The sequence below is a fragment of the Bos javanicus genome, chromosome 16 (genome assembly GCF_032452875.1).
Source record: "Bos javanicus breed banteng chromosome 16, ARS-OSU_banteng_1.0, whole genome shotgun sequence".
Classification (NCBI taxonomy): Eukaryota; Metazoa; Chordata; class Mammalia; order Artiodactyla; family Bovidae; genus Bos; species Bos javanicus.
The window spans coordinates 70365673-70509851 of NC_083883.1; the positions used below are offsets into that span (position 1 = coordinate 70365673).

The window sequence follows — 144179 nt, forward strand, 5'->3', positions numbered from 1 at the left end:
TTTCTTTTGTGTACCCTTTCAATTTAGGGAAGCGGGTGGTGGGGTTCTTTTCTGAGTCTTCAGTACAGAGCATGTGAATGCTCGAGGTTTGAATTTATGATGGCCTTCCTTTCTGAACCCCCCTTTTAAGGCTCTCTATTTAACGTTATTTAACATATCCTTTCTTTTCCAAAGTGGCGGCTTCATGTCCTATGAATATCTTGCCTTTTCTCTTGATTACCCCTTTAAGGTGGAAACAGAGCTGTTGTCCATTTGCCAAGTTGTGTCCGACTCTTTGTGACCCCATGAATTGCAGCACACCCAACTCCCCTGTCCTTCACTATCTCCTGGAGTTTGCTCAAACTCAAGTCCATTGAGTCAGTGATGTTATCTAACCATCTCATCTTCTGGAGCCTCCTTCTTCTCTTGCCCTCAATCTTTCCCAGCATCAGGGTCTTTTCCAGTGAGTCAGCTCTTCGCATCAGGTGGCCAAAGTATTGGAGCTTCTGCATTAGTCCTTCCAATGAATATTCAAGATTGATTTCCTTTAGGATTGACTGATTTGATCTCCTTGCAGTCCAAGGGACCCTCAAGAGTCTTCTCCAGAACCACAGTCTTCAGCACTCAAAAAATTCTTTTCTGCTTAGCAGCTCTGGCAGGTGGTCCCAGTAATACCTTTCTTATCTAGGAAGTGGTTCAATTATTTTCATCTCTAACAAAATGATGAACTTCAGAGTATTCGCCCAAGGATAGAGGGTGCAAAGAATGGAATTGCTAGCCTCACCACCCCCATGTGGAGTAAGATACCTGAAAACAGCCTCACTCTCAAGCATAAATTCCCCTCTTTGTCCAAAGAGTAGCAGTGGCCGAGGCGTTGGCATGCAGATACTTGCAAAGTGAAAATGGATACACTTCCACACTCCTCATTCCTGGCCTGGAGGACAGCCTGCCAACCGTGCATGCATGTTGGTTTGGCACCGAGACAAATGTTCCCTGGAGCATAGACTGAAACCACCAAACTGATATCACGTGGGACACCAGCCAAATCCTGACCTTGCTCTCTGTAGGTGAGTGGCTGTGGAATTAACCCGCTATGGTTTCCTGCTCCAGCTTGGTTGGGGGTCTGGATTTTTTTTTTAAATGCCGTATTTGAATACTGTCGCTCTCCTCACTTCACTGGTATCTACCAGCCAGAGAATCAATCTCCTGGTCTTCCCTTGTGAGCAGTGGGCAGCTATTTAGCTCTAAGAAATAGACAAACCACACGATTTCTTCTTACCCCTTGAGAGGGAAGGGCCACTAAGGAAGTAGTTCCAAAACTGTGCCTGGGGTGGCAGGCACTGTGGCCAGCATTGTGGGCATCTGTGATCACTATCTGTTCCTTTTGCATCCTTCTATTCTACATTTTTCTCCCACTGCTCCAACTCCTCCCCTCCTCCCTCCTTTTCTTTTTCTTTTTTTGTTTCCAACCCTTATTTATTCAGAGCTTCCAATATTCTAAGTTTTTCATGAATTCAGGGCTTTAATTTAGCATGTGGGGTGCTGGCGCTTCCAGCAAGCTGCTTTGGTCATTATTTCCAACTTGAGGGAATAAAGAGACAGCAGGGTGCAGGGGAGAGCGAGGGGGCTGGAAGCCAGAGGCGGCATCCTAGAACTGGGTCTGCCTCTCACTGGCTGTGGGACCCTGTCTGGACACGCCCTGGTTGCTGGCCTCAGTTTTCTCCCGCAACAGGCTGGGGAGTCAGGATAAGATGATTTCTAAGGCTTGTCTCACGCTCTCACTCTATGGGGCTCACCGGCCACGTGAAATCCATACTTGGTTCAGCCAGTCTCCCATTCCTTTTTGTTTTGAAAAACTTTCTTGTTCAATGGATGAATGAGGAGATGTGAGCAGAGTCCCTAAACTAGATTTCTCCAATGCAAAATATGGAAGGGAAAGCTTTTCTTTAAATCAGTTTTCAGGGGCTAGAGACAAGGAAGAAAAAAAAAATTGCACTTCCTGTCTTGAAACGAGAACCAATGTTTTCCACCAGGATCAGAAAGTGATTCAAGTGGTATTTGCTGTTTTTTAAAGATCCGATTTCTGTACTGTAACAGAAGCATGTATACTTGTGAGAGGAAAATTGTACTTTTGGAAGGAAAAGGTTAAAGTTGGCTACTGATATTCATCAGGAGATGGATATTTAATCTTTAATCTCTTGTCCTAGGCCTCTACTTTGGATCAACTCATTATCCCGAATAAACGATGTGTCATTCCCATTATTTATGTTTCACTGCAGCCAAAGTATCTGGACCTCGTTTTAGTAAGCGCCATTCATTTCGACCCATTCAGTATTAATCTCCCTGCTAACATCTTTCCTGTTCTATGTGCTGTCCCCTATTTGCTTTTATGTTTTCTGCAGAGTGTTTATAAAAGGATAATCTTTTACAAAGCAGACAGAATTTTTGTGTATAAACTGCTCTGTTTGAATGCCTCATTGATATACCATCTAAAAACTGAAGTGTTCAGCAAGATTAGCAAAGCCCTGAGCTATGGAGCTGGGGGAAAACATGAGAACCAGCCCCTTCTCTACAGGAGGCAAAGGTGACGAAAGATGCCTGTCTTTCTCAGTGGGAGTGAGGCAGAGCTGTTCCCCACGCAGGCCCCCATAGGCCTGGCTGCCTCCAAACTAAAGGGGCAGAAAGCAAGCAGCCCAGAAGTCACTGGAAAAAGTGTGGTGGTCCAGTGACTTTCTTTTCTTGGAGATTTCTGGGAAAATGCCATGGCTGTGCAGATGCTGAATTTACATGTGGTCCTCCCTTTGGCTAAAGCCTTTTCAACTTTCCTGAATTACCTGCATGCTATGGCTTAGCTATTCTGTGAGCTTCAGACACTTGTGTTACTCTGGTCCACCCTGTGGAAAGGCAGTAGCAGAAACAAGACTCCAAGACGGACGACGGTCTCCTCTGCCTCGTCCATCTTCTTTCTCCAGGCATTGGGATCTCATCCAAGCAGCCCTCTTTCACAGAGAGGAGGGAGGGAATCACTTCATTTCACAATGGACAAAGAAGGTTCCTTTGTGGAATTTTGCATGGCATGGGGTCTCAAATACGCCACTGATGAAAAGACTTAACAGATGGACTCTGAGAATAGGAATACGTTCAAGAAAAAAAAAAACATTTAAAAAAATCAGTGGAAGGGGGTTGAGTCTGGCCACTGTAGATGCTGAGTGCAGGAAGCGCACTGAGCAAATGCTTTGGACCTTAGACAGGGTGAGTTCAGCTGGTAGAGACGAATGGAAGCATCTGAACACAGACTGTGCTTGGGTTTTTAGTTGGCAATGTTGTGGGGAAAAAAAAAAGTCCCAAGATGCACGGTGCCAAAAATTATATGTGCCTTCAAAGAGTATTTTTTTCCAACAAATTGATCACTTTGATTACTCAATCACAAGGCTTGTTATTTTCTCAGAAGTGCCCTTTGCATACATGGGCATTTTGGCCTACATTTCCTCATTTGTTAGGGAAAAGTTCAAAGCAGACGTGGTTGTGCTACTCTCATGGCATAAACCCTTAAACACGAAGGGCCTGCCAAATCTTTTCTGAAGATCTAAGCTATAAAAACACTCAGAATGTATCCATCAAGACTGTCGACAGTCAGCACTGCGTAGGGTTTTGTTTTCTCTCAAAGCTACCATTGCTGGCCGTTTGTCACGAGCATGGGGGCCCTTGTCCTAATCTGCAATCCACATCAAGTGAAGGCTCACAGACATTTGAGAAGAACCTTGAACCTAGCTCTTTGGGGGGCAGTCTCTGTGGCCTTTAGGGAAAATAACAACAAGATGACAGCTCTTCCTCACCACTTTGCAAGAAAGCTCTGTACGTGGGGGCCACCGGAGGGTCTGGGAGGGACTGGGGAGTTCTTATACGGAGCCTGTGTGAACTAAAAGAATATAGTGATGAGGTCTTCATGACAGGGAGTCAACCTCTTGACCACAGGGAAATTATGGTGTTGGCTCCTGGGACTTTGAGGAGCCATGTTAAGAATATACAAAAGGGACTTCACTGGTGGTACAGTGGCTCGGATGCTGTGCTCCCAATGCAGGGGGTCTGAGTTCGATCCCTGGTCAGGGAACTTGATCTCATGTGCTGCAACTGAAGATCCCATGTGTGGCAACTAAGACACTGCGAAGCCAAAAAAAAAAAAAAAAAGAATATACGAAATAAACTCCTTCAGTTATTTCAGAGATACTGATCTCAGTGGTGCCTCCTTTTGGACTTTATTTCTTCTATTTTCCATTCCTTTTTCATCTACACTTCTGTTTCCTTCTCTTCTTTTCTCTTTAATTTTCTTTATGTCCCCCTCCCTCTTTCTTTCCCCCCTCTATCATTTTCTGTCTTCCTCTTGGAGCTCTCCAAGACTATAATGTAGTAAACACGATCTTTGCTTCAAAAGGTTACAATATCATTAGGTAAATATGGCCAACACAAAAGTGTCTAACGTAAGGGTTTTCCATTTCAGCACCTATCACTTATTAGCAACTGCCTGGAGACCTGTGTTGAGAGGACTCTGAGTTTAGAACTGGGCTCAGAGGGAATGAATGCCCTGATCAACTCGATGTGACAGCAAAGGACAGAGGGGAAGTGGGGAGGAGGAGCCCTCATGGCAGAAACTTGCCATCCTGGGTCTCAATCAGGATTTATCAGCTGTGGCACCGTTGACATTTGGGCTGGATGATTCTTTGTTGTGGGGGCTCTCCTGTGTGCTATGGGATGTTTAGCAGCATCGCTGGCTCTACCCACTACATGCCAGTGGCACCCCCACAGTTGTGACAACTCAAACTGTCTTTAGTCATTGCCAAACGTTCCCTGGGGGGTAAAATTGCCCCTGCTTTAAAAAATACTTGTCTAAATAACTGCCACAAGACTAAACACAGGGAAGTAAATGAAAAAATGAAAGAGGCTGGAAGGATGCAGAGCTGTGGAGAGGAGGCGAGGCTGTGCAAGAAGTGGCAGGATTTGTGATGGCAGAGAAGTACCCGGGCACTGCCATTACCTTGTGCTATGTCTCACTGGCTCAGATGGTAAAGAATCTGCCCACACGGCCGGAGACCCAAGTTCCATCCCTGGGTCGGGAAGATCCTCCGGAGAAGGGAATGGCAACCCACTCCAGTATTCTTGCCTGGAGGATTCCATGGACCAAGGAGCCTGGTGGGCTACAGTCCACGGAGTTGCAAAGAGCCAGACATGACTGAGTGACTGAGCACCTGGATCCATATATGTACAATGTCTGTGTGCTAGAATTGGCTCACAAGGCCCCAGATCTGCATTTGGCAGGCTGGAGACTCAGGAAGAACTAATCTTTTAGTTCAAGTCCAAAAGCAGGGAAAATCTAATGTCCCAGCTCTGAGTTAGTCAAGAAGGAGTTCCCTGTTACTCAAGAGAGGGCCAGCCTTTTTGTTCTCTTCAGGTCTTCAACTGATTGGATGAGGCCCACCCTCATTAGGAAGGGCAATCTGCTTTAGTCAGCTTACCTACTTAATCGCATCAAAAACACCCTCGCAGAAGCACCTAGAATAATGTTTGGCCAAATATCTGGGTGCCTTGTGGCCCAGTGAGATTAACACATAAAATTAACCATCACAGGTTTCAATCTCCCCATTTGTACAACAAAGGTAATTACAGTACTTTTATGGTAACTGAGATGAATCCTCTCTGATTTGGTGAGTGGATGAAAAGTTCAGGAAAATAGAGTGCCCTCATTTGTATCTCCAAAAACTGCTATCGTTGTTGATGTTTTTATTGAAAACACTTACAGACAGAGACTAAGTTCCAGTCAGAGGGAGATGAGGGTGCTGGGGAGGGCAGAGAGAGGGACAGCTGGCTTCATGGGGTGTGTGACCTGCATAGTCACACTGGACCCCACACTTAGAAAGGCCCCAAGCTTGTTTAATGCATCCTTGTTGCTTTGTCAGAATGCTTAATAACTGTAGGACAAGGGCCCTGAATTTTCATTTTGCATTGGACCCCACAAATGATGTAGCTGATCATGGAGTGGGAAATAGAGCATTTTAAAACATGCCCAGAGAGGTGTTGGCATGGTCTCTGGGCTCTGCCATATCCCAGGTTCCCCTCCCTCTGCTGCAGAATTCTGCAGGCATGAAAACTGCCACAAGACATTCATTTTTAATGACTTGTTATGGGCTTCTTAGCAATATATCTTTGGGTATTAAGGTGTGGAGTCAGAGATTTAAAATGATTGATGTCTTTGCTCTACACGCGGGGTCTCCCACACTTACCGAGTGCCAGATATCCACTTGGGAAATTTATGAGAGCTCTCAGCAGCCTAAGCGGCCATCAAATATTAATCAAAGATATGTAATAACTAATATATACTTAAAGAATTGAGGAAAATTAATATTCAAGGGAAGCATTCAGGGACCCATAAAAATAACAAATGCTTTAGAGACTCAGTCAAGGTTGGCAGGTTCAGAACTAGGTCTGCTCTTACTCTTGCTTGGAGACTCTAGCTTTGCTGTCTGGTCCTCAGATGCTTAGATGGCAAGAAGGGGAGGGGGGCATTAGTGTTTATCCCAATGGATCTGGACTCCTGCTAAATGAAAGGAGTACACTCCTACTTCAGGACATTGCATTTCTACCCTACTTCCCGCCCCCTTTCCTCTGTACCTCTTTCTCATAGCATCCAGCACACCCAACCTGCAGCTAATTCTCTATGAGGTTGTCTTTTGGCAGCCCCTTGAGGACATATTGTGTCTTATCTCTCTTTATATTTTCAACACCTAGGACAGTAGCTTGCTAAAAATATTAGGTTGAACATCACTATATTTCTAGTCTTGTAGGTCAAAAATGGGCAAATAGCAACTTTACATGGCTCAACTTAAAAGAAAAAGTTAAAACTAATAAACAACAAGGTCTTACTGTATAGCACAGGAAACTATATTCAATATTGTGTGATATACCATATGGAAAAGAATAAGAAAAAGAATATGCATATATATATATACATATATACATATAAACTGAATCACTTTGCTGTATAGCAGAAATTAACACAACATTGTAAACTGATTATTCTTAATGAAAAATTTTTAAATGGTACTATTGGACCTAGCCTTTTTAGTAAAACGTTAACATTGGAACTGAATTGCCTCTGCAGAGCAGGCCAGAAAAATTCTGATAATTCTTGCTCTCAATCACTGAAACTTCTGATGATCCCATAGGCAGCAGACAGGTGTCTGGTCATTTACTGAGGCAGTCTCATTTTGCAATTCATTAGCCAAAACAGAGGGGTATAGACCTGTCCGGTAACGTCAGCTCAGTTGTCTCCAGTTACTGCTTTTGGCTGAGAACTTCTAGATTCTTTCCTTCCCCGTCTTGTTTTTGGCCTTCAGTTCAGTCTCACCACCACCCTATGCCAGTTCTGCTTCCTTTGGCAGCACTGGATATGCAAAGGAGTTACATGATTAACTTTTATTCACAAAATAAAAGTAAGCAGCAGAACTCAGATGAGCAGGGCTGCTGTGAGTGTCTCTCCCAGTATTACCCCTGGAAGGATGGGGATGCTCAGCTTCGCAAGAGACCAGGGATGCTCTTTAGTCCCCAGAGAGGGGGCGGACATCAGCAGAAAGAGTCTACTTGGAAGAGAATAGTTTGTTCGCATGTTGGACCACCGCGGCAGTTGCTGGTCTCTTCTGTTATTGTGGAAAATCAGGAGCGGGGCCTGTCACTTGTCATCTGTTCTTTGAGTGCAACCAACTTTTCTTCCATGGGCCATTTGGTGTGACTATGAATGATGGCTCTGGCTAAATGACACCATCCTGATGGTGGAGTAAACAGAAGTGATGCTGGAACAGGCGCCTTGGATCCAGCCTGTGTTTTCAGAGCTGCAGGAAGGGCCCGGGATGGAGTGGAATGCACATAGACTGGGGCTGAGGTCTCGCCTGGGCCTCTGTCAATCTCCCTGAGCTACTGGGGCACCGGCCAGCCTGTTGGCTGGAGGGCAATCTTATACACACTCACTCGCACTAGATTCCATATAGGGGTTTAGAGCATGTGTGAAATTTCAGTATCTTTTAGTTAAGTGCCCTCATTTTCTAACCAGAGGCTCAGAGAGACCAAGTGGCTTGTCCCGGGTCAGAGGGCTGGCACTGGCAGAGCTGAAATGAGAACCAGGTTTCCTGCCCTGCAGTTATGAGTCCCTTCTCCTCTGTGGTGTGTCTATCCCCATCCTATTTCCTCTATTCTTAGGTAGCATTGTTTGAATAACAACTGTGTTTTCTGAGGATTTAAAAAGCCCTCTGCTACCATACTGGGGCTTTCCAGGTGGCTCAGTGATAAGAATTCACCTGCCAATGCGGGAGATGCAGGAGATGTGGGTTTGATCTCTGGGTCAGGAAGATCCTCTGGAAGAGGAAATGACAATTCTGGCCTGGGGAATTCCATGGACAGAGGAGCCTGGCAGACAACAGTCGATAGGGTGGCAAAGAGTCAGACACCACTGAGTGACTGAGCATGCAGTGCTACTATGTTAAATGTTCAAATCCGTTGTAAAACTTAATTTAAAAATGTTAAAATGAGAAAAAAATGCATCGAGAGGCAGTGTGGAGTAGTGGATAGAAAAGCAAGTTCTTGGTTGCTGAAAGACTGGGCTCCAGTTCTGGTCTACCACTTTCCCTTATCTTGGGCAAGTTACTCCCCATCGCTCTGTTCCATTATCTTGGGGCTAAAAATAGTACCTACTCCAAGGGCTGATGTAATGAGTAATTGAGATCATATATGTAAAATCCTTGGCACATAGTCGGTGCACAATAATCTGGACTATTATTATTTGTGTATGGTTTGTGTATATACACTGTACCTGGGTATGAGGGAGGCAGAGAGGAGTAATTCACAGGAGGTGGCAATGCAACGCTGGGGGATGGATATCTCGTTCATCATTTCAATTTTTTTTCTTTTTATTTTAATTGGAGGTTGATTACTTTACAGTATTGCAGTGGTTTTTGCCGTACATTAACATGAATCAGCCATGGGTGTACATGTGTTTCCCATCCTGAACCCCCCTCCCACATCCCTCCCCATCCCACCTCCCTCATCATTTCAGTTTGCCTGTGAAAATATTGTCTGAGGCATGGCACACTGCCTCAGCCCTTGGTTTCCAGGAGCATTTATTGATGAGGCCCTGGGTTAATATTGGGGCTTCCCTGGTAGCTGAGATGCTAAAGTGTCTGCCTTCAATACAGGAGACCTGGGTTCAATCCCTGGGTCAGAAAGATCCCTTGGAGGAGGGCATGGCATCCCACTCCAGTATTCTTGCCTGGAGAATTCCATGGAGAAAGGAGCCTGGCAGGCTACCATCCATGGGGTCACAAAGAGTCAGACACAACTGAGTGACCAACACTTAGGTAATGTTGAAATCCGTTTAAAAGATATGCCGTCTTTCATATTTTTGTGCCCTCTTTAGCACCCTTCCCCGGGGTTTAATACGAGTTATAGGAGACAATTCATGCGAAGTGCAGTTTGCATGTATCCAGCGCACAGCAACTGTTCAGTAAACATCAGTGGCTGTCAATACGATACAGAACCTATTGCAGAGTTGTATGACAGAGAAAAGAGTAAAATATTATTAATTTCAAAACCAACTTGGGCTTCTTCTATCTGGATAGCGTAGTCATCTCCCAATTAATTTTCTTCACAACCCAGTTGGGAGGAGTAGGATGTACCCTTTCCTTTTTTTTTTTTTTTTTGGTACAGGTGGGGTGACCGAGACTCTGAAGGTGACGCCACCAACAGGCAGTGACCTAAGAGGTCAGGGCCAGAACCAGGTCTGGAATACAGACTTCCTGGCTCCTGACCCAGGTTCCCTTCTGCCCTGCAGCCTTCCCCAGCAGGCTGGAGGGCCCTGGGAGGTATCTGATTCAGGACTCTCTCAGTTGCCCTTGAAAGTTTATCATCTATCGACTGAGTGTTGACCCAAAACATACGAATTCCTGAGGCGCCCTTACAGGATGTCCTGTTGAGACTTTTCCTCCTTTTTTTTGTCAGTGCTTTGCTGGCAGATTAAAATTCAGTGGACCCCATTTGTAGGAAGTCTGATAAAATATTCTCTTCTCAATCACAAACAATTTCTCCATCTGCCACTTGGCTGAGAGAATCAAACTCAAACACTCTCGTGAGAGGGGAGCGTGATACCAAGCAGAGGAAGGTACAGGAAACAGCAAGGGTTTGTGCCTGGACGCAGTCTTTACCTGTCTGATGGAGCTGAGTAGTCAGCTCTGTTAGGCTGCTGGTTTTTCTTCACCAAATGGATAGAATCCACCTGAAATTACTTTTGGCAATTATTTGGTATCTAGCAGGTACAGCTGTATATATGCAGTGCATAGATCTTTAGAGAAACAACAAATCTGGGCTTTGGTATAGATAAGCTAGGGAGGGAATAGATTGGTGGCTATATGAAGAAAGACCAGAAAAGCTAATTTGGGAAAAGTGGTGCAGTTAGCCAAAGACATTGAAGGAAATCAATGTAACCCACTTAAGGAGGCGTTTATAATACCTATATTTGCAAAGAAATATTTTGGGGTGGATAGAAAATAAAAAAGACATGATCCTACATTTGAATTGGTGAGGAAAACATTCTTTGATTCAATGATCCTCAGTAAGTGTCTATTATGTGCCAGACATGGAGATATACTAACGAACAAAAGGGAATCTACTCTCTGGAAACTTATATCTCGTGGGGGAAAGCAAGAAGGAAAATGTGACCACAGTTTGGGATAAATCCTAAAAAGGAGATAAAGAGCATATTGTGATAGAGAGTATCGAGTGGGTGGACTGGTGCTATTTCAGATCAAGGAAGCCCTAGAGAAGAGCACTGTAGGCAAAGGGAACTTCAAATGCAAAAGTCTGAGAAGAAAACTCTTGGTATATTCTAGAAGCTACCTGAAAGCCCACATAGTTGGAGTATAGTGGGAAGAAAGATGATAAAGCCAGAACAGAAATCTAGATGAGAAATGACACAACGGGGCAGTAGGAGGGAAACAAATGGATAAATCCAAGATTTGGGGGAGTGAGAGTGTTAAGATCAATGACCCCAGCTGAGGGATTGGATATGGGAATCAAAACACAGATAGATTTCTGCACTAAGAAGTTGGTATATGGTGCTGGCACTTACCATAACAGGAAGCCTAAAGAAGGACTGTCTTTGCAAGGGGTGTAATAAAGGATTCCATTTGGAGGCTGCAGAGATTGAGGGGAATGTCCAAGTAGACATTTGTGGTGGTTTAGCCACTAAGTCGTGTCTGATTTTTGCCACCCCTTGGACTGTAGCCCACCAGGCTCCTCCATCCGTGAGATTTTCCAGGCAAGATTATTAGAGAGGGTTGCCATTTCTTTCTCTAGGGGATCTTCCCGACCCAGGGATTGAACCCTAGTCTCCTGCATTTCAGGCAGATTCTTTGCCAACTGAGCTCCAGGAAGGTCCTATGTATGGTTAAATATAGTGGTTTGGATTGAAGATATATAAAATATTAATTTAGAAAGAAATGAAGAAATAAGTAAAGTGCTATGTGTGTTTAGAGAATGAAGTAATTAATTCAGACTAGGGATACATAGATAACTACATAGGGACATGCTAAGTTCAACAAAGACCATCAACAAAGGAACAGAGAGTAGATAGGAAGAGAATTAGAGAAATGTCTTTCTTAGTATGATGAAAGAAAAGGTTAATGATTAGTGATATTAAAAAGATTGTATTTTCTACATTTCTCCCCAGAGAACTCAGCTAGTAAAGGGACCAGGTGAGGTATGATCCATCACTAAGAAAATGAATGTTCAAGGCACAGACTGAGGAAAAAATGTAATATATAGATATATAAAAATCTCATATTCATAATATGTAAAGAATTTCTACAAATCAACAATAAGTCAAATCAAAAAACGGGCAAAAATCTTGAACAGACACTTCACAGAAGATCTTGTACAAATAGCAAGAAATAAATGAAAAAATCATTGCATGTGTGTTAGCTGCTCAGTTATGTCCTATTCTTTGTGACCCCATGGACTGTAGCCTGCCAGCTCTTCAGTACATGGAATTTTCTAGGCAAAAATACTCGAGTGGGTTACAATTTCCTTCTTCAGGGGATCTTCCTAACCCAGGGATTGAACCCAGGTCTTCTGCATTGCAGGCAGCTTCTTTACCATCTGAGCCACCAAGGAAGCCAGTAGTCATTAAGAACATGGGAATTAAACCACACTGAGCTACTATTTTACCAACATGAAAATGGCTAAAACCCCAAAAGATGGTCAATACCAAGTATGAGCATATGGCACAACCAGAACTTTGATATGTCTGTTGGCAGTAGTGTAAAAAAGACCCACCACTTTGGAGAACTACTTAAGAGTTTCTTAGAAAGTTGATCATATATCTACTCTATATCCCAGAAATACTAAATTCGAAGTTCTTACTAAAAAAAAAAAAAAAAAGAAATGAAAATATATGTGTACAAAATGGCTTTTACAAAAACGAGGATAGCAATTTTAGTCATAATCATCGAAGACTGGAAACAACCCAAATTTCCACTGACAAGAGAATGGATAAACAGTAGTTTATCTACATAGTGGGGTATAATTCAGCAGTACAAAAGGATAAACTACTAATAAATGCAACAACATCTCAAAAACATGATTTAAGTGAAGCTGGACATGAGAGTATATATGCTCCATGATTCCATGTACCTGAAATTATAGAATAAAATTAATCTATAGTCATAGAAATCAGAAAGAGATTGCCTAGTAAGGGGCTTAAGGAAACTCTCTGGGATAATGGAAATGGTCTGTCATTTAAGTGGTGGTTACCTAGGTGTATACAACTGGTAAAACTCATCAAACCAAATGCTCAATATTTTAAGATCTTGCATTTTATTATATGTAATTTATATAATATTAATTCTTTAAACTATTTGCATAGCCTAGTTTTAGAGCCTACATTCTTAAAATACTTGCCAGTTTTAGGGAGGAAAAAACAGGAAATGACTGCATGGGAAAATTTATTAAAATAAAATGGATGCATTTAAATTAGCAGTCTAACCCTTTTGCTTTCTGAGAAACCCACAGCTTCTGCATGCATGTGCCCTAGATCACTGTCGGTTACAACTCTTTGCGACCTCATGGACTATAGCCCAGCAGGCTCCTCTGTCCATGGGATTTTCCAGGCAAGGATACTGGAGTGGGTTGCCATTTCCTACTGCAGGCACAGCTCCTGAGGTTGGTCTATATTTGTGTGGACATGTGGTTGAATTAGAGGCTTAAATGGTTTTTGTGGTTACAGTTCATTATGGCCTGCATCTATGTAGCACCTACTATATACTAGGTCCTTGACATGCTGTGTTTCCTAAAGTGGCCTGTTGGCTCCCCAAGGGACAGGGATTTTAGCTCCTCTTTCCTCTGCCTTCCTTTGCTGCTGCTGCTGCTAAGTTGCTTCAGTCGTGTCTGACTCTGTGGGACCCCATAGACGGCAGCCCACCAGGCTCGCCCGTCCGTGGGATTCTCCAGGCAAGAACACTGGAGTGGGTTGCCATTGCCTTCTCCCCTGCCTTCCTCTGCAATATGGCTTATTTTTCCCGTGACTGCTCACATGATGATGTCTGTACAGAGTGGGTGCTGAGTAAATATTTGGTGAATGAATGGATGAAGAAATGAGTTCTTGAATATCAGGTGTGTGAAAATCTAAATGAATATAAGAACTCAGTGTCTCATTTCTGTTTAAAAAATAAATTTTATCATATACCTGACCTTTAAAAACAAAACTAAAAAAACTGTAACTTCACTCTCTATGAATTGAAGAGAACAAGAGAAGAAGATATAGGAAAAAATGGTCTCATTTTCTGTCCCTTTTACTTCTGATATCAAAAGCCAAACTGATGACAACTGGTCTAGTGGTTGGACTTTGGATTATTAAAAAATATTTTGCAAGAAATAAGCTTGGCTTATAGAACCAACAATGAGATAACCAACTTCAGTAAGAATGACAGCAACAGTTGATATTTCTGGGAGAAAACACTAACCAAAACAAGAACCCAAAAAGTCCCTTCCAATCTCAAGAGGCAATGGGATATAAAAGAGATTAAGTTTAGCTGTAGATGCCAACAGAGAGAGTCTTTGGAAAATGTGTTTAGTGAGAATCTTTTGTCAAAATTTACTAACAGCCAATATTTTTTCTATGGCATATAAAATGGCAACATAAAATATTTAATGATTTTAATCTAGGATATACTGGTAGAAATAAAACAGAATTAACCTTGGTCAAATGCATCATCCTTTGAATACTTCTCTTAATACTGTGAATTAGCCAAGTGATAAAATAAGTTTAAATAAGTCACTGTGTTGAAAAATAGAATATAATTGACAATTTATGAGTCAGCAACCAAATATTATAAAAAGAAATCCTATTTTGATTGTATAAATTTGATGAACAATATAAAAACTCATTAAATTCTTGGAAAGTCACATGAAAATAAATTTTTTGTTCTGACCCTAAAATTTAAAAGGCTAGATAATTTATATCCATTGGCTATTTTAATAAAATTTTAAAATTAATTTATTGCAAATTAATGAAGAATATTAAGGATACATTTTATTTGTTTCTGTCATTCCATGGAATTTATGGTTTCCTCCAAGAATACCTAGTCCATTGTAAAACAGAAAACAAACAGTGTTGTCTTTAGACTATAAACAGGACACGGGGAAGGGGGTGGTAAAAGGGAGAGTTTCCAGAGAGGGAGAAGTTGCAGATACCCAGGCTTCTGCCTCCTCCATTGTTCAACTGGCACTGAACCACAGATTTGGTTTTGAGCTACCTGATGACCAAATCAAAAAGAGAAAACAATTTATTGACATGATTTAAGCAAAATTTACATTAACTATAGTGACCTTAAAGAAAAGAGTATCCTAACTAGGAAAAACAAAAACACAACTCTTAGAGCTAAAAGAAGTGTTTGTGTGTGTGTGTGTGTTGATTTCAGAAGACTGAGAAACAAAATGGACAATGTTTTCAACAACTCCCTTTAGTTAATAAAATAGAGAATTTTGTTCTGGAATTTCTTCTTAACATCAAGCTGGAGGAGACAATGCTGTTTATGAAGAGGCCAAGACAAAGAAGGATGGATTGGGTTGTAAATGACCTGCCCAGTCCTCCAGAGCATGCCTCTCATGTAAATTGAGTTGTAAGGAATTTGGGGTTATCGTCTCTGACATAGGTCTTCTGCGAGGGTATTGGGTGGTGATGGCATAGCTCTAAGTAGAAGAAGAGTGTTGGCACTTGGATGAAAATTGAGATGCCAAACCAGGCAAGGGTGTGGCACATGGGGAAGGGTCGGAAATGGCCAATGGCTGCATGAGTATGACGTCCTCCCGTGGTCAAGAGTCAGTAGATGTGGATAACAGGGCACCCTTGGACATGGCAGTCCAAAGATTGACATCACCTTTTAATTGGGTGTCATAAGCAAGATCTCCTAAGTTCTCTCTGGGTCTGTTCCCTCACCCTGAAATGGTGCTGGGGGCGGGGGGTAGCTTGTTCCCCACTCTTGGCATGTTTTTCCAAGTAGGAGGTGTGGCATTCAGGACCTTCTCCATCTCCTTACTCGCTTGCTCTAGGGAAGTGATTTTTTTCTTAACATTTTCAGTTATTTATCTGGGGCTTCCCTGGTAGCTGAGACAGTAAAGAATCCACATGCAATGCAGAAGACCTGAGTTCGATCCCTGGGTTGGGAAGATCCCCTGGAGAAGGGATTGACAACCCACTCCAATATTCTTGCCTGGAGAATCCTGTGGAGAGAGGAGCCAGGCAGGCTACAGTCCTTGGTCACAAAGGGTCAGACACAACTTAGCACATTTTTTGTTTATCTTCTTTTATAAAATTTATTTATTTTTAGTTAGAGGATAATTGCTTTACAATATTGTGTTGGTTTCTGCCATACACCAACATGAATCAGCCATAAGTATACACATGTCCCCTCCCTCTTGAACCTCTCTCCCACCTCTCACCCCAACATATACACTACCATATGTAAAGTAGATATTGTTGGTATTCAGTTGCTAAGTCATGTCTGACTCTTTGCGACCCTATGAACTGCAGCACGCCAGGATTCCCAGGCCTTCACTATCTCCCAGAGTTTGCTCAAACTCATGTCCATTGAGTCAGTGCTGCCATCCAACCACCTCATCCTCTGTTTCCCCCTTCTCTTTCTGCCCTCAGTTTTTCCCAGCATCAGAGTACTTTCTAATGAGGAGGGTCTTTGCATCAGGTGGCCAAAGTATTGGAGCTTTGGTTTCAGCATCAGTCCTTCTAATGAATATTCAGGGCTGATTTCCTTTAGGATTGACTGGTTTGATCTCCTTGCAGTCCAAGGAACTCTCAAGAATCTTCTCCAACAACACAGTTCAAAAGCATCATTTTGCTGTATGATGCAGGGAGCTCAAACTGGTGCTCTGTGACAGGGGAGTGATTTATCATATTGATATATTTTGGAAAAACAAACTAGAAATGTGTGTGACCCACCTCTCCCCTTTTTCTTCTGCAGAGCCATCTTCCTGCCTGCAGAAAGCAGTTCTCTCCCCCTTCTACAATGAATGGGCCATCTTCCCGGGTCCAGCATACTTGTACCGGGGAGAGCAATTCTGCCTAATTCTGGGGCCCTCATGTTTAGCAGTGTCCTGCCAGTTGGCCTTTATTGGTGATAAAGGTTTTATTTCAGCTCCCTTCTGCCAATCCTTTGTCTCAGGTGAAGCAGGATGCTATCTATTGACCCCTTTGGGTAGGCTCTGGGAGTTGGTGGTGGACAGGGAGGCCTGGCATGCTGCAGTTCATGGGGTCACAAAGAGTCGGACACGACTGAGCGACTGAACTGAACTAAACTGAAGAGACCCCAACAGGACTGCCTGTGTTTAAATCATAGCCATCTGGCCCTGGGTGTGAGGTCTAACTAAGATGATGAACTAGCACAGCAATGCCATGGGGGCAGTGGCTGGTTTGGGGAGTTATACTCTTGGTTATTTTCCCCAGATCCTTTTAGTCCGGGGGTATCATTGAGTAATACCGATCACAACATCCATAATAAGACAATGATCTTTGACACTGAAAGTGAAACGGTGGAGTCTTAGGCATTTTCCCACCAAATCTTCTCTCCTGGCTTAAGGGGTCTGCAGACACCTGATGAGAACAGCTGTCTTCCTGGGGCTACCTCTAGTGTTCTGCTCTGCAGTACGACTGCATTTACCTTGGCTGTTAGATGTGTCTCTTTATCTCAAGATTCTTTCCAACAGCACTATCCGGCCAAAGCCTGGTGAAAAATATAGGGTCTCTAGAAGCAGGTGCCAAATTAATAAGCATTACGAATAGCCAAGTGTGAAAGGTCCGCTTGGACCCGTGCGCAGGGTACAGAGGATGGTGGGGTAGGCTCCCCCAGGTGGCTGCTTCTGCCGAAGAACAGGGCTGACACAAATGCCGCGTCTGGAAACGTGGTTTCCCAGCACGGCTTCGTCTGCCTTCCCCATCTGCTCCAGAAGCATTATTCTGGGCACCTTGACAGGAGGACTCCAAATGAAAAGAAAAAAAAACAAACCAGTGTGCGTGTTTTTTTATCATCTCCAAATACCTTCGGCTCAAAGATACGAATGAGAAACCCTTATCTTGTGACCTTTCAGGCTTACTCCAGGAGGAGGACAGAAGGAAAAAAAAATTATGAAAACAAGCACAAAAGGTACCATCTTGTTTCTTTTCTGTCCTTGTTTGCTCTTTATTTAAAAAGAGAAGCAAAAGAGGATTCTGGTCTTTAAGCCAACCTGTTGGCAGACAGTTTGCTTTGATTTGATGTGTACTTCATTTGCATGAATAAAAAGTAGCAGGAGAGTGTTGTGACTTAACAGTAATATAAAAGCTATTAGAGGGGCCTTGATCATTAGCTTCTTTGTCACAGGGCAATTGTATCTTGCTTTCAATCACCAAATGCCATTTAAAACATCCTCCAAAGCTGTGGAGATTGACAGACTACACAGATTCCTTCACTTCGGGGCAGGCTGAGTCAACTGCAGACGGTAACATTTACCAGATCCCAAAATGAAAAGAAAAGTGACTTCTAGATAAATTAGAGTGTCTACTCAGCCAAGGACAAGCGGGGAAGGGCAATGTCATCCTCTAGAGCCAGGGAGCTGAGAAAGCCAGGAGGAAGAGCGTGACTTTCCTTCTCCGTTTCCCAGGGATAGGACAGGAACTTAGTGCAGCTTACCTGACCGGCCGTGCGGGTGGTTCCGCCCCAGAGGGTACGGACTCTACCAGGGAGGCCCCACTCTCCTCGGCATGATCAGTGCTGCTGAGGCCAGTTTCGGTTGTTGGGAAGGGTATTAAGACTTAGGAGGTATTCTTCAAGAGTGGGGTCACGGTGGCAGTGTTTGGTTTGGCTCTATCCTCACACCAATCTTAGGCAAATCTGTGAGGTTTATGGGTTTTCAGTGGTGCCACATTTTTATTTTAAAGCCTTTTTCCCCTCCTTAGCAGAACATTCTCAGTTCTGCCTTTCACAGGTACAAAAACTGATTAATAGTATAGTCTGTTATTCCTCCTCGGGGTTATAATTTACCAGAGATGGAAGCCTTGGCTTTTTCAGAGAGAGAGCCTTCAGGAATCTTTGGGACAGTGGGTGGAGTAGGGTTTGAGGTAGGGGAGATAGATCTATGTAGAAACTGCTGGAGTCCCACCACATAGAGAGAATATTCTAGCTTTCCAGGGGCCAGGAATGTATGTTGATGGTGAGAAAAGTAGCTGGATTTCAAGTTTGATTAGTAATATTTGCTAGCATATGAGGTCAGCTGCTTGTAATAGAAACTCAAAATAAGAGTGGCTTTGTTGTTCAGTCACTCAGTTGTGTCCGACTCTGCAATCCCATGGACTGCAGCACAGCAGGCTTCCGCGTCCTTTACCATCTCCTAAAGTTTGCTCCACTGAGTCAGTGATGCCATCCAACCTCATCCTCTGTCGCCCCCTCCTCCTTTTGTCCTCAATCTTTCTCAGCATCAAAGTCTTTTCCAGTGAGGCAACTCTTCGCATCAGAAGACCAAAGTATTGGAGCTTCAGCATCAGTCCTTCCAATGACTATTCAAGGTTGATTTCCTTTAGGATTGACTGGTTTGATTACCCTGTTGTCCAAAGGACTCTCAAGAGTAGCTTATACAAAATGCAAATGTCTTTCCCATGGAACAGTCTGGAAGAAGGTGCTTCAGTGCTTGTATGGGGGCTTTGCTCTTTGGGATCGTCTAGGGACCCAGGCTCATGCTGACATTTTGCTCTGCCTTTGCAGAGTATGGCCTACACCAGCTTGATCCAAGGTGCCTCTTCCCCACATTCACACTGAAAACAGCAGAAGGGAGGAAGGGGGACACATGCCTCCTTTTAAGGATGTGACTTGAAGTTACACACATGGCTTCTGCTCATGTTGCTTTGGTTGGGTCTTTCCATATCAGCTGGAGGGGAGGTTGGAAAGTGTCATCTTTATTTGTGTGACCACGTGCCCTGTGAAAGAGAAGAGGAGATGGTCATGGAAGACTCACTAACAGGCCTGATGAGCAGGTTTGAGGAGAAAATGTTGGAAGGCTGCAGTCACTTGCGTGGGTATGCAGAGAGGGGTGTTTGTGTGGGGCTGGGGGTTGACCAGGCAATAAGAAGTCTGGATGCTTCTTCTCCTGTGATTTCACTTCTAGCAGTTTGGTATTATGCATTTTATGTCTGCTTCCCATCTAATGTCTTTAGTTCCAGGCTCCCTTGTACTTCTTAGATTTCTTTTCAACTTGGGGTTGAGAGGATACATTCATGGTCTTTAGTCAAGTGATTCCAATTAATAACCATAGAGTGAGCAAATATTACAGACTACATGACACGTTAGATGTGGGAATATGATGCTGAATAAGTGTCTGCCCTCAGGAGTTTTATGGTCCGCATCACAGTTTCTCAACCACGAAACTTCTGATATTTGGGCCTGGGTAATTTTTTGTTGGGGTAGGGAGTGGGCTCTACCTACTAGATGTCAGTAGCCACTCCCCTCCTAGTTGTGACAACCAGAAACATCTCAAAATATTGCCAAATGTACCCAGGGGTGGAAGTATGAGATGGGGTATAGCAGCCCCTACATGAGAACCATTGGTTTAAAATTGTAAGTTAGGTCCCTGGATCTTAGGGTGTGGTTCCTAGGCTAATAGCCTCAGCAAAATGTTATCAGAATCACCTGAAACTTACTAGAAAAGCAAATCATCAGACCTTACACCAGAACGACTGAGAAACTCTAGGAATGGGGCTTAGGAGTCTGTGCTTTAACAAGCTCTCCAGGTGATTCTGAGATTTCTAACGCTTGAGAACTGCTAAGCCAGATCCTCCGTTAAATGCTTTCAATTCAGTGTATTAAGTAGTGAAGGAAGGCATACCCTGAACGCCATGAGAACCCCGAGAAAGGCAGCTAATCCGACCTGTAGAAGTCACAGGCAGCTTATCAAGTAGGCAGAAGTGATACCTGCCTCTGGAAGTTTATGTGGACAACAAGCAGATGTACAAGCAGAGAAGGAATGAAAAAATCTACCCAGAGGACTGAAGGAGCGCAGTGCATTTAGTGTCACTGGATGGTCAAGTCCGAAGTCCGGTGGCCCTAGCCTTTGGGATGGAGGTGCAGGCAGGACCGCGGTCGCGGGTGCGCCTGGCATGGTGTGCTGGACAGTTGTTTTTAAGCTGCTCAGCCTCGGAACCCTTTTTCAATGTGTGGACACTACACTTACGCGTGATTCTTGGTGGGAGGCTGGGTTATTTCCACAGTGGGGAAATTGGATTTTCAGAGGCTAGATCTCCCCTGCCCGATGGCAGCTAGGGCAAAGGCATGTACCTGGGGCCTGCCAGCTGGATGCCCACTTCAGGCCTTGATTCCGGAGTTAACAGGAAGAGAGAGCAGGGTAGTCCAGCCAGTGGCCATGGCAGGGCTGACAGCAGCATCCTCTGTCACGTGTGGCCATGGAGTTCCATCCAGCACAAGCCCTGACATCCTCTCCAGGTGGCTCTTCAGGCCTGAGTTTGACCACCCTGGTCTTGTTTGTCTAGGCTCCCTTGGTTCTTGCCCACTTTCTTCCTGACTCTTCAGCCTTTGTAGTGATTCTGTGAATTCAGTTCAGTTCAGTTGCTCAGTTGTGTCCGACTCTTTGCGACTGCATGGACTGCAGCACACCAGGCTGCCCTGTCCATCCCAACTCCTGGAGTTTACTCAAACTCATGTCCATTGAGTCTGGTGATGCCATCCAACTATCTCATCCTCTGTCATCCCCTTCTCCTCCCGCCTTCAATCTTTCCCAGCATCAGGGTCTTTTCCAACGAATCGGTTCCTCATATTGAGTGGTCAAAGTATTAGAGTTTCAGTTTCGGCATCAGTCCTTCCAATGAATATTCATAACTGATTTCCTTTAGGATGGACTGGTCAGATCTCCTTGCAGTCCAAGGGACTCTCAAGAGTCTTCTTCAACACCACAGTTCAAAAGCATCAATTCTTAGGCACTCGACTTTCTTTGAATTACCTTTCAATAAATTCTTCCTCCGTTTAATTATACGTAGATTGTCATCAGCCACAGGTGGTTTCTGTGGCTCACAACTAGGCTTCCTGGGTGTTATATATGGGAAATGAAGAGCCTCTGCAGAAGGGACGGCTACCACTTACCATCTATACCAAGGGAAATGAGAGAATGCCGCCTGTCCCTTATGGAGCACATGCTGCATCAGGCGCTTTATCTAAACCATCTCCTGATCCTTAGAACAACCCTTTAGTAGATATCCTTATTATAATCCTCATTTTATACATGGAAAGCTGAGTTTTGAACCTGGCATTCTGTCCAGAGCCTGTTTCCCTGACAACCAGGACCAAACCCTATCCAAATCCCCAATTTTTTTCAAGGTCTCTATCACCTGTCAACCCCCACCGCAAAATGACATCCCCTCTAAGTTTGCCTGTGTATGCGACGATCTTTCCCTCATGTTTCATTTCACCCACATACTGTGTCAGCTCTGGGGCTCACAGGATCAGGTACTTGTTTAAATATCACCCTAGAATAATTTCATGTCTCTCTGATATCTTCGTCTTCCAAACTTTATCATAAGCAACTTGTGGGTTCTAATCCTGACTGTGTCACCTGCTAGGAGGTGATCACAGACCAGAATGATTGAAAATGTAAATATGACTTGGCAGCATTGGTATGGGGCAGTTTTCAAAATGTTGTATTTAACAACTGATTCACAAGACCACTGGCCAGGCGGGGTCTGGTCTTTTTCTCTAAATTGTGTCCGACTCTTTGTGACCCCAGAAACTGCAGCCCACTGGGCTCCTCTATCCATGGAATTTTCCAGGCAAGAATACTGGAGTGGGTTACCATTTCCTTCTCCAGGGGATCTTCCCGACCGAGGAATCAAACCTGCTTCTCCTGCATCATCAGGCGAACTCTTTACCACTGAGCCACCAGGGAAGCCTGGCCAGGCAGGGTAGTCAATGGCTGTAAATATCTGTAATGCCTGGACTATGCAAATGACTGAATATTAGCTCTAGCTCTAGTTGTAAAAAGAAAAGTAATGAATAGAGCTCTTTGTAAGCTGCACAGCTTGACAAACTCTGCATTATCAGTTTGCCTTCCATATCTCTTTTAGCTGCCACAAAGCCTAGCATATTCTTATATATATATATATATATATATATACTTGGTACTTGATAAATCTCTGAATTAATGGATGAGTGAGTGAATAATCAACGTGATGCATGCCTTCAACCTGCTGTTAAAATCAGTAATTCCCTGTTTTAGTTGCATGAAATACCCTGGGCCATCTCCTTGATTATTTGGTGGTGAGGGGGTCATGAATCTCTCAAACAGGTCTCCCACCACACTGAGCTTTGAGTCACAGATTTGAACACCAAGTGATATGAGTCATATTGCACCTTCAAAGAGATAGAGACAGGGACCTTGAACTCAAACTAAGGAAGCTGGCTTGGCAAGTCCAGTCTCCACTCCCCTGGGTCCCTGGTTCAGGTGAGGGGATTGGTGTCCTGCAAAGTCCAGCCTGGGAAGCCAAGGGCTCCATGTGGCCATTCTCCAAGGCAAGCAGCAGCTCCCGGGAGCCCCAGGGGATCAGCCTGGGTTGCCCCAGGGCCCACCTACCTGCCTGGCACTCGGAGCCTGTTGCTGAAAGTTCTTTTCGTCCTTCTGTTCCTTCTTCCGTTGCCATCACGCCGACAGCTGCAGGGGCACATGGAGGCTGCTTGGCAGCTGCTTGCCACAGATGCTGAGCTCTGTAATGTTCTTCTCCCCCCTCTGCTGCTGCTTCGGAGCGTTTCTCTGGCTGCCGGGATGTCTTCAGTCCCTGCCTGTGGGAGGGGTGGGCGCTGAGGTGCTAGTGGGGTGTGAAGCCTTGGGGGATTGGGGCTGCTGAGTTGGCAATATGGCTAAGTTCTCAAGATCAGCTTTGCCTTTTTCACATACAAGTGTCATTTTTAACTGTTCTGCATGCCTGAGAATGATTTCAGGCTGGCCTGGAGGAAAATAATGTTGGGATGTCTTTTTCTCTGCATTCTTGGAAGACTTGCCTTTATCCAGGTCGTCATTTTCTGGACTGCTTCCTTGCAGGGACCTCCCAACTGAACCAGCCTCTTTCCCTCTGACTTGCCCCCTTTCTTCCACCTTCCATGGTGCTACCACACTGAGTTTCCTGTAGCCAAATCTGACCATCTCTCTTCTTCTGTGTTTTTGAATCCTCATAGCTTGGAAGATTAAATCTGAACTTAGTGTGACTAAAAGGCCCTCCGTGACTCATCTCTGTTGCAGCCACATCTATTTTGACCGAAACAAATCAGCTGTTTCTTAACTCGATCTTGGACTTGGGTTCACACAGCCTAGGAGTTTTTTCCCTCCTCTTTTTGTCTATTCACCTGGTTCATTCCATCTGAGCCAGAGAGATCCCCAGGCATTTTTTTTTCAGTGTAGCCTCTCTCCTTTAACCTGATCCTTGATGGATCAAACTGGAGAAGTTATTGACAGAACCATTTCTGTATAGAGATAACCATCCAGGCAAAGCTCCTGTTGGTTAAATGGCCTACTCTGTGCCAAGCGCTGGGACACATGGGTGAGATTCAGTGCCAGTCCTCAAGGAGTTTGTGCGCAGTTGGAGAAATGGAGGAGGAAGCACACAATTAAAATAGAAAAAACAACAAGCTCTACGACACAGGCAAGTACAGGATGTTACAGGAATCAGATGCTCTCATAACATCCTGAATTTCCTTCTATTTTATTAGTCCTGTAATGAGTTTGTGTGTTTTCCATTTGTCTGTCTCCCCAACAATTTCTGAATTTCTTGAAGGCAGGGGCTATATCTTTCCCGAGTCGTACCCTTCATGCCCACGTGACATCCAGTACAGAACTTCCAGAAATGTCTTTGGGCAAATGCTGCTGCTGCTGTTAAGTTGCTTCAGTCGTGTCCGACTCTGTGTGACCCCACAGACGGCAGCCCACCAGGCTCCCCCGTCCCTGGGATTCTCCAGGCAAGAACACTGGAGTGGGTTGCCATTTCCTTCTCCAGTGCATGAAAGTGAAAAGTGAAAGGGAAGTCGCTCAGTCGTGTCCGATTCTTCGCGACCCCATGGACTGCAGCCTAACAGGCTCCTCCATGGGATTTTCTAGGCAAGAGTACTGGAGTGGGGTGCCATCGCCTTCTCCATTGGGCAAATGCAGCTCCACCCATAAATGGTGTGTCCACATGAGTATGGCCTTGCAAGAGGCCCTGAATGTAGGGTCACCATGTGTCTCTCCAGGAGAGTGGCAACCCCAAGGAGCGTCCTGGAATCCTCTGGGGTTGAAGGACACAGCAAAGAACACATGGGAAGTGAGGGGCCTGTAGTTTCTGAAATTTTCTACCTTGTTTGCAGAAACTTGGTCCCTTTGTTTCAGCAATCCCCAGCCTTTTTGGCATCAAGGACCGTTTTGGTGGAAGACGATTTTTCATGAACTAGGCTCATGGTGGTGGGCCATGATTTTGGGAAAATTCAAGCACATTACATTTATTCTACACTTTATTTCTTTTTTTCATAATTTACATTTTTATTCTTTAATAATACCCTTATATATAATTTTTATTCATCGTTTACTCTCAAATCGTGGTCTTCATTTTTTTTTTCTTTTGGTCTTCATTTTAAATGGATATATTTTCCTTGGTCATCTAGTAATATAAATCTTAGATAAAAAGACTTCCTATACAATGGGTTTTTTTTTCTTTTTTAAAATTTTTTATTATGTTTTTTAATAGCAGAAACATTTTGTATTGGGGAATAGCTGGTGAGCAATGCTGTGATAGTTTCAGGGGAGCAGTGAGGGGACTCAGCCACACGTATGCATGCGTCCATCCTCCTCCAAGCCCTGCTCCCATCCAGGCTGGCACATAACACTGAGCAGAATGCCATGTGCTACACAACAGGTTTCTGTTGGCTATCCATTTTAAACAGAGTAGTGTTGTGCACTTTGTTTCTAGTCTAATGCCACCCTGATCTAACAGGAGGCACTAGTCAGAGGCCCAGAGGTTAGAGATCCCCTACTCTATTTGTGCCTCATCTTTTCCCTCTCTCTTGAGAACCCATTTCCTCTGCTCTACTTTTCACCTGTTTTGGTCAGAGAAAGCATCCATTAAAGGACATCGCATGTTATTTCAAAGAAAATTAAAGGGCTTCCCAGATGGCACAATTGTAGAGGGTCCACCTGCCAATGCAGGAGATGCAAGAAACACAGGTTTGATCCCTGGGTTGGGAAGATCCCCTGGAGGAGGAAATGGAAGCCCATTCCAGTGTTCTTGCCCGGAGAATTCCATGGACAGAGGAGCCTGGAGAGCTACAGTCCATGGAGGTCCCAAAAGGTTGGACCCAACTGAGCACATATGCACACACACACACAGATACAAAAATTAAATTTCACACCACTGTAGAGAAATTAGAAAACTCTGGTAAGTACAAAGGAAAACAAAACCTTGAGTAACCCCACCACCCAGCATTGCCTGAATCACTGTGATTGATGTGTTTGATGGTGTACCACCTCTCAGACTTTTCTCTGCACACATGTCCAGAGAGTGTTTGAGTTAAGACTTTGGACTGAGGCTGCCTGAGTTTGAATCTTGGCTTCACCATTTCCTAACTGGTGACCGAGGTGACCTGGTGACTGGTGACCTGGGTGACCAAGGCAGTTTGGCTGGCTTCACCTCGTGGTGCCCCCTCATGGCCCAGTGGAGTTCACAGGAGGACTTGGAGCCCAGTTCTGTGGACAGACTGGAATATTCTACCAGGTGCTGACAGCACTGCCTGCTGCGTAGTAAGTGTGTATACACCTATTTAATTAACAAATAGTTACTCTGGGCCTATTTTATGCCAGGCACTTTGCTAGACAACATTTAACATTTAGCCAAAAGGGCCACTGCTAGTATGCAGTTTATATCCCGGTTTAACCACCGAATACGTTCACTAGCTTTGGTATTACAAAGAGTATCAGATTATGTACTGCATCGATTCTGCTTTTCTCATTTACAACATCTTGCTATGTCTTATAACATTTTTCAGCATCATGAAATCTTGTATTATTCCTATAATAGTGATATAGTATTTCATTGAACGGATACCATATTTTATTTAACAGTCTCCTTTTACTAGGTATTTAAATAGCTTCCAATTTTTCATACTTTCAAAACCCAGTACAATGAAAGCCTTATACACACGACTTTATGCACTAACCTGGGTATTCCATCAAGAGATACAAGTGAACTTACAGATCAGGGAGCACACACGTGTGTAGTGTTTCTGGTAGACATGGCCTCCTGAGACGATTATGGACCAAACTGCCAGCCCTAGTGCTGGGGTTGAGAGAACAGTTCTCCACACTCTCATCTGAACCAATGCTGAACTTTTTTATTCTTTCTAGATTTTGTACATTAGGGCAAACACAGTATTATGTCATTTTTATTTGCATTTCTTTAGCTTCAGGTGAGGCTGATTTCATATGTTTATATATATAGTATTTGTATTTTTATATCTTACAATATTAGAGAATTATATATATGTGCTTGTGCTAAGTCACTTCAGTCCTGTCTGACTCTTTGTGACCGCATGGACTGTAGCCCCCCAGGCTCCTCTGTCCATGGGCTCCTCCAGGCATGAATACTGGAGTGGATTGCCATTCCTTTCTCCAGCAGATCCGTCCCATCCAGGGATCAAACCTGGTCTCCTGCACTGCAGGCAGATTCTTTACCATCTGAGCCACCATAGTATTTATGTTTTTTATTGGCTATTTGTATTTCTTATTTTGTTTTTAAAAATATTTTTTGATGTGGGAATATTTTTTAAAGTCTTTATTGAATGTGTTACAACATTGTTTCTGTTTTATGTTTTGGTTTTTTGGCCACAAGGCATGTGGGATCTTTGCTCACCGACCAGGGACCAAATCCTCACCTTGGCAATGGAAGGTGAAGACTTAACCACTGGACAGCCAGGGAAGTCCCTGTATTACTTACTTTCTTTGTTGACCACTTGTGTCCCTTAAAACCTCTGACTTTGATATGATGATCTTGGATGTGGCTTAGACTGAATAGTCTTTCTCTGTGAAAGGCCTAGACCCTTGATAAGCTTTGTGAGGTAATGGTTTCAAGGGACATGTGCCCAGCCTTCTCTGTGATGTATTTACATTTTCCACTAAAAATGTCTAATGTTATAAATCTGACTCTTCTGCACTTCGGCAGTGATGTGGTTTTAATACTAATGAACCACTTTTTGTGCATCTCAGTGAGAGCAGGGGCCACCTTGGCAGAGACTGAAAGTTGCTAGGGGTTGTCTGGTTGTGTGTGATGGATGTGTGATCCGGTGCACACCTGAATTTCCCTCTACCGTAACTGTTGGCATGACTGAGTGTACATGTGTGTCTGCCTATGTACACGTCTGTATCTTGAGCTGAGATCAGAAAACCATATGTGTATTTTGGGGTCTCTGTGAAGTTACATAAGTACCTTTGTATTTCCATGACCTGAATCTATCTCCCAAGGGATGTTTAGTTCAAAATTTACTTATTTTAGGAAGACTGTCCTGATTATCCACTCAGCCTTAGATTACTTCCCTCTGAACTTCCTGAGCACATGTGTTTCACATCTAAACTTGCAAATGCATTGCTAAAAGCATGTCCTCAATAACTCATATAAAGTTTTTCTCACATGAGAACCCTCTGCCTTTGCCTCTGACCACTTGGAAATGAGTTCTGGGCTTTATCACATCCCCTGAAAACAGATCCAACCCACGAAGCATTAGTGAGTAATGTAGAACTGACTACAATTTTATGGGGAGATGAAGGAGAAAGCTACATGATACAACTCCCAGCAATAAATAAAGACAAAGATCTTTGCTTTCTCTTGTCAGAGTTCCTCTTTAGTCATGGGGAGGGTGAGATGGTTTGAAGGCATCACCGACTTAAAGGACGTGAGTTTGAGCAAACTCCAGGAGATAGTGAAGAACGGGGAAGTCTGCTGTGCTGTAGTTCACGGGGTCGCAGAGAGTCGGACACCACTTAGTGACTGAACAACAACATGGGCCTCTGGGTCTCCTCCCTCCCTCTGAATCTTTCCCTAAAGTAGCCACTGAACATCTCCTCCTTTCCTTGTCAGAGAAATTCAGCTCACTTCTGAATTTCTTCATCAAAGCCCTCAGCTGATTGTAATGTCCAAGAATGCCAGCATTTTCCCCATAAAAATGAACCTCTCTCTGTAGGAGAATGTACTGCTAAGAAAAATAACATTTTTCCCCCAAGTTGTTCCAGCAAGCTACATCACCGGGATTTACTTTGTCTCTTCATCCAGTTTCATGGCAAGGACCGTCTTCCATTCATTTTATGTGCTTCTCAGCCTCTTTTTCTTCCCATGATTTTCTCCAGGGCTTAGCACAGAGTAGGTCCTCAATAGATGCTTGCCAACCAGTAAGGAATCTCCTCTGTATTCCCATTACTTAGCTCAGCATTTGGAACTTAGAAGGCACATGACTATTCAGACAGATAGATGATGAAACTTTGGTCTGTGTACCTCAGGAAGGCAGTGGGTAAGATGGTGTGGCCAGCTGGACCCTGAGCTACTGGTGCGCTCACTGCTCTCCAGGGCATGGACAGCTCTGTAAGGCCCAGTCATTCCTGCCCTTCTACTTCTAGTCCATTTTCTTTTTATTCTAGTTGGCTTGTAGGGTCTTCTCCTCTAATTCTCTTTGTGTCTTCCTTCATAAAGAATCAGGCTGATCCAGGAGGGAATTTCCAAGATCCACTTCCTAGAATATGATACCAGGGAACTCCACTTCCTACCTTGTCCCTCCAATAATGTGGTTCCTCCCAGCCTCCCCTACGTGTGGCCTGAACTGTCTGCAGCCCTGTCCTTTCCCATTTCTCCCTAGGCCTCCTTTGACCACACAAGGGTCAGGAGAAGGAAGATTTCAGGAGACAAAGGTAGGGATATATTGATTGTATAAAGGGCAGAAGGGGCAGGAGAGGGATGTGGGCCAGAAGAGAGGATTCCACAAAGAAGAGAAGTAGGCCTGTTCTACTTGGAAATAAAGATGGCTGGATGATTGGGTCAAATCCATCTCTTGGGAGTTCTCATATTTCTCCTTGCTCTGCGCCGTGGCATTTCCTCTTGACTTCTTTGTGTCATTTATTTATTTATTTTTGAAACATGCAAAATGAAAAAAAAAATCCAAAAAAGTATGAAATGGTGGGAGTCAGAAAGAAATGTCAGGGTATCTTGTGTTTTTTTGCTTTTCCTTTTTTCAGGGTATCTTTTGATCCAACACCTCAGGAAATCTGGAGGTCAGCCTAGATGCTGGGGCTCATTACCCAGATAAACAGTCTAAAATCTGTAAGGATAAAGAACTCTCCATCTCTCCCCTCTTCCCCTACTAATTCTCACTTCGAAGAACCCTTCTTTTTTCTGCCTTTTCATCAAGAGCTAGATTTCACAGAATTAGAAGAGACAAGAATGAATGCTAAATGAAGATTATGGTTTTCTTATATGATCATTTTTAGTGACCATCAGTTCAGTTCAGTTCAGTTGCTCAGTCGTGTCCGACTCTTTGCAACCCCATGAATCGCAGCACGCAGGGCTTCCCTGTCCATCACCATCTCCCAGAGTTCACTTAAACTCACATCCATCGAGTCGGTGATGCCATCCAGCCATCTCATCCTCTGTCGTCCCCTTCTCCTCCTGCCCCCAATCCCTCCCAGCATCAGGGTCTTTTTCAGTGAGTCAACTCTTCACATGAAGTAACCAAAGTACTGGAGTTTCAGCTTCAGCATCATTCCTTCCAAAGAACACCCAGGGCTGATCTCCTCTAGAATGGACTGGTTGGATTAGTGACCATAGGTGTTTCTTTTTTCTTCTCTGATGGTCTTGGTTGTAGGAATTTCCCAGCCAGCCTGGCATATCTTCCCTTGCCTGGATCAGACTCATCCTGTACCTCTGCTTCTGAAACTCATGCATTTCTATTTATTCTTTAAAAATTGTGTTTGACATGAAAAGATGCTCAACATCACTCATTATCAGAGAAATGCAAATCAAAACCACTATGAGGTACCATTTCACACCAGTCAGAATGGCTGTGATCCAAAAGTCTACAAATAATAAATGCTGGAGAGAGTGTGGAGAAAAGGGAACCCTCTTACACTGTTGGTGGGAATGCAAACTAGTACAGCCACTATGGAGAACAGTGTGGAGATTCCTTAAAAAACTGGAAATAGAACTGCCTTATGATCCAGCAATCCCACTGCTGGGCATACACACTGAGGAAACCAGAAGGGAAAGAGACACGTGTACCCCAATGTTCATCACAGCACTGTTTATAATAGCCAGGACATGGAAGCAACCTAGATGTCCATCAGCAGATGAATGGATAAGAAAGCTGTGGTACATATACACAATGGAGTATTACTCAGCCATTAAAAAGAATACATTTGAATCAGTTCTAATGAGGTGGATGAAACTGGAGCCTATTATACAGAGTGAAGTAAGCCAGAAGGAAAAACATAAATACAGTATACTAACGCATATATATGGAATTTAGAAAGATGGTAACAATAACCTGGTGTATGAGACAGCAAAAGAGACACTGATGTATAGAACAGTCTTATGGACTCGGTGGGAGAGGGAGAGGGTGGGAAGATTTGGGAGAGTGACATCGAAACATGTAGAATATCATGTAAGAAACGAGTTGCCAGTCCAGGTTCGATGCACGATACTGGATGCTTGGGGCTGGTGCACTGGGACGACCCAGAGGGATGGTGTGGGGAGGGAGGAGGGAGGAGGGTTCAGGATGGGGAACACATGTATGCCTGTGGCGGATTCATTTTGATATTTGGCAAAACTAATACAATTATGTAAAGTTTAAAAATAAAATAAAATTTAAAAAAAAAAGAAAGAAAAAAAATTGTGTTTGATTTTGGTAAGAATACTTGATGTAAGATTTATTCTCTTAACAAATTTTTAAGTTTATAGTATAGAATTAACTCTGTTAAGTATAGGTACTTTGTTGAAATGGACTTCCCAGGTGGTGCTAAAGGTAAAGAGCCTGTCTGCCAATGCAGGAGGTGTAAGAGATATGGATTCCATCCCTGGGTTGGAGAAGGGCATGGCAACCCACTTCAGTATTCTTATCTGGAGAATCCCATGGACAGAGGAGCCAGGCAGGCTACAGTCCATAGAGTTACAAAAAGTCAGACAAGACTAAAGGGACTGGGCATGCACACACTTTGTTAAGATACATATATATGTATATATATATATATATATATGTTACAATGTTGTCCAGCAGATCTCCAGAGCTTATGTATCATCTCAACCCAAACTTTATACCCACCATTTGGTAACTCTTCACTTCCTTCTCCCCCTAGTAGCTGCTGTTCCACTCTTTGATTCTATGAATTTGACTATTTTAGAAACCTTAGATAAATTTCGTGGTATTTGTCCTCCTGTGACTGGTTGTTGTCACTTAGCATAACGTCTTCAAGGTTCTTAAGCCCATGCATTTAAGCCCCTCCTATTCTTTTGGGTGGGGTATCTCAAAGAGTTCTTGCCCACCTCTGCTTTGTCAATATTCCAGCCTCTTCTTGATAATTCACTGGTCTCCTGAACCCTGGAGTCCGGCTCCCTAAACCTGTGGTGCATCCCCTAAATCTTTTCCCTGAGTGTCCCCAGACCCTTGTCTTGCCCCGTGGGCCACACCTGCTCCTTGAAGCTCACCTGCCCCCTGTCTGCCCAGCTTTCTGGACTCCCCAGGCATCCAACCCACACCATTCCTACCAGCCTTGCCCTGCTGAGGCCCCTGCCTGGCGGGACACGGCGCCTCTGATGACTAAAAATAGGAGTTGTATAAAAGAACGGTGGGACCCAAATAAAGTCTGAAGCAGGAAATATAATGATCCTCCGAAAATATGATTCTGTTGCTTCCACAGGAGCCCTGTATCTGCTTCAAAGCATGTGAACTATCTTTATTTTGCATTCAAACTATCTTTTGGGGCCAGGTTTCCTTCATAACATGGCTTATTGCAAAATGGATCTGAAACCCTAGGGAGTTTATCTGTAGTTAGGTTTTTTTTTTTTTTTTTTCTTTCCAGTAACTGTGGGTCGGAGGTATTCCAGCCATTATTGACTAAAGGACTACTCTGTTTTATGACATCTAATCAGATGGATGTCCCACTGGTAGGACAGATTGTGTCCCTTTTTTTCCCTCTGGACTGAGGAGATAAAGAGATAAAATTCATAGGTTGTGTTATTTTTTTTAAAAAATCAACAGCCTATTTCCCCGTGAGATCTTCACGTGAGCCTGTTATGCATGAGAGGCTAGCCTTAATGGGGGAGACTGAAGGGCTTGCGAGCAGGACATTTTGTCCTCTGAACGGCTAGGCTTGGTCTGGTCCAGAAAAATATCTATTCAAGGTCATCTTGGATCCTGATGGTTCAAAGAAAAATGGCAAAGTCTGAATGTGCTGTTCCCAGATGTCTTCACTTGCCCGAGAAGCCAAGTTCAACTTCCGTTTAGAGTTAGACAGGATCCCCACGCTAAAATATTAGACAAATAATGTCTAAGGGTTTTCATTTCCTGTTACATAAAGTGGGCCTGATAATAGCAGGCATGACAATTTCCCAGGTCCCTGATGAGACCCCAGGCAGGCCTGGGTGTATATGAAACATCGAGTTCTATTCAAAAGCAAGGTATCATTGTAGCCTTTGTTATAATGCAACTTAAGCACCCCAAACTTCCCTTTAGCATATGCTATCAACTCGAGCATCCCTACAATTATGAAACTATATATGGTTTCACCCCCATGTCATCTCTTGAGACTGCTTGTGTCTCAAAGTAGGATTACCTTATATTTGTCCTGAAACTTCCTCCTTCAAATCAGAAGCTGTCCCCTGGGTTCAGGGTTTTGGGATTTGTGAACAAACCTGTTTTCACTCTGCCTGCCCTTTTCATGGTTGTTTAAGTCTCCCCTCATATTCCCTCAAGGTTTGCTTTTGTAGCATGAGACCTAATTCCTTCTGGAACAAAGTTTCCTCCATAACTATGATCAATGTGGGTTCTCTCTGAATCCCCTGTCCACTGGAAATCCATGTGTATCAGCAGCTGTCTTGTCTTCCTTAACTGTAAGCCTAAATACCTTCTGAGTAATATCTCAGCCCAATGTGTGCCAGAAAGCTGTCTTCATAAACACTTAGAAAATTGATTTTGGTGAAGAATCTATGGCTGAGGACCCTAAGAAAAGTCAGTTACTTTCAGTGTCTCTGGCTCTTCAAGACTTAAGGCTTAAGAAACCTCTAGGAAGACACCCCAGGGTTGCTGAAGATTTTGGTAGGCAAGCAGGGAAGAGATTTCATCATGGGATTTAAGAGGCTCAGGAAGGTAACTGCCTAGAAACCCTTTCAAACAAGTCCACACAGTTCTTTGAGACACATCTTTTGTTAAAATTAGAGGGCCACCCTGTCTAGTAGGTAACTTCTAGGCTCTGGGGCTGGGCCATCTGGTTGGAATCTTGGCTCTGCCATTTCCTAAATGTACGACTTGACCTCTTTGTGCCTCAATTTTCCTATCTGTAAAATGGGGACAATAATAGCCACCTACTTAACAGGTTTAAGTAGAAACTCTTAACCCTGCACCCTCGGAACAGAACTCATTCGTGTGTAGAGGACTTCCTGTATTACATATGGGGCACTTACCTTAGGCTGAACCCTGTGATCAAGGTCTTATATTACCTACTTCAGTTCTTACAGCAAGCTTGTGAGAAAGGTGCTGTTTTTTTCCTATGGATGAAAAAGCAGAGGCTTGGGGAAACTGGTTAACTTGCTCTACATCACATGGTTAGCAAAGGCAGCACCAGAAGTCAGAGCCCGTGTTCTTCACCACTTGATCTTCTGTGTTTTCATCTATGTTTCCATCAAGGGAATTTCTGGTCTTAGTTTCTTTTCTCAAGTAGGTATCATCTAGAATGCTAGAGTTTATATTATCAGCTGGTAATTTGGCTTATGGAAAGGGCACTGGATTAGGAGTCAGGAGACCTAAATTCTGATCTAACTCTGCCACTGACTACAGCAGCTGAGACAAAGTGTTTTCTTCTGCTGGGCTACCAAGTGGGAACTGATAATGCCTGCTCTGCCTATCTCAGGGACTATGGGGAGGGTCACTTTCAAATTTATCCAATAATGAGGGCTCACTGGAGGCTCAAGCTCATGTGAGCTGCATTTGCATGTATTTTTCATTATTGTTAAATCAACTTGTGCTGTGCTTAACTTAGGAGATGCTTGAAATGTAAGATACCATTGTTCCTATGAGTTTGGACAATATGAACCAGTTTTCCTTGGGGTCTGATTGCCCTCAGACAGGCTAACCATCAGCTGGGATGAACCTTATATTTCAGAGAGTGAACCTCACTCTAGGACCTTCCCTGGATTTCAACCTTCCTCTTTCAACTATTCCGTGATGGGGCATGTGGAGAGCTGCTTTGGAACCAGGATGCCAGCAAAGTCAAGGAGGTCAAACTGAGGCCTCCCCATGAAGATCTCTGCGAACCTGAGATCCTCACGAAGTGCTTCTCTCCCTGCATCCATCCAGTTGCTATGGTGGGATGTTGGGTTGGTACCATTCTTCACTAAGAGATTAGGTATAAACATGCGGAAGAAGGATTTGACCGCTAAGGCAATGAGAAAAAATGAAGCCAGGATTCATATTCAGCTGGTATGTATCAAGGTGACAGATTTTTCCCAGTCAGAATCTGCTCTGATCGGTCAGTGCCCACAGAGGGCTGCTTGTTATATGTACTGACTCTCACTCCTGGATAAAGCTCATTTGCTTTCTGGTTTTGCAGAGGCTCTTCTTGGTTCTGTGCTCTGCCTGGTCAACTCTTTTCCCATCTGCCTCTTGGGAACATAGAGGTAGCACAGGAAATAGCACAGGGGCTCAGGGAGGTGCCTCACAGGGGCTGACACAATGGAGCAGGTCCCCGTTGCCCTGATGTCCCCAAGAGCCTGATGGGATGTGTCCATTCAGCTGGCTCAGCTCTGAGAACAGGAGCCAGATCTTCTTCAACCCTTCATCGTGACAGTTCTGTGCTGATGTTTAAATGGTGCTCAAAATGCATTCAATGAATGGATAAACCCTCCAGAAAGTATCCGAGTTTCGGACACAGTGTAGGGAGCTGTTGGCTTATTCCTGGTGGAAGGTAAATTAAAAAGACTAGATCACATCCCTCAGGGAATTCCAGTGTATAGTGGATGATTCCATCACTACGTGACAAAGATAAAGGACATGCAGATAGGCATTTTATGAGTGCAAACAGATTCAATTTTTAAAAGTCAAGGTCATCATTAAGTAAAATGAAAGAAGCAAGAGAAAGCAAGGACAAGTAGAGATTTTTTTTTTTAATTGGATGTAAAGCCTCCAGGAGAAGCAAATTCCTCTGGAAACAGCCCAGCCTGTGGCATTTCTTCTTTTTTCAAAGGCTGGTTTTGTTGGGTTTTTAACTGACAGCCTCAGGATGGAAGGAGAAGCTATCTCCCCAGCACAGAGTTTTCCCCCTCTTTTCCAAAGGGAAGGCAGATTTGGGAAACTGGCGCTGCCCCTACCCAGATGGCAGCCAGCAGCTGGCTCTGGCAAGGGCAAATTCTCACTCCCGGCTGCTGGCTGCCCAGCCCCTCCCGTTTCCCCAGCAAGGCCGGGCCATTAGGAAGGAGAGAATGCGAGAGCCCTGCCATGCCAGTGGCTCCTCACCACCCTGACCCAGCTTCCCTGGCTCTGGCACCCGGGCCCACAGCCGGGGAGCCGGGGAGCGGACCCAAAGGCACGAGCCAGCAGCCTCAGCCTCCCGCTTCCCGCCTCAGCTGCTGACTTGGCCCCGGCACGATGGCCGCTGACATCCACTGGGCCGAGCGCGAGGGACAAAGAGTGGCAGTGACTTCAGCGCGCATGGCCTGGCCACAGCACCGCTGGCTGGTGGGTACCAGGGCTCAGATATCAGCCTGGTGGCCCGTGGCCGCCCCTGTCCCATACCAGACACCACCCCGGCGCTCCCCAGATCGCACCTGTCCCCGTGGTCTTCACCCGAGGCACATTGTTCTTTTTCCCGTCTTTTCTTCCTTTTCCTTCCTCCTCTCTCTTTCTTCCTTGTGTTCCCTTCTCCTCTCCTCTTCGCTCCTCTTTTCTCTTCCATTCCTCCCTCTCCTCCAACCCGTCTCTCTTCACAGGGTGTCTTTCTCCTACATCCTTCCTTTCCTCCTCTTTACTTTAATCTTCAAACACGTATTGACTACGCCTTCTCTATCAGTCCGTCTACTAGACTCTGGCAGGTCACAGATACCGTATACTTGGCCCTGCCTCTGACGTTTGTACATGAGATGAGTCTATGACAACTGATGAAGACAGGGTGTGTGAAGTACCAAACATGCCCACAAACGACTCGGACAACAGAGGAAAGGGTCACCGGTTTCTGCCTGACCCATTTTGGGGAAAAGTTTGCTGAGGAGCTGCCATTTTTCAGTTCGATTGCTTACTCGGCTTTGCATGTTCCTGAGGAAAGATATAGATTTCCAAGTCTGGTTGGAAAAATGGGAGCTTTGATTTTTGTTTCAGTTTCTGTTTATGAATTCAGATTCTAAGGCTTTGAATTTTCATCAAATCCGGTTTATCCATTTTTCTTTCTTTGATGGATAGTACTGCTATCGTATCAAAGAGCTTTTTGCAACTAGCCCAATGTTGTAGAGATTTTCTGCTGTATTTTCTTTTAGAAATTTCATAAATTTGCAATTACATTTACAGTCTATGAACCGTTTTGAATTAATTTTTTAATTAATAAAAATTTTATAATTAATTAATTATAGTATGTATAGAGGGTGTTTTTTGTTTTGTTTTCCATCATCGTCGTTTAGTCGCTAAATCGTGCCCGACTCTTTGCGACTCCATGGACTGTAACTCACCAGGCTCCTGCGTCCATGGAATTCTCCAGGCAAGAATACTGGAGTGGGTTGCCATTTCCTTCTCCATTGTTTTTTTCGCATATTGACATCCAATTGTTCTGGTACCATTTCCTGAAAAGACTATCCCTTCCCTATTGAACTGCCTTTGCATCTTTTCAAAGGTAACTTGACTATATTTGTGTGGGTCCACTGGTGGATTCTTCGAGAGCATTTTAATGTCCAGTGTGTTACTGAACGCATTCTGTCTCTGTGTCCTTATCTCAAAATAAATGCATTCCTACTGTGTAAATAGCACCCTATGCAGGAACTACAGTTACTACTTGACTGGGCAAAAGAAAAGAAGTTTGGGCAAATACAGATTAGAATTCACTCTGCCCCTGATTGCAGCATGACTTTCGGGTTTTGGACTTTTTGATCTTAAAGGAACACAAGTGGGACTCGATAAGAAGTGTCATGAAGATTAATGAGGGACATGGCTAGGAGAGGACCTGGGATTTGCCTCATCTGCATCCAGATATTTGTTTAATTCCCTCTGTTTCCTTTTGCAGTGAAAATATTTTTGGGGGGATGCGACTGTGATATGAGAATAATTCTATTGTTAGACTATAAGTACTTTCAAGGAAGGTCTGTCTTCTTTTGTAAAAAGTGAAACACTTCTGTGGCCCCTTCAGTAGGCAGTAAACAGGTCCTCAGTATCTCTTGTTTATCTTCTGCTGCATCAAATCAAATACAAAGATTACTCAGAAAATGTGTTTAATGTTTTAGTCCCCGTGACATTCCTTTGGCTTTCCTTTACCAATAGAATTAGTCTTTTACAATTTTGGAATGAAAAGTATGCAAAATGGTGTCTTCATATTGCTTAACTGCTTTCCACCCATGCCACTCATTTCTGATTTTTCATGGCTTTAAGCCACCATCTGCGGGGAGGGTGGGAAGGACACTTGTACGGTCACTGTGTCCTGCCCTCCAGCCTCAGGCCTGGCTGCACTTGGGCTACGGATGTTTCTATCTTTCCTGAAAGGTTTTCAGAGCTTCCTTCTCATCTTCAGAGGTCTCATCTTCAGGGTAGGCCCCCAGCTCTTACCTCCAAGGACCGTGTTCCTGGTTGATGGGCAAGGAAACTTCATTCCTACCAGACACCCTGGACAGCTTGTACTATGATATTGTTTTGTGACTTTGACCAACTTTGCTTTCTTTTCTTTTATAAATCATTCAAACACTTCAAGTCCAAATATTAACACTGGGGACAGCTTGTGATTAACCTCTCTCTACTCCAAGAAGTAACCAGCGTCAGTGATTCTTCCTTCTAAAATTGCTTAACCAGTTTTTAATACACCAAAAAGACTTTTGCCCAGAGCCCTCTGGCCATCTATTTTCCTTAATGGTCTTTTATGGGGGACCTTATCAAAAGCTTGCAAGGAAATCCAAGTAAATTATGTTCCTTCGTTCACCTTTACCTACTATTTCATTAACTTTTTCAAAAACAATATGACATAGTTTTCAACATAATTAAAGGGGTTGGGAAAAAGGGAACTTTAACTACCGCCTGACAGTTTCCGGAGTTGCCTACGAGAGCTGGGTCACTGCTCATATTCTGCCTCTGCTTAAGGACACTAATTCATTTCCCAGGCTGTCTGGCGAGGTCAGCCACTGGTTCAAGGTGGAAATGACAAGTTTTTAGGCTTTCAAGTGTGCAGTACTCAGCTCTCCAGAGAGCACGAAGGAAGGAAACCACAAGTTTATCCAGGTCTGGCCCAGAGAAAGAGGAAATGATGGGACGAACCAAGACGAAGGCAGGGGTGGTGTCTCCGTGGAAGGGGGAGCCAGCCCCGGAGGGCTCAGACAGTCCCAGATCGCTCTTTATTCTCTGTATGGGAAAAAGGAAGGGCTGATCGTCGCATTTGGGAAAACTTTCAGTGTTCCAGGGGAGGTGTGTAAGGCTAGAATGCAAGGGTGGGCAGACGCTGGTCAAATGAGGAGGAAAGGGATAGAAATAAGCTCGCACAACGGGTGGCAGCAGCTTTTAAAAGGACGCTAATCATCGTCATCATAACTGCAGGGTATTTATTGAGTGTCTCCTACGTGAAAGTATGTGCCAGGCATGCGCAAATGCCTCTTGCATTTACGCTTAATAACCTGGAAGGGTAGATATCATTATCCTCACTTACAAATGAGAAAAATAAGGCACAGGGAACTGAAAGGATCTGAAGGTCACACAGTTAATACATTATCAGATTTGGGAGGCTACCTTCTCACCCTAATTCTGAAGTACGTAGATTTTCATGATGCTAGCTACTCAATTTTTAGCCAATTTAGTACCAAATTCTCCCATAAGTCAAATATTCTGGTTAACAAAATGTTCTAGACATTCTAAGTATGAATTAGCAGTTTTCATAAAATAGGAATCATTACTCGATGGTTAAAAAGCAGCCACTGTTTAATTTGTATGAATGATTCGCAAAAGCATTTAAGGTTTATAGTCCTCAAAGCATCTTTATGAGCCTCCATTTTTACTGGTCTGAGAATTTGGAAGTACTTGTGTACAGAGGGCTCTGGCTGACAAAATGCTAGTAAAATTGGCTTTTTCTGTAGAAAGGAACTAGCAAAGAAAAGCTGAGAAGCTTCCATTTCTTTCTGGCTTACTTCTTGGTTTCCACTGGCTCAAGGCCTATTTTTCCTTATGTCTGAAGGAATGGGCCAGTTTTAGTCTCTTCCCCAACTTCAGAAAGCCCACCGTAATTGTCCTACCACATGCTTCATCCGTCCTGCCCAGGATATGATGCCTTCATATGAGACAGCATTTCTACAGTGTGTTTTGGAGACCTGCAACCTCTCTCCCCGGGTGGCCCTGCAGGCTGCTGTGTTCCAGGGATCAAGACGCCTCACCTTCTGGTCCTGCACGCTTCTTTCAGTGTCTAGGGGAACACGTGGCTGTCTGAAGGCACCTGGGCCAGGCTGAGGGGCCCAGCCACTAGGTCCACACTCCTGACTTCTCAAAACAATGACCCTTCAGACCAGGAGCCTGAGAAGCTGAGAAACCAAAGAAACAACTTGGGTGTTTCTTTAAAGAATGAATGTGCTAATTGGAGGGACTGCAAACATAGTGGTCAGAGAGAAAAAAACACATCCTTCCATCTAGCACCAAAACTGGGAACTTGGGTGGGAAAAGCAAGTCCCCCATCTTAGGAGGGAAGGTAGCCTGGGCTGCTGGTCTTCAGTAAGGTCCGATAAAGTCCAAGGTTGGTGGTTTGAAGTTCCAGAGTCCATTTCCAGAGAACAGGGGGCATCAGCTCTGTCCACTGGGTGTGCAGCCCTTAGGCAGGTGTCTGTGTGACTTGCTGGGCAGAAGGGCAGTCCCTGGACCATGTGGGCAAGTAGCAAGTGTCCTGCCACAGTCATGCGCCCGTGTGCCCATTCTAGCTCTGCACCTTCTAGGCTTGGTGACCTTGGACAAATAGATTTTGATTTATTCATCAGTCTCAGTTTCCTCATCAGGAACATGGGAACAATGATGATTTGAGGAGTATGAAAAATAGTGAGTGTGTTAAAGTGCCTGACAACACATAGCCAATGATGTCTTTCTCATAAATTTCTGTCCTGTTATCTTTCTAAATGCCAAATAAAGATTCACTGCACAGCTAATGTGAGCAACTTTGTGTTGTCTATAATCTCTCCATGGATGGTAAGGAAATAGCATTTCTTGGATGAAGATGTAGTGACTAAATCCCACTCCCTCTTTGGACCTATGATGTGAAAAACTTTTTAGTAATTTACTAATAGATGAAAAATCTTGTACTCCGTGGCTGTCTTACTCTAACTCCAGGCCCCTGCACAACTTCTGGCCTCTCAGTACCATGGTATCCTCCCACTGGAGTACAGGGAAACTTCCAGATTCCATGTGTACCAAGAGAAGGCCTTGAGAGGTCAGAAGCTCTACTTTAAAGGCACCTAAACAGCACCCCCAGCCGAGGTGACCTGCCTGGCAATGGTACCATATTGCTGAAGTTTCAATATACATGCAGGCTTCTAGAAGGAGGGGCGTTGGGATTGACACCCTCCTGGTACATTCACAGGAAAGCAGAGAGCGAGTCCCACTGCTCTGGGGGGCTCCTAGTGTGGGCGGCATGGGTGGGCAGGCACACACTTAACTGGCTATTCCTTTTTCCCTCATTTTTTCCATTTCTTCCTCGTCCCAGTTTCCGCACAACTTTCAACTTTCACCCCAGACAGGTGAAAATGCCCTGTATGTCATAGTCTAAATTCTCTAAACATATGAACTTCTGCACAGTCATTCCATGTATTGGTGTGCTTACATAAAGAGAGGTTTTGAAGTTTAGAAATCCCTTTTTCTTGAAGCTTAGTTTTCAAGATTAGCATTTGATTAAGCTCTCAAACAGAGAAGGCGATGGTACCCCACTCCAGTGTTCTTGCCTGGAGAATCCCAGGGATGGGGGAGCCTGGTGGGCTGCCGTCTATGGGGTCACACAGAGTCGGACATGACTGAAGTGACTTAGCAGCAGCAGCAGCAGCAAGCTCTCAAAAAGAGTAACTTGCTGGTAAAAGCTGAGCAATGACTTCCTTTTTTCCAGCAGATATTTACTCATCACTTGAAGATTGGCAAACATTGATCTGATGGATAGAAACTATATGGACTCACAGTTTAAAGGAAAAGGGAGATTATTTCACTTTAAAAACCGATATCTGTTAGGTATAGTTTGGAGATTATGCCACCTTGGTTATCGACTATGTAAGTGGAGTTTATGGATAGCATTGGGGAAGGAAGGTCCTTGGCTGAAGGGGCTGTCAAAGCTCTTACCAGTGTATTACCAGTTTGTGCTGAGACTGGGAAGTGGCACTTAGACAGTGCCTATGCTGAAACTTCCAAAGGTGGGACTTTGCTGTGCTGTCTGCCTTTTCTGCTCACTATGTCTCACCTTTAGAAGCATCTACTAATTTCCTTTCCTTAAGGATTCATATAAACTCATTGTTAGAGTTGATTAGCAGTCTTCTTTGTCTTTGTTTTTAGGAGGTGACTTTTTACTCACTTTGCTTGAAGAAAACAAGAAGCTGCAATCTTGCCAAGTAGAACTTAATCAGTACTTTATTAAATCCAATTCACAAATATTCATTGGGTGCCTATGTGCCAAGCCACCATTCCGGGCACTTGGCATGTCTCTGTTATAGTACCAAGTACAGATGAGTAGAAAAAAAGGACATTGCAGGAGAAGGGGAATAGAAAGTCAGGGATTAATTGCCCTAGAAAAGCACCAAACACATCTTACATCATCAGAATCATGATGATGCATGATTTTGCCTCTCTGCAAAAGTTTTGTGGTTAGTGAAATCTGTTATGCATGCATGCTAAGTCACTTCAGTCGTGTCCATCTATTTGCAACTCTATGGACTACAGCCCACTAGGCTCCTCTGTCCATGGGATTCTCCAGACAAAAATACTGGAGGGGGTTGCCATGCCTTCCACCAGGGGATCTTCTCAACCCAGGGATCGAACCAGCGTCTCTTACATTATATCACATTGCCTGCGTCTCCTGCATTGGCAGGTGAGTGCTTCACGACTAGCACCACCTGGGAACCCCAGAATATGTTAGAGCTACATCCATATTGGTACCCTCTGGAAATACAACAGATCTTCAGTAACTGGAATATTGCCGTTTTTAATTCATAAAATGAAGTATCATTTTATGTAGAATGAATTTGTAGCACTGGTGATAAAGTTCATTTATCCTCAATTGCTTGTCTTTCCAGTCTGGCTGATCTCCTCAGCATTTTCTACTTTACCAAGTTTTGTGATGAAATGTTTCCCCTGCTCTGACCATCTGCAGCTTGGTGTCCTCCAAATTCATGAGGTTACCTTCTTCATAGAGACATCTTTGGCTCCTCCAGCCAATGTTGACGTGAATTCTCTCTCTGAATCTCTGTCATATCTCTAGTTCAATTCACATAGTTGGCCTCAACACTACATTAATGGCAGGATCTAGGTCTTAAATTTTCTTTGCATTTTCTATAATGCCTAGAAAAATTATATAAAACATTATAGGCCTAAATAAATATGTAGGTCAGTATATACTTATTGAGTACTTTTAGGGATGATGACAAAATAGTTAATACTCAGTACAGCATGGACACTGATCACTGAGAGTACTCTGACCAATTCATATTGTCTGAATTTCAGCCACACTTACACACACACACACACACACACACACATATGGAATACTTACAATATTACATGGGGTGCATACATCACCTTTCATGTCATAGAAAAGAGATGAGGGAACCGAGTTTCAGAGAAGCTCGTTACTTGCTCGGGACACACAACCGATGGAAGACCCTAGGTCTGTTCCCTCAGCACCTGTGTTCTTTCCACTGAACTCCTGTGCTGATTCCTACTTGCGGTGGGTCAGGTCTTCTCTCTCCCTGGGCTGAGTTGTGCCTTTCAGAGGAGAGGGAGTTGGGTGACTGTCGAGTCTGCCTAGAGTACACAGATAGTCAGCTACTTAGACTGAGCCGTCGGCACTGTGGGGACCTGCATGGTCGTGCTTAACATCTATGGCCAGTTCGCACACTGTTTTGCCTGCGTTGTAAAGATTTGGTCAGAGACAGTTATTTTACAAAGCCAGAGATCTGGTGGCTTGTGCGATGATTCTTAGCAGCTCCCTTGGAATCTCTCAGTATTTCCATTTTATCTTGTTTAAGTGGTGAAATATTGTACTTGCCCTAAATTTCTCATAAATTAAAATCTTTAATCTGCATTTTAATATAAAAATGAAATGTCATTATTATCCAACAATCTAATTGGTGATTAAGAAAACATAGGTCATCCCTTCTCAGTTTGGCCAGTCAGTAGTGAAGAATGAGGTGAATGATACTTTCTAATACAGGATTGAGAGCCATGAGCTCCTCAGTCCCACCCCATTTCCTGTTCCTGAGCACACAGGATCACTTCATGTCCTCCTTGTTGGGTTGGGGTCATGTGACGGGGCTCTGGCCAAAACAGTTAGGACTGAAGGATATAAGCCACCTCTAGTTCTGCCCCTTAGAAGCATGTTCTGGCTTTTGCTTTCCCGTCCACAGTGAGTTTAGATGCCGCTGGTTTGTGATTGCAACATCATGAAAGGGAAGGAGTTTGGGTTCGTGAATATCCACTTGGAAGAGAGCCTCCAAAGAGAGCTGCCAGACTTTCACTGGACAGTGACACGAGGGAGAAATAAACCTAGTGGTGTGAGACCACGGAGATTGTCATTATAGCAACTGGTATGTATTGCTCTGATACAGAAATTGGTACTGGAAGTGGGGTACTGACATAGCTAAATTGCATTCTTTGACTGCTACACTAGCTTAAGTGTGTTATCACTCATTTCGGAGTTCAGCAACAAGCTGAAAAGAAGCTAATACCAGAATCTGGAAAGGTGGAAATTCAGTTTATGCAGTGACAAATTTGGTAGAGTTATTGCCTCCTATTGATTAGAAGGTAGTCACATCACAGTTTTTATCACGAGGGTAAGTGTTGAGAAAACACAATCCTAGCAGTGTTTTGGGCTTATCTAGACTGTATGATGACTCAGGAAAGAATTCATGAGTTTGCTAGCAAAAATAGAATCAGTTCAGTTCAGTTCAGTCACTCAGTTGTGTCTGACTCTTTGCAACCCCATAAATCACAGCATGCCAGGCCTCCCTGTCCATCACCAACTCCCAGAGTTCACTCAGACTCACATCCATTGAGTCAGTGATGCCATCCAGCCATCTCATCCTCTGTTGTCTCCTTCTCCTCCTGCCCCCAATCCCTCCCAGCATCAGGGTCTTTTCCAATGAGTCAACTCTTCACATGAGGTGGCCAAAGTACTGGAGTTTCAGCTTTAGCATCATTCCTTCCAAAGAAATCCCAGGGCTGATCTCCTTCAGAATGGACTGGTTGGATCTCCTTGCAGTCCAAGGGGCTCTCAAGAGTCTTCTCCACCTTTACATATTCTGAGGTAGAGCTCAGAATTCCAGACATTAGGTTCAAAGTTCCCCTGTTTGAATTACCTTAGTTAGTCTAATGTAAGACCCTAATGAGATTCTGCCTTGACTATACAAATGACCTGTGGAAAAGTTATGAAATTAATACAAATGTTTGAAGTTTTTTTTTTCTCACTTTGAAAAAATTTCCTGTTTGATTCTAAATAAATATCCAATTTGAGAGGCCAAAAAAAAAAAAAAAAAAAGAGTCTTCTCCAACACCACAGTTCAAAAGCATCAATTCTTCGGCGCTCAGCCTTCTTCACAGTCCAACTCTCACATCCATACGTGACCACTGGAAAAACCATAGCCTTGACTAGATGGACCTTTGTTGGCAAAGTAATGTCTCTGCTTTTCAATATGCTATCTAGGTTGGTCATAACTTTCCTTCCAAGGAGTAAGTGTCTTTTAATTTCATGGCTGCAATCACCATCTGCAGTGATTTTGGAGCCCCCCAAAATAAAGTCTGACACTGTTTTCACTGTTTCCCCATCTATTTCCCATGAAGTGATGGGACCAGATGCCATGATCTTCGTTTTCTGAATGTTGAGCTTTAAGCCAACTTTTTCACTCTCCTCTTTTACTTTCGTCAAGAGGCTTCTTAGTTCCTCTTCACTTTCTGCCATAAGGGTGGTGTCATCTGCATATCTGAGGTTATTGATATTTCTCCCGGCAATCTTGATTCCAGCTCGTTTCTTCCAGCCCAGCGTTTCTCATGATGTCCTCTGCATATAAGTTAAATAAGCAGGGTGACAATATACAGCCTTGACGTACTCCTTTTCCTATTTGGAACCAGTCTGTTGTCCTATGTCCAGTTCTAACTGTTGCTTCCTGACCTGCATATAGATTTCTCAAGAGGCAGGTCAGGTGGTCTGGTATTCCCATCTCTTTCAGAATTTTCCACAGTTTACTGTGATCCACACAGTCAAAAATAGAATACAGAGTCCAAAAGTTAGGGTTGTAGGATTAGAAAAAAATAAGCATGTCCAACAGTAAGACATGCTATCAAAAGAAAGTCTTTTGGTGACAAATATCTAGTAAAAGTTCTCATGTGACATGTGAATGAAGTTGTTTGAGGCAAAAATAAAATCAGCAGTATGGCCTTCTTACCTATTGTTTCTGATAGCTTCAGTGCATTTAGGTAATTATTTTGAGAGAGAAAAAGGCATGGAGGGGAAGAAGCAAAAAGAAAAAGAAAAAAAAGGTAATTTGATAATAAGGTTTAGAAAATAACTCTGAGTGTGGTCACTGGCACGAGGTCCTGACTGAAGCAAATATATCATATGTTTTCTAAGTTTAGAATTGCATTGACAAAGAAAGCAGGGGCTTGAACTTGAAACATTCTTGCCTGTTCAAGATTTAAAGCAATTCTCCAGTTGCCAACCCATTCCAGATTGAGTGGAAGTCAAGCTTTTGTAGGTGTACTGTTCGGAAGGAAGGATGTCCCCACTAAGCCAACTTCACACGTGTCCAAGAAGAAGAACAAACAATGGAGTCCTTCCTAGAGCTATTCCACACACATAGCCACCATGCCCAGAAGGTATGGGCTGTACATGCTGACTCAGAGGGGCTCAGCATGGCCGTGGACCACAATGCGGAGTGTTACCTATTATTTTCCTACACAAACAAGATTATTTTCCTGTATTTTCCCCATTATTATAAATGGATTGTGATGATGGGGAAGTAGGGTGCAGATTACTTGTCTTTTTAATATGTAGGCTACCTACATAAGTCCTGCATGTAGAGCCTACCTAGTGGTCCTACATCAGACTGATGGAGAAGATGCTGCCCTCCTCAGGTGTTCTGGACATTGATATGGTGGTGGTGGTGGCTGGATGGGGCTTTGCATTGTCCTCTGTGGGGTGAGGCGAGTGTGATCTATAAGAGGAAAGTAAAATGAATATTTGATGTTCACAAGTTCAAACTATGGTAAAACTTTTAGTGGTCATCACTTTTGAGTCTCTTCTTGGACATGTGGGAAGTCTCTTCCGGGCCACCCTGAAGTTAAATGGCCATGTGATCCCAAGGGCTGGCCAATGGAACAGGAGCAGAAGTGATGACTGTTACTTTAAGGCCAAATGTGTTACAATCTCAAGTGTCTTCTTTACATTTTCTCCCATCTAAATAGCTGCAAGCAAAGGACTCTAAGATGAAACTGTCACACGTGCATGATGACAGCAGACATTTCTGAGTAAGTAATAACTTTGTATTGGGGATAGCACTTATGTTTGGAAATTGTGTTTTATAGCAGCTGCGTTGATCACCTTGAACAATACACTATTCTAAACTGAAGACTAGTTCACAAAGCTGGGAAAGCTCTTTATTTTTCTTGAAAGGAGTGAAATCATCCTCCTGCCCTGTCATCTTCGTCACATTTGGTTCAAAAAGTCCTTTTTTAGGATTGTTCTGATAGGAACACGTCAGGATGTAGAATGTAAGTGAATTGGGAGAAGTGGTTCAGAGCTAAGGCTTCCATCGGTGAAGGCACTGAAGGTCCACCTTTCACGGCGGTCCTTTCTCTGTGGCCTGGATAGCACACTGGCGCTTAGCATATCTTTCTATGGCAGGATAGCACATTTCTATACATAGGCATCTAGGACATGACAAAGCTATATAAAGCTCAGTCCATGACTGAACGTCGTTGCCCAGGTCTTGGGATATGAGAGCACCAGGTTAAATAAACCCATGGTCAGTTGTTTCCGGCTATATGTCTTCCTCCTCATTTCCGGATGTGGATTGCACTTGAAAACTCCAGCACAGCAATGACTCTTGACCTATCGGTGACACCCAGCAAGGCCATGCAGCAAGGGTGTAGATGCTACTGGCATTCATAACTGGAAATAAGTCCCTAAAATACCCATTTTCTCATGGTGGTCCAGTATAGAACTGTGATCCAGGAATCTCTTTAAAACCCTCTTAAGCCTATTAAGATTATCATAATCTATAACCTCGCAAGGACACAAGTCCTGCATAGTCAGCTACTTTGTAACGTGGTATTTCCATGTCTTTGAGATCCTAAACCTGATTCATCAAAGCGTGTCTGCTCCTAGTATTTTGAGATTGGGTAAATCACTTCACTTTTATCTGCTGAGATCTTAAAAGGCCGTGACTGAGGCCTAGAGCTTTCTCTTTGTCATCTAGGACTATATGACAGCACCTAACCAAGTCACTACTCATGCATCTGGACAGTAGAGAAGCTCAGGCCAACAATACCCAGCCTAGAGACCTGGAGGACATCACAGCCCATCCAAGCCATCAATAAATCCTTGACGCTTTAACCCTGGCCTCCTCCTCCCTCCACTCCTGCCCCCAACTTACAATACCCTCTCTTTTAGGAGAAGGGTGGTGGAATTGCTTTGCATTGGAATTACTGGTATAAAGAGCTACCTTTTCATCTGAGTAATGCTAATTCATTCCCATCCATGGTCATTCGCTACCTATTAGAAATATCCTGACAGCCTGCATCTCATTACCATCGCAGCAGGTCCAGCTCCCAAGAATAACCTTCTAAGGAGGATGAAATGTACGCCAGTGGCATCTAATACCAGGGCATTCACATTCATATTTTTAGCAGCATATATCAGTTAGCCCAACCTTTAGTGTACTCTATGTACTTTTAATAATCTCCATAAAAGCCTGATTTCCAATCCCTAGGCTCAAGCTGACAGTGTAAATAAAATCACCCAAATCCACAGGGTAAGAGAAATGAAAATGACAAGGATTAAAATTTGGTCAAACCTCTTTCTTTTTAAAAATTCTGCTTCCCTTCCAATTGGATCACGACCCTCTGTGTGCTCAGCTTAAGACCAGACGGTATGCTTTCACTTTTATTCCTCTCTGCAGCAGGCTTACAGTATTTAGTGAGAGTCTGTAAAGAATGTGTGCTGGGTAGAGAGTTAATACCATAATCCCCTATCGTTGGGGTCAAATGCTGAATAGAGCAAAAGAATTAGAAAACATGTTACATACAATGGCAGGAAAAAATGCATCAGCATGCTGTTCCGTGAACACCAGCATCCTTCACCCACAAGTAGCGGCCATGAGGTGACAGAGTGGATGTCGAGACGTACTTGGAGTCCAGTGTACACAGAAGCAGGGGTGGGAGACTTGAGCACAAGTCTTAATCCCCAAATACTCTGGGCCATATTTGTCTCCATTTGTAATTGCTTCTCTCCCAGCACGTGCTCCTTGGTTAGTTGGTAAGTAACGCATGTGGGCACTAAATTGTTTCCCAGAGTTGAACTCTCATCTCTCCCTTTTCCCTCTTCAGCAGTGGGTGTGAATATTGTTCTCAAAGTGCTGTCTCTGTCTCTGGAGAATTCTCTTAATGAAAGAGTAGAAATTTGAGGCACCGAAGGCAAAAAGAGTTGAACAGCCACCTTGCATTGTATCTTGGGAAAGTCAACTGAACTTCCCTGGAGTAAGATTATGAGCAAGTAAAAAACTTTATGTGGAAGTTCTATAAGGAGAAGTGAGTATGTGTGTCAGTGGTTTGGCCATAAAGTGACAAGCTGAATGTATTTGAAACAATATCCTTTGAAGTAGCAACTATTACAGATTCAGCATTTAAATTTCTAAAGTTTATTTTAAATTTGACACATAGTAAATTTGGGGCTGTAGAGTTCTGTAGTTTTGACAAATGCAGAATTGTGTAAGTACTACCACAGTCAAGATACTTATACGAGGTACCTAGGATAGTCAAATTCATAGAGTTGGAGAGTGCACTGGCAGATGCCGGGGTGGCGGGTGGGAGGTGGTCAGAGTTGGGGGGCGGGGGAGGAGGAGTTCACATTTAGTGGGAACAGGGTTTCAGTTTAGGAAGGTGAATAATTCAAGAGATGGGTGATAGTGAGAGTTGCCAAGCAATGTGAATGTACTTAGCGCCACTGAATTGTACAGTTAAATATGGTTAAAATATTGTGTTTTTACATTATGTGACTTTTACCACAATAATTCTTATGCACACAATATCACACACGTACAACGTATACATGTTGTATATGTTGACCAGAATGATAATCCTGATAATCCGGAAGCCATATATGTAACAAAATAACAAAGACAACATCATCTATGCATTTTAAATACACATATATACTTTAACATATATAAATAACTAGACAGCCAACTTGTGTTCAATGAGTGTAGAAACAGTCACCTAACCTGCTATTGTATCAACATGAACAAAAGAGCTTATTAAATGCACATTGAATTGAATATTAACCTGGCTTCCCTGGTGGCTGACAGTAAAGAATATGCTTGCAATGTAGGAGACCCAGTTAGATTCCTGGGTCTGGAATATCCCCTGGAGAAGGGAATGGCAACCCACTCCGGTATTCTTGCCTGGAGAATTCCATGGACAGAGGAGCCTGGTGGGCTACAGTCCATGGGGTCACAAAGAGTCAGACACGGACACAACTGAGCGACTGAAACACAAAACACACTACAGATGGAGAAACGACTTTGACTTAAAGTTTTAAAATCTCATGACAACTATAACTAGAGGCATGACACTCTAAGCTTTGCAAATGTATCTTTAATACAAAGAGAGATGAGGTCGTAGGAAGTAGGGAAAAGATTGTGTTTATGTGTGTGTGTACATGTGCCTCTGTGAGACTACATTACAAATCCGTTAGCCCCTTAGACAGATGAAAATTGACTTGTTTTTGCATGTGACCAATACTATGTATTTATGCAGAAGATTAGATGGTTAGATGGCATCACCAACTCAATGGACATGAATCTGAGCAAACCCTGGGACATAGTGAAGGACAGGGAAGCCTGGCATGCTGCAGCCCATGGGCTTGCAGAGTCGGACATGACTTGGTGACTGAACAACAACAAATATGACTAAACGAGCAAAAGCTAATGGCCTTAAGGAGAAAACCATTAGAAAAATTATCGTTATTACGTTCGGCACATTGTACAGCTTATGGATTCTTAGTTCCCCAATCAGGGATAGAACTTGGGCCCATAGCAGTGAAAGTACCATGTCCTAGCCCCCAGACCACCAGGGAAGTCCCTAGAAAGATGATGAACTAGGGTTTTAGCATTATGTTTGTGAGGACAATCTTTTCTTCACTTAAGTAAGATACCATAACTTATATGAAAACATAAGGTTTGATTTCACCAGGAAGTATAAGACATATTATGAGTAATTCAGCATATCATCTCTTTCCTGCAAGGTATACTGACAAATTACTAAAAGAATCTGATTTCAAGCAAACAAATCACTGCTGTTTAATAAAAGGAATATTAATATATCCTTAACTTTATGTTTTATCTTTACCACCTTTCCATTAGCCCACAGTGAGCCTCTGCGTCTTCTTTACTGGTTTCTCCTCATCTAGATGGTATTCTTTTCCTCATACTTCACTCATATTCACAGAGAAATCATTTCTGCCTATGGTTAGTCATTGATCTACACCTCCAACCCAGGTTTCCCTCATGAGTTCTGCATGTTCCAGTTTTCTACTTGATCTCTCTCCCTGGATATTCCACAAACCCAAACTTAAATTGTCCAAAATGGACCTCAGTATCTGTCAAACCAAATGGTTCCCTCTCCATAGAATTTTCCATACACTTCGATTAGCTCTTATCTCACTTCCTGTTTCTTTAACAGGACTGCAGGCAATGAACATGTGTCTTTTCCCCAGTGCCTGGCATGGTGCCTGGCATCTGGTAGGCATTTATAAATATTTGTGGAAGGAATGAGTGCATATGACACTCATATGCATATAAATAGAAATTTATTTCCACCTCAGACCCCAGTGTTTATGAATAGTTTTTAAATGGATGAATAGCTCTGATACACATATAGATATAAGCATTTATTCCCACACCAATCACCAACTACTGTATCTACATAATGTCTAGAGATCAAATAAAGTTTGCTTTGTGCAGCAAGGAAATTAATTAGCAAATTTCACTTTCTTTCCTATTCTCTTTTCTCATTGAAATCATATTCTTTTTTATTCGACATTATAACATAAGCATTTTCCCGTACCTTAAAAAGTCTCAGACATTATTTTCGCCAATTGAATTAATACTACCTCAGAAAGAAGTTCTTGCTGTGCACTGGAAGTTCAGTTGGAAGCATCTAGATGGAAGTGAGCACCTCCTCTAGAAGCAGCTTCTCTTCAGCGTTGGTGTTCTACAAAGTGTGGCCTCTGGACCAGCAGCATCGGCCGCATCTTAGAAACTTGTTGAAAATTCTTGGTCTCCACTCCCTCCTTTCTGCATCAGAGATGCTGGTGTGGAGCCTGAGATGTGTACTTTAACAAGCTCTCCAGGTGATCTCGATGTACAAAGAAGTTTGAGAACTACTGTTAAACACTCTTCTGTGAACCGTATATCTGCAACATGCGAATCTTGCTGCATAAATTCACTTTCCACTCACCCTCATCAGTTCCATATCATATTCATACTGAAAAAAAAAAGCCTTCTGTATTTGGCAATAAGTCTTTAAAACAAGGCCTAGTTTCTTGCTGTACATAAAACATAAATAAATAGAAGTATGGTATAAGGCAGTGTTTTTTAAACTTAGTTTTAGGAAAAGAAATTTGCTTCAAATGAAATATTGTGCAGAAGTCATGTGTGTGTGTGTGTGTGTGTGTGTGTGTGTGTGTGTTTAGGGGAGACAACAAGGAATGACTATGTTTGAATGTGGTTGAAGGGGTTGGGAAATCAGAGTCTGCTCACTGGACTGGGCTTTCTTCCACCCTTTTCTCCAGGATGCCTCCAGGGAACCCACTCTGAAAACCTCCAAGAAGATGGAAAGGGAGTGAGGTGGGAGTCGGGAGACCTGGTCTCTGTTTTATTTCTTTGGGCCATTCATTAATAATGCATCTCTGAGCCACATATTCCTTATCTGAAAATAAGTAACCTAAAATTTCTCTTCCAGCCTGAAGTTTCTTCTTTCTCTCTTATTGGCTAGCTTTTTGTAGAGAAAGGTCTGAGCTATTTTGGAAGTTCTCTCTTCCTTGGAGGGTCAGGAAGACACGTTGGCTATGCCATTTGCAAGGTCCTCTGTCTTTTCTTTCAGTGTTAACCAACAGGTATTAATAAATAGACAGGGCCAGGCAGGCACCTGGCGAGGCACATTGATGCTTTTGAACTGTGGTGTTGGAGAAGACTCTTGAGAGTCCTTTGGACTGCAAGGAGATCCAACCAGTCCATCCTAAAGGAAATCAGTCCTAAATATTCATTGGAAGGACTGATGCTGAAGCTGATGGCCACCTGATGCAAAGAAATGACTCATTGGAAAAGACCCTTATGCTGGGAGAGATTGAAGACAGGAGGAGAAGGGGACGACAGAGGATAAGATGGTTGGATGGTATCACCGACTCGATGGACATGAGTTTGAGCAGGCTCCGGGAGTTGGTGATGGACAGGGAAGCCTGGTATGCTGCAGTCCATGGGGTTGCAAAGAGTTGGACATGACTGAGTGACTGAACTGAACTGAGGCAGGCACCATTTGGAGTGCCACGAAAGAAATCTCCCACTAAAGTCCCATTAGCACTGAACAGATTTTCAACCCCAGCATTTGACTGGGACTATGGCCTGCTGATAACTAAGCCTGCTGGCTTAGTGGTAAAGAATCCACTTGCAATGCAGGAGACCTGGGTTCAATCCCTGGGTCGGGAAGATCCTCTGGAGAAGGAAATGGCAACCCACTCCAATATTCTTGCATGGAGAATCCCATGGACAGAGGAGCCTGGTGGGCTGTATAGTCCATGGCATCACAAAGAGTCAGACTCAACTGAATGAGCACGCACAGGCCGATGATGTAAGGATATGAGAAGGTTTCAGGGAGCAGCAGCACACAGTTGCATTGGCCTTTTCTACAGCCTCCTCCTCGCCTTCTTTCCCCTCAAGTGTCATGAGTATCACTTTCCATCTCCTTCCTGCAGGCACGGCTGTATTTTCTGCATTTCCATCTTCTCTTTCTCCCTGACTTTTTCTTCTTATCAGTTCCTGTGGCTATTATTTATTTATTTTATTTTTTTGGCTGTGCTGGGTCTTTGTGGCTGCACGGGCTTTTCTCTAGTTGTGGTGAGCAGGAGTTCCTCTCTCATTGTGGTGCACGGGCTTCTCATTGCGGTGGCTTCCCCTGCTGCAGAGCACAGGTTCCAGGGTGAGCGGGCTTCTGTAGTTGCGGCTCCCGGGCTCCAGAGAGACCCTTCTGCTGTGTATGTGCAGAGGACAGCCGTGTATGAATGAATCAGGAGGCCAGCCAGTCACCAGAACTGGAAGAAATCATTTGCTGTCATCCGTAAGTCACCCCATCTATGGTATTTTTCGTAGCCAGAACAGACTAAGACTGCTATCCTTATGTAAAACAGTTGCATCTGTATAAGTGTGTGTGTGTGTGTGTGTGTGTGTGTGTGTGTGTGTGAGTGTGTGGAGGGTAGCGGTAGTGGGGCAGTGGGGAACCTGAGGGGCAAGTTGAGCGTGATCTTACACTTTTGGCCCTTTGCTCCCATAAAGTCTCCTCTGAAGCCTCTGGAAAGAAGGTCCTTCAGACCGTAGCGCCCCAAATGGCAAGGAGCATATTCTCTGAGATGCAGAGACCTTGCTCTATCAGAGACACATTTCTGATGTGTCAGAGGTTTTGACAGAAATACCAGACGCTCTTTAATTAAATTTGTGGACCAAAAATGGCCTGATGGGGAAAGCACACTGATAAAAATCTATGTTATACCTTATATTTTGCATTAGACTGTACTAGTTATGCACATATAATTATTTTTTCAAGTGAGATTTTTAAAACACAATCTAACATCTGTGTTTTTGTGTGCTTTTATCATCAGTTCAGTTCAGTCGCTCAGTCATGTCTGACTCTTTTGACCCCATGAATCTCAGCACGCCAGGCCTCCCTGTCAATCACCAACTCCCGGAGTTCACTCAGACTCACATCCAGCGAGTTGGTGATGCCATCCAGCCATCTCATCCTCTGTTGTCCCCTTATCCTCCTGCCCCCAATCCCTCTCAGCATCTGAGTCTTTTCCAATGAGTCAACTCTTCCCATGAGGTGGCCAAAGTACTGGAGTTTCAGCTTTAGCATCGTTCCTTCCAAAGAAATCCCAGGGCTGATCTCCTTCAGAATGGACTGGTTGGATCTCCTTGCAGTCCAAGGGACTCTCAAGAGTCTTCTCCAACACCACAGTTCAAAAGCATCGATTCTTCAGTGCTCAGCCTTCTTCACAGTCCAACTCTCACATCCATACATGTTATGCTTTTATCTTATGGAGAACTAAAGCACAGACTGCTTGGCTGGGACACCAGGCAGTGTTACCCAGCCCCTTTTTCCCTCTCCAGTGTTTTTAGCATCCCCTCAATCTTTAGGCTCTGTGTCTTCTGCATGTAAATGGGAGCCAGGCTCACCCATCTTTTCCTTTGTATCCCCTTTACCCTCTGGTCGCCTTCTCTTTTTCTCTCAGTCAAGCTCATTGAGACAAGAATGAATGCTTATGGTCTACAACAAGGCCCTTGCCCTTTTCCTCACAATTACTCATGACTCCTCCAGCTTCCAATTGCCCCTAGACTCCCATCTGCACTCTGCTGGAACTGCTCTTGCTAAGTTATCTGTCTCAAATCCCCTGACAACTTTTCTGTCACTATTACACTTGACTTCTATGAGAAAACTCCATCATTTCCTTCTTGACTTCTTCCTCCTTCAGAGTCCAAGCCCCTCTTTCTCCTAGTTTTCCTCAGAGCTCGTGAATCCATTCTTCTCAGCCTATGCTGGTGCTCCCTGAGGATCTGTCTTATGCCTTCAGCTTTTCTAGGCTATTTACTCCTCCTGAGCAAAACCATCCACACCCAGGGGTTCAACCCTCACCTGTGTGCTGATAGTATCCAGAGCAGCACCTTCAGCCCAGATCTGCCCCTCATGAGCTCTCAACATTCATTTCAGAATGTCTCCATTTAATAACAACCTTAAATTAAAATTATCATCTTAACTTTTAAACTCTAGTCCTTTTGCTGGGTGAATATCACCATCCAGCCACCCAAGTAAGAAACCGAGATTCATCCTAGACTTGACTTACCTACGTTCAATCAATCAAATCCTCCTAGCACGGCAACCCTCTCTAACCTCTCTGCTGCTGCTGCTGCTGCTAAGTCACTTCAGTTGTGTCCGACTCTGTGCGACCCCATAGACGGAAGCCCACCAGGCTCCCCTGTCCCTGGGATTCTCCAGGCAAGAACACTGGAGTGGGTTGCCATTTCCTTCTCCAACGCATGAAAGTGAAAAGTGAAAGGGAAGTCGCTCAGTTGTGTGCGACTCTTAGCGACCCCATGGACTGCAGCCTACCAGGCTCCTCCACCCATGGGATTTTCCAGGCAAGAGTGCTGGAGTGGGTGCCATCACCTTCTCCGTCTAATCTCTCTACCAACTGTCATCACTGCTGCCTGGGTTTGAGTTCAGGTAGTGTTCACATATCATCTGGGCAGGTGCCTTCTGGGTTCTCTGCCCTTAGTTTCTCATAAATTATCTACAAATCACCTTCCATCCCTCCTCCAGATGATCGTCCCAGAACAGTGTCGTTCAATATGGTAGCCACTAGCCACGTAGAGCTATTTACGTTTAAATAAATTAAAACTAAATAAAACTGGAAAATCTAGCTCCTCAGTTACCCTGGCTACATTTTAAGTGCTCAGCAGTCCGTGTGGCTCATGGTGGCCCATTGAAGACTGTAGATCCAGAGTATTTGCCTCACTGCTGAAAGTTCTATTGGATAGTACTGTTCTAGAACATAACTGTGTCATATCCCCAACTTGCTTCCCAAGTGATTTCACACATACCTCAGATTAAATTCCAAAATCCTTTAGCGTGGCATGTAAGACCTTGCCCTCCAGTCCACTCTCCCTTTCATCGTCCCCTGAGCTTGAAACCTATGCTTCCATCGTATCAGGCCCCAGCCCTGTCCCCATGCTTTTGGTTATGCTGTTTCTTCCACTTGGAAGGGCTGCCTTCCTTTGTCCCTTTAAAACTCCTGTGTATGTTTCAAACTCAATTCAAGCACCAGTCTCTTGCTGAAACTTTTCCTTGATTTCTAGGCAGAGTTTAGATTTCCCTTTGTATAACTTTCCCTGGCAGCTTATACTACTATGATACTCCTTGTTTTGTTTTTTTTTAATCTATTGATTCACTGTTGAAAGCCGAATAATGACTCCCACCCCAAGACATTCACATCCTCATCTCCAAAACTGATGGATATTGTTACCTTACATGTTAAGAGGAACTTTGCATATGATTGAATTGTAGCATTGGCGATGGGGAGATTATTATGATTATCCAGAGAGGCTTTATGATATAATCACAGAGGTCTTTATAAGAAGGGTGCAGGAGTGTTATAGTCAGAGATCTAGAGAGAAGGATATAGGATGATGGAAGCAGAGTTTTGGAGAAGGAAATGGCAACCCACTATAGTATTCTTGCCTGGAGAATCCCACGCACAGAGGAGCCTGGTGGGCTACAGTCCATAGGGTCGCACAGAGTCGGACACAACTGAAGAGACTTAGCAGCAGCAACAAGCAGAGTTTAGAGTGATGTGAAGAGAGAGGAAGGGGCTGTAAGTCAAGGAACGCAGGCCTCTGGAAGCTGGAAGAGACAAGGAAACAGGGTCTTCCTTGGAAGCCCCAGAATGCAATCTGTTGACCCACTTTAGACTTCTGACTTCTAGAGCTAGAATATAATAACTCTGTGTTGTTTCAAACCACTAAATTTGTGGTAAATTTTTACAGCTGCAGTAGTACACTAATACGTTTACTTTTTCATCTGTATATCTACGCCACGTATCATTTGACATACATTTGTTAAGCACCTGCTTTGTGCCAGACCTAGCATTATATACTCAGTACTCTTGCCTGGAAAATCCCATGGATGGAGGAGCCTGGTGGGCTGCAGTCCATGGGGTCACTAAGAGTCAGACACAACTGAGCGACTTCACTTTCACTTTTCACTTTCATGCATTGGAGAAGGAAATGGCAACCCACGCCAGTGTTCTTGCCTGGAGAATCCCAGGGATGGAGGGAGCTTGGTGGGCTACTGTCTATGGGGTCGCACAGAGTCGGACATGACTGAAGCGACTTAGCAGCAGCAGCAGCAGCATTATATACTAAGAATAATGAATGAGACTCAATTGTTGCTGGGGGAGATATGATGGAGGTAAGGGAGATGACAGGTGCTCTGAAAAACTTGGATTGTAAAGGTAATGAGGGGCCAGACTGTGAAGGGCTCTTCATTTTGCTGTCTAACGTTGAGGCCATTTTCTGTAGATAATGCAGAACATCATTAGTTCATGGTCAGATCTTTGGCTGCCCAAGTGTGGAAGGGGATGATGCTGGAGGCAGGAAGATACATCCGGCGACTGCATTTTTCTGGGTGAGAAATGATGAAGACCTGAAGAAGGAGTGTGGGAGGACAGTAAGGAGGTAGAGATAGTAATAATGTGTGATATTTCAGAGGTAGAAACGATGGCATTTTGTGATCAGTTAAATACTGGGCATGAAGGCAGAGTCCAAGATGACTGTGCTCTAAGATGACCCCGAGAACGGATGACTCTAAGTCAGTGCCTGGCACACTGTGGATAAGAAACAATTGTCTTGGATTGTGGCAAGAAGACAATGGAGTAGATCATCGCTGGGAGGAAAGGATGATGCCAATGAATCTGAATAGTGGAGGAAAATAAATAAAAGAATAAGTGTGTGTGTGTGTGTGTGTGCGTGTGCACAGGGCACTGGGAAAAAAGGATGTGAAACCTGTGTCCATTACCCTATATGATTTTTTACTACTTGATTAAACTTCTGCTAGAACCATGTTCAGAGAGTGAATTTAGAAAACTGTATAACCACCTTTAAGATGCCAGATTTCTCTCAATGGTAAGTTTAGCTCTGCTCTTTGGATCTGAAACAGCTTTGAGCAGGGGAGGGAGAGCAGGGGGTGTGGGTTGACCTTCAGTGCATTTGCTGTATCGTTCCGGAATGAGGGCAGTGCCTCGGGTTTCTCCCTCTGCATATCCCTCTTTGCTTGTGTCTCCATCTGAGAATGAAACGTTCCCTGGCACTGGATGGGACTACATATGTGTCCCTTGCCCAAGATCTTCTGCAGTGGCTATGTCGTGGTGAATATTTGCTATATTGAAAAATACATCTATAACCTCTGCTCCTCCAAGTGACATCCTGTTTCTACAACACTGATGGGAGAATATGCACAGTTTTCCAGCAAAGATCTTGAAGCTGTTTCTCACCAACCTTGCTCTGTGGCAGACTGTCTGTGGCCATGGTACAGCAGAGTGGGGTCCATGGTGGGGGGACAGATCTCTCATTGCATTTATATTTGTACAGAACATTGTTCTAGCAGCTATGAATTGTGACTTTGCAGAGGAAAGGGGGAAAGTCTTACGGTCTAATTAGTTGGGGAAATTCCGAGTTAAACAAATGCGCTTCATTCTGCAAGACCTCTCAGAAGCTTTACTCTACCAATATTTGCTATGAATATCTGAGACAGGGGTGAAGATTTTCCTAAACATAGCTGACTCCAGAGCACTATAAACTTTCTGTGGAAAAGTGCTCCCTGCATCAGAGTTTGGAAAGAGTTGTGCTACTGAAGTAGAGTGGCCAAGGTGTTTTTAGATGCCTGGCACCCTCAGCAGGAATTTCTAAAAAAGACCTCTAGCCATTACCCATCTTCATATGGTCTTCAGTGAGCATGAAGCACTCAAGATTGACTGAAGTTGGAACAATCTCCCTATTCTGACACGTTTAGTTTGGATTGGAACTCACTTTACAGATGAGCCAGGATCTGGGTGTAAATTAGAGCCACTTCTGTCATCATTCCACATCTTATCACACTTGGGGTTTCCTTTCCTCTCCCTACACACCCCTACAAATGGCTTCTTATAATAAAAAACAATTCATGTTGGTTTCCATCTTAAAACTTGTTTTAAAAATACTTTGAAAACACTAGATACTTTTCTTTGGATATTGGAGCATAATACAATAGTAACTAGATACTGGATTGGCCAGAAAGTTTATTTGGGTTTTTCCATAAGACTATGAAACTTCCTCACCAACCCAGTATTTATGTGCTGCTTCTCTTGTTCCCATGTGAATACAAATGCAAGGTGTTTTTCAGTTTTCAGGAACTTTATTGTTTATAATCCAGATTGATCCTTAGAACAACTTGACAAGGAGGAGATGAAACCCCATTGTCTTATTCTGCTATAACAAAACTGCCCAGACCTGGTGGCTTACAAACAATAGAAACTTATTTTGCTCAAGATTCTGGAAGCTGAAAATCCAGGATCAGTGTGCCAGCATGGTTGGGTTCTAGTGAAGTTTTCTTCCAGGTTGCAGAGGGCTGACTTCTTCAGCATGTCCTCACAGGGTAGAAGGAGTGAGGGAACTTTCTGGAGGCTCTTTTATAAGGGCACTAACTCCATTCGTGAGTCCTCCACTCTTGTGACCTAATTACCTCCCAAAGCTCCACCTCCTAATGCCATCACATTGGGCATTAGATTTCCATGTATGAATTTTGCAGGGAATATAAACATTCAGCCTATAACACACATTTTATAGAAATGAAGCAAATAACATATATGGCTGCCTAGTTTATGCAGGTATTTGGCTAAGTGTTTTACATGTATGAGCTCATTTAAAGCTCCTCCCAGAGAAGGCAATGGCGCCCCACTCCAATACTCTTGCCTGGAAAATCCCATGGACAGAGGAGCCTGGTAGGCTGCAGTCTATGGGGTCACGAAGAGTCGGACATGACTGAGCAACTTCACTTTCTCTTTTCACTTTCATGCATTGGAGAAGGAAATGGCAACCCACTTCGTGTTCTTGCCTGGAGAGTCCCAGGGACAGGGGAGCCTGGTAAGTTGCCATCTATGGGGTTGCACAGAGTCGGACACGACTGAAGCGACTTAGCAGCAGCAGCAGCAGCAAAGCTCCTCCCTGAAAGTGAAAGTCGCTCAGTCGTGTCCAACTCTTTGCAACCCCATGGCCTATACAGTCCATGGAATTCTCCAGGCTAGAATGCTGGAATGGGTAGCCTTTCCCTTCTCCAGGGAAACTTCCCAACCCAGGGATCGAACCCAGGTCTCCCACATTGCAGGCAGATTCTTGTGAGCCACAAGGGAAGCCCAAGAATACTGGAGTGGGTAGCCTATCCCTTCTTCAGCAAATCTTCCTGACCCAGGAATTGAACTGGGGTCTCCTACATTGCAGGCAGATTCTTTACCAACTGAGCTATGAGGCAAGCCCTTAAAGTTTTATATTAGGATATGCTATCCTTGTGTTTAGAAATGAAGAACTAGAGACTAAGAGAGAACTTGCTCAGTCACATAACTTATAAAAGCAAGCCGTGGTGTTTAAACTCATGGTCATTTAACCCCCAGGCCCACTCTCCTTCCATGATGGTACTCTTAAAGAGGAGACTGAAAACAAGGGCAACTCAAGATTTGCCCAAGTTCACACGGCAGGTTGGGGAAAGTGCTGGAATTAGGACCTGATTCACTGGACTTTTCGTCCAAGGGTCTGTCTTCTACGTGCTTTTGCCAGGTCACTGGAAAGCGTTTTCAAGAGGAATCAACGACCTGTGAAATGTCACCGACAGCAGCCATGACTGCATGAGAGCAATGGGAAGAGAAGACAAAACCAGTGGCTCCGAGTCTCCCCCTCATCCCTCAGTGGCCTCAGTGTTGTTAAGTAGAGCAGATCCTGCATCTCTAAGAATGCCACCTTAACTTCATTCTCTTTTGTCACATAAGTAAGGTGCAGTATACTTAAGGAGTTTGGGTTCTCCTTACCTCTTCTTTTCATGACCAAAAAAAAAAAAAAAAAAAAATACAGTAAGTCCCCTGCATACAAATCTTCAAGTTGTGAGTTTTCAAGGATGAGAACATGCACTCAAGTTGTGAGTTTTCAAGGATGAGAACATGCACTCATCAATGTCGGGCATGAGTGAAATTGCAGCTTGCCCTCCGTCTCCCATTGCTGATTCTCCTTCAGCTCTACCGTCTCCCACCTCCTCTCCTCCAGTCAGTAACTCTTCTTGCCCCGTATGTCAGCTGTTGTACTGTACTACTGTAACTTTTCAAGGTACTGTACTGTAAGGTTAAAAGTTTCCTTTAATTTTTGTGTTTGTTTTTTATGTATTATTCATGTGAAAAATATTATAAACCTATTTCAGTAAAGTCCTACATAGTTGATTGCATTAGTTGGGTACCTACGCTAATTTTGTTGGACTTATGAACAAATTAGGCTTAGGAATGAACTCTTGGAATGGAATTCACTATGTAGGGGATTTATTACAGAGCAAATTCTACCACCTGCCCTTCAGTGGTACCTACTGTTTCCACTAATCAGATGAATTCGATTCAGTCGCATCTCCCAACATTCCCCTACGTGAAATCCCTGTGCTGGTGTCATGGGGACAGCTATGGAGCTGCACAGGCACACTCTCTCAGAGCCTGCAGTCTAAACACAGTGTGAGAGGTACTACTGAAGAGGTCCAAACTGTCAGGAAAGCAAGAGGTGAGACGCTCAGGGAGGTAAAGAAGGAGTCCTGGACATTTAGCGTGGAATGCTTACCACTGCCTCTCAGAACAATTTCTGGGATGTCCTGCTTGTAGTCACCACGTGCTTAGCTCCTCAGAGACATTTACTGGGTAGTTGCTGAAAAGCAATAACTATAGGGCAAATTTTTGTTGCCATTTTCCCAAACCCAAAGTCTTTTTGAAATTTTCCTTGAAACCAGGTTGGGACAAAAGGGGGGTTATGTTTCTGTGTCCTGGGTCTCTCCTGAGAGCTCCTTGGCCCACATGAGACACGAGTGTGAAGTGAAGGAGAAGAGGGGTCTGGTCTTTATGGAGTTGCTGGTTTCCAGTCCTCCTCTTGGGAGCTGGGAGTAGCCGTGTTCATCTGCTTTCTGTTTCCCAGCTGACCCTTCCCGCTCTTGGATGCAGTGGAGGGCAGAGTCTGAGCTTGGGCCCCCTGCGGGGTTATTGCCCGTGGAAATGATGTAAGAAATCATTTTGCTTTTTTTTTCCCATTCATCCAGGCTCTGCTGATTGGGCAGAAATAGAGTCGTCCAAAGGCCAAATCAAATGGATGGAGCCAACGCGAGGAGTTAAGGTAGCAGAATCTATATCCCATGTTTTGAGGGATTATTTCCTTTAGCTATTGAATGAGGATCTCGAAGTCAGGCCTTACTTCTGTGATTAACAAAACCTTTGAGGATAATGAGGGGAATATGGAAATGGATTTAAGTTTCTCAAAGAAAAAGAGCTACTTTATAAATCCAAGGCAGTTACATACAGCCTCCTGGGTTCAAAATTCCAGTGGGCTTACATTGGCCAGATTTATGTGTGCCTGTGCCCAATAATGTTCCCCCTTGCCCATTTAGGCTTCCAGATCATTAGGCTGAGAGAAGTAAGGACTTCCCTTGAGGAAATACAGAGCTGTTATTCCACTATTCCCTCCACCCCACCGTTGACTCGGGGAATCTCTGAGAATCTCTGGAAGGGACTTCAAAAGTCACGTAGTCCAGCTGCCAGTATATTCCCTTGCTAAGCAGGCAAGTGGGAATAGAAAGTAAAAGTGCAGTTAATTCTCAAGCATTTGGACGTAGATTGTCCACAGACAGAGAGTGAGAGATTTGTGTGTTTGGAGACAGTGCTTGGGGTCTCTTCGTATCTGTTCCTTCTCCAAGCTAAACAATCACAGATCATTTCACTGGTCCTTAGAGGACTGCTTTCAAACTTCTGAAATCGCATAAATTGAAGCCATTTTCATCTAACTAGGTTGATGCTGCCTTCATTTCCATTCCAGAAACTTTTGGCTATTCCCCATTCAGAAGGGACTGACTGCATTTGAAATAGGATGACAGAGGAATTACTCTCACTGAGATTACCCTTCAGCTACATCCCAGAACTGAGAGACTCTGCTAACTGCTACTGCCATAATGACTAGCAATCACGGCACAATCACGGAAATGAATTAAATTATTAATTTCAATAGCACCCCATGGTGCATTTATAAATTCCACCATCTGGGGAACATAAATATGGAGGTCCACATTCTAAACTTGGAGGCATGGTGCTTAGTGCCAAGGGCTGTATCTTTGAAGGCAGTAAAGATTTTTCAAGATACTATATGTGGAGCAGCAAGCTGTGCATTTGAGAGAAGGATCTGTCCCTGGGTCTCTATTAGCTTTACTATTTATTTAAGGATCTCTTCTCCTTTATTTTTTAACCAGTTCATATCGATAGATGCAATATATAAAAATCTTGGTTTAGGAAAAGTACACGATGGGAAATAAAGTCAAACCCTTATTTGAACTATTTATTTATTCTCTCCCTTTTCTCTTTATCCCATTTCTTCCTCCCAGAGTCTCTTCTCGTACTGACTTGCTTCACTTATGTAAATCTCTGATTAATAAGTTCTTTCTACCGAGATAGCTATTCTTGGGTTTTGAATGGGTTCAAAAATCTCTCTAAAACTTTAAGAGCATTGTTCCTGAAGCAGAGAGGATAGAGGTCCTGGAGGACTGTGTACCTACTCGAATCAAAGAGATTTAACTTTCTTTCCTTTTGTGGAACCATTTGGCCAGATGTTGGGGTTCCCTGAGCCTTCTCTGTTTGCCATCTGTCTTGTCCCCAAGGGCTGGTGAGAGAGGGACACTTCTAAAGACCGTATGTAAATGACTTCTATGGAGCCCTACAGGGGCTCCCTAGGCTACCTTCTTCCCACTATAGATCACCAGTGTAAAGCCAAGCAACAGCCCAGGCCCCTGCCATCGTGTACTACAATGTCCTAATATCCAAAACAGCTAGATTTCTAGTCAATGAGTTCCCTTAAGACCCACAAGAAAAGTACACAGCTTCCTGCAGGATAAATGCTTCTAAAGCATCCAGGGTGTTGTGTAGCTCTTGACTTCCTTGTTCTCTGTATCCAGGGCTTTAATGCAATTTGTGTGTTGACTGGCTGATGATGAAGATGACTGTTGAACACTCCTTCTAGAACTTCTACATATGCACATCTAATCATACAGAGCTTAGTCACCTCTGCAGGCCAGTGTGATTTCTAATTGAGACTGAGGGAAAACTCCAAAGGTCATCTCGTCCCCTTTGCTGCCACCAACAATTGGTGATGCTCACTGGCCATTCAACGAACCAACTTTCATATATAAGGTTAAATGAACATATTGTGGGAGGGGCAATTTTTAGCAACTGTGTTTTAGGTTGATTCCTTTCAATTCTCTGTAGAGCCAAACATCAGGGTAACTTGAGATCTGGTGATCTATAACTTTGGGAAGAGGTGGATTGTACCTGAATAGAATTTCACTTCTTCATTGTTTTAGATGTCATTCTCATAACTTAGTCAAATCAGCTTATCATTAGCCATTTGACAACAAGAGAATAAACAGAACCTGCAATCGTGATAGATTAAATGAAACTTCTGATCTTCATGGCAAAGTCCTTGCCAATAGCTTCTGTTTCTGTCCCTGGATGGTAAACATAAGCATTCATCAAATTTGAGGAGCTGGACCTCTAGGGACTCCCATATCCTGCGTTTATTAATGACAATGAAGGACCCAAAATCAGCGATTTATGCAATTTAGCCACGGCTATCCCCAACCTCTGTGGGAGTTAGTAGACTGGAATAATTACAGACTAAATAGTGATGATAAGGAGGAAATGTACTGTAGTTGGAGTTAGTGGGCTGAGAAAACAAATGTTTCCGGTCTCAGGAGAATCTGCTTGCTGTTATAAAGGAGAAAAGTAGAAGCAAAGAGACCTTGTCCTGATCTGTACGAGTTCAGTAGCTGGGAAAGGCCACATAAAGTTATCATAAAAAGCAAGAGGTGATAAACACAAAAGACCCTTTAGCATCCTGCCCCCCCACTAGCCTGCCTCCCAGCAGCGGGAAGACAAGCAGTCGGCACACTGGTTTTGAGATGAAAATCGGGAATTGTCACTGTTTTGCCCCCAGAGCCAACGCTAGTAAGACTGGAGGAACCAGTGTGACTTTGCCTGTATTTGCTTCTGACGCAAACACCAGAGAAAACTCAGACAAAGAAGTGAGAAACTTCCTATTCTGAGTTGAGGAGTTCCGCATGAGCCTGTCACAGCATCCGTTCTGGGTAATCACAAGGCTTCTTTTCTCTTTGGGTATCAGAATAGCTCACCCTAAGCCACCAGCCGCTCTACATTAATGACTGAATCCCTCTGAGGCCCAGGTCAAGTGGCCTGCCCAAGGCCATGACGGAGGACCCAGGTAGACCACGAGCTCAGCAAGCATGGCTTCCTGCCAGAAACAATGCCTCTCCCCTACAGTCTCCTTGAGTCTCACTCCCTGGATAGACGTGCTGTCTGACACTGCCCTGCAGTGAACAAAGGAACAAAGGGAAAGAAAAAAAAAAACCCAGCATTTCTTTCTAAGATGAAAGCATATGGTACCATCAAGGGGGGTGGGTGGGAAGAAGGATTCTTGGGAAGATTCAACAGTATGTTAGTTATACCTCAAGGGCAAATAGTATGAGAGAAGAAGATGTTTTCTTTGTTGGGCACAATAGCCCTTCAGCCCAGCAAGGGAGAGTGCCCGCCTGAGTGAGGACCAGCTCTAAACTGACTCAGCACTTCTGCTCAAGTATCTTCACTTAGCCAGGTGACGCTCTTCCAGGTGAGTTTTTCCTTATAGTAAGATCTGATGGCCAATTTAACTGGCCATGGAAAAGAGAAACAATACAGTTCTATAGAGAATTATGTAAGGAAATCTAAATAAAATCCAGAACATTCACACATTGATCCATTCATGCATAAGTCAGCAGCATCAAAACAAGACTCATCTGGCTTCCCATACCCTCCCTTCTTCCATTCAGATGCTTGTCGAGTTTTTCATGAGGGTAACCTAATGAGGGGAGAAGGGGATGGCACCCCACTCCAGTACTTTTGCCTGGAAAATCCCACAGATGGAGGAGCCTGGTAGGCTGCAGTCCATGGGGTCTCGAAGAGTCGGACATGACTGAGCAACTTAGGAGCAGCAGCAGCAACCTAATGAGGAGATCTGGAAAAGGCTGCTTTTTGCTGGAGGTTCTCTCTGGCTGCCACAGACCCCACCCAGCTGCCCTCAGGCTCAGGGAGCAAGATCCCCTCCCTGCACACCTGTATAACCCATTCATGAACCTGTGAGGAAGCCCTGATCTTCTTTTCCCAAGTATGCTCGTAGGGAGGCTCTCTGAAAGGAGAGGGACCCAGGTGTACTCATACTTCTGAATATCTGACTGCAAGCCTGTCTCTAATGCTCCTTTAGGGCTGTCTTCAAAGCTCCCAAGAAATTAATCATAAGAGGCTTCTACTCTAGACAATTCAGTTACATGTGGATTCCTCGGGGACTTGCCTGACATTATTGGCTATTACTGGGTGTCACTGGACGTTGCTGGGAATCACTGGATAACCTATGTGATTATCAGGTGACTCTCTAGTCCAAAGCCGGGGACCCCTCCCTCTCTCTGGGAACCATGACTTCTGCTGCTGCTGCTGCTGGTACTGCTAAGTTGCTCCAGTTGTGTCCGACTCTTTGTGACCCTATAGATGGCAGCCCACCAGGCTTCCCCATTCCTGGGATTCTCCAGGCAAGAACACTGGAGTGGGTTGCCATTTCCTTCTCCAAAGTGTGAAAGTGAAAAGTGAAAGTGAAGCCGCTCAGTTGTGTCCGACTCTTCACGACCCCATGGACTGCAGCCTACCAGGCTCCTCCGTCCATGGGATTTTCTAGGCAAGAGTACTGAGTGGCTTGCCATTGCTTTCTCTGACTTCTAGCCCCATGAAACCTAAAGTGGTGGAGATGGAGAATCCAGATTTCTCAAGTGGGCCACTGGGAGTGATGGTGAGCAGGGCCACTTCGCCTTCCGCTTCTTGGTCCCCAACAACAACATACGATGGTTGTTGATTAAAGACGTATGTCTTATCCTGTAGGATGGCACCTGATTCTTGCAGGTTTCATCTCTAAACTAGCACTTTCACTGTGTCCTCAAAAAACCATTTCATTGCTTGATCAGGTCTATAGATTCTGTGTGTGATGATATTTAATAGAACCAATGTGTATGCCCACTGCCATACCTCCTCTTCTGTAAAGTGGGTCCCAAAGTCAGAGGTAACATTCAGTGGATTTTAAGTGGATAATAAGTGACATATTACATGAATGTTGGTAGATTAAACATTTGCAGTCAACTGGTCAAAGCCTTGCAAATAGGATATATGTTGATTTCAGTCAAGAATTGCTATATCCAGGGTGAAAGGGATCCCCTTTGATCAATTTACCACCAAGTGGCTGGTTGATCTCCTTGAGGGATGGGTTCAGCCTTGGTCTTTGTGCGTCAGATTAAACATTTGGCAGTGGCAATAACTAAGTTGGCTTTGGTAAGTAGGTACCCCAGTATGCCCTCTATCTCTGTCACAGTGGCTATTTTATTCATGAGCCCATCACACCAGGATTAGAGTGGGTAATGATGGAGGCTGGCTGATATCAACTGGCTCAGTTATTATGAATAGTTGGTTGTTTAGTTGTCTATTTATTCCATGGTGTTTACTCTCTTATGGGCATTAACATGAAAAGATTTTCATGCTTCACACCCACTCTTAATAGATCCATCAACATGCTCCTTTCTCAGATTTTTGTTTATTTGTTTCTGATATTGCAAACATCTTGGTGTTACATCCCTGTCCAGCCAAGCCATTCTCTGTTACTCAGGAGTCTAGAAAATTCTTACTTTGGCTGACTTCTCTTTCCATACACAGTTTATGATCAGATATACCACCTAAAGCTTTGCCCATTAGTAGGATCTCCCCTCATTTCTGCAGGCCACCACTTCATGTGACTGCAGCTCATTAGGAGTCCATTTTCAACTTGTACTCCGACACCAAGCCATCCATAAATCAAGCTTGGCTCTTTCCTGCCTTCATCAGGTAGTTATAAGGGGCCTCCCATCTGGTCAGAGACGTTAGCTAAGGTTAAGTACAACGGTGGTGGATGACACGGGCTTCTGTAGTTTTCACCTTCTGGCCCTGCCCATGCCTGATCCTGGATGTCCTATTTCTGTCTTGCAACTGATGGCTTTTGTGCCTGACCAACTTTGTGATTTGGTGGGTCTGATAGACCCTGCATAATGGGGAGCTCTGGCTGCATGATCCCTTAGTATCATAATCAGATGATCCATCTCTACGAGGGTCCAGCAGCTTGCGAGGAGTCCTCTTTCGAATTGTGTGTAGTTCTCTGTCATGGACGGCATGACCTTGCTCCAAAAGCTTAGAGTTCTATATTATGATTCTCCTGTGGGGTTGCCATACATTCTGCACAACATCCTTTTTGAGCATAAGATCCTCTGGGTCAACTAGATTAAGCGGCAGGCTGCTCGTACCACACTCTGAACCTGCTGCATGTCCTTCCCTCTGAGCCCCGCTCACAGCTGGCAGCCTTCCTGTCACTTGTGTATTCTCAAGTTAGGAATGTGCTCTCTCCCCAAAACCCAAAGACTCCTATCACGCATGGTGCTTTCTTCTTGGTTGTGAGATGTATAAGATATAGTAGTATCTTTAAGGGGTGGGATGTCCTGGAATGCCCCTGATTGTTTGGTATTGACAGAAGGCTTTATATTTCATCCTCTCGAGATCTCTCTCACTAGCTAGTTTTTCTCTTTCTCCTCTCCCTCCTTTAGCTAGTATTCTCATCCTTGCTCCCTGTCTCTACCTATCAGTAGGTTGATCTTTCTTCCCACAAAGTCTCCAATGTCCTTGCTATTCAGTGGATGTTCATCAAGTAGATGAGCACGACACTGTGGACATAATGAACATACATATTCTGTAGACTGCTTAGGGGGTCCTGGTCTTTTCAGACTCTACCGAGAGGGTGGGAAGTATGCATCAATTGAGGCAAGACTATAAATGTATATTGCTGTCAGTTCCATTTGAATTGCTTCTAATTCTCCTTGTTGATAGAAACAGAAATGAGTTAATTCATTATTAGGTCAATGCCCTTCTACCATGCACCCAAAGCTGTGTTTTCACCCAGAAGAGCTAATTAAGATCATTAAGCAAGGTGTTAATATGCTCTAGAAAGATATTACTTCTAGTGTAATGGTTCCAACTGGGGCTATGACTTGGTGAAGTTTTGAGGATCATCCAACCTGATCCCTCTGTTTTTTGTAGAAATCACACTGGAGAATTAAGTGAGGGTGGGATAGAGACCCCCACCTCGTGTATGCTTTAGGTTTTAGGGGTGGCTTTACTCTTTGCCATTCCCACATAGAAAACCGTATCATCTGTCATTGACTGTCTTGGTTGGGGGCCTTCCTCATGGCAATAGCTCCTACTCTATAGTCCAAGGAGCACCTGTATGGGGGTTCTCCCAACTGCCAAGTGTGTCCCTTCCAATTATACAATCAGCAGTCAAGGAAATGACCACAGGGTGGATCCATTGGCCCAGCAGACCTATTGTGAGCCAAGCCTGGCTAGAGCTCCATTTATTACCTGGTCTCCATATGCTCCCATTCTAACAGGGGCCACGATGACCCCAACGTATCAATATCACCACTTTGGGCCCCCAAGTATTAATATCACCATAGACTTTCTGTCCAGCAGTCCTTAAATATCTGGGTATTTCCCTTTCTCCAGTGTGTGGTTACTTGAATCATGATGGTAGTTACATTTAGGGAAGGGCTGGGGGATAATTATTGTCAACCTTTGCCATGGTGTTTTAGGGTCCTTCTCATAGGTCCTGGCCTCTCCTTCAGGCAATGGGCTCAGATCTAGAAACTGGGCAAGGAGTCGTACTTCTATTGAGGCAACTGTGCTCAATCTCTTGATTGTTCATCCTTGATTCCCTTGTCTATAAACTCAGCAACACCCTTCTGACTGCTTGTACAGTGTGGGAAGCCTGGGAACCCTGTGCTCTACTAGTTAGCTCACAGCTCTCTGTCCTGGTTGCCTTCCTGACTTGCATGCTCATTATTATTAGACCCTCCTCTCTTCTAATCATTATATATGACCAGCTGACTTTGATTCACTAGCATCCCCATTGCTAACAGGGAGTGCAGTTTAAAACAGTAATTCCCGTCATGTCCTCTGGTCAGCACTGATTTCTCAGTGATGCAGGTGCCCCTCGCATTCATGTATTCCACATGGTTCTGGTGGCCCTCAGGTGGGCAGGCCCTTCTAAGTTGTCCTGAGTTGGATCAAGAGGGGCCAGACACTTATGCTCCTATCACGGTCACTGTGCAGACTGCCCCTGGGAAGGAAAGGGCCCAGCCCTGAGAAAGACAGCTCTGTTCCACTTTGGGCAATTCTAGAAAGAACAGACAATTGGGGCAGTCAGCTGCTAGTGCTCCAAGCATCTTGGGAATAAGCCCTTTGTTGCTAAAGAGGGGGTCTGGGGGGTACGTCCCAGCCTTCACCATACCTAGGAGAGCTACTCGAATGTTCCCAGCTCTCTGAACCTTTTGTCCCTTTGTCCACCATCTGCCACCACTGTCTGGGATTTCTACTTCACAAATTTGCAGGAAAATTTAGATCAAAATATTTCTAAAAACATTCAGATATTTGCAAATTGGCAAAGATTAATTAGCCAAGAAATTGCTTGATTCTTCCACTTTAACTCTTAAATTATATGATGTCTAGCACATAAAGCATTCATGAACTAGAGCTTAGATATGTATGTTTTAGAGATTATAGGCTTGAATCAACAAACCAAAGAACTTCACAACAAATTGAGGCAGATTCTCACTTGAAAAGTGCTCAGGGCCCCGTGTAACTCTGGTCCTATAGGCCAGTATGCATCCCTTCTGCCTGCTCTCTGAAAGCAGGAAGCTAAAGGAGGACCTGGGCTGCCCTGGGGCTCCAAACAAGGGTGCAAAGGTGAATCTAGGTGTCCAGGAATAGGGGCCCAGAGTTAACGAGGTGAGAATATGCTTCCGACCTGCTGAAGCCTCAGTATCGGGACACAGTCACTCTGCTCAGACCAGGGGATGGTGTCGGAGTGTAGGTGACAGGAGGTGCCCACGGACACGTGGCGGGTGACATTGCAGAGAGGCTCGAGAGGTCTGGGCAGGAATGGAAGGACCGTGGGTTCAAAGGCTGAACACCCAGGTCTGTGCTCAGTCCACAGGCAGCGTGACTTCTAGAATTGCCAGGCATTTTCATGAGGCTGGTGTCTAAGTTGAGACTGGACTTTCAGCAGATGTTTATTTCACAGCGTGTCTTCTGGGTGAATTTTCTACGGATTTTCAGTTTCTCCCCCAGCAAGTGTCAATTCTTCTGCTTCCAAGTTTCGCTCCCTTCTAGACAACCACTCACTCCTCAACCTCAAATTATTTTCACTGCTCAACACCCTATTCTCTCACTGGCTGACTTCCTGCTAACACAACTCCCTCTTGGTACTTCAAGGCCCTTGCTCACTCTTTTTCTATTCTTTCCTTTACTCTATCCAATTTCCACCCTTCCTTTAAGCTCCCTATAAAAATTTACCTTCTGTGTGAAAATTGTTTGACTTTCCCCAGAGATTCCTCTTTCTCTTCTCTGCAATCCTACGGTAGCTAGAGGCACATCAATGGAAGCTGAATAAAGTACCTATTGTTTAATAATGCTTGCAGAGTGTTTCATGTATATTAACTCTTCTCACCCTAAACATAAGGGCTTCTTACAGAAAGAGTCCAAATCTTCCTGCATTTTTGGTAGGCACACACAGTTCTTGGTGAACGCTGGCTGATGCAGCTATTCTTTCCTTATCCTTCAGCTAGAATCATCGAAGCTAGTAGCGCAGCCCCATATACACCCTAGGGCTGAGGATATAGCAAAGTCCACACTTATCACTCCTTCTGCCCAATCCAGAAAAGTTATATGCATCAAAAACCATATCAACCTTTAGGCAAGATCCTGAGTTGTCATGTATTCCATCAGATTGTTTCAATTTGGAAATTTTTACTTTCTGTTTTGCACAGTGGTCTGACTATGCTACCAATGTACTTCACTTATGAAGACTGTTGGCTCCTGCTTTGTTCTCAGCCTCTTTGTCTCATGTCAAGTGTTCTTAAGCCCACTAATTGATCGCGATGTTATGGAGGGTCGAAGAGAGCCAGGCTACTGAAGAGTCAGGTCACTACTCAGAGGGGAAACTGAGGCATGAACCCAGTAACACAGGCAAGGCCAGTATTGTAGGAAGTGCCTCAGGGAGCACTTTGATTCTTGGGATGCTTGCCAAGACTTCAGATAACCTGAAAGTTGTTATCTTTCTGGAAAGATAAAGCCTGGAAAGGCTGAGATGCTGAAACACTGATACTTTCTTCTCTAGTGAGGCAGTCAGGATATCCTGGAGAAAGTAACAACCTCAAACTGTCAATGGCTTAAAATAGCACAGGTTGATTTCTTGCTTACCTGCCAGCTAGAGATGGAGGTATAGGGTCAGGAGTAGGTCTGCTCCACAGAGACATCACTCAGGATCACAGGCTGACAAGATGCTATCAATTCTGGTGCTGGTGTCTCACCAGGAGGTTCCGGTTTGCCTCTGCGTTTGCTGCCTTGAGTACAAGCAGTTCAGTATTTTGGACTCTTGTGCTCATATTTCATTGGTCCAAATTACTCATGTGGACACACCTAACTTCAAAGAGTAGGGCTATGTCATCTTCTTTATACCTGGAAGGAGAGGAGAATGAGATGTTGGGACACTAGCAAAGCCTGTCAGACAGAGTCAGAATTGACTCAAACTGGGTTTTCTATGGCTACATAGGTAGACCTCATTTTATTGTGCTTTATATTATTGCACTTTGCAGACTGTGTTTTTTGCAAATGGAAGTTTGTGTAAGATTTGGTAGTTGCAGGTGGTAAAAAACCTGCCTGCCAATGTAGGAGATGCAAGAGAGGTGGGTTCAATCCCTGGAGTAGGAAATGGCAACCCACCCAGTAATCTTGCCTGGAAAATCCCATGGACAGAGGAGCCTGGCGGGCTATACAGTCCATGGGGTCGCAAAGAGTCAGATACAAGTGAGCATGCACACACACGTACATAAATTTGTGGCAACCCTGCATCAAGCAAGTCTATTGGCACCGTTTTTCCAATAGCATTTGCTCACTTCTTATTTCTATGTAACATTTATGCAATTATCCCAGTATTTCAAACTTTTTCATGTTATGAGATTTGTTATGGTGACTGTGATCAGTGATCCATGATGTTACTACAGTAATTGTTGGGAACACCATTAATCACTTCCATATAAGACAACTAACTTAACTGCTAATTGTTATATATGTTCTGACTGGTCTACCAACCAGCCATCCCATCTCTCTCCCTCTCCTCAGGCCTTTCTATTCCCTAAGACTCAGCAGTATTGAAATGAAGCCAGTTAATAACCCTACAATGGCCTCTAAGTGTTCAAACAAAAGAAAGGGTCATATGTCTCTTATCTTAAATAAAAATCTAAAAATAAGATTAAACTTAGTGAGGAAGGCATGTCCAAAGCCAGGATAAACTGAAAGCAAGTCCTGTTTTGCCAATCAGCCAAGTTGGGTGTGCAAAGGAAAAGTTCTTAAAGGAAATTTAAAATGCTACTTCAGTGAACACACCAATGATAAGAAAGCAAAACAGCCTTATTATATGGAGGAAGTTTTAGTGGTGTTGATAGAAGGTCCAGTCAGCCACAACATTTGCTTATAAAGCTTAATCCAGAGCAAGGCTCTAATTCTCTTCAGTTCTACAAAGTTGAGAGAGGTGAGGGAGCTGCAGAAGGAAAATTTGAAGTTAGGAGAAGTTGGTTCATGAGGTTTCAGGAAAGCTGCCATTTCCAGAAAGTGCTAAGTGAAGCAGCAAGTGCTGATATAGAAGGCCCAATGAGTTATCCAGAAGAGCTAACAAAGATCATTAAGCAATTGATGGCTACCAATTTTTCTATGTCTTCTTTTGGAAGAAGACTCCACCTAGGACTTCCGTAGTTACAGAGGAGAAGTCAATGCTTGGCTTCAAAAAGCCCAACTGATACTCTTGTCTGGGGCTATTGTAGCTGGTGACTTGAAGTCATTGTTCATTTCCCATTCTGAAATTCTGGGGCCCTTAAGAATTATGCTAATCTACTCTGCCTATGCTCTATAAGTGGAACAACAAAGTCTAGATGACAGCACATCTGTTTACAGCATGGTTTAGTGGAAAGTTTAAGCCCACTCTTGAGACCCATTGCTCAGAAAAAACGATGGATGTCTGATGGAGACATACTCTGCAAATGCTATAGAAAAATCCAAACAGATTTTTTGGCCAACCACCCCCAAACTTCATCAACCCCCATCCTGATCAGTCAGCAGCCATCAACACGGAGGCAAGACCCTCCACCAGCAAAGAGATTGATTTGCTACAGGCTCAGATGACAGTTAGCAATTAGGTATTTTAAATTAAGGTATGTACATTGCTTTTTAGACATAATGCTATTGCATGCTTCATAGACCACAGTATATGTAAGTATAATTTTTATATGCACTGGGAAATTTAAAAATTGCTGTGACTTATTTTATTGCAATATTTGCTTTATTGTGGTGGTCTGGAACTGAGCTCACAATATCTTTGAGATACACTTTATGTCATTGCATGAGCTTGGTAGGAAATGAGTTGTTGTCTGGTACTAGGAAGAATAGAATAGTAGGAAGAGCTAGCAGTCAAATCCATAGGATCAAAAAGTCTTCTATAAAGTAAAATACATTCTGAAATATAAGCACAATTTAGAGTCTAGAACTATAATTCATCTTTGAGTGGGTCAACTCTAGTTTCTGGACATACATCTTCTAATTCATTAAGTAGTGCCACCCTTGTATATGAGAACAATATAAAGCTAAACCAACTACCATCAGAATTGGCTCTTTTTTTTTTTTTTCCAGTAAAGAAGATGTGTTTCTACAATGAATTATCATGCCCTTTCTCCTTGTTCTTATTATGAAAATCACACCATGTATGAGCTGATTGTCTCTGCCTGGAGTTGTGGCCCATTACTATAAAAAAAGCCCTATAACTGGTCAGGGAATTGAGCCGTCTTCTTTGATTTTATTATCATCATGCCTTGACTGACCTACTCAGTCATTGCATTCCAGGAGATTATAGGAGTAACTTTAGTTTTCAAAAAATGAAATACAACTAATTAGATATAACTCAACTTAAATTCTAAAAAATTCCTAAATAATTATATGCGCACATAAACTCATATACAGAGACACAAATCTTACAAATTCACTACCTTTCAGAACAAGGAAGTTGTAATTAACAGTTTAAGAACCACTTTGAAGAACCTCTATGATGCCATAGAGTAACAAGACTCATTTCAACTGAAAAATCAACTGTGTAAATATCTCTGCCATAGATCCCTCAGTGGACACTCAAAAGAAGTGTTCTGTTTATAGGCAGGGCTTCGAATGTGAAGATTAACAGTGGGGAAGGGTTTCAAAGTGAGGAATAAGAATGGGGGATTACAATTACAGATGATTTAAGTTGGTTTAGACTTGAGAATCTTTGTAAGAAGGTGCACCCTGTATACTCCAGCATGTCCATCGTTAAGGTGATGGTCCTAAAACTTTTGTCACCTCTCAGACTGGAAACCACACTGACAGCAATTCTTGTTAGATTGAGCCATGCAAGATTGGAAGAAGCTTAGAAATTGCTTATGGATGTCCATGCTGTGGTTATTTGCCTGGAGAAGCACTCCCTTCTTAACAACCAGCCGTCGTAGGCTTTTCTTGGCTCCAGGTGAAGAGGTGACTTCCCTCTTTGGTTCAGTGTTCATAATTGGGCTTTCTGTTAGCAGAGGTGGTGAGAAAACAATGCTAATGAGGTCGAGGGTTCAATGCCCACGTGGGTCAGTTAGCTTTCTTTTGTTCTCTGGCCAAAAGTCTATGTTCTTTCACTGTGTCCAGCTACTATGATGACAATAGAGATTGGGAGAGAATAAGGGAATGTGGATGAGCCTCTAATTCTACTCTTCCTATGGTGGAAAACAACTCCAAATCATGTCCTTTTGCAGCAAAGTAATCTTCACGGTTGAAGGACTGCCCCTTAAGAAGCATTAAGGAAAATGAAAGATATAGTTTCACAGTGGTGGTGAAGAGGTCGAAACTACAGGATCAGAGCTCACAGCTGCAGCATTGCTTGGTCATTTATACTAAGAAGAAGACAGCAGTTGTAAAGATGATGATTATTTACAGCCAATTTTCAGTTTCTTGTTAGCCAAAGTTTCAACATTTCTAGACATCTGTGTGGGGGCTTCCCTGGTGGCTCAGTGGTAAAGAATTTTCCTGCCAATGCAAGGAGACATGGCTTTGATCCCTGGGTCGGGAAGATCCCCTGGAGAAGGAAATGGCAATCCACTTCAGCAATCCCCTAGAATTCTTGCCTGGGAAATCCCATGGACAGAGGAGCTTGGTGGGCTACAGTCCACGGAGTCATGAAAGAGTCAGATACGACTCAGCAACTAAACAACAAAAATGTAAGGAGTAAAGTGAGTCGGTTTGAGTTTCATATCTTCTTTTTTTCCTCAGCCACTGTCTGTTGAAGATTCTAATGAACAATAAAACACCCTTTGATAGAAAGAGAAGAGAAGAGAGAAGGCCAAAGTAATCCCACAAACAGAGCTCACCCCTGGAGTGTCTCAGATCTGGCTTCTTAATCACAATTCATAATTCCTCATGCTATGTCCTGTTTTCTCAGAATTACTATATCTTCTGTAAAGTTAGGTAGCAATATAAATCAAAGTAGGCACTAACCAACCATGATGGAAAAACTATGGGCTTCTACATTGGCCTTATGACTCCTCAGCTTTGTGTATAGGTGTATGTCCGTGTGTGTGTGTCTGTGAGTGCACTTGCACTCACATACATGGGGAAGCTTCTTAACTGCTTTGAACCTCAGATTCCTTGCTTGTGAAAAGGGGATATTAAAGTTTATCTCATAGATGTGTTGGAAGATTAGATGACCAAAGAAGAAATCTTGGCAAGTCTAGTGTGGTACCTGGAATGTTATATTTTCCCTAATGACTAGAGTTCCATTTACCAACATTGCATATATTTATTCTAGTTGGTTGTGTATATTAGTTCATTCCTTTTCATGGCTGATCAGTATTCCACTGTGTGAAAGTAAGACAATTTGCCAATTCGTTTGCTGAAGGATATTTGTATTGTTTCTAGTTTTCAGAGATTATGAATAACTGTGCTCCAAATATTCACATAGGTTTTCATTTCTCTAGGAGTGGGTTTTCTGGATCATATGGTAAGCATATGTTTAACTTTATAAGAAACTACCAACATTTTCCAGAGTGGATGTACAATCTTGCACTCCCATCAGCAATGTATAGGAGTTCCAGTTGCTCCACACCCTTGATAGCGCTTGGTATTGTCATGATTTTTTGATTGTTATTTTAGCCATTCTAATAGGAACATAATGATATTTCTTTGTGGTTTTAATGCTCATTTCCCTAATGGCTAATGATGACAAGCATTTTTTCATATGCTTATTTAGCATTACATTTTTTTCTTTGGAGAACCATCTGTTAGATCTTTTGCTCAGCTACTTAACTGGGTGATTTATTTTCTTACTATTGAGTTTTGGGAGTTCTTTATATATCTAGATATAAATCCTTTATTAGATATGCGATTTGCAGATATTTTTCCTACTCTGTAGCTTGTCTTTCTCTTAATCACAGGGTTTTAACAGGGACTGAAGAGTCTATACACTAAGTTCTTTAAAAACTAAATAGACTTGGCTCTTCCTATCAGTTGGGAGGAGGCAATTTGAAAAAAGTTTGCTTTGAGATGCAGACAAACCTGGGTTTGAATCCTGTTAGTTTCCTCATCTGTAAAGAGTAGACCATAGTACTTAACACATAGAATTCCTGGGAGAATTAAATGAGATAATATGTATCAAGGGCTTAGCCTAGTGCCAGGATGTTGTAAATGTTCAGTAAGTATAAAGATCGTATTTTTATTACAAAACCCTCACCTCCAAACCTTTGCATAATCTGCTCCCTCTGCTTGGACTGTCCTTACCCCTTGCTCACTTGTTTTCTTCCAGCTTAAATTGACTCCTATTCAGGGGGTTTTGCTGGACATCACCAGTTTGGACCTGATACCCCTTTTTGTTCCTATGGTACCCTTTAATCATCTTCCTTCACTCTGTATTTTAAGCATAATAAGCTGTGAGTAACTCGAGGGCAGGGCCAATGTCTTTATCATCTAAAATTATTCCAGGTCGTGTTTGATGAATGAATGAATAAATAAATGAATGAGTTCATCTCATGCTTTGTCTGGGAGTTCCAATTAAACATCCCTCAGAGTATTGCCAAATTCAGTCCCTTTAAGACAACCTTAAACATCCCAAATGGATGTCTATGACTTAGCACCAGGATCCGGCTTACAATCAGCCAAACAGACACTGCATCTTTGACAAGTTGGATGCCTACTGGAGAAACTTGAATGCTTTGCATCTATTTACTTTTACCACATGCCATAAAAATTAAAAATACATTGTACCACAAGTGCAGTATTTAGTGTCTCACTTTAATTACATTCAAGTGTGTTGCTAAATAGTCTTGAGAAAACCTTAATGACCAGCTGTTCTATCCTTTTCCCATATGTCAGAAATGGTTTCTGAAATCACATTCTGGGACAGTAAGGTTGTATAATTAGACAGTGTATAGTTAACACTTCTAGATTTTCCGCTTAAACTGTGGACCCTTTACACTAACATATTGTGCGATTCTGCCGGTTTGGCGCAATACAATTAAACGACATGCCAACAGCAATGGAGATATGCAAACTCCATCAGACTTGTTATCACTGCATCATTATTTCCTCATATCTTTTTCATCGTCGGGGTGGCATGCTTTTGTGTGTGTGTGTGTGCTATGCAATATTCAGCATGTTTGGCTGACAAATAAACTTAGTAAAGGGGGCTGTAAATTTTTAATATTCCCTTCATAATGCCATTTATCTCACTAGAATTAGATGTGAGAGTAGCTTTTGCATCCTTTCAAACAAAGAGCTATCACTCAGATACAGAGCAACCATTTAAAGAAACAAAACTAAAATTCCCCCAAGGTGGTAATAGAAGTCAGCATTTTACTCTGCTTTTGGTAGGGAAGTGGGGATTTTCACCTACCCCCAAACTGGGTTTAGGAAGTAAAAGAAGTTGAATTTAGACAATAGGTTGTTGTGAAAATAAGTCATTAGTTACTTTCAGTTGCTTGACTCTCGGTTTAATGAATTGTTTTGGAACCATAATAGCTCATTTGATTAAATTTGCTTAATTGTTTGATTTTTGAGTATAGACACGAGGCTGAAATAGAAATATAAAATGAGGAAATGGGAAATTCTATCAACTATTAATATTCTTTGGCTCTCCCTTTCCTTCTCCCTCAAAAGAAAATCTCCTTGACATTGTCCCAAATCTCAAGAAAAAAACAGAACTCTGATTTCTGATTGAGAGTTGCCCAGATAAATATAGTAAGACCAAGTCACAGCTGAAGCTTTCTCAAGTCCTAAAGCAGCAAATTCATTTTTGAAAAAGGCTGAGAGAGCTTCACCATTCTAAGACCGATTTACACCATATTTTTTCTTCTAAGCTTGAATTTCCAATGACTTATTTAGATGTAAGCACTGACAGCTGTAATCATGCTTTAAATCTTGCTTTGTATCCTTAGTTATAATGTTGTTCAATTAATATTCAGAATAATGGAAGTGATGTGCCGTTTTGAAAAAGACTTGAATACAGTCCAATGCTTTGGGAAACTGACTCTCGAGAGGATTAATCAGCATTTAAAACTTGCATTAATAAAAATCTGATCTTCCGCCATGCGGCATGCATAATACTTTTCATTTTTTAACATTTTAGTTGAATAATGTGGCATCCTTTGTCCTGATTTTTAAAATGATTTTAAAATTGAGCTCCTTCAGATCAATTTTGTCTTGACCCTTGTACATAATTGGACACTTGCAATTTAAAAATACAAGGATGCTCTTTTGCATGGTGTGCTAAACTGTGTTTCCATTATTAAAGATAAGGACGATAGTGGACTACGAGTTAGTACTTAGCATTTCAGACTTTTCCCCTCCATTTATACGGAAAGAGTTTTCAATCTTTCTTCAGAGCTCAATTATCTAAACCCAGGCCCTGAGAGAAAAAGAGCTAAAAACTACATTTTAATAACAAAAAATGATCAGTGGGAATAGGATCTTTTGCTGTAAATGGTATATATCAAACAATCGATGATTAGTGGTCTCTTTTTGTTTTTAAATCAGCATAAGTAATCCTGAGTTATTTACGTGTAAACAAGGATTCAGGTTCTAAAGCTAAAATAAAAGGACACGACAGAAAATGAACTGGGAGATGGTGGATGCAGGGCTCTGTTTGGCTTATAGCTAAATGGGAATGAAATCAATTTTAGTAACAGGGAAGAAAGATGATTTTGAGAGCAGAATAGAAAAAAATTGCTGTTTTACTTTACCGTTTCACTAGTAAAGTGATCGGATGCTTTATGACCAGAAGTGAAGTCAAGTTAGCACGTGCTCTGTGGGTTTTCTCTCTCGTTAGACCAGAGGCTTGCTTACTGGCCCAGGACCCACTGCTTTTCCTCTGCTGAGACCACGTTCCACACTACTGACCATGGTGCTAAATGTGACCTGGAAGGATCTTTCTTCCCTTTGCAGGATTTTGGGAAAATCTGTTGGTTTCCATGATAAAGCAGTGGGCACCTCCGTGCAAATTCTTACTGCTGCTGGGCCATATTAGGATTTTGTAGCAGGTGCAGCAAATGGTCAATGAATGCTCATTGGAAGACTTTTTTTAAAAGCCCCAGTTAAGTGCCTGCCTGCCTGCCGTGGTTGCACGGGTTTCTGCTCAGAACTTTGCTCACCTGGTCCTCCTTCCCAGCAGAGGTTTCTCTGCTTTGGCAGCTTCTTTGAGTCCCATGACTGCCCTGAGATGAGGGTGAGGGGATGTATAGAGAGCGATGGAGACCCTCAGAAAAGTGGGGGCAGCTGCCATACTGAAGGAGCTAAAGGTTCCACGTGTGGGGGGAAATGGGTGTCAGGGCCATCCGCTTCTGAGTCAGGGGCTGACACAGGCAGGGCAGATGTTCAAGAGAACAAGAGCATTTCTTTAAGACTCCGCTGAAGACTTGGAAAAGGCAATGGCACCCCACTCCAGTACTCTTGCCTGGAAAATCTCATGGACAGAGGAGCCTGGTGGGCTTCCATCTATGGGGTCGCACAGAGTTGGACACAAGTGAAGCGACTTAGCAGCAGCAGCCACTGAAGACTTCCCTGGGAGTTCAGTGGATAAGACTCTGCACTTCCCCTACCAGGGTCCTGGGTTCAATTCCTAATCAGGGAACTAGATCCCACATGCTGTGTGGCACAGCAAAGAAAAAAAAAAGATACCAGTGAAGTGCTTGCATCATACCAACAGCTAAGGGCATGTTATATTAATGAGGGTATTAAAAACATAAAGCTTGAAAAACACTGAAGCCTGTGCCTGACAGAAGTGTTGGTAGCAAAAGCATTTTTATTTGCAGACTGACTACATTTGTGGAGGTGGTTGGGTCTTGGGTTGAATGGAGACAGAACAGGAACCACAGCCTCTGTCCTTCTCATAGGAAAGAGTCTTGTGTTCGAAAAGTCTCTTTCTCCGAGTACTGAAAAGGCTTTTGCGAGTTGGTTTCCTTGTTTTCCTTACTTTGTAACATTTTTCTCCGCCTGTGGCTGCTGGGGAGGTAGGCAACAGAGCTGGGCCCTGGGCCCAAGTGGGTACCCTGCCCTCTCCTGCGGGACAGAGGTGGGGGCCTGCTCCCTGGGTGCAGTTCCCCAGCATCCTGGCATTTGGGAAATTTGTTTAACCTCCTGGGGAAAGATTCCACCATCTCTGTTTTGGGGACAAATTACGAACATTTTGACAGCCTCAAGGCCCACTCCATTTAGCCCAGTATAACCTTTCTAAAACTCAAATCTTTAAGATTAGGTCAGTGCCTTGCTGTAAAATGTAAACAAATGATTTACCTTGGCCTATTAAAAGAAATCCCAAGGCTTTAATATTACCAACTCTGCCTTCACTCTCTGACCCCAGACCAGCCCCCAGGCTGTATCTTCTCCTTTTCTTCCACTGTTTTCAGACACCTTGGTCTCAAGTCAGAGTAGCCTAGACATCACTCCTTGAACAGAAGTGCTTTTCCTCTCCCTGTGTCCTTGCTCCAAGAACATCCCCTCCTTTGCCCTTTGCCTGCATGGAGAGCTCCTACTCATCCTTCAGTGCCCAACTCAAATGCCCCTTCCTATCTGCGGCTTCTCCTGCACTCCCTGGTGCTCTCTCCTCCTTCCACATCCTCCACCCTGTCCCCCTCAAGAAGAGTGGGGATCATCACTCCTCTAGCTGTGGCTCCTCTACTAAAACAACTATCACTCCATCTACAGGTGTTTTTTGTTGTTTCTCTCACAGAATTGTGGAGAAGGCAATGGCAACCCACTCCAGTGTTCTTGCCTGGAGAATCCCAGGGATAGGGGAGCCTGGTGGGCTGCCGTCTATGGAGTCGCACAGAGCTGGACACAACTGAAGCAACTTAGCAGCAGCAGCCACAGAATTCTGTGTTATGCAAGAATTAGAATATTAACTCCAAAGTCACTGGGGCTTCCCGGGTGGCTTAGTGGTGAAGAATCTGCCTGCCAGTGCAGAGACGCAGAAGATGCAGGTTTGACCCCTGGGCCAGGAATATTTCTGTATCATGGCAACATGATATAGAGATTAAACAAAACAATGAAAGTGAAAGTCGCTGAGTCGTGTCAGACCCTTTGCAACCCTATGGACAGCTCCTCTGTCCATGACATTCTCCAGATAAGAATACTAGAGTGGGTTGCCATTCCTTTCTCCAGGGGATTTTCCAGACCCAGGGATCGAACTCGAGTGTCCCGCATTGCAGGCAGATTCTTTATCATTTGAGTCAACAGATAAATCCCATGGATAGAGGAACCCGGCAGGCTATAGTCAATGAAGTGCAAAAGAGTCAGACATGACTTAGCGACTAAACAACAACAATACTTTTGTTAAGTGAATAAATGAATGGGCAAGTTGAAGAGTCTTAGATTGCAGATGTAACTAGGGTCCTCTGAAAATCACAGTATGTGACAAGTACCTTTTTAGGCCCCAGACATTTGCCCTATATTTTCTACTGAGATTTCTTTCTTCTAACTTCAAGCTTACCTATAAAAATATAAATGCTATTGATTCTCTGTGGATCTGAAAAATTTTTTAAATTTCCAAGAGTGTCAAATGAAGCATACCTTGGTCTGCATAAACATGGTCATCTTCTCACTGCTTGGGACTTGCAGGGGGAAAAAAAAAAAAACTCATCATGAGAAATGGTGCAGATGGTATATTTGGCATCACCAGCCCGCGTCGATCAGAGATGCATTTATTTACATGACTTTGTTTGCATTGTGACCATTTATCTGGGTCCTTGCTCACATTTAACCTTTTGGAGGATCGGCGGGGACTGAGCCATTTTGCCCTTGGGATCGGATGAGGCGAGCCCCCTGTAGGGATGATGTTTGCCTTTCTTCCTACCTGCAAAGCATGCATTTCTTACAGCCTCAGAAAACATTTGGTTATGTTATCTCGTGGGTCCAGGAGGAGTGTGGTGTGTGCCAAATTTAAGAGCCATTGCCAAATGCCATGGTTCGCATTATGTAGACAGCGTGCCAGTGGAACTGGCGCTTCTCGTTGTAGATTGGAGCTCTTGCCTCAGAGGCAAAGGATCCCCATTAGTCGTTTTCAACTGGGATCATGCCCTTTGCCTTCACTTTTGAGATATCTTTGTGTGAGTGTACAAACCATGGCTTACAGGCACAGCTGATAGACCACTGTGACTGATCTCTTCCAGGCTGGGATGGTGAGCCCCCTAAAGGGCACCAAAATGGTCTCAGCCCCCAAGGGTGACTTGGGAATGCTGAGAAACAGCATGGTGCCTTGGAAAGGGTCTTAGAAAGCTCGGTTCTGGGTCTGTAAAATGGGGACAATTTACTTACTTTTTCTGAGCTTTGGTTTCCTCATCTTTCAACAGGAATAATCAGAGTAATTGGTCATGACAATTGACCTAATTCACACAAAGCATTTGGTGTAGTAACAGACACCAAGTCAGCCCTCAATAAAAGTTTTTGTTATTAATACTATCATGATTATTGATATGTCTTGCTTGGTGGTTGTGGAGATTAAATAACTGGTATTGAAGTGCTCTGTGTATCTGCAGAGCTCAGCAGATGTGAGGAATGCTTGCTTCAGCAGGGGGGAAGGGTAATTGCTTATAAAGGCTCTGTCAAAACATGTTTCAACATGATTCTCTGGCCAAGAGTCCCCAATATTTTTTAAATAAGAAGCTACCGAGTCAGACAGAGAAAGACAAACACTGTATGACATCATTTATATGTGGAATCTAATAACCAAACTAGTGAATAAAACAAAAAAAGAAGTAGACTCACAGATAATAGAGAACAAACTAGCGGTTACCAGAAGGGAGAAGGAAGAAGGAGGGGTAACATAAGAGGAGGGGTAAAAGGGCTGTTATGGGATTATATGAAATCTTTTTTTTTTTTTTCATTTAAAAAAACTTTTTTATTATGTGTTTCAGGTTTTCAGCATTAAAATTTAACATCTATATGTACTACAAAGTGATTATTGCCTTAAGTCCAGTTACCAAGCCATTTTAACCTTCATGTTAAAGAAAAAGAGCTCTCCTAAAGTGCTTTGAAGCACAAGGAAAGTTATTTTCAACCTACTGAGCAGCAGAAGGAGTAGTGGTAGATGATACAACTTGCTAATTCTTTTTCATAATTAATTTCTGCCAATGGGTAATGAAGTTAAACATGGATATTTGTTGTGAGTTTCTGTTTTCACTTTATAGTATTGGGGAAGGGTCCTAGAGACAGAATCCTGTCTCCCCAAAGTCTTATGTTGAAACCCTAATCCCACAGTGTGACTATATTTGGAATAAGAAAGTAATTAAAATGAAGTAAAATCATAAGGGTGGATGGAGCCCTGATCCATCCAAGGGGATTAGTGTCCTAATAAGACCGTATGAGAGGGCTCATGCTCTTTCTTTCTTCTCCGTGTGAGAACATAGCATGAAGGCAGACATCTACTAGCCTGGAGAGAGCTCAGCAGAAACCAGCACCTTGACCTTGGACTGCCCAGCCTCCAAACCTCTGAGAATATAAAGTCCTGTTTTTTAAGCCACACAATGCATGGTATTTTGTTATGGCAGTCCCCGCAGACTACGATACGGGCAGGGGTGCTGAGGACAAGGCGCCTTGAATATCTACCTGCCCAGTCTCCTGTAAAACGTGCTCAGATAAGTCTGTAAAATCAGAGACTATAAAACGTTGTCTTTATGTATGGTACTGAGAAGTTAACCCCCAATGATGCATCTGAGTCCCAGAGTTTGTATTTGGGGAACCAACATTCATCTTGAAAAGTCTGTAACATTTTTGAGGATGAAATGTTTGGTATGAAAAGTAGCACTTTGAAAGCAGAGGGTGAATAAAAATGAGAGGAAGAAAGCAAAGAATGAGGGGGGAAAAAGCTTATATTGGCCTATACAGAATAGAACACTTAGACCAACTGTAGTACTAAATGTTTCCTTTTTAAAAAAAATGTCTCCTAAAACTAACTCCAAATGGAGTCATATAAACCCAAATATTAGAATCAGGGGAATTTTCCAGTGAGGGAGAACATTTTGGTATATCAGTAGTTTAGTTTTCTTGTAAGGAAATAAAAAGGAAATTAATTCAGTGATTTGTTCAGAATAGTTACAAAAACGCACAGTCTCAGAGATCAGTGGGGAATACAGTTCCTGCTGGAGGCAGCAATTGTCTGGTCTCCTAGAGGAGGTAAGTTATTTTATTTGTGTTGAGGTGGAGGAGAGGAAGGGACAGTTTTCTGGTTTCTTTCTCCTTGTCCTGGAAAAGGTGCAGACTTTCGTGGGATATATCTCGCGCTTTCTTGCCTTATTATTCTTTCTCTTTTCTTTTATCCTTGTTCATATTTGCTTGAATTTTCCCACTTTTATCATGATATAACTGATGTATTGTATAAGTTTAAGGTGTACATATGATGGTTTGATATTTGTGTATATTTCAGAATGATTCTAATAATAAAGTTGGTTAATACATCCATCACCTCACAGTTACCTTTTATGCACGTGTGTGTGTGTGTGTGGAACTTTAAAGATGTATTCTTTGCAACTTTCATGTATATAACAATACTGTTAACTATTGTTGCCCTCCTGTACATTAGATCCCCAGAAATCATTCATTTCAAAACTGGAAGTTTGCACCCCTGACCACCTTCATTCGTCCCAGTGCCCCCCGCCTCAACCCCTGGGCAACCACCAAACTACTCTGTTTCTGTGAGTTTGTTTTTTAGATTCCACATATTAGTGAGATCATCTATTAATAGTATTTATCTTTGTCTAACTTATTTCACTCAACATAATACCCTCAAGGTTCACATCCATGCTGTCACAAATGTCAGGATTTCCTTTCTGTTATGGCTGAATAATATTCCTGTATGTGTGTGTGTCTCTGTATCTGTCTATCTATCTGTATCACTTTTTTTTATTCATTCATCCATTTACAAACAACTTGGGTTGCTTCCATACCTTGGCTTTTGTGAATAACACTGCTTTGAACATGGAATGCAGATTTCTATTCAAGATAGTGATTTCATTTCCTTTGGATATATACCTGAAATTGAAGTTGCTGGATCATATGACAGTTTTATTTCTAATTTTTTGAGGAAACTTTGTACTCTTTTCCATAGTGACTGCACTAGTTTACACTCCCACCAACAGTGTGCAAGGGTTCCCTTTCCCCCACATCCTTGCCAGCCTTATATCTTGTATTTTTGATGATAGCCATTCTAACAGGTGTGAGGTAATATCTCATTGTGGATTGTATTTGCATTTCCCCGATGATTAGTGATGTCGTGTGCCTTTCCATGTACCAGTTGGCCATTTGTATGGCTTCTTTGGGAAAATCTATATTCAGGTCCTTTGCCTACATTTAATTGGGTTATTTGGGGGTTTTGCTTTGGTTTGGGGTTGGGTTTTTTTTGCTGTTAAGTTTTATGAACTTCTACTATATTTTGGATATTAACCCCTTATCAGATATATAGTTTGCAAATATTTCTCCCATTCTGTAGTCTACCTTTTCATCTTATTCTTTTGCTGTGCAGAGGCTTTTTAGTTTGATATAGTCCTACTTGTTTATTTTTGCTTTTGTTCCTTGTGCTTTAAGTATTAAATCTGAACAAACACACAAACTAAAATCAGTATTGTCAAAACCAACGTCAAGGAGCTTACCCCCATAGTTTCATCTAGGACTTTTGTAGTTTCTGGTCAAGTCATAATCCATTTCAAGTTAATTTTTGTGAGTGGTGTAAGATAGGGGTCCGGTTTCATTATTGAAGAGACTATCTTATCCTCTGAATATTCTTGGTTCCCGTAACAAATACTGGTTGGCCACATGTGAATGGTTTAGTTTGGGGTTCTCAGTTCCTGTTCCGTTGGTCTATGTGTCTGTTTTTATGCCAATACCATACTATTTTGATTACTATAACCTTGTCAAATAGTTTGAAATCAGTAAATGTGAAGCATCCAGCTTTTGTTCTTCTTTCTCAAGGTTGCTTTGGTTATTCAGAGTCTCTCATGTGGTTCCAAATTTCAAGGTTTTTTTTTTTTTTTCCTATTTTTCAAAAGACAGATTTCAGGGTTTTTTATCTCTATTTTTGAAATTTTTCCTGTTTTTTAGTTCTATTTTTTTAAAAGACATTAAAATCTTGGTACAGATTGCATTCCATCCGTAGGTTTCTTTCAGTTGTATGAACATTTTATCAGTACTAACTCTTTCAGTCCAAGAACATGAACTATCTTTTTATTAATTTTTGTTTTCAATTCCTTACATCAATGTTTTATAGTTTTCAGTGTACAGATCTTTCACCTTATGGTTAAGTTTATTCCTAAGTATTTTTATCCTTTTTGATACTGTTACAGGTGGGATTGTTTTCTTTCTTTTTCAGGTAGTTTGTTGTTAATATATAGAAATGTAACTAATTTTTGCATGTTGAGTTTGTTGGCTAAGAAAGGAAATTAGAGTTGCTAACAGGCAAGCTTGAAACATTCAAGGAGAAGCAGAAAAACCAAGACTGTTTGTGAAAGATGCTGCTAAGAAGGGTCAGGAGGCTATCTGTGTATTCTGGCCATAGAGGTGAGGAGGTCAAGGAAGGCTGTGAGCAAGTTGTATGCATCCCAGGCTCACGTGAACTCTGTACTCATGGGGATGACGAACACGTGAGCAGTCTTACAAGTGACTGGTTCTTGCAGAAGAGCACAGAAGTGATGAAGGCTATTCAGATTCTTGTTAAGATTCCATAAATCTAGTTCAAACAAACAGATTATAGGATACAGATAAAATAAATAGATGAAGAAATGCATGCATTGTCCAAAGAGATGATGAAGGCTGAGGATATGGAGGGATGTTAGAGGACACCTTTGAAAGCATAGATGATCAAGGAGAAATGGAAGAAGCAGCAGAAATGGAAATTAACAAAATTCTATTTGAAATTACAGCAGGGGCCTTGAGCAAAGCAAAATTGGTAAAGCGATCAATGCTGTTATGGAGCCTGAATCTCCAGAAATAATGGCCACCTCAGAAGATAAAGAATGGGAAGAGGCCCTGGAGGCCATGCCTCCCAGCTGGTTGTGCTTAGCAACTAGGGACCACCCTGTTGGGCCTCATGCTTTTGTCATGGCCCACCTGCTGGGCGTACATACACTCCTCTGATGCAGCTGCCATTTTATGTATCTCTTGCATTACACCTCTGTTGATGAGGCATTGCATTCTGGAGAGGATGCTCTGCTAATATCACTTCACTCTCTGCAGAAATCTTGTGATCTCAACTGGACTCTTCTTATGAGAAATGGTGTGATAAATGCATCATTTTTTAGGAATACAAATAGAAGTATCTTTTTAGAGGACAAGAAAAGAAATCTGTCTTCTCACAAAGCACTTTTGAGAATAGAACTCATTGCCTGAATGTTAAGGATTCTACTTTTTTGTATGTAAAACACTGTATGCTGCTGCTGCTGCCAAGTCCCTTCAGTCGTGTCTGACCCTGTGCGACCCCACAGACGGCAGCCCACCAGGCCCCTCCATCCCCGGGATTCTCCAGTCAAGAACACTGGAGTGGGTTGCCATTTCCTTCTCCAATGCATGAAAGTGAAGTCGCTCAGTCATGTCCGACTCCTTGTGACCCCACGGACAGCAGCCCACCAGGCTCTTCCATCCATGGGGTTTTCCAGGCAGGAGTACTGGAGTGGGTTGTCACTGCCTTCTCCAAAAGTTTCCTGTGAGGAAGACACAAAAGTGTGGACATAAGTCTGGTGAGAGAAAGGTCTAGAGAAGAGAATGGATATACCAGTTAAGAGGTTTGAACTTTATCTCAAGGGCAATGGAGGTTTGTTAGAGGGTTTTAAGCACAAAGAGGTTTAAATAGAACTACTTTTTGTGTTGTTGTTAAGGAAGATCTCAGTTGATGATTGTATTCGGGAATTTTTGACGCGATCAATATCAGAGTAGGCGGTGTTTTAAGGAGAGGAAACAGTGGGAAGAATGTGGGACAGCTAGAGATCAGAAAGAGCACGGTTCACAGAAAACTGCTTAGAGCAGAGCGACCACACCAGGAGTTCCAAAGAGAAATGATTAGGGTCAAGCTGCAGCAGGGGGCATAGAGGGGGGAAGAGACACAGAGAACTTGAAAAGACAGAGTGCAGGCTCTGGCTGGATATGTGGGTGAGTGTGGGGGGTCCGTGACTCCCAGTTCAGCCTGAGTGACTGGGGGACACTTATACCACTCCTGACGATAAAAGAGGTGGTACACAGAGCAGACTTTGTCAGGGGAATCTGATCGGAGCAATTTGGTACAGGTTGTTTGGAGATGCTTGTGGAACGCTAGGTTGAGATGGTTCAGCAGGCAAAATGCAATTTAGAAATGAGGTTTGATATAGACATTACAACACTCACCTCAATAGCATAGAGACCAGGAGAAGTTCAGGGAGTAAAAGATATTACCTGGGGAAAATCTCTCTCAATATATGGTGAAATAAAATCAGTACTAAAAAATAAAAATCCTGGGATAGAAGGAGGGTGTCAATACTTACAAATCAGTCAGGAGGAAAGAGTCAGAGAAGGAACTGCTAGAATTCTACGTGTGTGACTGGAGACTTAAAGGAATGAAAAGTCAACAGAGAGGGAGAGGTGAGAAGTCCAGCAGAGGTAAATACTGTAAGTGAAGAGTGGTGATGGGATTGGGTGAAGAACAGTTGAAGAGGTTGAGCTCATACTGAAGGACAGACTGTGAATCCCAGGAAACTGGAGGAAAAGGAGCAAATCGTGGAGGGGACAGGGAAGACTCCAGAATGAGTTATAAACTCAAGGCTAAGAATTCCCACCTGTTAACCTTGGTTTCAGAGAAGGCAGTGGCACCCCACTCCAGTACTCTTGCCTGGAAAATCCCATGGACGGAGGAGCCTGGTAGGCTGCAGTCCATGGGGTCGCGAAGAGTTGGACATGACTGAGTGACTTCACTTTCACTTTTCACTTTCATGCATTGGAGAAGGAAATGGAAGCCCACTCCAGTATTCTTGCCTGGAGTCCCAGGGACAGAGGAGCCTGGAGGGCTGCCATCTATGGAGTCGCACAGAGTTGGACACGACTGAAGAGACTTAGCAGCAGCAGCAGCAGCAGCAACCTTGGTTTTCTCAGTAGAGATAAATTGATTTGCTGAAAGAGGAAGGTTGATGGTGGCAAAGAAATAAGAAAATGAGTAAAGGGGAAGAATAGCAACTTTGGGAATTGGGAGAGGACTTGACCGTATATAAGAATAACAGAGAAATGGAGGGATTTAAAAGAGTCCTGTGTCCCTCGTAATTTCTTGAGGGAAAACATGTTTCTGACTATCAGAAAAAGAATAAAAATTTCCAAAATACATGAAATCAGCTAAATAAATTGTGAGACAGTGATTATATTTTATTTTAATGAAGTATGAAGGCTTACTGAGTTTTTAATATCAAAATAAAAAAAAAAAGCCAAGCCAACGAAGCACTGGGACTAGAATCGCTAGGGTTCAAAGGTCAAAGATGAGGGAAAGGACTTGGATAGTCCATGGATAAAAATCAATGTTATGGTGTCCCCCTGACAAACAAACAAACAGGCAAAAAATATCTCATGCCAGAAGTTAAATAGACTGCACTTCTATGCTTGCAGCAAGATAGATTTGCAGACCACAGATTTGAGGTGACACACATTTAAACAGTTGTGGTAGGGTTTAGCAGCTCGGCCCATAAGAGCAGAGTCAGATGGTAGATGGCCAATCTGACCCAAAGCAGAGGAGTTTTGTGCCCTGTGTAGCAGAAGGACAGAGCAGAGGGCCTTTCCCTGGAGAGGCAGCTGAGCCCTAAGTGGAAGGCCAGTGTCCAACTAAGAAGAACTTTGGATCAAAATCTCCAACTTCTTTTTCCTAGTAAAACAGACAATGTTCTGGTCGGTCTAATCAAGATGAAAAGATAGAAATTAAACATCAATCATCAATTTAAGAAACTCTTTGTAACCTTGTTATAGACATGCACTACACAAATCTGGGAGATGGCGAGGAACAGGGAGGCCTGGCGTGCTGTGTTCCATGGGGTCATGATGTGAAGGGGGTCGCTCAGTCGTGTCCGACTCTTTGTGACCCCATGGACTATAGTCCATGGGATTCTCCAGGCCAGAATACTGGAGTGGGTAGACTCTCCCTTCTCCAGGGGGTCTTCCCAACCCAGGGCTCGAACTCAGGTATCCTGCATCACAGGTGGATTCTTTGCCAGCTGAGCCATAAGGGGTTGTGAATAATTGGACACAACTTGGCGACTGAGCAACAACAATGATATGATTTAAAATTTCTCTCTGAAACCAACAGCCAATACTTACAATACTTAAAAGCAAAATAGCGACATCCCCAGTGGCTCAGCGGTAAAGAATCTGCCTGCAATGCAGGAGACGCAGGAGACAGGGGTTTGATCCCTGGGTAAGGAAGATTCCCTGGAGGAGGGCATGGCAACCCACTCCAGTATTCTTGTCTGGAGAATCCCATGGACAGAGGAGCCTGGTGGGCTACATAGGGTTTCAAATAGTCAGAAGCGACTGAGCAACCACGCTTGCAAAAGTAAAATAGCAACAGAAATATTCTTCTTAAAGGTAAGACCAAGAAGGATAACATTATAGTTATTCATTTTATGCTATTCAGAAGTTACTGCCAATGGAAAAGGGCAGAAAACAGATATAAGAAATATAATTATTGGAGAAGAAAGAAAAATTATTATTTACAGACAGTATGTCTATCTAGAAAACTCATGAGAATAAATTTTAAAGTTATTTGAGCTAGTTGGAGAGTTTAAAAAGATGATCAGTAACAAAAATTAACATAGAAAAATTTACTAGATTCCAGAAATTATCAATTAAAAAAGCACAATGGAAAAAATTCTGCCCACCAGAGTAGCAGAAGTTATAATATCCATGAATAAATTTAATAAAAGCTCTCAGAACTACATGAAAAACAATTGGAAAATTTTACTGAGAGATGTTAAAAAGACTTAAATAAGTTGATACTGCTGCTATTTTCAAGAATAGTGAAATAGAAGAGCATAAAAATATCAGTAGTCCCCAATTCGATGTATTTATACACAAATCCCCAATTATGTTACAAATCTAGTTAAAATTATGACCTTACCTACATACATGAGCTTATTCTTATAAAAGTCAAGGCGGAGGGGCAGGGGTGGGGCGAAACTGAAAAAAAAAGAGGGAATTTGTACCATCAGGAAGCTATAACTTATAAATATACATTTGTATATTCATAGATAGAGATAGAACCAGAAATAAAGTCTAGTACAATTAAGAACTTAGAATATGGTAAAGTTGACATTTAAATGGGTGAGAAAATGGTGGATTACCTACTAGATGAAACAAGACAAATGGCTGCCTACTGGATTTACAGCCTCTACTAGACCAGCATTAAGTGCCTGCTGCATTTGCCAGGCTCCCCTTCCTCTTGAGCTGCTAACAGTCCAGCTCTCCCAGCCTTCCAGGCACAGCCTCCATTGCTCTTTCTGCTGCGCAAAACCATAGAGGTTCTAGCAGCCACGTAAGACTTAGCTGAGTCCATGGAGCCCAGACTTCCCAGCAGCTGCCCGGAATGTTTGCATAATGCAACTCAGAAGCACAAACCTTGGCCATCAAAAGAAAAGAGACGAAGAATTGACAGATCAGTGCCTTTCTCCTCACCACTACCACCCCTGCCCCCGACCCCGGACCTGCCTCACTGGACTCATAGATGGCTGAGTCAGCCTCTCACTCTGTTGACATCCTGCATCTGGAATATGGCAGTGTTTTCCTCTGAAACTGTTGCTGTCCTGGTAACAAGGCACTACCTTTGATTTTCTTTCCTCTTTTCCCTCTTTATTTCCTCATTTTCCTTTTCTCACTCTTGATGCCCTGGGATCCCTCTCCTGCCAAACCTCGAATATGTAAGCTTTTCCTCAGGCTCTGCTTTGCAAGGAACTGGGGCTCAGACACATTCCTTCTTCACATGTCATCCTAAAATACATCCTAGATGGATTAGAACATTACACCATAAAAATAGTGCATAAAAGATGAAACAGAAAACATTAGTGTATCTGTCTATAAAGATGTAAGTTATGGAGGTATGGAAAATCTTTCTAATCTAAGAATATGATAGATTTGACTTTATAGAGTCTTAAACCTTTGCAGAAGTATTGTAAACAAAATAAACAAGAAAATATTAATGCCTTAAGCAGAAATAGGTTAACATGTATTAATAGATCGGTATAGGTTAATATGTAAAAAGCACTTAATAAATACATTTTTAAAATCTTATCAGGAAAAAATAGATTAAGAATTTGAACAAGTAATCCACAAAGAAACACAAAGGATTGAAGAGCATATGAAAAAAAAATTCAGGCTTACTAAAATCAAGGAAATACAGATGAAAACAACAATAATTTATTCTTTTCCTCTAACAGATTTGTTAAGATTAAAACCAAAGGCAGTGGCCCAAATCGGGGAGGGTGCAATCATGCTTTCACAAACTACTGGGAGGTCTTAACTTGGTACATTCTTTTTGGAAATACATATCAAAAGCTTTAAATTTTTTCTTATCCTTTAAACTAATAAATCCACTTATAAAAGTTTATCTTAAGGAAATGATCAGAGATCCAAGACTTATGTTGAAAGACACTTAGAGCAATATGATTTTTTATTGTTGTCGTAAATAGCTGGAAACAAGACAAATACCAAAGAAAGGGACTGGATAAATAGATTTTTGAGTGTTAATAAGATGGAATTCTCTTCACGTATTTCATATTTTCATATAAGAAAAGTTTGTGGGAAAATGCCCTCCACATACACTGAAATATGAAAAACTGCTTATAAAATAATGTAAAATAAAAATTTAAGTATTTAGAAAAACCCAAAGAATTTACACAGTAACATCTTCTTCAAGACAAAGCAAAACTAAACTCAGCAGGATCTTTGGAATGTTTAGAAGCACAAACATTAAAAAAGAATAATAAATGAATCACTAAATGTGTTTTTTCTAGAATAATTTTTGCTAATTTCTTAATCATAAAATATTATTTTAAAATTATTTTGAGCCATAGACCTAAATGTAAAACATGAAACTATAAAAATTCTAGACTAAAACATAAGATAAAATCTATAGGAACTTGAGACAAGGGAAGATGTCTTAGGACATAAATATCTCAAACCATTTTACAATTTTAGAATAAAAAATGACAACTGGACTTTATTAAAATTTTGCTCTTCAAAATATACTTTTAAGAAATAAAGAAAGCAAGCCACGATGAAAGAAAATATTTTTGATGCATATTTCTCACAAAAAGTTCATCTAGAATAGATGAAGAATCCTTATACCTCAATAAGAAGATAACCCAGTTTTGAAAATAGGCAAAATATTTGAACATACAGTTTAAAGAAGAAGATATACAAATGGCCTAAGCAATGAAAATAAGATCAAAACCATTAGTTATCATGGAAATGCAAATTAAACTACATACCCACTAGAATGGGGCTTCCCTGGTGGCTCAGTTGGTAAAGAATCTGCCTTCAATACAAGAGACCTGGGTTTGATCCCTGGGTCAGTAAGATCCCCTGGAAAAGGAAATGGCAACCCACTCCGGTATTCTTGCCTGGAGAATCCCATGAACAGAGGCGCCTGAGGAGGCTGACAGGCTACAGTTCATGGGGTCAAGAGTCAGACATGACTGAGCTGTTAAACCACCACCAGCAGCAGCCATTAGAATGTGGAACAGGCAAAACTGTTCCTGTTATGTGGAACCGGCAAAACTCACATGCATTGCTGTGAGAATATAAAATGATGTCACCACTTTGAAAACCTGTCCATTTGTTTAAAGTTAAACATATTTCTACCATACCACCAGCCATTCTACTCCTAGAGAAGTAATTTAGAAGTATTTACCCAAAAGAAGTAAAAATATATATCCATACAAAATATTGTGTGCAATGTTCCTAGCACTTTATTTGAAATAAAGCCCTAGACTGGAAATAATCCAATATCCATCAACAGGTGAATAAATAAGCAAATAGATGTATATTTATACAATAATGGTCAAGTGGACCTTAGGAAGCATTACTGTAAATAAAGCTAGTGGAGGTGATGGAATTCCAGCTGAGCTATTTCCAATCTTAAAAGATGATGCTGTTAAAGTGCTGCACTTAATATACCAGGAAATTTGAAAAACTCAGCAGTAGCCACGAGACTGAAAAAGGTGAGTTTTCATTCTAATCTCAAAGAAAGGCAATGCCAAAGAATGTCCAAATTACTGTACAACTGCACTCATTTCACATGCGAGTAGTTTCATGGATACATATATTTGTCAAAACTCACAGAATTGTACACTTTAAATGGATTTAGTTAATACCATGTAAATTATAGGTCAATAAAGTTACTTAAAAATTCTTCCTGCATTCCTAGCTGACTGAGATTTACTCAATCTTGATTACTCCTTTGCTTATTACTTCTTCTCCTATTTATTATTGTATTGCTAGAATAGACTTAGGGATACAGTTACAAATGCTTCTGTGCATGTGTGTGTGTGTGAGACAGAGACAGAGGCAGAGACAGAGATGAGAAAGAAGAGACTAAAGATTCCAAAATGCTGGGGGGGGAGAGGGGTTGGTAAAGAGAAAGTTCTAGAGACATGGAATCCAGAGGACAGGTAGAGGCATGGGACTTAGCAAGTGAACACAGGATACTGGGAAATTTGAGCTGAACTCATGAGAGTCTCAGGTAGCCTTGTCCGACAACCTCAGATGTTCTACAAATGGAGAATAATGTCTTCTGAGAGATGGTCCTGGATGGGCTGATAGTTGAGGAGAGTGCTTGTACTATAGAAGTCAGTAAGAAATGAATAAAACATTAAACTGAAGTAGGGGAGCGTCAATGGAAGTGCAGGTAACTCCAGGACAAGAGGAACCCTCTTCTACTCCCTGTGGGCTTTCAGACTCCATCTTCTATGATGTCCATGAGGGAGAGGGCGATGCTGACCGTTGATTATCATCCCACCTTAATTTCTCAAATCCGAACTTCACAAGTATTTGTCAACTTTCTTGACTTTCAAAGTGAAGAAATTAGGAAATGGAGTTTCTTCTGCCCTTATTATTGATAGGTCTTTGTCTGATTTTCTTAAGAATCACCATATGTGGTCTCTTTCCAGCTGATGGAGGTATGATACTCACGATGTAGATCCATCTCCAATAAGCAGCATGCTCGATCTTTCCTTGTAAAAGGGATGCATTATTTTGCATATAACAAGTCCACTGACGATCCTTTGCTTTCTACTGGCATGGTGAAAATGTAGTCCTACTAAGGAGGATCCCACATACCTACTATTTGGGTTGTGAGTTTGGAACCGTAGCTAAGAAGATCCGTACCAAGTAAATGTATTATAATGACTTTGGTCTGTATCATCAGTCTTAGATAATTGTACCACAGCTGACATGACTTCCTTCCAGAGGCAGACCGTTAGAATGAATGACATAATAATGCCATGATTAATCTGACCTAGCCCTCATGGGAGGGTGAAGAGGTACAAATCCACAGGCTGCTATAAGCATTGTCAAGTGATCCATCAACAAGGCATTTGTGGGTAAAGCATCAATCCTAAAACACACTGTTAAAAATAACACCTGGTGGAAATAAGTACGTAGCCCTCTGGACCCTGATAAAGAGGGCAATTAACATTATAAGTAGGGCACACTTCTGATATTTTAATTTGGGATTTCAGAATTGAGATTGCTGATACTCATCATTGCATCATTCTTGAGAATACAGAAAGATCCCCCCCACCTTATATTCACCTATGTTGAAACTTATATATGATATCACTGAATGATACTTTCCAAATATTAGTAACCGATCTCTTTGCAGTCAATTGTGTACTTGATTAACCTTAGCTGCCAAGATGGCAATGAAAAGAGCACTCTTACTATTTTCTGATGTTTTGTTTCTGATCATGGTTGTAGAAGAACTGAAAAAAATGGCGTCAGGAGAGAATAATTAGGAGGCTAATTAATTAAGGTCTGTTTATATTTTGTTTCCAAGGCATTTATTGGTCTTAACTGTAAGATTCTATTTTCATTGAAGATATTAGGGACGGCAAAGGGGTACTGAGACAAGCTAGTGAAGACCTGCTTTGATAGCTGGGAGAGCAGGAGTATGGGGCCCTGCCAAGCTGACTGTACTCTATCCTTCTTTCAAAACAAAAAATGAGATTGAAAATTCCAAAATACTAGGGATTAATAGGAAGAAATATCCCAGGGGTTCCTAGAGGCATAGGATTAAGACACACATGGGAGAAAAAGGTTTGGAAAGCTCTGTTTGGAGGGTTTTAAATGCATTACATTTATCCTCACAGCTCTATGAGACAATATTACTATTGCCTCTATTTTTTAGGTAAGAACACTGAGGCCCAGAGAGACAATATGGGCATATTTACAAAGCTAGTAAGTGGAGGAAGAAGAATTCTCATCTGTATATTTGAGCTGGAACTCTCTTAGGTATGTTATGCTTAGTAGGTAATATGGTACTATGAGTGCTAAGTTGCTTCAGTCGTGTCTGCCAGGTTCCTCTGTCCATGGGGATTCTCCAGGCAAGAATACTGGAGTGAGTTGTCATGCCCTCCTCCAGGGGATCTTCCTGATCCAAGGATCGAACCCACCTCTCTTGCATCTCCTGTATTGGCAGGCAGGTTATTTACCCCTAGCACCAGCTGGGAAGCCCTAGTAGGTAATATGTTATATCAAAAGTATTAATAGATAGCATGGTATCCTTCATATGATAAATGCTTAAGAGGTGCCAAAAATGTTATACAGTATTAATTTATTTGGATTCCATAGTAAAACAAACCAGCTGGTGTCTATAGATTTTAAAGTGTCAAACCAATAACAAATGGCAATCCATAATAAACTGTGGAAAATTTTGAAAGAGATGGGAATACCAGACCACCTGACCTGCCTCTTGAGAAACCTATATGCAGATCAGGAAACAACAGCTAGAACTGGACATGGAACAACAGACTGGTTCCAAATAGGAAAAGGAGTACATCAAGGCTGAATATTGTCACCCTGCTTATTTAACTTATATGCAGAGTACATCATGAGAAACGCTGGGCTGGAAGAAGCACAAGCTGGAATCAAGATTGCCAGGAGAAATATCTGCATACCTCAGATATGCAGATGACACCACTCTTATGGCAGAAAGTGAAGAGGAACTAAAAAGCCTCTTGATGAAAGTGAAAGAGGAGAGTGAAAAAGTTGGCTTAAAGCTCAACATTCAGAAAACTAAGATCATGGCATCTGGTCCCATCACTTCTTGGAAAATAGATGGGGAAACAGTGGAAACAGTGTCAGACTTTATTTTTCTGGGCTTCAAAATCACTGTAGCTGGTGATTGCAGCCATGAAAATAAAAGACACTTACTCCTTGGAAGGAAAGTTATGACCAACCTAGATAGTATATTCAAAAGCAGAGACATTACTTTGCCAACAAAGGTCCATCAAGTTAAGGCTATGGTTTTTCCAGTGGTCATGTATGGATGTGAGAGTTGGACTGTGAAGAAAGCTGAGCACCGAAGAATTGATGCTTTTGAACTGTGGTGTTGGAGAAGACTCTTGAGAGTCCCTTGGACTGCAAGGAGATCCAACCAGTCCATCCTAAAGGAGATCAGTCCTGGGTGTTCTTTGGAAGGACTGATGCTAAAGCTGAAACTCCAATACTTTGGCCACTTCATGCGAAGAGTTGACTCATTGGAAAAGATTCTGATGCTGGGAGGGATTGGGGGCGGGAGGAAAAGGGGACAACAGAGGATGAGATGGCTGGATGGCATCACTGACTCAATGGACATGAGTCTGAGTGAACTCAGGGAGTTGGTGATGGACAGGGAGGCCTGGTGTGCTGTGATTCATGGTGTTGCAAAGAGTTGGACATGGCTGAGCAACTGAACTGAACTGAACTGAACTGAAAGGGGAAATTAACATACATACTCTGTTCTTCCTGTTCTGTGCAGTCAGTGTGGTTGATATAGGACCCTACTCAGCAAACCAAAGTTACACAATGTGTTTGTTGGAGATTCCGGGTGGGTAAGGAGGGCAAGAAAGAGAAGACTGCTTTCATCAGCCACAGAGAGTTCTTTGCTTTACCCTCACTGTTTGAAAACAACCAGTTAAATCAATAAGTTTGACGTGGAAGTGGGAAGATTCAAACTTGTTAGGTAACACATGGAAAAAACAATCAAATCAGTTGGCTAATAGCCTCCAATCAATGACTGCAAAATTAAGAAAGGAACTCCAACCAGTTGCTTATTTCTTGCAGACTCTAAAGTCCTAGCTATTTTATTGAAGGAATTTTCCATAAAGACATATGTGGAGGTTTGGCCCATTAATTGTTCTATTTAGTCAAAGAGTGTCGTGAGGAGGTGGTGTGGGGTGTAAAGGTGGGTAAGGTGCACACTTGACTTCATACTTTTTGGTACATCTTGCTGGATTAATCTCCAAAAAACCATACTTAATGGTGTATTTGCTTAAGGAATACTTGCAAATTTATATCCTTTTTCGAGTCATATAAAATGAAGAAATTTTCAGTATTCTCTTCATTGAACTTGACATCTTATATACCATAAGGAAATTAGTTCTATGAGAGCAGATTTGTGTTTTAATTTGTTTTTGTTTTTTGCCTTTTAGCATGTTTGTCTCTTGCTTGGAACTTTGGGAAGACCATCTGAGGGCTTCAATAGTTGATAAAAGCAAGCTAAAGCAAATAATCACCTTCTGGTACTTCTTTCCACATATTCTAATTTTTTAATGGAGAAAATGCATTCTTAAATTAAATATGCATAATAAGGAATACTAATAATAAGAATAAAGTGGAATATGTGAGAATGAATCTAGTGTTGTAAGCAAAATGCATTTGATTTGCAAAGGATAAAAGCTGGCTTGAATTAGTAAGAATCAGTGCAAAAAAGAAAAGCCTCATAATGTTCATAAATTGTCCATAATTGTATGGATTTTAAATATAAAAGTTGGCAGTGGCAAAAGCTAAAAGCCATTAGGAGAGATACCATTGTGCAATGTACTAGGAGCAGCAAGTCACAATCTTATGAAAAAAAAAAAATGCTCCCTAGAGTTTTCTAAAATTTTGATAACCATACTTGAGACTTATCTGGATGTTTACTACAATGCCTGCATTGTTCGGCATGGCATGGCCTAATGCATATATGAATCATATTTGAAAAGAGCTACTAATTAACATGAATAGTCTTCTTCTGTGAAGGTCGTTTATTGCAAAGTTCATCCCCCCCCACACTGTTTTTTCCCCCAGCTGACTATCACTAAAGGAGTCCTCAACAACCGCCATTAGTTTAAGAGATTAGTCTGTTTTCTCTCTGACATTGGGTCATGGTTTTAAAGAGTCTTTTTCTCCTGCCAAGGAGCTATAAAAACTAGTATTTAAAAGTAAGAGAGGTAGAAAAGAGAAAACAATCTTTCTATTATTGAGCAGTATATCCACTCCTTAAGTTTTATTCTCTCATCAGCTTCTTGTTATAGTGTTGAAAGATTATTTAGCAAAACTGTTAGACATAATCTCAGATGAAATCAGTGAATTGTTCTTTGAAAACTGACTTGCCAATTCTTCTCTAGGATTCACTGGAATGGTCCCTGAACTGTTTTCCAAATAAATAAAAGCGTTTGGGGACTTTGTTCTACTGTTCTGCCCTGGAGGAACTTCCAGAACGTTTCACCACTCAGTTCTGGGTCCAGTAGGTTTTTTTGGCTTAGATGTTTCAAGCAACTTAGCCAAGATGCAGGGATTCCCAAGGGCTCTTGGGAATATTACCCAATGCTGAAAATGTCTCTAAGTTAAATACTTTTGGTTGGAGCTTTGTCTCCATTTGTGATGGTTAACTTTACATATCACCTTGGCTAGGTTATGATTGCTGTTGTTCAGTTGCTCAGTTGTGTCCAACTCTTTGCAACCTCATGTACTGCCACACACCAGGCTTTTCTGTCATTCATCATCTCCCTGACCTTGCTCAAATTCATGTCCATTGAATTAGTGATGCCTTCCAACCATCTTGTCCTCTGTCGTCCCTTTCTCCTCCTGCCTTCAAACTCTGCCAGCATCAGAGTCATTTCTAATGAGTTGGCTTTTCGTATCAGGTGACCAAAATATTGGAGCTTCAGCCTCAGCATCAGTCCTTCTAATGAATATTCAGGATTGATTTCCTTTAGGGTTGACTGGTTTGATTGATTCCTTTAGGTTTTGGTACCCAGTTTGTTTGATCAAACTCCAGTCTAAATGTTGCCATGATGCATTTTTTAAAATGTGATTCATATTTAAGTCAGTAGATTTTGAGTAAAGCAGATTATCCTTAAAAATGAGGGTAGGGCTCATCTGATCAGTTGAAGATCTTCAGAGCAAAGACTGAGGTTTCCCAAAGAAAGAAATTCTGCCTCAAGATTAAAACGTGGAAACTCTGCCTGATTTCAAAACTTGCCAATTTTGGGCTCAAGACTGTAATACTTATTCCTCCCTAAATTTCCCTGATGACCTGTTCTACTGACTTGCCAGTCCCTACACCCTACAAACAAGTGGGTCAATTCCTTAAAATAAATTTATCTATCTTCCATCCTAATGGTTCTCTTTCTATGGAGAACCCTGACTAATCCTATATACCATTCAAGTAAAATTAGTAGTAAGTTTAGAGTACAAAACACGTTCTCTTAACTGCTTGACCTATGGATTTTAAGCCAGGTTTTCATGATGTAACAAAGTGATTAAAGAGCTTTAATCAAAATGATTAAAGTGATCACAATCACCACATTGTGATTTTGTCTACATGATACCAGACACCTTATTTGATAAATACATAAGTTATCTTTACTCATAAATCTGGTTTGAATAAGTCCATAAGAATTTGTCAACTGTGTGCAGTTTTTCATATCTGAAGAGGCCAGGGAAGCATTGTGTAGCTTTATTGGAAAGGAATGGATCACCCCAGTGAAGCTTGGTTTTTGAAAATAACCAAGAAGCTGTTCTTACACTGCATTTGTAATACATACCTTTTAGTGTTAAGTTTTGAACTGTGTGTTTTAAAAGTTGAAATTAAGTAAAAGGCATCTAATAGTCCCTTTAGCCCAGACTCCACTGCCACTCTCCTACTACCAGTTAGCCACTGAAAGGGGTAAGATATGGTCAGTAGAGGGGATGGAACCCTTCAGATACCACCTTCCCCATTCATGGAGCCAGTCTTCAAAATCACTGTTTATTGATGGCTCATCACATATGAATGAATGTCTTACTCAGCTCAACAACAGAAATTTGTTTGCTCACAGTTCTGGAAACTGGAAAGTTCAAGAGCAAGGACCAGCAGGGTTTGTTTTCTTTTGAGGACTCTCTTTCTGGCTTGCAGACGACCGCCTTTTTGCTGTGTTCTCATATGGTTTTTCTTCAGTGCGTGCATGTGGAAAGACTCCACTATTATAATCTCATTTCACCTTCAGTCAGTTCAGTTCAGTTGCTCAGTAGTGTCCGACTCTCTGTGACCCCATGAATCCCAGCATGCCAGGCCTCCCTGTCCATCACCAACTCCCGGAGTTCACTCAGACTCACGTCCATTGAGTCAGTGATGCCATCCAGCCATCTCATCCTCTGTCGTCCCCCTTCTCCTCCTGCCCCCAATCCCTCCCAGCATCAGAGTCTTTTCCAATGAGTCAACTCTTCACATGAGGTGGCCAAAGTACTGGAGTTTCAGCTTTAGCATCGTTCCTTCCAAAGAAATCCCAGGGCTGATCTCCTTCAGAATGGACTGGTTGGATCTCCTTGCAGCCCAAGGGGCTCTCAAGAGTCTTCTCCAACACCACAGTTCAAAAGCATCAATTCTTCGGCGCTCAGCCTTCTTCATAGTCCAACTCTCACATCCATACATGACCACAGGAAAAACCATAGCCTTGACTAGATGGACCTTTGTTGGCAAAGTAATGTCTCTGCTTTTCAATATGCTATCTAGGTTGGTCATAACTTTCCTTCCAAGGAGTAAGCGTCTTTTAATTTCATGGCTGCAATCACCATCTGCAGTGATTTTGGAGCCCAAGAAAATAAAGTCTGATACTGTTTCCACTGTTTCCCCATCTATTTCCCATGAAGTGATTGGACCGGATGCCATGATCTTAGTTTTCTGAACGTTGAGCTTTAAGCCAACTTTTTCACTCTCCTCTTTCACTTTCATCAAGAGGCTTTTTAGTTCCTCTTCACTTTCTGCCATAAGAGTGGTGTCATCTGCATATCTGAGGTTATTGATATTTCTCCTGGCAATCTTGATTCCAGCTTGTGCTTCTTCCAGCCCAGCATTTCTCATGATGTACTCTGCACATAAGTTAAATAAGCAGAGTGACAATATACAGCCTTGACGAACTCCTTTTCCTATTTGGAACCAGTCTGTTGTTCCATGTCCAGTTCTAACTGTTGCTTCCTGACCTGCATACAGATTTCTCAAGAGGCAGGTCAGGTGGTCTGGTATTCCCATCTCTTTCAGAATTTCCCACAGTTTATTGTGATCCACACAGTGAAAGGCTTTGGCATAGTCAATAAAGCAGAAATAGATGTTTTTCTGGAACTCTCTTGCTTTTTCCATGATCCAGCGGATGTTGGCAATTTGATCTCTGGTTCCTCTGCCTTTTCTAAAACCAGCTTGAACATCAGGAAGTTCATGGTTCACGTATTGCTGAAGCCTGGCTTGGAGAATTTTGAGCATGACTTTACTAGCGTGTGAGATGAGTACAATTGTGCAGTAGTTTGAGTATTTCACCTTAATTACCTCCTAAAGGTGCTGTCTCCAAATACAGTCATACTGGGCCTTAGGACTTCAACACATGAATTTGGTGCAGGGGGTTTACAGTTCAGTCCATAGCAACAAGGCTCTCTGTTTTGTACTCAAGGCATTTCTTTACCAAGCACTCTTCTGAGACTGCAGTGTTGTAGGGGGGATTGAGCAGGTGTACAGAGGTCTACACCATGAGTGTGAATGTGATGCTCAAAGCAAGAGTCTACAACACTGTAAGGAATGGAGCAGTCACATCCAGCTGAACGATCAGGAGATGCTCCTGCCCTTGCATTAGGCACTGAGTTCAGTTCAGTTCAGTCACTCAGTCACGTGCGACTCTTTGCGACCCCATGGACTGTAGCACACAAGACTTCTCCATCACCAACTCTTGGAGACTGCTCAAACTCATGTCCATTGAGTCCCATCCATACATGACCACTGGAAAAACCATAGCGTTGACCACACAGACCTTTGTCATATAGTAACAGGATGGAGAGAGGATTTGCATTTAAATGCTGGCATAAGAAAAGCAGTTGGGGAAGAACATGAGAATGAACATGGTCAAGGAAGATGGCTGGTTTCGGTTGTCTGGAGCTTCCTGAAATATAGCAGGGATTGTACTAAGAAGGATAGACCAGAGACCAGAGAATGAGGCCAGAGAGCAGAGAGACTGAAATTTCAAGGGACTTGATGGGAAGGCAATGGTGAGTCACTGAAAACTTTTGTCTTGGGTGGTGCTGGTTATTTTATAAATCTCCTTTCACTGCTTCTGAATCACTGCCTCAAACACCTTTACTAGAGAAGTCTGATTTTATCATTAGGAAACTGATTTTTTCAACATCGGACCAGTCCCTCTCCAAATGGAAACTTGCCAGTGTGCAGAAACATGTCCATAAGGGATGAACCCGAGGGGGTTGGGAGGGCAGTCAAGCAGAAGGAAGTGAAGAGACTCTGACTGAAGTAGTTTCTTCAAATGAAGAGCAGCAAGATGTTGCAGTGTGTTTTCCTGTTTGGGAAGTTTAATTCTTCACGGTTTGCTTGGCTGTCAGAACGCTTCATGTTTTTATTTGTGAACATACATGGTGATCATCCTTAAGACAAAACAGTCTGATGGCAGGTCCCTTGATGCCCGTGTTCAGAGCAGATGTTGCCATCAGAGGCGGGCTTTCAGTTCTCACCTCTGAGATGTAAACCCCATGAAGCAGCATCTCTCCTACTCTCTTCATATTTCACATAAAACTTCCCTAAGATAATGTTGGAGAAAAGAAGTTGAACTAGACAAGATTTAACGGATGTATAGCTTTCTGAGACAGAGCCGTCATCAGCATTGAAGCAATTACTCATAGCTCATGAGATAATCAAAATACGCAAACTCAACAGGGAAAGAAAAAGGAAAAAGAGATGTGTATCCTTAGTTCATCAATACAGAAAAGCTCTGTGGACTTAAAAGGTTTAGAAAATTTTAAACATTTTGCTGGAAGACCAGGGTCTTCACATAGAAAATAGTATGAATGAAGGATTATGGAACTATATTCAATATTTTATGATACCCTATAAGGGGAAAAGATCTGATATATATATATCAATCAAATATATATCTGGTATATCAGATTCTTGATATATATATATATGACTGAATCACTTTGCTGTGCACTAAAACTAACACAACATTATAGATCAACTACACTTCAATTTAAAAAAAGGTTTATGGATCCAGTGCTGAGAAAAGTTTCTCTGTTCATGGGAAATGAATTTCCCTTGTCCCACTTCTCACGAAGGGGCGATCTCCTCTCCAGCACCCCTTATATGAGGCCCTCTCACCTCTCCTTGACCTCTTCTGCAGGCTGAAGTTCGTACATTCCAACTCGTTGTTTGGGCTCTGTTGGACATAACCTAAGTCTGGATGGCAGGGTGAAAATCGGATAAACAGTCACACCGACTCCAGGGAGAGTCTTTTTTATGCAAACATCTGTTTCTTGAATTTGGCCAAGGTAAGGCCTAGGAGAAGGGGGAGTTTCAATTGATGAAATAAGATCAAGAAGATGTTGCCTCACTCGTGTTTTTCCCGCTGTTTCAGGGAGTGTAAAGCCTGGGTCCCTCCAACATCACAGAGAGAGGGAACTCTTTCCAAGTTTCCTCTGCTACTGGGTTTATGCCCAATTCTAGTTCAGGTGAGAGCAAGTGAATGCTTTTTCTGGTACTTTGCTGTCCTGCAAATGTAACCTGCTTTGAAAGGAATTCCATGCATACATATAAAAATAGGAGCATAAGGATAAGTAGAGCAATCACAAATTTTTATTAAGCAGGTCCCATGTCCCCGCCTCTGGATAAGATACTAAAGTGTATGGTAGGAACTTCCCTGGTGCTCCAGTGGTTAAGACTTCATGCTCCCAGTGCACGGGACATGGGTTCAATCCCTTGTAGGGGAACAAAGATCTCGAGTGCTACACAGAGCATCCAAAAAAGAAAAGGAAAAGGCAAAAAGCGAAATATGGAGGAATGAATTCTTGCACATAGGAAATTTAAAGTCTTAATAGGAAATTGAAGTGAAAAAGAACAAAAAAGACAACCTATGATTTGGTACTAAATTTCAGGGTACAGATATGAATAACTGTGGATATTTGTATAGGAGAAGACAGGGTGGACTCCTGAAGCTGGAGAAGGCTTCGCTCAGGCAGCAAGATCTAAGGTGCTGAGAAGCTTGGAGCAGACAGAACCCAGAGAGAAGCAGTGGAGGAAACAGTGAGCCTCCAACAAAAGTTACTGTGTCAGCAGATTGTCCATCCACTAGCTAAGAGCTAATTGTATGGGGCAAATGGGGCAATGAAGCTTGGGGACAGGTAAGTAACAACAACAATAATAGCTAATACTCATTTAATGCTTAACAAGTTCCAGGAACTGTTCTGGGTGCTTTGAATATTTTAAATTATTTAAGCCTCATAACAATCCTACCAGGTAGGTACTACACTCATGTCCCATTGAAGCAGGAGGAGACCGGAACACAGAGTAGTTAAGCAATTAGCCCAAGGTCGCAGAGGCAGTAAATGGCTGACCTGGGGTGAAACCCAAGCCTCTCTCATCCTAAAGCCCACCCACTACAGTATAGAAGGTCCAAGGAGAGTAGCGGGGTGGTGAGTAAAATAATATTGGCCTTTGCAGGAGGGGTGAGGTCTCAGTGTTGAGTAGGGTGTGCTTGTGAGAGGGGAGGGAAGGTGGGCAGGCGTTATTCTCATTTTTGAACAATTCTTGGTTTTAACTCATGAAAGACCATGATGAATTTTAAATGCGAGTCCAAACACCAAAGTTCAGGGTATGCAGAGCATTGTAGAACACCAACATTACATAAAATACGCATGAGCCCTTTGGGTTTCCCTGACAGCTCAGTTGGTAAAGAATCCGCCTGCAATGCAGGAGACCCCGGGGGAAGAGAAGGGATAGGCTACCACTCCAGTATTCTTAGGCTTCCCTTGTAGCTCAGCTGATAAAGAATCTGCCAACAATGCAGGAGACCTGGGTTTGATCCCTGGGTTGGGAAGATCCCCTGGAGAAGGGAAAGGCTACCCACTCCAGTATTCTAGCCTAGAGAATTCCATGGAATGTATAGGCCATGGGGTCACAAAGAGTCAGACACAACTGAGTGACTTTCACTGGTACAGAAGGAAACTCATTTGAATGTTGGTCTCAAGACTTTGCAACAGTCCAGCCTTCCCCCAGGACCAGGGTCACTGGAGAAGAGAGTTACAAAAGCAGCGATGCCCCCCAACTGCTTTGCAGCTTCTGCTCTTATGAAGTACCTATTATTAGTTTTTAAAACATTCTTGAGGTCCTACACAGACTTAGATCCCTGAATTCCATGAAGATACAGGATTATGGGTGCTGTCTTTGCATCTCTTGGTAGAACAACCAACCAACCTGATTGGAAAAAATACATGACATTAGTTTGGTACTCAGAACAGGAAGAGAGAGAGAGAAGGAAGCAGAGAGGATCCAGGCTGGTTTTTCTTTATCAGAATATCATCCCCTCATGGACACTGTATTGCTAAAATCCCATTAGTAATGATTTCATTCCTTTGGGTTTCTTTCTGTAATAAAGTCAACAAATTTTCTGATCTGAATGTATCTAATCCAGTTGTTTTAAGCATAGATTCTTAAACAGAATAATTTATTTTTTTCAAGTGAATTCTTAATTATAACCTAGGTAGGTAAGATAAAATGTGAATTAGCCTGGGGAAATCAGGTACCAATAAAAGAAGGGTTTCTCTGCTGGCTTAGCCTTTGCTGAGTTCTCCACCTTAGCCCCTGAGACACTGCTGCAGAGTCTCTGGGCTGTGGAACTTAGCATGAACTCTTTCATATTGCACATCACTTAAGATGCAATATCTGACTAACTTAACGGCTTAAGCATATAAGGTTTCATTTTTCTCATAAAAATGTATTTCTGAGGGGCAGTGGGCTGCCAGGGTTGGTTCAGTGGCTCAGAGATCTCAGAGCTAAGGTCTTTGTGAGGCCTCATGATCTGAAGAAGGTTGCTTCAGCCCCAGACATCACATTTTTGCTCAGGGCAATAAGAAGATGGAAAGAAACTGGCAGCCATTTCTGTTCCCTAAAAATCAAGAATCACCATACCTGAAGTGAAGTGAAAGTCACTCAGTGTGTCTGACTCTTTGCAATCCCGTGGACTCAGTCCATGGAATTCTCCAGGCCAGAATACTGGAGTGGGTAGCCTTTCCCTTCTCCAGGGGATCTTCCCAACCCAGAGATCAAATCCAGGTCTCCCGCATTGCAGGCGGATTCTTTACCAGCTGAGCCACAAGGGAAACCCAAGAATACTGGAGTGGGTAGCCTTTCCCTTCTTCAGCGGATCTTCCCGACCCAGGAATCAAACTGGGTTCTCCTGCATTGCAGGCAGATTCTTTACCAACTGAGCTATGAGGGAAGCCCATCCTGAGAAATCTGTATGCAGGTCAAGAAGCAACAGTTAGAACCAGACCTGGAACAAAGGACTGGTTCCAAATTGGGAAAGGAGTATGTCAAGGCTGTATATTGTCACCCTGTTAATTTAACTTCTATGCAGAGTACATCATGTGAAATGTTGGGCTGGATGAAGCACAAGCTAGAAAAAAGATTGTCAGGAGAAATATCAATAACCTCAGATATGCAGATGACACCACCCTCATGGCAGAAAGTGAAGAGGAACTAAAGAGCTTCTTGATGAAAGTGAAAGAGAAGAGTGAAAAAGTTGGCTTAAAACTCAACATTCCAAAAACTAAGATCATGGCATCTGGTCCCATCACTTCGTGGCAAATAGATGGGGAAACAGTGGAAACAGTGATAGACTTTATCTTCTTGGGCTCCAAAATCACTGCAGATGGTGACTGCAGCCATGAATTTAAAAGATGCTTGCTCCTTGGAAGAAAAGTTATGTAGACAGCATATTGAAAAGCAGAGACATTACTTTACCAACAAAGGTCCATCTAGTCAAAGTATGGTTTTTCCAGTAGTCATGTATGGATGTGAAAGTTGGGCCATAAAGAAAGCTGAGCACTGAAGAATTGATGCTTTTGAATGGTGGTGTTGGAGAAGACTCTTGAGAGTCCTTTGGACTGCAAGGAGATCCAACCAGTCAATCCTAAAGGAAATCAGTCCTGAATGCTCATTGGAATGACTGATGCTAAAGCTGAAGCTCCAGTACTTTGGCCACCTGATGTGAAGAACTGACCCACTGGAAAAGACCCTGATGCTGGGCAAGATTGAAGCCAGAAGGAGAAGGAGACAACAGAGGATGAGATGGTTGGATGGCATCACCGACTCAATGGACATGAGTTTGAGTAAACTCCAGGAATTGGTGATGGACAGGCAAGCCTGGCATGCTGCAGTCCATGGGGTTGCAAAGATTCAGACGTAACTGAGAAACTGAACTGAACTGAAATGAAAAAATCAAGAAAATAAAGGGTTTCCTGGAGACTTCCAGTAGACTTCTGTTTAGGGCTCATTGGACTGAAATATGTCACATGGTCACTCTAAGATACAAAGAATTCTGGGAGAATAGTTAGCCATGTTGCCAATTTAAAGAATATTGGAGTTCTCTTCTCAAGGAAAAACTATTGGTGTGGCTACTGGATAGCTAGCAATATAAGGTATAGCTTGATTTTTCTCTTTACGTACTTCATGAAGGAAAACATTACATTTTGAAGTTTTCATGATAGGAATTACATATAAAATTTTACTAGGAAATTGGTGATTCTCTTTTGATGGGAGCAAGGGAGTCTAGATTCCTGTAGGTTGTTGGTGGAGAAAGAAAGCTGAAAGGGGACAGAGGTATAAAGAAAATGATAGAAAGCATTAAAGATGAATTACTGGCAATTCGTAGGCTACTCCATGCAATTTTGAATGAGTGTACATAATTTGTTTCATAAGATGTCAGGTATCCTGGAATAAATGAGTCTAACAGGATGCAGCTTCTTAAAAAATAGTCTGTTTCAAGTGTAGGCTGTGTAGCTTGTTCAGTCAAATACATTTGCCTGATTTTCCAGAAAACTGATTTGTTGAAGCAGAACTGAACTGCTAAGACATATGACGGAGGAGAGGCAGAAGTTAGTCAAACGTGTTTAAAAATACATAAACACACGCTCCCATGTCTCCCCCTTCCTTTTAAGCAGATAGTCAGGGGACAGTTTATCATATCTGTTTTGGGTATAGTTATGAAACATTTTCAGTGGAGAGCATGAATAAGCGGGGACTTGTCCTGAAAAACAGAACACAAAGAAATTATTAATCATGTTTCCCTTTGTATATTTACTGTTTTGCTTCTGAAGGGAGTATTAGTCCAGTAAGAGATGCATAATTAGGAGATATGCCAGATGGGTAATCAATGTGATTTTAAATTTTTATGGCTAGAGAACAGAGTTGTAGCTTGGACTTTTTTTAGAAGGCACTTTAGTTCTGTGCAGTTAAAAACAAATATTTTGCATTAGAAGGATGCAATCTTCCATGAAATCATGTTGAATATGTTCTTAAATCCACCTTCTATTTTTTAAAAAATGGATGGAATAGAAAAGCTGAATGGGTTTACCAAATGGAGGGAAAAGCTCTCACACAGAGATGGGAGCCGAGGCTCCCTGCGAGCAAGGACTGGGAGCTTTATTCATTCATCATCATCATTATCATCATTATATTAAAAAAAAAAAAACACACACACACCATAAATTCCACTTCCCCTCCTTTGTTTCCCAATCAGCTAAGACTGACCGACTTTTTCCATTCTTAGGCTAGAAGGAAATCTAAAGGAAATGTTTTCTGAATTTCATGTTTAAGCAAAGTGAGTGAGACTTCAGCCAAAGGGGTCGCTGCTCTGCCAGTTAGATAGCCCTGGTGATGAAAGCAACTTGTGTGTGTGTGCACGCGCATGTGTGCGTGTGTGTGTGTGCACGTGTGTGTGTGCATGTGTGTGTGTGTGCACGCGTGTGCACGGGATCAGTCATGTCTGACTCTTTGTAACCTCATGAACTGTAGCCTGCCAGGCTTCTCTGTCCATGGAATTTTCCAGGCAAGAATCCTGGAGCAGGTTGCTACTTCCTACTCCAGGGGAATCTTCCCGACCCAGGGATCAAACCCATGTTTCTTACCTCTCCTGCACTGGCAGGTGGATTCTTTACCACTAGCACCACATGCAAAGCCCTTCAACACTATATATGTGTCCTTACATAAATCATTTCTTTACATGTGTCATTGTCAAAAAAGTTTCAAAATTTTGCTGCGGGGTTAATCGTGAAAAGCCAGTTGCTCTTTCCTTACAACCTCAATTGGAAGGAGACGAAGGTGGGTAAGGGCAGATGTAGAATCTCAAGACTCCTTTGTCCCCATTAGCACAAGCCGTGGCTGGGAGCACAGATGACAGAGGGTGTGGACATCTTCATTATTTGCACACAGATATTCTTCCACACGAAGTAGATGAGATTTATGCCAAGTTACTCATCCGAAAGCAGCATATGGAATTTGACTGGGATTGCATGACGTTTAGAAAATAACTTGGTGGAAGAGCCAACATCTTTACTTGGTTGAATCTGTCAATCCAAGTGTGTGGGGTATATGGACACTTGTTCTAGTCTTTTTCTAGGTCCCTTAACTCTGTGTATACTATTTTTTTAATAAGCTTTTCTTTTTTTACTTGATGCCTCTATATATTCATTCACAATAGAACTAAACCATGCCAAACACATAGGCGTTTGTTTTGTTTATTTGACAGCTTTTTCTCCAGATGTACAGAACTCTCAGGCTCATAGGACTTGTGGGTGTCTTCCACGTGTTCCTGCCTCTGCTCGTGCAGTTTCTCTGTGCAGAAAACTTTCCCTGGATTTCTGAAGGATGTTATTGCTGTTGCTACTTCTGCTCGGCTGCACACTGCCCCACCTCAGGCAAATACTGCTCAATAGCCCCTACCTAGTCACTCACTTCTCTTACTTAGCCAGTGTTCCCCACATAACCCCTGGGATGATCTTGAAAAACAAAAATCAGATCGTGTTACTTCCCACTCTAAGACTTCCAAAGGCTTCTATTGCCTTTGCAAGAAACCCACACATGTTTCAAGACCCACAGGGCTCCTGCCCATGTCTCCAACCTCATCTCCTGAACTTTTCCTCCTTGTTCACAATGCTTCAGTCACACTGGCCTTCTTTCAAGCCCTGAACATTCCAGCCCTGTCCATCCTTTGATACATTGGCTGTTGCTTCTTCCTGTGGTCCTGGGATGCTCTTGCTTCAGATGTTGACCACGTGGCTAACTCCTTCTCAACATGTGGACACCAAACAAATGTTTTATTTAATTTTGATTTTGAGAGTTCTGTTGTGAGCCCTAATAGAAAGTGATACTCTCCATACACCAAGTCACTACCCATTCTCTTTTTAAGACTTTATCGCTCTTTCCTTACAACTGGCTATTTTCTTATTTGCTTTTCTTTATTTTCTATTTTCTACTCACCCACCACACACTAAAATGCAAACTCCAGGGGAGCAGAGACTTTGTCAGTGGCTGTTATCTCCCCATCCCTACAAAGGCACTAATGTTAAAGATACATTTTAACTATTAAAAATATGTTCATTGCTAAGGATATATGTTAATTTGATTTTACAGTGTATTTTGGAGATTTTGCTATAGGTAAATACAGAACCTCTAGAGAGATACTCAAATGAACAAACAGTCTCCTTCCTTGAAGGAGGATGCTTTTCGAGAGATAAAAGAACTTGTAACAACACAGTAAGGAAATGGATTTGAACAGTGTTAGAAAGGATGATCCGTGAGGGCAGTTATGGGACATCCATACTATGGCTCTGGTTGGTCCAGCATCGTGGTGAACATCCTTTGCTTTTTCATAGTAAACCATTACTGACCAATCACACTTGAATTCGTTTAAACACAATTAGGTGACATTTCCCCCCACTGAAAGAAGTCATGGTAATTTGATCTATAATTCAGAAGCAAACCCAGAGGATAGGTGAGCCTTTCTGAGAGAAAATCCTTGGTGTGTTCTCAAAATGAATATAGCTTGAATGAGATCAAAAGCTTCTCATCCTGGTGGTGCAGTCCTAAAGAATCCACTGCCTGCCAATGCAGGAGACACAAAAGACGTGGGTACCAGCCCTAGGTCGGGAAGATCCCTTGCAGTAGGAAATGGGAAACTCCAGTATTCTTGCCTGGGAAATCCCATGGACTGAGGACCCTGGTGGGCTATTGTCCTCGGAGTTGCAAAGAGTCAAACATAACTGAGCGCACACACACACACACACACACACCACACCTACCCACACAGCAGCAGGCTGCCCTGGCTTATCACACATTCCCGTGGCTGAAATAGAATTGAAATCTGACAGCACACAGCATGTATGTTGCCACTTCTCGCTTGACAGCAGTGCTTGAGGAGCCTATTAGCTTGGAATTGGATAATGTTTCTGGCAGGGTGGTGCCAGAGTATGGAGGGGCAGGTGAAAGATCCTAGGTCGACTAAGTGTGGAAGTCTCAGAACCAAGAGGTGGAAGATGGGCAATTGAATAGGCTCAAAGAGAAGCCCTTCCAGATTCCAGGCAGCATGGTGATGCAGGCATTACCGCAGAGCTTCATCAGCACCTGAGGTCTATCAGGAGTCTATCAAATGTTAGTCTAACGAATGAATGAATGATCCCAGGTTTGAGTAGAAACCATCTGAGATAATTTTCATTTTCCTAGAGGGAGAATGAAGGTATAACACCTGGCTGGCTGGGAACTGTCTAAGAACCCAGTGCTCTCAGTATCAATGGGATGCAGTTTTCTGACCCCGGCCTGCAGTATCGCTTCTTGAAGTTCAAGTCCATCTTCATGAAGATGTGATTACATGAGCAGTGTCTCAAGTGGCCAGTTAAGCGCCAAGTATTTAGTGAAGGAGTGGGAGCCTGCCTTATCTCCATTGTCACAGACTGGGAAAAGCGGTCATGGTTTGGCTTTTCTGGGTCACAGTCTTCATTCTGTGAATCTAGCAAACAGCTCTGGACTATGTCATTTAGTCTTCCCTCTTCTCCTCAGCCCTCCCTAGAGCTTGCCTGAAGAAAGTCAGGGAGCTATTCCCCGACCCCCTCCCCAACTCTAATACTTTTCATTACCATCCTATCAAGCAGTGGCCAAGCTCAGAGTTCACGGGAAGGCCAAGTCTATGAGAAGCATGGAGTCAAGTGGCATCTATACCTTGTCACAGCAGGCCAGGTCTCTGGGCATACTTTTCCACTAGGCTGAGTCTATTCCTTTGTAAACCTATTTCCAAAATATAGCTAGAAAAAATTATTCAAATGCAAGTGAGTGTAACACGGGACCCTTGATCCTCCTCTTGGGTTTTCACGTGTCTCCTCTGCGTGGTGGTGCCAAGTGCCCCTCATGAATTCTTAGTAGATGTTCATCATAGTGCCTTGACTTTAGATGATCCAACTGTGTCTAGATGGCTCAGAAGATCCATTCCTCTGAAATGTCCAGCTTTTATAAGGCTGGCAGCCCACCCAACACAAAAAAGAGTTGAACTTTATGCACACTGTGATATAGGAACACTTGATCGAATATCTACTATTCTGGAATCTCCATTCTCTGTGATCCACTGCTTTTAATTCCAACGACCAAAGGCCCTCTGTGGTGACATACCAGTTAGACTTATCCTGGGACAGAGATCTTTCCACTCACTCTCTACTTACTTGCCCCTAACTATGTATTGTATACTATCATATCAGATTATCAAAATAGCTGATACACTAAACAATTCACACTAAGGTGCAAATAATATCTGGCTATAAAAGTATGTGATAACTCTTCCAGATGACATACCTGAAATTTTATTAAGCCCTCAAACCCTTAATTAAGGAGAATATTAAATGATGGGGATTTCCGCTACTAAGAGAGGGCCGCTATGGGTGTTTCTGAGATCAAGCAGTTTTGGACATTGCTTAGCTGCAGTTGTATATACACATCTGATCATTTTTATTTGTAAACTATCCAAACTGTTAAAAAAAAAAAAAGCCAGTTTAAAATTGAGTTGTATAAGGTGTTCATAAAAATAAACTGTCTTTGGCAAAGCTTCTGAATGGTGATTAGAGAAATTTTTGTGCAAAATCAGGGAGAATAGACTTAAAGGGAAATTTGCTAATGAGATGCCCTCTGTGGATAGGGGTGGATAGCTGTGTCTCTCACCACACACACCTGGGCTACACTTGCATGGCACTCAAGTAGGGAAGGATTATGATCCCACTGGCTTTCAACAGCTAACAGCAGTCAACTCTGCAACATGGGTTTTATATCAATGACCAGACAGAGCCAGAAACAGGATACCCAAGTGTGAAAGCGTACACTAGTTGTGTAACTTTTGTCTATTTTAGCTTTTACTTTCTCTATAGGGATTTTGAATCTGACCTGCTACCATGTTTAAGAAAAAGAAGAGTCCACAAGCTTAGTTTCACTGGCAAATCTTCAACATACTCAACAAATAGCATCGTCTTCTACTCTCGAGCGAACAACATTATTCTCAGTTGAGCCATATGAAACTGCTGTTTCAGTAAGTCAAAAACAGTTGAATATCAGCAATTTCATGTGGTTAACCTAATCTTTTGTTGTACACCCTGAGAATAATGGAAACCACCCCACCTAGCATGAATCCTTTTGAGCCAGGAAAAGCTATGCCGTGGCCATTCACACCACATTTTCATGATAAAATAGATCAGTGTTAAAGAAATTGATACTATGCTTGCTCTAGGTATTGCTTTTTAATAAATTTCTCTAGTGAAGTGAGTTTCTGAGTCAGTGTATGTGTGTGTGTGTGTTTTAATTGGCAGAAAATTGCTATATAATGTTGTGTTACTTTCTGCCATACAACAACTTGAATCAGTCATAACTATGTGTATGTCCTCCTCTTGAGCCTCCCTCCCTTCCCCCATCCCAACCGTCTAGGGCATCACAGAGCACCAGGCTGGGCTCCCTGCATTAGACGGCAACTTTCCACTATTTCACACATGATAGTGTGTATATGTCCAGAGAAGGCAATGGCACCCCACTCCAGTACTCTTGCTGGAAAGTCCCATGGACGCAGGAGCCTGGTGGGCTGCAGCCCGTGGGGTTGCGAAAAGTCAGACACGACTGAGCGACTTCACTTTCACTGTTCACTTTCATGCATTGGAGAAGGAAATGGCGACCCACTCCAGTGTTCTTGCCTGGAGAATCCCAGGGACGGGGGAGCCTCGTGGGCTGCTGTCTATGGGGTCGCACAGAGTCGGACACCACTGAAGCGACTTAGCAGCAGCAGCAGTGTGTATATGTCAAGGCTGCATGCTGAATCTGTCCTCCCCTGGCCTCCCCTGCTATGTTCAGAAGTCTGTTCCCCACGGGGTCCATCAGTGCCTTTGCTCGATTCCATATCTGTGCGTTAATATACAATACTTGTGTATCTCTTTCTGATTCACTTCATTCTGTATAAGAGGCTCTTAGTTCATCCACCTCACTACAGCTGATTCAAATTCCTTTTTATGGCTGAGTAGTCTCAGTCAATGTTCAGGCCATGGCCCAAGTGTTTATTTACCTTTCTCTTTAATAATCAGAACTCAGAGCTACCATTACAATATGCCACTGGCAACCTAGAACATGCGGACAGGAGTCTCCAGAATGGGAACTTGTTGATCTGAGGGAAATCCACCATCCAGGTGGATATGGAGAGGATAATTCACTGGTCCAGGGACACTAGTGGAGAATGAGAACCTCAGCCCTCACGCTGAATAATGTTGGCCCTCAGATATCTGATAATTGCTTCGAGTATAAAAGCAAGGCATTAAGGTGTGAGTCAAATCCTATGAATTGAACTGGCTTTTGGTTTTCATCCAGGAATCTTTCTGAGGGTGGCTAATGCATGTAGTTAAATATCGAGGTAGATGGGGAAGGGTATAAATCCAGAAAAGAGATGCGTGGCATAAAAGCAAGGGGGACTCATAAGCCTTAGTTGGGTTGAAGGTGTGTCTTCTGGTCCTAGAACTGGAGTCCTCAGCAAGGGAAGCAAAGAGAATTAAGGCTTCTTCCTCCTAAGTTTGAAGAGGCAGATATCCCGTTCTAGGATGAAACCAACACAGTAGGCAGGTTCGGCTAGAACTTCAGAGCTTCTCAAGCATCAGAATCTTCCTCAGCAGATTTAAGGCCTAGATAATTTTTGGCTAGAGACCTGGAAGGGAGACCTAAGACCAAAAAGGTTGGTCTGGGTCACAGGACTCAGAGCCTAAGACAGTATCAGATCAGATCAGTCGCTCAGTCGTGTCCGACTCTTTGCGACCCCATGAATCGCAGCATGCCAGGCCTCCCTGTCCATCACCAACTCCCAGAGTTCACTCAGACTCATGTCCATTGAGTCAGTGATGCCATCCAGCCATCTCATCCTCTGTCGTCCCCTTCTCCTCCTGCCCCCAATCCCTCCCAGCATCAGAGTCTTTTCCCATGAGTCAACTCTTCCCATGAGGTGGCCAAAGTACTGGAGTTTCAGCTTTAGCATCCTTCCTTCCAAAGAAATCCCAGGGCTGATCTCCTTCAGAATGGACTGGTTGGATCTCCTTGCAGTCCAAGGGACTCTCAAGAGTCTTCTCCAACACCACAGTTCAAAACCATCAATTCTTCGGCGCTCAGCCTTCTTCACAGTCCAACTCTCACATCCATACATGACCACAGGAAAAACCATAGCCTTGACTACACGAACATTTGTTGACAAAGTAATGTCTCTGCTTTTCAATATGCTATCTAGATTGGTCAAAACTTTCCTTCCAAGGAGTAAGCTTCTTTTAATTTCATGGCTGCAGTCACCATCTGCAGTGATTTTGTAGCCCCCCAAAAAATAAAGTCTGACACTGTTTCCACTGTTTCCCCATCTATTTCCCATGAAGTGATGGGACCGGATGCCATGATCTTCGTTTTCTGTATATTGAGCTTTAAGCCAACTTTTTTACTTTCCACTTTCACTTTCATCAAGAGGCTTTTTAGTTCCTCTTCACTTTCTGCCATAAGGGTGGTGTCATCTGCATATCTGACGTTATTGATATTTCTCCCGGCAATCTTGATTCCAGCTTGTGTTTCTTCCAGTCCAGCATTTCTCATGATGTACTCTGCATCTAAGTTAAATAAACAGGGTGACAATATACAGCCTTGACGTACTCCTTTTCCTATTTGGAACCAGTCTGTTGTTCCATGTCCAGTTCTAACTGTTGCTTCCTGACCTGCATACAAATTTCTTAAGAGGCAGATCAGGTGGTCTGGTATTCCCATCTCTTCCAGAATTTCCCACAGTTTATTGTGATCCACACAGTCAAAGGCTTTGGCATAGTCAATAAAGCAGAAATAGATGTTTTCTGGAACTCTCTTGCTTTTTCCATGATCCAGCGGATGTTGGCAATTTGATCTCTGGTTCCTCTGCCTTTTCTAAAACCAGCTTGAACATCAGGAAGTTCACAGTTCACATATTGCTGAAGCCTGGCTTGGAGAATTTTGAGCATTACTTTACTAGCGTGTGAGATGAGTGCAATTGTGTGGTAGTTTGAGCATTCTTTGGCATTGCCTTTCTTTGTGATTGGAATGAAAACTGACATTTTCCGGTCCTGTGGCCATGGCTGAGTTTTCCAAATTTGCTGGCATATTGAGTACAGCACTTTCACAGCATCATCTTTCAGGATTTGAAATAGCTCAACTGGAATTCTGTCACCTCCACTAGCTTTGTTTGTAGTGATGCTTTCTAAGGCCCACTTGACTTCACATTCCAGGATGTCTGGCTCTAGGTGAGTGATCACACCATCCTGATTATCTGGGTCGTGAAGATCTTTTTTGTACAGTTCTTCTGTGTATTCTTGCCATCTCTTCTTAATATCTGAGACAGTAGGTCAAGAACAAATCCCCTGGAAAAGAGACTATTGCTTCTGGCTGTTCAGAAACAAATAGGCTGTACTTTGCATGTGTTTGTACTCAGATGCACAGTTGTCTCTGACTCTTTGCAACCCTATGGACTGTAGCCCGCCAGGCTCCTCCATCCATGGGATGTCCCAGGCAAGAATACTGGAGTGGGTAGCCATTCCGTTCAGTAGATCCAGTTGTGAGGAATCCAGGAAGGGCTGACAGCCTTGACTCAAGTTCACACCAAGATTCGGTTTTGAGCTATACTTTGTTAACTTTTTATTGAGAATCTACTATGTTCCGCATATCAAATTAGGTTAATGTTTTTATTCTCATAACAACTTCATGAAGCTAGTTTATGATTTCAGTGTTTGAGAAGATAGAGAATATAAGACAAAATAAATTACTGGGAAAATTATTTTTGAAAGTGAAAGTTGCTCAGTCGTGTCTGACTCTTTGCGACCCCATGGAAATCTCCAGGCCAGAATACTGGAGTGGGTAGCCATTCCCTTCTCCAGGGAATCTTCCAAACCCAGGGATCAAACCCAGGTCTTCTGCATTGCATGCAGATTTTTTACCGGCTGAGCCACAAGGGAATTGGAATTTAAACTCAAATCTTTATGATTCCATAAAAGAAGGTATATTTGTTTCCTATTGCTGCTCTAACAAATTACCACAAATTTAGTGGCTTAAAAAACACATATTTATACTCTTCCAGTTCTGGAGGTCCAAAGTCTACAAGTAAAGCATTAGCAAGGCTGGTTCCTTCTGATGGACTGTAGCCTGCAAGGCTCCTCTGTCCATGGGATTTCTCAGGCAAGAATACTGGAGTGGGTAGCCATTCCCTTCTCCAGGGGATCTTCCTGACCCAGGGACTGAACCTGTGTCTCCTGCTTGGCATGCAGATTCTTTTCCACTGAGCCACCGGGGAGGTCCCTCTGGAGACTTCCGGGAGGCTTAGATCAGTTTCCTGGCCTTTTTTGGCTTCTAGAGGTCTCCTGCCTTCCTTAGTTTATGGCCCCCTCCTTCATCATGCCAACCTCTTGCTTCAGTTTTCACATCCCCTCCCGCTGATTCTAATCCTCCTGCTTCCCTCTTATAAGGACTCTTGTGATTAAATTGAGCCCACCCAGCTAATCTGCTCATCTCAAGATGCTTAATTTAGCACATCTGCAAATTCCCTTTTACCATGTAAAATACCATAGCCTCTGGTTCTAGGGATTAGGAAGTAGCTGCTTGGGTGGGAGAGGATTATTCCACCTACCCGGGGAGGGGATGGAGGGAAGTGCTTTGAGCTGGGGAGGTGAGACAGAAGAGAGAGTTTTAACTTCTCTGAAATCAATGCAGAACAGGGGCAGGGGGCAGAGACAGGAGTCCCTCAGGACACAGGAACATCAGTGGAGGATGGCTGCAGAAGACTGGTTCTCAGTGGGGAGAGACTGCTGGCCTAGGGAATCTCTGAGCTGCCTGGAGCAGTAGGGCCCACAGACAGATGGCGGGACCAGTCTCAGCAGTAGCATCTTATGGCTAAAGAAAAGGCCATAAAAGTGATGACCATCCTGTACAAATGACCACCTCCCCCTCTGCCTTTCTGAGGACATTGAAGCCAGGATTCTCATGTGACCTCACAGAGTAAGGGAAGGGATCCCTCAAATGATTGAGATTGACTATCTGGTTAGGTTGACCCATGGGGACCGAGACAAGATTAAATATCATTTCACGAGTTTTGAAGGGAATGTGACATTGAAGCTTTGTACTGGTTTAAAGTCACACCTTTTGGAGTTACAGACGTTTGCCATGGCCATGGACGGTGGAGGGCAGGTAAAGGCAGACGACACAGTTTCTTGCCAGTGTGTGCCAAGCAGTCTTTAGAGCCAGGAGGAAAGGTTGGGGACAGCACTTTCAAATGCTCCTTACTCGGGGTCTAAACCTGAGCCTAACAACCTGCTGGTTAGTCAGGCTCCTTCGATGGCAGATATTATCTGAATAACAATAACCATGTTAATAAGCATATCCACCAGGGGGGATAAAAGGGTGGCAGGGTATTCCCAAGAGGAAAATTAATTTCTTTTTATAATCCGCTGTAGTTTATTTCACATATTCATGACCCGCCCAGTATGTTTTTTCTTTATGACGAGCCATAAAAATGACAAAATACATTAGCCAAGTTCTTCGTTTCTGCTAAAATGACCATATTCAAAAATAATAACAGAGACTTGTATCAGCGATGCAAAAGATGCATGAAGTAATTGGGGCTTAATTTGTACACAAACTGTCAAGGCAGTTTTCCTCACGGCCTGCATCTTCTGAATTCATTAGTCTCTAATTACGGCCAGTGGGGACCAGCAGTTAGAAGGTTAAAGAGGTTCTGACAGGCCTAATCATTGCTCAGGAAGCTGAAAATGTATGCAAAGTCTCGGCAGATGGGGTGAGATCGGCTTCTGCCAAGTGATAACTGTTATTCCTTTGCACCTCCAAAGCTGTCATCCTAATAGGCACATTTTAAATTTATTAATGCTCTAGTTACAATGCATACACAGTCTCTAATGGTATGTCATTCTGAGTATATAAACTGAGCAATTAACACACATTACCTGGTAATGGCAAAATTATTTGTTGCCTGTTTGATTTTTTTTGGTTGTCTCCTATTCTAGTAAGAACTGTCCCAGGAAAAGCTTCCCTTTGTTAAAGTGGGAGCAAAGCTACATTGTAGACGAATTTCTCTTTTCGATATTATAACCAACTTGAATGCCTTCTTCCATGCCTCACCCAACCTGTCCCATCCATCACTGAATTCGGGCCTCTCACCCCAGAATCTAGTAGTTAAACACAATTCGGGTGAGAGGCTTGGTCAGTCTTTTGGGAAGAGGCAGAGAGAGCCAATCTTTGAAAAGTGATCCTTTAAAGTGAGAAGACACCCAAGGGTCTTACTCTTCGTTTGTGGCTTGTTACTAAGTCCTATAAAGAACGGTGATGTGCACTTCGCAATTTCCAATTCAGAAGTCATCAATATCTTATCTTTCTTTGGTGGCCTCCCTGACTTTAAATCCTGATTGCTTTAAGGCTAACTATTCACCAGTAAGAAGTGTGTGTGTGTGTTTCTTAAACAAATGAGGTCTCTTGTCTTTGCTCTGACTATACCCATGACAGGGGAAGGGCCTTTAATTAAACGCAGCACTTAGTGCAACAATTGTTTGCATGTAGGAGGCTGCTGAAATGCAGACAGCTGGAATGGATAGTCCCTAAATTGTAGTCTTCATAAAGACTGCAAGATACATCAGCAGTCCTAATAGCATGAGAAGGTGTTAATCTCAGCAACAGAGCAATTACTCATCCAGGGACTGACCTCCACTCTGATCCACTAGCCCATTTCACCTAATTGATTTACACTGCATAGAAGTATAGAACAACAACCAAAAAATGTTGCAGAGACTTTACGTTAATTAAAAACTGTGATTACATTTCCCTACTAAGTGATTCGTTTGAGTTTTTATACCATACAGAAAAGACATCAAACTATTAGGTAATAAGTTTTCTTTGCCTGAGACCAAATAACCCATCCATTGTGGTTCCTTCAGTGGCTGGAAGAATAGCCCTGGTTGATTAATACATTCGAACTGTGTGACCTCGAGCAAGCACAATTCTGAGCTTCGGTTTCCCCTTCTCCAATGTTAGAAGGTGGCCTAGACAGTCTCTGATCTCTGCAATCTTTTCCAGTCCTGAAAGGCCACGATTCTATTAAAGTCCACAGGGCTTGTGTAGCCAGGAGAGGATTCTCCACTGAGCCAGAGCGGAAGTCACGAGTAGGTCCAAGCTTTCATCTTCCACTTCCCGTTTTCAAATTGGGAGTTTAATCTGGTTTCTAACTATCCTGTTTATTTATAACTTTAAAAAATATGTGCACAGTGGATTTTTCCAGCCTCTTTGCTGTATTTTTACTATATGATATATCCATTTATTTCTGGAGATTAAAAAAAAAAAAAAAACTTCCAGCATCTCTTTAATGGGAAATCCAGTGAAGAGAGTCTAGACATGCCTGCAGAGTCAGCTTACTTGTGTGATGTAGCCTTGCAGGGAGAAGGGACACACTGGGTGCTCTGTGAACTGTGGGCCTGTGTGGTCTGCTCATGTGGGCACACCCGTCCCTGGAAGAGGGGACCCGGTCTCTGTAACGAGTCAGCCGTCTGGCCTCCCTGTCTGTAGGGTGATCGTGCTAGACGAACTTCTTCCAAAGTTCTGTTTCAGCAGCAACATTTGATGACTCTCATTTATTCTGAGAGAAAGGAATTTCCTTGAAATTAGAGCCTTAGAAGCTAAATGGCAATTTTTTTTCACTTTTATTTCTTTCTTTATTTTGGCCACACATGGGGCACATGGGATCTTAGTTCCCCGACCAGGGATTGAACCCACAGCCCCCTCATTGCAAGTGTGGAGTCTTAACCGCTGACCACCAGGAAAGTCCTGCTAAATGGTGTTTAGAGGAAACAGCAGGTGGGGGTGGGGGTGTCCTAGAAAGCCATTTACAGGAGAAAAGTTTGCCTGAGAAAGCCTCATTATTTTGTGGATGGCAAGTCATGGTGTGGGGAGTGACTTATTCCCCAGGGAAAAGAAAAACTATTAAGATTATCAGCCTGTAGTATAGCATAGGAAGCTCAACTCAGTAGTCCATGATGACCCAGAGGGTTGGGATGGGGTGGGAGGGAGGCTCCAGAGGGAGGGGATATATGTATAATTATGGCTGATCCACATTGTTGTATAGCAAAAACTAATACAACAGTGTAAAGCAATTATCCTCCAATTTAAATTTAAAACTTTCTTTTAAAAACAAGATTAGCCAAAGTAAAAAAAAAAAAAAAAAGTCTTAGCATCTACCATCCACTTGTGAGTCTCAGGGCAATATTTCCTCCTTTTTATCATGTGTTATCTGATGTCCTTCAGTTCAGTTCAGTTCAGTTCAGTCGCTCAGTCGTGTCCGACTCTTCGTGACCATATGAATCGCAGCACACCAGGCCTCCCTGTCCATCACCAACTCCCGGAGTTCACTCAGACTCACGTCCATCGAGTCAGTGATGCCATCCAGCCATCTCATCCTCTGTCCTCCCCTTCTCCTCCTGACCCCAATCCCTCCCAGCATCAGAGTCTTTTCCAATGAGTCAACTCTTCCCATGAGGTGACCAAAGTACTGGAGTTTCAGCTTTAGCATCCTTCCTTCCAAAGAAATCCCAGGGCTGATCTCCTTCAGAATGGACTGGTTGGATCTCCTTGCAGTCCAAGGAACTCTCAAGAGTCTTCTCCAACACCACAGTTCAAAAGCATCAATTCTTTGGTGCTCAGCCTTCTTCACAGTCCAACTCTCACATCCATACATGACCACAGGAAAAACCATAGCCTTGACTAGATGGACCTTTGTTGGCAAAGGAATGTCTCTGCTTTTGAATATGCTATCTAGGTTGGTCATAACTTTCCTTCCAAGGAGTAAGCATCTTTTAATTTCATGGCTGCAGTCACCATCTGCAGTGATTTTGGAGCCCAGAGAAATAAAGTCTGACACTGTTTCCACTGTTTCCCCATCTATTTCCCATGAAGTGATGGGACCAGATGCCATGATCTTCATTTTCTGAATACTGAGCTTTCAGCCAACTTTTTTACTCTCCTCTTTTACTTTCATCAAGAGGCTTTTTAGTTCTTCACTTTCTGCCATAAGGGTGGTGTCATCTGCATATCTGAGGTTATTGATATTTCTCCCGGCAATCTTGATTCCAGCTTGTGTTTCTTCCAGCCCAGCGTTTCTCATGATGTACTCTGCACATAAGTTAAATAAGCAGGGTGACAATATACAGCCTTGACGTACTCCTTTTCCTATTTGGAACCAGTCTGTTGTTCCATGTCCAGTACTAACTGTTGCTTCCTGACCTGCATACAAATTTCTCAAGAGGCAGATCAGGTGGTCTGGTATTCCCATCTCTTCCAGAATTTCCCACAGTTTATTGTGATCCACACAGTGAAAGGCTTTGGCATAGTCAATAAAGCAGAAATAGATGTTTTTCTGGAACTCTCTTGCTTTTTCCATGACCCAGCAGATGTTGGCAATTTGATCTCTGGTTCCTCTGCCTTTTCTAAAACCAGCTTGAACATCAGGAAGTTCACGGTTCACATATTGCTGAAGCCTGGCTTGGAGAATTTTGAGCATTACTTTACTAGCGTGTGAGATGAGTGTAATTGTGCAGTTGTTTGAGCATTCTTTGGCATTGCCTTTCTTTGGGATTGGAATGAAAACTGACCTTTTCCAGTCCTGTGGCCACTGCTGAGTTTTCCAAATTTGCTGGCATATTGAGTACAGCACTTTCACAGCATCATCTTTCAGGATTTGAAATAGCTCAACTGGAATTCCATCACCTCCACTAGCTTTGTTCATAGTGATGCTTTCTAAGGCCCACTTGACTTCACATTCCAGGATGTCTGGCTCTAGGTCAGTGATCACACCATTGTGATTATCTGGGACATGAAGATCTTTTTTGTACAGTTCCTCTGTGTATTCTTGCCACCTCTTCTTGATATCTTCTGCTTCTGTTAGGTCCATACCTTTCTGCCCTTTATCGAGCCCATCTTTGCATGAAATGTCCCCCTTGTATCTCTAATTTTCTTGAAGAGATCTCTAGTCTTTACCATTCTGTTGTTTTCCTCTATTTCTTTGCACTGATCTCTGAGGAAGGCTTTCTTATCTCTTCTTGCTATTCTTTGGAACTCTGCATTCAGGTGCTTATATCTTTCCTTTTCTCCTTTGCTTTTCGCTTCTCTTCTTTTCACAGCTACTTGTAAGGCCTCCCCAGACAGCCATTTTGCTTTTTTGCATTTCTCCCTTACCCTACTGCTCTCCACCTGGGTGCCCTTTCCCAATAAAGTCTCTTGCTTTATCAGCCAGTGGGTATCCTCGGACAATTCATTTCCGAGTGTTAGACAAGAGCCCAGTTTCGGGCCCTGGAAGGGGTCCGCCTTCCTGCAACAAGTGGTAACTCTGGCAGGGACTCTTCTTCGCTGAGACTGACATCCTGACCACTCGGGGTACTCAGGGGCCAGCTTGCCTGCCAATGGACCAGACCCAGTGGCCACAACTGGGACCCTTTTGTCCCTGATCTCCTCCTGATGTGGACAACTGGCCAGAGTGCCCTGACCAGCCCCTACAGTGGATTGGTCTATAGAGAAGACAGCTGACCTGATCTCACCTTAAAATGATGCTTAAGCAGGAGAAACTACACTACACCAGGATGAGAAGATGACGATATCAGAGGTAGACAGTTGCCCAAGATGCTGGACCTGATTTGTATGATCATTTATGTTTTCTTGACTTCTTAGACCTCTGCATATAAATCAAAGGCTTTTCTATCATAGGCCTGATTCTATGCTAGTTTTAGAAATCAATTCAATTGTTGGGTTTGTGGCCAATTACCTGTGTCTAGTTCTGGGTTACCTTGTTAAATTTCTCTACTACAAGACTCTAACTGGTTGGCCCTGAAAAAATTTACTTTAAAAAAAAAAAAAACATAGTCATATTCAGGTTTCTGTGATATTACTAGATGGGATCCCCTCACTGGGCCAATTAATTATGCCTTCTCTGACTCTGGCCATAAATTTGAGCTTTTTTCTATTACTCAAGCTCAACCAGAGCAACAAGAAAAGTTTCCGCAAAGGAGGAAAAAATCTCCCACAATTATGGGATGGATTTATATAGATAACACCAGCCTATGGTAATTTAGATTTAAAGTCTCCTCTGTGTTGGAAACAATTAGGTCATACTAAGGGCAGACACACTGAAACCATACTCACAGAAAACTAGTCGATCTGATGTGCTTAAACTCTCCTAAAAGTGGCACTGCCGCTCGCTCTGCTCTTAGAGAAGGAAGCATGGCTGGGAGTGATCACTAACCCTCCTCTAGGAACATTCCCGTCATTTTCTAGGTGGTGTTTCCCACAGAATGAATCACTTACATCAGAATTCTTGAAGGGCTTCTTAAAAAGTTGGATCCCTGGGCTGTCACTCAGACCCATGTAGCCAGAACCTGGAAGGGATAGAGCATGGGGACCCCCATGCTGCTCAGGTGATTTGTATCACCTGGCAGGTGAAGCAGGCTGAAGGGATAAGTGTCACCTGAGAATGAGATGGTCTGGGACAGCCTTTCTAGAGGAGGGGAGGTCCAAATCAACACTTGAAGGAATGGAGTGAAGATATCAGGGGCAGAGAAATGGGAGGTACAAAGGCCTTGACTGACAGCCTAGTCAAGAAGGTGAAGGAGATGGAGGCTAGAGAGACAGGCAGAGGCCAGAAAATTGTCAGGATAAGGGGTTTAGATTTCATTCTGAGTGTGTCTGGAAGATCTGGGGTTGGGGTTAGGGTGGGGAGAATTGCATGATATGACTTTACGCTTTGGGAGGATCACAGTGACAGTTGCTGAACAGAGACTAGATTATAGCGGTCCAAGAATCAAAGCAGAAACCAGTTAGGATGCTGTTACACAAATCCAGGCAACAACTACAGGGTGATAGGACTGAAGATGTGAGATGTGAGGTTAGAGGTAGAAGAATTTAATTCTGGAGCAAGTGAGAAAAAGAGAGGGTGCCTGCTAGATTTCTGACCTGAGCAACTGAAAGAGTGACTTGTCCCTTAGCTGAGATGAGGGAACGGGGAGAAGACCAAACACGGCAGGGAAGCCTGGATTCCTGCTTTGAACTGCTTTGCTTAGTGCGGAGATGTCTATTAGCCATCCAAGAGGAGGCGTCAAGTAGGCAGTTGGATAAGTGAGCCTGGAGCAAAAGAAGAGGTCAGGGGTGGAGATACAGATAGGGATTTGGCAGTTATCATAGACTTAGCATTAGGTGGGACCGGTGACATGTCCATTTCCTTAGGTGAAAAAGATTAACTACCAGATGTTCCTTATGATGCAACCAGATCCTTAACTCCACAAGTGAAACAGATGACAAAGAAAAGTAGGATTAAAAAGTTCCAAGGACTGAGCCTGAGTTACTTCAACTACTAAGAATTAGGATAATCACGATGGTGTGATCACTGACCTAGAGCCAGACATCCTGGAATGTGAAGTCAAGTGGGCCTTAGAAAGCATCACTACGAACAAAGCTAGTGGAGGTGATAGAATTCCAGTTGAGCTATTTCAAATCCTGAAAGATGATGCTGTGAAAGTGCTGTACTCAATATGCCAGCAAATTTGGAAAACTCAGCAGTGGCCACAGGACTGGAAAAGGTCAGTTTTCATTCCAATCACAACGAAAGGCAATGCCAAAGAATGCTCAAACTACCACACAATTGCACTCATCTCACACGCTAGTAATGCTCAAAATTCTCCAAGCCAGGCTTCAGCAATATGTGAACCGTGAACTTCCTGATGTTCAAGCTGGTTTTAGAAAAGGCAGAGGAACCAGAGATCAAATTGCCAACATCTGCTGGGTCATGGAAAAAGCAGGAGAGTTCCAGAAAATATCTATTTCTGCTTTATTGACTATGCCAAAGCCTTGACTGTGTGGATCACAATCAACTGTGGAAAATTCTGAAAGAGATGGGAATACCAGACCACCTGATCTGCCTCTTGAGAAATTTGTATGCAGGTCAGGTAGCAACAGTTAGTACTGGACATGGAACAACAGACTGGTTCCAAATAGGAAAAGGAGTATGTCAAGGCTGTATATTGTCACCCTGTTTATTTAACTTATGTGCAGAGTACATCATGAGAAACGCTGGGCTGGAAGAAACACAAGCTGGAATCAAGATTGCCGGGAGAAATATCAATAACCTCAGATATGCAGATGACACCACCCTTATGGCAGAAAGTGAAGAAGAACTAAAAAGCCTCCTGATGAAAGTGAAAGTGGAGAGTGAAAAAGTTGGCTGAAAGCTCAATATTCAGAAAGTGAAGATCATGGCATCTGGTCCCATCACTTCATGGGAAATAGATGGGGAAACAGTGGAAACAGTGTCAGACTTTATTTTGGGGGGCTCCAAAATCACTGCAGATGGTGACTGCAGCCATGAAATTAAAAGATGCTTACTCCTTGGAAGGAAAGTTATGTCCAACCTAGACAGCATATTCAAAAGCAGAGACTACTTTGCCAACAAAGGTTCGTCTAGTCAAGGCTACGGTTTTTCCTGTGGTCATGTATGGATGTGAGAGTTGGACTGTGAAGAAGGCTGAGTGCCGAAGAATTGATGGTTTTGAACTGTGGTGTTGGAGAAGACCCTTGAGAGTCCTTTGGACTGCAAGGAGATCTAACCGTCCATTCTGAAGATCAGCCCTGGGATTTCTTTGGAAGAAATGATGCTAAAACTGAAACTGCAGTACTTTGGCCACCTCATGCGAAGAGTTGACTCATTGGAAAAGACTCTGATGCTGGGAGGGATTGGGGGCAGGAGGAGAAGGGGAGGACAGACGATGAGATGGCTGGATGGCATCAGTGACTCGATGGACGTGAGTCTGAGTGAACTCCGGGAGTTGGTGATGGACAGGGAGGCCTGGTGTGCTGCGATTCATGGGGTTGCAAAGAGTCGGACATGACTGAGTGACTGATCTGATCTGAAGAATTAGGAAGAGGAGGAAGACTCAGCAAAGGAGTGTCTGGGATGTCAGGAGAAAACCAGGAGTCCCTGGAAACCAAATAAAGAAAGCTCTTCAAGCAGGACAGGAGTGTGTATTGTCAAACGCTGTTGAGTGGTCAGAGGACACACAGCGGATGGTGAGACATTGACCCCTGGGCCACCAGTGAACGTTCCTGACCATGAGCAACTGTCTGACCAACAGGGGCACTTCCTGTGCCCAGCAGTTTTTCAGTGCCTGAATGCACCCTTGATGTTTTCCTTTTGGAGGTTAACAACTCATCAAGAGCAGACAGACCTATCATGGAGAAGTTTCTTCTTGACAGAAATTAAGAGAAGTATTGCCTTCTATTCCCCAAATGATCATATTAAATCAAATATAACATTCTCCATTGAGGGCAGCATCTCCCAGCTCCACGCTCTGGGTGAAGCAGGCAACCTCCATCCTGCCCACCCCTGTCATGTTTGAAGCAGCAATATCACGTGTGCATTTCCTATTCCTGATCGTTTTACCTCCAAGGATATGAATCATCTTTGAAAACTGAGATCTGAGTGGGCCAGGGAAGGTGGCCTTATTAATCTTCTGCCCTAGAGGGACTCAGAGAAGGCAATGGCACCCCACTCCAGTACTCTTGCCTGGAAAATCCCATGGATGGAGGAGCCTGGTAGGCTGCAGTCCATGGGGTCGCTAAGAGTCAGACATGACTGAGAGACTTCACTTTCACTTTTCACTTTCATGCATTGGAGAAGGAAATGGCAACCCACTCCAGTATTCTTGCCTGGAGAATCCCAGGGATGGGGGGCCTGGTGGGCTGCCATCTATGGGGTCACACAGAGTTGGACAGGACTGAAGTGACTTAGCAGCATAGCAGAGGGATTAGCTTGGGGGTGGGGGAGTGATGGGGAAGGAAACAGACAAGGGACAAGGTATATTGCAGGGTACCAAGGTGACTCTGGTTGGTTAAGTTGTTTGGACCTGTGAGAGAAGCAGATTATAGACACAGATACAGGAGAAGGGAGAGAAAACAAGGACTGAAACATAGAGGCAGTCTTGACTCTTTATATAAAAGGCAGCAGATTTCCAGGCGAGCATGTGCTTTTACCACATTTACTGCCACCAGTTAGCACAAACAAAGAATGTTACTGTGGAGCTGGACTTTGGGTAAAACATTAACAGTCTTTTCTTTACAGTGTCTGTTTCCTTCTGGGCTTCCACGGGGGCAATAGGAGGCCAGGAACAAACATGCTGCTCCCCTCCCCCTGATCAGTGCTCCCTGAGCCCCTCTGTGTTGTTCATTCATTCATGAGCCCTCTGTGTGCCCAGCACTGAGCTGGCATCAAACAGGATTCAGAGATGAGTAGGTGGCAAAGACAAGTGAAGGTCTTAAAGGATAGTCACTGAAAAAGGGAGGATAAAAGGCAGGTAGTATTCTAGAGAAAACTTGTGTGAGACTAACTCAAGTCTCAGTTTCTGTAGCCTTTTCCCCATGGCAGGACACTTTCTGCTCTTGGGTCATCGCAGGGTCTTAGATCCTAAAGGATGGAGAGGGACTGACTATGTTGGGCTGGGAGAGGACCATTTTGGAGACAGAAATCCCATTACCTGGAGGGAAGGTGTTTTGGGGGTAAGATTTTTCAGTTCAGTTCAGTTCAGTTCAGTCGTTCAGTTGTGTCCAATTCTCTGCGACCCCATGAGTCACAGCATGCCAGGCCTCCCTGTCCATCACCAACTCCCGGAGTTTACTCACACTCACATCCATCGAGTTGGTGATGCCATCCAGCCATCTCATCCTCTGTTGTCCCCTTCTCCTCCTGCCCTCAATCCCTCCCAGCATCAAAGTCTTTTCCAATGAGCCAACTCTTCGCATGAGGTGGCCAAAGTACTGGAGTTTCAGCTTTAGCATCATTTCTTCCCAATTCCCAATATGCAGGCTGCTGCCCACATAGCTTAAACATAAGGCAACTCTCTGGAGTAGTTTGTTGTCGCCCAGAAATGTCTTGTGGGGTCCAGGTTTCCAAAGGGAGGGTGGAGGCTGAAGCCTTCCACTGAGTGGTGATGGCTGCCTGACCCCATCCCCCTGGGTTGTGCAAATGCTAAGCTCCTCTCTCTGGACATGGTTCCTGAGATGCCAGAATGCACCCAAGAAGGTCTCTGGGCCTTCTCTAATCAGAAATTTGGCTTCATGTGTCTAGTTGGCCACAGTAAAGTGTGGGAGGGAGGGGGACTGGGTGAAATGACAGATTTCTGAGAGGCTGTCTGATGAAGTCCAGGACCCCGTGGTCGGGTGAGGGAACCTTGTAGTCGTTGCTGACACAGCCACTTCATGCCCCAGAGGAGCAGAGGAGATTGGGAGACAGACAGACTGTCTTAGGTCATCTCTTGTTATTGTGGTTCAGTCACTAAGTTGTGTCTGACTCTTTGCAACCCCATGGACTACAGCACACCAGGCTTCCCTGTCCTTCACTATCTTCCAGAATTTGCTCAAGTTCATGTCCATTTTAGCTCCATTTATTTTACTTTCTTCTGCTATTTCTTCTTCTTTCCTCCAGAAGGAAGCTGTCCTAGGACTTTGTAGGACAGCCTCAGGGCAAGCTTTTCCCAGAAGAACAGAGTCCCCTTCTGCTCAGACATCAGAGCTATTTGAAGGCACCTGGGGTCCCCAGAATGGGCTTCCTTGGTGGCTCAGAGGTAAAGAATCTGCCTGCCAATGCAGGAGATATGGGTTCAACTGCTGGGTCAGACATGGGTTCAAATGCTGCCTTCCCTAGAGAAGGAAATGGCAACCCACTCCAGTATTCTTGCCTGGGAAATCCCATGGACAGAAGAGCCTGGCAGGCTGCAGTCCATGGGGTTGCAAAGAGTTGGGCAGACATAGAGACTAAATAACAATGGGGGTCCTCAGAGGCACTTGCTAAAGTGTCAGAGAATGGGGATAATTAGGAGGAATTTGGTGTGACTGGGGACAGGTCCCAGTGTTCTTGTCCACATTAGTGCTGTCTGCTGTTGATTGAAAGTGCCAAGCACATCAATTGAAAGGCAATTCTCAAGAAATCCTTCTTGGCTTATCCACCAATTGCCTCCCTTTCCTACTGTTCATCAGCATCGGCAAATTAGAGAACAAACTACTGTTTGTCCGAATAGTTGCTTGTCTACCAGCATTGCACCCCCAGGCAACTAAATGAGTATAACTGAGTCACTAATTTAAAAATGATTTAAGTTTATCAAATCCTACTTATGTCCCTTCTATATCCCAATTTTCTATAGACTTAACGACTCCAAATGGCAAAGTTTTCAGTTCAGTTCAATTCGGTTACTCATTTGTGTCTGACTCTTTGGGACCCCATGGACTGCAGCACACCAGGCCTCCCTGTCCATCACCAACTCCCAGAGTTTACTCAAACTCATGTCCATTGAGTTGGTGATGCCATCCAACTATCTTATCCTCTGCCATCCCCTTCTCCTCCTGCCTTCAATCTTTCCCAGCATCAGGGTCTTTTCAAATCAGTCAGTTCTTTGCATCAGGTGACCAAAGTATTGGAGTTTCCGCTTCATCATCAGTCCTTCCAGTGAATATTCAGGACTGATTTCCTTTAAGATGATAGTTTTAAGCTATAGTAACATATCCTTTGAGTGCACCAGGCTTAGCTGTATTTCAATATTAATGACAACCGCCCCAGTAATGTCAATAATTACTAACATAGCTGAGCACTTTACATGTGTTGGCCATCATGCTCAGCACCTTACATGCATTATTTCATTTAATTCTCACAAGATATCCATAGGTAAATATTTGTCTTTATTTGCATTTAAGGAAACTAATGTTCAGAAAGTTTAAGTCAACTAACTGAGGTCAAATAAGGTACTTCAGAGGTACCCTCTTAGATACCCACTGAGTTCTCTCCATCCAGTGTTTTTCAGAGGGTGACCTTTGAACCACTGAAACCAGAAAGACTCAGGGATTATAACTTCAGATTCCTGGGCTCCTCTTAGACCCAGGTAGTCAGAATCCCTAGGAGGGTGGCTTTGGAATATGTATTTGCAAACACATTTCCCCAAGAGACTCCAACATGCACCAAATTTTGAGACTCACTCTCATTTCTGACTTTTGAGATGTTTGAAACACACTCTATGATCTCACTGGCCACGAATCTGGATGCGGTGAAGGGAGTGGGAGGAGACTTGCCCCTCCCCCCATGGTGCAGCGGGGAAGTTGGAGGCAGAAGACCTGTGTTTTAGCCCTTGATTGATTATGCTCTTTATTTAATCTCACTTGGCCTCCATTTCCTAGATTATTAGCCAGGAATGATACTTTTCTTTTCAAGGTGCTTATGAGAATTAAAAGAGATAACATGTGTGGAAGAAGAATAATATTTCAAAAGGAGAAAGTGTTCTGCAAATGTATGTGATGTTAATCACAGGTTTGCTTGGATCTGGGGAAGTGACCAGGGTTCTGTGCCCAATGCTGGGCACTTTGTGTAGCCACAGAGAAGGGGGAGAGGGCAGTGGACCCTCCTGGGGACAGGACATCTTGGGACCTGTCTAACCTCTTTGGGAGGGGCCCTTTCCTTTACAACTCACAGGAATTTACTCCCTGTAAGCACTTTCTGCCTGGTATTGGCCCTCACTTACTAAGCACTTTCGCAGGGACTGAGATGTGCTTTCTGCCTCAATTTCCCCCTTCTGGTTAGAGAAGACAAAAGCACTTCCCCCTCCATGGCAACACCCTTTGTTGGTGCCATTTCCATAAGCCAGAATTATTTGATATTCTCTGTGTGCCTGGATAATTATCGTTTATTTAATCATCAAAAGAGTACTGTGAAGTCTCTTCAATTAGACCCATTTTATGGATGAAGGAACAGATTTAAGGAGTTTAAGTAATCTGCCCAAGCCAGTCAATGGTGGAACTAGAAGACTTACGTTCTTTTCCTCCATACCACACTCCTGGAAAAGGATGTTAGGAGAAAGGTGTGTTAAATTTTGAGCTGTTCTATGGTCTCTGAAGGAACAGCCTCTGTTTTTTGCCCTCCTCCTCCAGAGCAACCTCTGCCTTTTCCTGCCCCTCTACAATGCAGCCTGAGTTATTCAATTAAGGAGGGAAATAATTGGCAGTGGAGAACGCCTCTAGCAGTGGTAATTACCTCCAGCGCCTTGTTGGAATAGTCAAGCTACATTTCAGCTTATGCTATAAAACCTTAATTATAATATAAACAGCTGCCCTTCAGTCCTGTGGGACAAGCTTCCCTCCCCCACTTCTCTGGCCTCAGCCCGGTGGCTCTCTCATGAGTGGTCAGGGAGGTCCGGGAGCAGAAAGAGGCTTTGGGGAGGAGGGGAGCTAAGGCCTGTGTGCACCCTGGGGTTAGGGAGAATAAGCTACAGGGAGTCGATATTAGGACCCCCTCCTCCAATGAGGAAGCCAAAGACGGCATCCCCATCTTGGTACCACTCACCCCAAGTCCCTTGGTGGGTGGAGGATCCGGGAAGTTAACAGCCAAACTAGTGTCATTTGGCTTGAATAGGGTTTAGCAGGATGTAGCCTAAAGAAATCAACCTTGAATATTCATTGCATGTACTGATGCTGAAGCTAAAGCTCCAATACTTGGGCTACCTGATGTGAAGAGCCGAGCCATTGGAAAAGACCCTGATGCGGGAAAGATTGAAGGCAGGAGGGGAAGGGGGTGACAGAGGATGAGATGGTTGTATGGCATCACTGACTCAATGGACATGAGTTTAGGCAAACTGTGGGAGACAGTGAAGGACAGGGAAGCCTGGTGTGCTGCAGTCCATGGGGTCACAAAGAGTTGGACGTGACTTTTAGCAACTGAGCAACAACAAATGTGTCACCTCTCTTACTTGACTTCCCTGTAAAGAAGAATAGTCTTCCCTTCTAGACTCAGACTCCATGGCCATGCATGTCATATGGAGTGCTCAGCACCCTCCAGGTTCTGTGCTGGACATGATGATAAGTGATTCCTCATCTAAACTTCACGGTACTTGTTTACACGAGGAATTTTCATCCCCATTTGGCTATTGAGGAAAATGAGCTTTTGAATTTCATCACAGATAAGGTTTGAAATACAAATAACCCTATGAGAGACAAGTTCAAATAGGTTGATGGAAATTATATATTTTTGTTCAAGTAGGAGGAGTGTGTCACCACCAGGCACTGAGAGGGCCCAGAGCATGGTGTCAATGAGGGGAGGAAGAAACAGAAATAAGAGAGTCTGAAGATGCTTTTTTTAATGAGCTCACAGATTTGCCCATGACCAGCCCTGGAACCGCACTTGGAGACAACTGGGTTTAGAACCTGAACTGAAAGGATCAAGAGCGAGTCAGTGTGGTGGGGTGGGGTAATCTGATGGGCTGGGCTCCCTCTCCAGGTCTGTGGGCCAGATGGAAGGTATGAGCTTCTCAGTGGTCTTCAAAGTAGAGTGAGCAAGATCATCTCCTGGAGAACATGGATGATTAAACTTCTATTTTTTAATCTTTTTTTGAATGTCTGATTTCCTTGTGTTTTATAATGACTATATGTTTAACTGGACATTTACTAATTTGTGTACAAATAAATATATGTATTTATGGGATGCATGCTCCCGTGTTCAAGAATATTTTCCAACTTGGGGAGGCATGGTCAAAAAGTTTATAGTCCCCTGGGCTTTAGACGGTAAGATGCTTACTTGGATTTCTAACTTTTAAAAAACAATGCTCAGGAGGTACTGATTCATTTACTTTGCTGATGACTTGGAGCGGTAATAATGATCACTCACGGAATATCCATGGCTTTGCTCTCTCACTTAATCCTGCAGAAGCAAAGTAAATTGTCCACAGCATGGAGGCTGGAGCTGTACAACTTGGATCCAAATTTCTATTCAGTTGTTTGTTGACTGTGTGACTTGGGGTAAGTTACTCAGCCTTTCTGTGCCTCAGTGTCTTCATTGGTTGGATGGGAGCTCACAGACTCTAGAATAGCTGTGAAGATGAGATGAGTTAATGCGAATAAATAGCTTCTAGGGGTGCTTCACCTTGAGTAGCCATTCAGATGCTAAGTTAGCAAGATGGGATAAGGAAAGATAAAGAAATGGGGGTCCAGGGAGGTGAATGGAAGAGCTGGCATTTCAGCTCAGGCCTGGCTGATTCCAAAGCACTTATATTGGGATCCGAAATGGAAATGATTTGAAGTCCTTACCAACAAGCAGATGAGAAGATGTATCTGCTTCTGCTAATCAGATTCTGTGATTCTCATCCTCCTCTCTGCACCTGTCTTTGCCATATCCCCGGCCAGCATAGAGGAAGAACGACAGTGCATCTTCCTCTCAGTTGGAGGAAGCCCTACGAGCTGGCCCTTGCTAGCATTGACCCCAATGGGTGTGCTATTCCACCTCTCTATGGCACTCCAAAACTCTCCCCAAATCCCCCAGGGTGTTTTTGTTCCAAGAAGGGGGTCTAGAGCCTTCTGGAATGCAGAACAGATAAGCAGGAGTGTTGCAGAATGGAAGATGCTACAGAGGACTCAGGCAGGAAAGAGTGCACTTCCAATGAGGAGGGTGGGGAGGATGTCTGGGCAGAAGGACCCAGGCTGCACCTCACAACCTCACCTCCTGCCTCTGGGGTTCCTTGACAGCCCTTGAGAATGACGCACACATGTTCAAATTCTGTACAAACCCAGGAGCAAGGTGTCCTGGCTGCAGAGAACTTTTGGAAGTTTCTATCAACTTAAGAGGCCTCTCAGGTTGATCTAACCCCAGTCTTTGCCCTGACAGCAGCTGCTGGGTGAATCTGAGGTTCATTCAATCTGTAAAGAGCTTCAGACCCAGGGCTTCAAGGTGGGGAGAAGAGATCATTGGGGTGTTCTTTGCGATAGGCTCCTAGAGATAAACTTGCTGGTCACAGACCAACTCTGCCCCAGCCCTACAAGCTGGCCTCCTGATTCCAGAACCATCTATGGTGCCATCTCCCATTAACACCACAGAACAGACTCCCTGCCCACCTCCCTCAGAAGAACATAGCTTTGGGGGATTTTCTAACGGTTTTTAGAGTAAATAGCATTCAGGAGCTAGCACTCCATAAAACTTCTAGAAATAAAGAGAAACTTGCAGTGCCTCAGGACTCTTTAAATGATGCACTTCAAACAAGAGGCTTGCATTAGAATCGAAGTTAAAGTCCTGGAGTGGCTTTTTGTATTTTTTCTTTCATGTTAACCTGACTACAACTCTATCTTCTCCATTCACTTCCAAGAAGTCCTTCTGTAAAGAAGAGTTGAAGGCTGAAGCCCACGCTTGCTCAATATGGGGCATGCTTGCCAGCTCCGTCTTGTCAGTTATCTCTAGGTGGATGATGGGAGGAGGGAAGTGGCTCTCAAGAGACAACTAAAATGGTGCGTTAAGAAATCCTCAGCCAATAAAAAGTTGCTTACAGAGGTATAAGTCTTCTCTCTGTGTCAGCTTTCTTAACCTCCTAATCTCAACTGTCTAATTACGAATTTACAAGACCCGGGGGATAGCTGTCTTAAGTACCCTGAGAAGAATGGTCGCGCTCTGTGTAAGCTAAAATACCCAAGGCTGGAAGCAAGAAAAGGAACTACCTATCAGATATTTCATAAAACCAATCCCTAAAGTAGAAAAAAATAGTTCCCTCAAGACTTGCCCTATGGACTGCCTTTCATGGGCTGATTCATATTTATAAGCCAATTCGTCTAAAAATAAATCTCTTTAACACACTCAACTAACTCCAAGAGGTGTGTCCCATGGGAACCAATCTTCTTAAATGAACTGTCTCAAGAAAGGCTTTAGCAGCAACATTGTCAGTCCTGGAACTTTTACCTTCGGGGAGGGGGGGAGGGAAAAAAAAAAAAAATATATATATATATATATATGTCAGGGATGGGTTGCTTGGAGACATAGTATACACAGAATTTTAAAAACTGCCAAGTTGAATTCAGAAACCTAAAAAGATCTTCATATACCTGGTTAAAGAGATGGCGTTGGAAGTAACAGGTGTCTTATACAAGCCTGAAACTCAATAACGGGTCATTTGATCTGACCTCATTTGGACAGATGTTGGGCTCAGAGTCCACTACATTTTTTTTTTCTCATCCAGAGAAAAGTATGTGTGCAAACTTGAGATTTCCTTCCCTCCCTCCCTTCTTTCTTTCTTCCTTCTTTCTTATCTTTGAGGGTAAAAATGGCATCCCACAAAAGTTAAAATGAAGCTTTAGGAGATGATGGTGTTTTGGTTTTGGCTGGTGGTTTTGGGGGTGGAAGCTTGTACACCCTCATTTCAAAACTGGAGATTTTTTTCATTACATATTTTTATGGAGATATAATTATCACACAATAAAGCCATCTAATTTACAGAGTTGTTTTGAGTCATAAGTTACTAAGATTAAATCAAAGAAAACATGTGGCAGTCCCTCTGTACAATGTCCAATGTCAGTTGGATTATAAGCATGATGTCACCACTGATGCCACTTTTTCATTTAAGAACCTTCACGGGCTCCCCATTTCCTACAGAACAGCCTACAATCTAAGGCTCAAAACTTTAAGGTGTTTAATATTCAACCCCACTCTCCTTTCTAGTATTATCTGCTACTACCATCTCATACCCCCCACTTGTCAGATAAAACTAGATGACAGGGAACTTTCGTGTCTCTCAAATTCCTCATGCTGCCCCTGTCTGCCTATCAGGGCCTTGCCATCCTTCAAAGAGAGAAGCCAACTCTTCCATGAAGGCCTTCTCATCACTCCAGCTGATATCTTGTTCCTGTCCAGTGATCTATTTCATCACGCTACGTCACTTCTAAGGTATTTGCCACATTCTATTTCGTATAACGACCTATCATGACTAGCTCCAGTCTTTCATATAATTTTGATAAACATTCATCAAGTATCTCTAATATGTGAACGGAGAGCAAGGCATGGGGAGATGCTGGGCAGTGGTACAGAGATGAACGACGTGGTGTCTGCTCTGGAGGAGTTCAGAGCCTGGTGGGGACCCTTGAGGTGGTAAGCCCCACCATGCTGTATCTCCAGCTGTGTCTACAATTTCCATGCACACCGGATATAGATGCTAATAAAATCCAAGAGTCTTAAAGATAAAAAAATCAGAACGTTCGTGTTATTCCTTCATCTAGGAAAAGAAGAAATTAAGGCTCGAACAGGTTACTTAGCATGTCCAAGATCACCAGCAACTCCAGAGTTTTAGGCAGAGTGCTGTAAGTAACCACAAACAAAACTGGAAAGTCCAGCTGGGAAGACAAGGCATGGGACTATTGTTTGTTTGTTTATTTCCCTAAAATCCAGAGTTGCCCTTGGTCCCAAGAAGTCCATTTTTTCCCATGGAAATAAACACCATTTCTTATGAGGGGCCACTCTTTGGCCTCAGTAGAACCCGGATTTGAATTCTGTATCAGCCCCTTATCCTGTCTTCCCCTGTGCCTCAGATGGTATAGAATCTGCCTACAGTGCAGGAGATGCAGGTTCGATCCCTGGGTTGGGAAGATCCCCTGGAGAAGGGAATGACTATCTACTCCAGTATTCTTGCCTGGAAAATTCCATGGACAGAGGAGCTTGGCAGGCGATCGTCCATGGAATCGCAGAGTCAGACATGACTGAGCGACTAATACTTTCAGCTGGATGCCTTGGGATAAGAGAATTAATTACTTGTAAACTTCATTTTCCTCATTTGTAAAATGAAGATGGTGTTATTTACTTCATGGGCCATAATGAGGATTATATTAACATATGAATTAAATTAATATAGGAAAATAAATGAGTCTAGCCCTTGCCCCCTGGTTAGTGTTGGTAGTGGTGATGCTGGTGATGGTGATGGGAGTAAATTTTATAATTTAAACACACCTAAAAGTTAGAATGAACTTTCTACTAATGGTGCTTATGCCCTGATGTGGTCATTTGTTAATTTATCCCCTTCATAATTTGAGAAGCATCTGCAATTTTAGCTTCCAGGGCTTCCTGCTTCCATACTTAGCTAACCCTTTGTAGCATTTTGGTAAGCCAGAAGGAAATTCATTTCATCATAGTTTTCTGAATCTCCTTTTACCTAGTCAACCAAGTTCTGGGTCATCAAACCCAGATGACTCATTGCAGTGCAAAGCATGCAGTGAGGAATAAGAGTGATACTCTTATAATATGAATAATTCTGACACTTCTCTCTCTGTCTTGTCTAAATTCTTTTTTCTATGTGTTCCTGGTATCCCCAGGAATGAGTCCTCCTCCCTGGATTACTGACACATCTTACTGATTCCTTGAGGTCAGCTTGCACTATTGCTTTGCTAGTTCAGACATTCTCCTTCTCAGCCGTGCTTCATACTCATTCCGTGCTACAGTTAACTCTCTAGGAAGCAACCTGCCTACTTCCAAGTTATCTTGATCATTAAACAGTCAGGCCCTCCAATGTCTCTCAGTTCCAATGGTAAGAGATCTAATGGTGAGGGTGGAGGATGGAAGGGTTGCTATTCATGGAGGGGAGGAGAGAGGCAGTTTGTGATATATTTACACCCTTCTTAAACCAAAACTTACATTGCTTTTGCTAAGTCGCTTCAGTCATGTCCGACTCTGTGCGACCCCATAGACAGCAGCCCACCAGGCTCCCCCGTCCCTGGGATTCTCCAGGCAAGAACACTGGAGTGGGTTGCCATTTCCTTCTCCAATGCATGAAAGTGAAAAGTGAAAGTGAAGTCACTCAGTCGTGTCCAACTCTTAGCGACCCCATGGACTGCAGCCCACCAGGCTCCTCTGTCCATGGGATTTTCCAGGCAAGAGTACTGGAGTGGGGTGCCATTGCCTTCTCCGATACTAATATTAGCTAGAAGCTAAAATTCAAAGCTACTCTCAACTCCATTTTTACTAAGAGAGATTAAAAAGGCAAGGGAAAACACTGATAAGTAGAATTAATTAAGAAAAACTACTTCTAGAGAATGTATTAGGGTAATACTGAATTGCTTGTTTAGTCGCTCAGTCATGTCCAACCCTTTGGACTGTAGCTCGTGAGGCTCCTCTGTCCATGGGATTTCCTAGGCAAGA

General features: G+C 43.0%; 1 pseudogene; it reads left to right on the forward strand.

The window, feature by feature from the left end:
* The first annotated feature begins 36461 nt into the window (after positions 1-36461).
* Positions 36462-90447, forward strand: LOC133227381 (charged multivesicular body protein 3-like; annotated as a pseudogene).
* The last annotated feature ends 53732 nt before the right edge of the window (positions 90448-144179 follow it).